Genomic DNA, 142,777 nt, shown 5'->3' with positions numbered 1-142,777 from the left:
CTGGGTTTTGTGGCCACTCCCTGCTCTCAGGGAAGTATTTCCTCCTCTGTTCTCCAAACACCAGGGAAGGATCAAGGCATGTTTGTGGCCAAAGAAGATCACTTATGACACTCCCAGCAATGCAGGGCTGGTGGCTGACGACCCCAGTGAGCCTTATGAAGAGCATGGTGAGTGGCACGGGCCTCCCCTGGACCCACAGACATATCCTGGGGGAGGCTCAGAGCTGCGATTCCTTGCCCACTTAGTCTCAGTCAAGGCTGGGTCTGAGGCGGCATCAGCCATGGGTCTTCTCTGCATGTGGTGATTCTTATCTCCCTCTAAAGTATTAAGGCTCTGCTGAGCCTTAGGGCAGGGCAGTTTCTCCTACTGAAACCCCTCTGCCTCTTCTCTCCTGAGTTTCTGCACTGACCTAAGCAGCTGGAAGCTTCACGGTGATGACGTGTGAAGGGTGGATGCGGTGGCCTCCGGCAGTCACAGGTAGGTTAGGGCGACAGGGATGCGTCTGCCCAGTCAGGTTATGAGACTGAATCCTGCAGCATCTACAAGGTCTCCAGCAGGGAGGCACAGGCGCCGTCGTGCGGATCGTCCTATGAGGTGCTGGCTCTACAATCACCTGGCACAAGAAGGAAACAACACAGGCAGTTTTCTTAGCAGCAGGATTGCGCTCACTGAGTCAAAACTGTTGCACACTCTTGGTTCACAGTCCAGTAGAGCGATGGTCACTTGAGCCTAAGATGTCACTCTAAAGACTGCTAGACTCACCAGACACTCAGTTCATCAATTAAAACCTTTTATGTACTGTGAACTGAACCCAGGGCCATTATACCTCAACTACATCCCATGCCTTTTTTTTCTGGTACTAGGCATTAAACTCAGGGATATTCTACTTCTGAGATACACCCCCCAGCCCTGTTTTTATTCTTATATTGAAATGGTGTCTCACTAAGTTGTGGAGAGTCTCACCAAGTAGCTGGGGCTGGCTGCGAACCCATGAGCCTCCTTTATCAGCCTCCCAGGTACTGGGATTACTGGTCTCTGCTGCTACACACAGCTCAAAACCCACGTGCAATGGCCTGGATGATAACTGAAAAGACTTTGGATACAAACTGGTCACAAATATGGTTGAAGAGCTTGAAGCAGCTGCCACTGGAGTGAGGGCTTCCTCCTGCTAAGAAATGTTTAAACACTATATAATGTACATATTCCAGCTGGGCATAGTGGCACATGCTCATAATCCCAAGTAGATGGGAGGTTTAAACACTATATAATGTACATATTCCAGCGGGGCATAGTGGCACATGTTCACAATCCCAAGTAGATGGGAGGCAGAAACAAGAGGATCTCAAGTTCAAAACCCTCCTCAGTAGCTTAGCAGGGTCTTCTGCAACTTCATGTGACTGTTTCAAAATAAAAATATATATTAGGAGAACTCGAGGTATATCTCAGAACTAATATGCCCAGGATTAATCCCAAGTACAATAAATAAATAAATAAATAAATAAATAAATAAATAAATAAAATTTGTACATCTAGCTGGGCAAGGTGGCGCACACCTGCAATCCTAGTATGGGAGGTTGAGAAAGAGGGTCATAGGTTTGAAGCCAGCCTTCCACAGCCTTCAAAATAATTAGGGCTGAAGTTAGAGCACAGAGGTAGAATTCCTCTTTGTTCAATCTCTAGTACTACAAAAATATGTACATCAGGAGGCAGGTGTGGTGGTGCGTGTTTGTAATCCCAGCATTCAGGAGGCCGACAGAAGGATCGCGGTTCGCAGCCAGCCTCAGCTACTTAGTGAGGCCTCTGCAACTCAGTAAGACCCTGTTTCAAAAATAAAAAATTGAGCTGGGCATGTAGCTTGGAGGTAGAATGTCCCTGGCTTCCATCCCCAGTATCGGGAAAAAATGCACATCAGGTTTTAATTGAGCTGCTGAAGTGCCATCCATGTTGATTTACACTGTGTCCCTGAGATGCTAATGGGCACCACCACTGTCAGCACTTTCTCCTCCCAGCTCTCCATCCCCTAGAAATAATGAAAGAAGAACTTCTGCAGACCTAGTTGCGATCTTCACATGGAGGCAGTATTTCCTTGGAAAACCGTTTGCTTGGGACTGTTGGCAGACTTCCTGGGCAGCACTTGCACAAGTTCTCTTCCAGCACTGTGGTCTTTGAGGTTGGTGAGAAGTGGGGAAAGGGCTTGGGCTCTGGGAATCCGTGGGCCCTGGACCCCATGAAGCCCAGAAACTACATGCATCTTGGCAGTAGGCCTTATCTCAGAAGGCTGTCAAAAGAATTTCTTACACTTGGGAGGCTGAGATAAGAGGATCCCAGGTTTGCAGCCAGCCTTTGCTAATTAGTGAGGCCCTCCAAAACTTAGTGAGACCCTGTTTTAAAATAAAAAATGAAAAACAGGCTGGTGGTATATCTTGGAGATAGAATGCCCCTGGGTTCAATATCCGGTACTCCCCCCTCCCAAAAAAAAGGCTAACAGAAATTCACAACTTCCAGATGAAGCTGTAGGCATAAGAGCTCGCTCTGCAGCTGTTAAAGGTATTGGAGGTGAGCTGCCTGCTGAGGGCCACTACAGATTGACACTCTTCTGTTATTTCATTTTTCAAATGCCAGGGCAGCAGCTGAGTGTGGTGGTGCACGCCTGTAATCCCAGTACATCAGAGGTCAAGGACAGCTTCAGCAAGTTATGAGACTCTCATCAACCTAGTGAGACCCTGTTAAAAATAAAAATAAAAAAGGGGCTAGGAAAGCCGGGCATGGTGGCGCACGCTTGTAATCCCCGCGCTAGGGAGGCTAAGACAGGAGGATCGCACGGGTTCAAAGCCAGCCTCAGCTACTTAGTGAGGCTCTCAGCAACTTAGTGAGACCCTGTTTTCAAATAAAATATAAAAAAAAGGTCTGGGAGTATAGCCCGGAGGTAGAAAGCCTCTGGGTTCCACCCCCAGTACCACAAAAAAACTAGGCTAGGAGTGTAACTAGGAGTTAGAATGTCCCTGGAATCAATTCTTAGTACCACAAAAATAAAAATAAATAAAACACAAATGAAGGGTAGTGATAGGAGATTTTGGATCATTGAAGTGTCCTGCACTGGAATTAAGAGAAATTCAGCCCAGGATTTAGATACCAGCACAGAGCGCCAGGCCTGGAGTGAAGGTCCCGTGTAATGGGAATGGCACTTACTTATTTTATTTTTGTGGTTCCAGGTTGGCGTACAACATATATCAGTGTACCACATGGAGAAGGAAGCCAATGGCCACTTCTGTCCAGCTGGGCCCAGGAATGCTGCCTGTGTGCCAGGTGTTTGACTCTGATCTGGATCCAGATCCAGAGGTAAGTCCATAGGGAGTGCCGGCCAGGCTCTGTGGCAACTGGTCTGTGCCACCACACCAGGCTTAGAACACCTCTCACGTTTCCCTGCCCGTCTTCCTGTTCCAGGGTTGATACTGCCAAATGGAGACATTAATGGGAACTGCCTGTGCCTTGGGGAATGGCTGGTAGAAAAGTCAGGCTTTTCCTCCTTCTTCTCTAACACAGAGGAAACCAAGAGCTCAGACTGTGTCCACCAGTTCTGGGCCGTGCAGGAATACGAGCAGAAATACCTGGATCTCTATCTCCACGCTGACGAGCAAGATGAGAAGAAGCCAGTAGAATTTGAAGAAAAAGTGGTGCCACTGAGGCCAGTGCCACCAAAGTAGAGGCCGAGCTGATGAGGCCCTGAGCCCTGGGCTGTAGTCCTTCCAACCACGTGACCTGGGCCTTTTGCAGAAAACCTTTAACTCACCTCTGAGAAAGTGTCTTTTCCCCGATTCTGTACACTGTAACATACAGAATAACTTGTTTTGATGATCAAGAAAGAGTCCTCGCCTTTTCTATACTCACTGAAAAAAATAGGGGTTTATAGGTATTGTGTCCCTCATATACCTATTATGGGATGCAGCTTCCACTTATGAATTTTCTTAATTGTCCAGAATTTTGCTGTTTGACATAATGTTCTGAGTATTCTCAGCAGCTAACAATCATTATCCAGGGATGTTTCTTGTGAGTGAGCTGATTTATTCTGATCCATTGTACTCCTTTTAGTAGAAGTGAGGCCTTTTAGTGGGGCCATTCCTAACAGAAGAGGCTGGTGGTCAGATCTGGGTCCCGAGAACCATCTTGCCCTGAGCATTAGAGACGGGTACTGCAGCTTTTCCCTGATATGGCCTGGTTTCCATGTTTGCGTTGAGGTTTTATCTTGTCCACATTTAGAAGGTGGATATTTGGACAGTCCTATTCCCAGGCTTCTCTAAGGAAAGGGTGGTTTTACTGTTTTCAAAGCCCAGATTTGGGGCCGCATTCACTATGGCTCTCAGTCTGATCCAGTGTGAGAGGTTGTGACTTAAGTTATGCCCAGAGCTTGTGAAATCTCCTGTGCAATCATTGCTAAAGCATTCCCAAAGGTGGGGACTGTCTCTAAAATCCTCTAGCTGCACTGTTATCTAGATAACAGCTTCCATGTTATCAGAATCAGATCACTCAAAAGCAAACAGGTATTATGAATTCATATGTAATGGGATGCAGAAAAAACACCTTTAATGTCCAGGACAGTAAACCCTTTAGATCCAGTTGGTATCTGAGTCAAAATAGTAAGTGGATCAGGAACTATCGCATGTAACAGAACGACAGCCTCAGCTGCCCTTAGGTCTTGAACCAGCTGACATTTCCCACTTGGTTTCCAACACTAGGAGGATGGGTATGTTACGTAGGGAGAAGCAGTGGACTAAAGAACCATATTTAAAACAGTCAGAAGCCGGGTGTGGTGGTGCGTGCCTGTAATCCCACTACATGGGAGGCTGAGACAGGATGATCCAGGTTTGTGTCTAGCCTCAACCACTTAGTGAGGCCTTCTGCAACTTAGTGAGACCCTGTTTTAATATAAAAAATTAGAAAAATTGGGCTGGGTGTGTAGTTCATAGATAGAATGCCTCTGGGTTCAATCCCCATCACCACACACACACACACACATGCACACATTTAGAGGCCAGGTGTTGTGGTGCACACTTGTAATCCCAGTACTTGAGAGGCTGAGACAGGAGGATTGCAGGTTCAAAGTCGCCTTAGCAACTTAGCGAGACCCTATTTCCAAATAGGAAATAAAATTGGGCTAGGTGTATACTTGGAGGTAGACTACCTCTGCATTCAATGTCTAGTATCACATAAAAAAGAAATTTATTAATAAGAGACTGAAGACCTCGTGTCCCTCTGTATTGATAGGATACTGCCACCTGTGGGGTAAGCTTTTGGGGCTTTTAATAAAGTAAAAACAGGCTGGACATTAATTGTCTTAACTGGAACATCAATGGCCCAAACCTGAGGATCTACCCAACATAAAATATTCTCAGACATATATTTTTTCTTTTATTGTCCCTGTTATTAATGCAAAATTAAGAGTTGCTCCCAAGGAAGCTAAAAAAAATCTCTTCCCAACAAAAGAGTGGGGACACTGGGAGAACTAAGAAGACTTGAGTAAAAGTTCTCCAAATCTACAAGCTAAAGGCATTGTAAGTCCTTTGGCCTTGGAGTGCCATCGACATCAGGCACAGTACATGTTTCTTTAGAAAGGGGTCCAGGAGAGACGAGCAGGACAGAGAATTGAGCCTTCATATCTGAAAGAAAATTGATCTCTTCACCTGCCATGTCAAGAGTCACCCGAGGCTGCTCTGTTTATGTGCAAAGCCTTTCTGAACCTCGGGCATCCTTGACCCCAATATGCAGTTTTAGGGTGCTCTATTAGCCCCTACAAGATTCTCCAAGTCAGGTCCGGGTCCTAACTCAGGGTGCATTATCAGCCCCTACAGAAAAAGGCAAACAAATTAAAAAAAAAATCCCTGAGATTCTATCCCCAGTAATTTTTTTGAGCCCTGTTAAAATTTATAACCTCACTTTGATAAGCATGCCAAAGGTGACTTTGTGTGTGTGTGTGTGTGTGTGTGTGTGTGTGTGTGTGTGTGTGTGTGAGAGAGAGAGAGAGAGAGAACTGGAGGACATTTCCATGGTAAGACAAATTTGGTTCTTAACAAAATATGTATGTATAAATATACATATATACATACACACACACACATATACATATGCATATATATTCTTACTAGGTAGCATGAATGCATTTCTAGCAAGGTTTTCTGTAAAACCCAAGCACATTTTAAGCGAACAGTTTCTTTCTTTTGTAGGTGAAGCTTTTTTCTTTAAATGGTATGAGCAGAGGCCAGGCATGGTGGCGCATGCTACTTAGTGAGGCCCTCCACAACTTAGTGAGACCCTGTTTCAAAATAAAGAATAAAAATAGGGCAATGGGTGTAGCTCAGAGGTTGAATGTCCCTGGGTTCCATCTCCCCGACCCACAAAAAAATTTATATATATATATATATATATATATATATATATATATATGTGTGTGTGTGTGTGTGTGTGTGTGTGTGTGTGTGTGTGTGTGTGTTGTTGTATGTATGTATATTTGGGGTGTTGCTTGGATATAGAGTGACTGAATTCATTCCCAAGTATTGCACGCAAGGAAAGAAGAAAGGAAAAGAAAGAAATAAAGAAATGAATGAATGTGGTGTGACCTCCAAAGTAAGTCTGGTAAGTTTCCCTTTCCTGGGCAAGTGGTTTCTGGCATTTAGCCTCTTCTGGCTAACATGTGTACAACATATGTGTACATTTTGTACAACATTTATGTTACAGCATATGTGTACCACACATGTGTACAACATTTGTGTGCAACTTATGTGTACAACATATGTGTATAACATTTGTGTGCATTTGTTAACAGCATTTTTAAACATTTGTTTACAACATTTGTTTACAATAAGAAAAAGAGAGGAAGGGAGGGAGGGAGGAACGAAAGAGAAGATATCAAGAGATCATGCACAGGAACAAACTGGAATCCAGGTTTGCCAGCATGACTTGCGATTGAAGAAAAGTTCCATAAAAGGCATTTTCTCCAGCTAGGAAAGTCCCAAATCGAATGAAGACCACCTTAATAGCAAGGTTCTAAGATGTAAATGTGGAGTTAAGAGTTGTTGTTTTTAATATCCGGAGCATATGCCTATAATCCGAATACTTGAGAGGCCGGCACAGGAAGATCGCAGATTCGAGGCCAGCCTCAGCACCTTAGTGAGGCCCTCCCCAACAGAGTGAGACCCTGATTCAAAATTTAAAAATAGAGCTGGGCGTGATGGCTCAAGCTTGTAATCCCAGCATTTGAGAGGCTGAGACAGGAGGATTGGGTGGGCAGACAGCCCCAGCTACTGAGTGATTGATGCTCTGTAACTAACTAAAGACCGGAGTGTACATTAGAGTCTGCTCTATTGTTTATTCTATGGATTTGGTTGGATTGTTTATTTTGGTAGAGGGCATTGAACCCAAGGGAATTCTATCTTCAAGCCACACCCCACCTCTATTTATTTATTTATTTATTTATTTATTTATTTATTTAGAAGTACTGGGAATGGAAACCAGGGGAATTTACCTTCAAGCTACATCCCCAGCCCTTTTTTTAATTCTTTATTTTGAAACAGGGTCTCACTGAGTTAGTTGCAAAGGGCCTCACTAAGTATCTGAGGCTGTCGGAGAACCGCGATCCTCTTGTCTCAGACTCCCAAATGCTGGGATGACAAGCGTGCACCACCAGGCCCAGCAGAATTACTCTTAAAATATGAAAAAAGTCACCGGGCGTGGTGGCTTCTCTCTTAGAGACGCAAATAAGCCTTTTCCTGGCCTTGGCTTAACAAAAGCCTACCGTTTGTGACTCAGCAGCAGGACAGTAAAAATCCCAACGTCTGCAATAAAAAACTGGCTTCAAGGTTATTCATTAAAGAACAATTATAGAAATCCAATCACCTGTGTTCTAATGTTTTTGGCCCTGTCTACTAACTGTACTGTAAGTATTGCCTCATAGGAGATGGCAGAGCAGACAGGACCGGACAGATTCCCACCGCAGCCCTCTGGATCATACACGGCTCAAACCCTGCTAGACAGAGGAGGGCATGGACTAAGCCCTAGGAACAGAAGACTCCGAAAGGATTAAAGGGGATCCTAAAAGACTGAATTTCTCCAAAAGGACTTTGGGTTTGACTCCCGTCTTTACGGACTCCTTTCCGGACTCCAGACTCTGCCCCCTAGGGCTCACTGTGAGACCAGAAACATGATTTCAATCACAAAGCCCAGGGCGCCGACTTAAATCACAAGGTTCCAGACAAATCTTAAACTCTGACGCCAAGGTCCTCTTTTATCCTGTTTATCTTGTTTACACTTAATGCCTCACTATTGTTCTTTGGTATTTACACTTTACCACTGGGGATAAGGGTATAAATATTGGTTCTGAAAAATAAAACTCTGTCAGCTGCACAAGAGGCAGTTGTCCGTGTCAGTCATTTTTTCAGATTTCTCTCTCCCAAGCATCCGGGGATGGATCCCCATGTTCAGCGCTGTGAACGGGGACTTGAAGGAGTTTTTACTTGAGAAGGGAGAGGACTCGCTGCAGAAACTAGCCTCTGCAGACCCACAGCCGAATCTCTTTGCCCACCTTTCAGGAATTAAGTCCCGAACGGATTTAGTGCCCAGACTTAGTGCCCGACTGTACTGGTCCGTTGCAAACCTCCACTACAGGGCAGTCTCGTTCTCGCTGAGATGATTTTGCAAAGAAAAGTAAAATGCAATACAGTGACCTCCACTACAGGGCAGTCTAATTACGATTAGAATATTCCGCAAAGAAAAGTACAATATTCCCCAAAGAAAAGTAAAAAAGAAAACAGTACCCTCGACTACAGGGCAGTCTCGTTACCGCTGATATGATTCCCCAAAGAAAATTAAATGCAATACAGTAGCCTCCACTAGAGGGCAGTCTTGTTCTCGCTGAAAATATTCCCCCAAAAAAAGTAAAATGCAAAACAAATGCCTCAACTAAGGGCAGTCTCATTCTCCCTGAGATGATCCCCAGAGAAAAGTATAATGCAAAACATTAACTCCACTAGAGGGCATGCTCGTCACTGAGATCCCCAAAGAAAAGTAAAATGCAATACATTAACCTCCACTAGAGGGCAGTCTCTTTCTCGCCGAAATGATCCCCAAAGAAAAGTAAAATGCAAAACATTAACCTCACTAGAGGGCAGTCTCATGTCGCTGAGATGATCCCCAAAGAAATTATGATGCAATACATTAACCTCCACTAGAGGGCAGTCTCGTCACTGAGATAATCCCAAGAAAATTAAATGCAATACATTAACCTCCACTAGAGGGCAGTCTTGTCACTGAGATGATCCCTAAAGAAATTATTATTTTTTTATTTTATTTTATTTTATTTTTTATTGGTGCACTGTATTCATACATCATAGTGGGATACAAACTTTTGTAGACATACATGCACACATCGCCCAGTTAGCCCCTACCCGATCCCCACCCCATTCCCTCCCCATCCCTCCTTCCCATGCTTGGCTTGGTGGTTGACATCTAGTTTTATAGCAATTTATCCAATATTAACTATGATAATCTCATAAAACAGTTTCATTTGTCTGATACCAAGCTTTTGATGACTAAAAGATAACAGTTCAATATTTCTTTTAGCTTTCTTTCTTACCAGAGAATATTTTTTTCTTTTCTTTTTTTTTAGGTGAAGCTATCATACATTTATTTATTTACTTTTCAGAAAAAATCTATCCTGATATAGAATATGGACTCTAGATACCCAAAACAATCTCGAAGAACAAAGCTAGAAGATGTATATTTTCTGATTTCAAACCATATAAAGCTACAATAATTGAAACAGTGTAGTACTGTTCTAAAGGCAGATATATAAACCATTGGAGTTAAATAAAAGCCTAGAGATAAATTCTTCCATATATTGTCAAGTTATTTTTGACAAGGTTTCCATGAACATTTGGTGGAGGAAATACTAATCTTTTAACTAAATATTGTTGAAAAATAATAATTACATGAAAAAGAATAAAATTGGACCCTTACCTAACACATATACAAATATTAACTCAAAATAGATAAAAGACCTAAATATAAATCTTAATACTATAAACTTTTAGAAGAAAACCTGGGTCATAAAACCTCACAACATTGAAATTGGCAGTGATTTCTTGGATATGATTTCAATGGCACAGGCAACAAAAGGGTAAACAAACTCCCTCAAAAATAAAAAAAAAATATTGTATATCCAAAGACAATGTAAACAGAGTTAAAAGTTACTGACAGAATGGGATAAAATATTTCCAAATGCTATATCTGAAGGTATATTAATATTCCTACTAGAAATCCTGAAAATTAGCAACAATAAAAGCAAACAATACAATTTAGAGATAGGTAAAAGACTAACATAAATAATGAATCTCCACAGATAACCAATCTTAGTTGACTGTTGGATGGAAACTCTTGTTTCTCTAGTTCTGGTGTGTGTTACCTATTTCTTCTTTGTAGTTAATCTCTTTGAGTATTTTCTCTAGCGCTGGTTTTGAAGACATAAATTCCTTCAGTTTCTGTTTGTCATGGAAGCTTCTTATTTTTCCATCTAATTTGATAGAAAGTATGGCTGGGTAGAAAATTTTTGGCTGGAAGTTGTTTTCTTTCAGAGTTTGGAATATGTTACTCCAAGCCCTTCTGGCTCTCATGACTTGGTTTGGGAAGTCTGGAGTGATTCTAATTGGTTTGCCTCTGAATGTCACTTGGCCCTTTGTTTTTGTTGCCTTTAAGATTCTCTGCTTGGCTTCCACATTGGTCATTTTGACAATTATGTGGCGTGGGGATCCTCTTCTCCGATCCTGTCTAAAGGGAGTTCTATAAGTTTCCTGGACCTGTGTATCAACCTCTTGCTCTATGTTTGGAAAATTTTCTGCTATTATTTCCTTGGCCCAAGGAAATTATAATGCAATACATTAACCTCCACTAGAGGGCAGTCTCGACACTGAGATGATCCCCAAAGAAAATTAAATGCAATACAGTAACCTCCACTAGAGGGCAGTCTCGTTTTCGCAGAGATGATCCCCAAAGAAAAGTAAAATACAAAACAGTAACCTCCACTAGAGGGCAGTCTAATCGCGCCGAGAATATTCGCCCAAGAAAAGGAAAATGCGATACAGTAACCTCCAAGAGGGCAGTCTCGTTCTCGCTGAGAATATTCCCCAAAGAAAAATAAAATGCAAAACAAATGCCTCAACTACTGGGCAGTCTCATTCTCGCTGAGATGATCCCCAGAGAAAAGTCAAATGCATGCCATCCCCCGCTGAGCAGCCCCTAAGGCTCACCAAGCGGCGACTCGTTGGCACCTCACACGCTACCAAGAAAACCAGACAAAAGCCGGAACGGCATGTTCAGCTGAGGCTGCAACAGGGCATAAGTGAGCATAAAACATATTTTGTACCGGGAAAATGGGGCTCGAAGGCACCGCTCACGGTGGCGATTCACGGAATTCTAAGTGACTTCACAGCAACATCTGGTCCTGGTTGTTATGGCAACAGAGAAGGGAGAACTGGGAAGAGCTCACGTAAATTTTTCTTGAAATTGTCCAAAATATTAAGTCTACGCCTGTGAGTCCCGCCGATGACGCGTCTGCGCCCCTCAGACGTTGCTGGGCTTGAGGTGTGCTGGCCTGCGGCTGTCCGGCATCTGGAAGTTATACTCCCAGACCCATTTTCTATTTTATTTGGAAACAGGGTCTCACTAAGTTGCCGAGAGCCTCACTAAGTAGCTGAGGCTGGCTTCGAACCTGCGCCATCCTCCCGTCTCGGCCTCCCAAGCGCGGGGATTTCCAGCGTGCGCCACCACGCCCGGCTCCCCGTGGATTCTCTAGGGCCCGATGGAAAAGTTGTAAACACGGTGAGTTTAGCACAAGCACCTCAAGCTCTCGCGCGCACTTGGCCAGTGGCCGCCCAAACGCAGACACAGGAGGAAGGAGGCGTCCGGGGCGTGAGGCTCGCCACTCGGAGACGCAGCCTAGTCCACACCCGGGGCTGGCACTCCGCAATGCGGCCTCTCGCAGAGCCGCTGGCCCGCTGCGCGGATCGAACCTCCACGCCCCATCTGGGTTTCCACCTGAAGTTTCTCTTTGGAGAAGCAAGACTCCAGGAAACACTGCCCACTCTCAGCAGTGCCGCCCAGGTCCTCAGCGCGAGCTATCGTTTGAACAACTTAGGAAACTTATGCAGCTGCTTTGCTCGGTGCACACACGGGGTGAATGAGGGTTCGTGTAACTTTCCATGAAAAGTGAAGCCACACAATGGCATAGAAAATTCCTCTCGCTACTTTTCTTTTCTTCTTTCTTTCTTTCTTTCTTTCTTTCTTTTTTTTTTTTTTTTTTGGTGGTACTGGGGTTCCTGGAAGCCCTTCTACCTCTGGGCTACACTCCCAGACCTATTTTAGATATTTTTTTTATTTGGAAACAGGGTCTCTTAAGCCAGCGAGGCTGGTTCCGAACCAGCGCGATCCTCCTGTCTCCGCCTCCCAAGCGCGGGGATGACAAGCGTGCGCCACCGCGCCCGGCTACTTTTCTTTTTACCAGTTTGCGCTCTTGAAGGGGGTGTGTATGGATTTCTGTGTGGGTGAATAAGGACGATTACTTATTCCATGAGTGTTTAAAGAGCACACACTTGATATGAAAATGATACTTTGCTAGGGCTGTTACCATGGAGACACACGGACAATAGAACTGCCACTGCTTAACACGTAATTGGGAGTGGGTGGTTAAGATAAACACAAAATAACTAAGACTCAAGAAATAAACAATCACCGGCCAAGTTTGAGGGGATCGGCGTTCAACGGGCCGCACACACGCTCACCTCGGCGTCCCGTCGCCGGCGCAGAGCCGTGTAGATCAGGCTGCAGTTGGACTCCATCTAAAAAGGATTAATCATACAAATACCGAAAGGCCTGCCCATAGAGAGCCCCGATCTGAGACCAAGGGTTCTCTCCCGCAGCGTGCGCGGAGCCCGCGCCGAGCCTCCTTCAGTGCGCTGATCACAGAGGGTAGAAAAGCGCCAGCAGAGTGTGCTACCGATTACGGGAGGTGTCACCCCTCCGCGATCCATCACTCGGGTTTTGTCAGAGAAGATGGACCTGTTTGCGTTATCATTAGTCAGTTAATAAAAACACGTGTCTCCGTGACAGGTGGGTCCAGGGCAGCAGAGATGTCTGCCGCTGTTTGGAAATATTGAGATAAATGTTTCCTCATCAGTCGGTCTTGGCTGTACAATTCGATGTGTTTTATGAGTTTTCCCCTTCCCTTTAAAATCTTAATGACAGGCCGGGCGTGGTGGCGCACGCTTGCAATCCCCGTGCTCGGGAGACGGAGGCAGGAGGATCGCGCAGGTTCAAAGCCAGTCTCGCTGGCTTAAGGGACCCTGTTTCCAAATAACAATATAAAAAATAGGTCTGGGAGTGTAGCCTGGAGGTAGAAGGGCTTCCAAGAACCCCAGTACCACAAAAAGCCCCACAGAACTTAATGCCTAAAAGGTACCTGGATTCGATTCCACCGTGAACTGCAGCCTCGCTCCTACACACCAGGGTGCTCTGCCCTCCCTGCCGGACACCGGCGAACACAGCCGGCTGTGCACAAGCCCAGCGCCGTCCTGCACCTCACCTGTCCTCCAAAGCCAATGGCAAATCAGTTCTGCTAGGACTCGACTCAGAAAGCTGGCAGGCACAGCCCGAAACAGGCCCTCCATGGCCCTCCATCCCCTAAGCCTGGAGCCAGGGGACCTCGTCCCTGGACCACGGCCTCCGTGGCCCTCCATCCCCTAAGCCTGGAGCCAGGGGACCTCGTCCATGGACCATGGCCTCCGTGGCCCTCCATCCCCTAAGCCTGGAACCTGGGGCCTCGTCCATGGACCACGGCCTCCGTGGCCCCCCATCCCCTAAGCCTGGAGCCTGGGGCCTCGTCCCTGGACCACGGCCTCCGTGGCCCCCCATCCCCTAAGCCTGGAGCCTGGGGCCTCATCCCTGGACCACGGCCTCCGTGGCCCTCCATCCCCTAAGCCTGGAGCCTGGGGCCTCGTCCCTGGACCACGGCCTCCGTGGCCCTCCATCCCCTAAGCCTGGAGCCTGGGGCCTCGTCCATGGACCACGGCCTCCGTGGCAGTCCATCCCCTAAGCCTGGAGCCTGGGGCCTCGTCCCTGGACCACGGCCTCTGTGGCCCCCCATCCCCTATGCCTGAAGCCTGGGGCCTCGTCCCTGGACCACGGCCTCCGTGGCCCTCCATCCCCTATGCCTGAAGCCTGGGGCCTCGTCCCTGGACCACGGCCTCCGTGGCCCTCCATCCCCTATGCCTGAAGCCTGGGGCCTCGTCCCTGGACCACGGCCTCCGTGGCCCCCCATCCCCTAAGCCTGGAGCCAGGTGACCTCGTCCCTGGACCACGGCCTCCGTGGCCCCCCATCCCCTAAGCCTGGAGCCTAGGGCCTCGTCCATGGACCACAGCCTCCGTGGCCCTCCATCCCCTAAGCCTGGATCCTGGGGCCTCGTCCTGGACCACGGCCTCCATGGCCCTCCATCCCCTAAGCCTGGAGCCAGGGGACCTCGTCCCTGGACCACGGCCTCCGTGGCCCTCCATCCCCTAAGCCTGGAACCTGGGGCCTCGTCCCTGGACCATGGCCTCCGTGGCCCTCCATCCCCTAAGCCTGGAGCCTGGGGCCTCGTCCCTGGACCATGGCCTCCGTGGCCCTCCATCCCCTAAGCCTGGAGCCTGGGGCCTCGTCCCTGGACCACGGCCTCCGTGGCCCTCAATCCCCTAAGCCTGGAGCCTGGGGCCTCGTCCCTGGACCATGGCCTCCGTGGCCCTCCATCCCCTAAGCCTGGAGCCTGGGGCCTCGTCCCTGGACCATGGCCTCCGTGGCCCTCAATCCCCTAAGCCTGGAGCCTGGGGCCTCGTCCCTGGACCATGGCCTCCGTGGCCCTCCATCTCCTAAGCCTAGAGCTAGGGGACCTCGTCCCTGGACCACAGCCTCCATGGCCCTCCATCCCCTAAGCCTGGAGCCAGGGGACCTCGTCCCTGGACCACGGCCTCCGTGGCCCTCCATCCCCTAAGCCTGGAGCCAGGGGACCTCGTCCCTGGACCACGGCCTCCGTGGCCCTCCATCCCCTAAGCCTGGATCCTGGGGCCTCGTCCATGGACCACGGCCTCCGTGGCCCTCCATCTCCTAAGCCTAGAGCTAGGGGACCTCGTCCCTGGACCACGGCCTCCGTGGCCCCCCATCCCCTAAGCCTGGAGCCTGGGGCCTCGTCCCTGGACCACGGCCTCCGTGGCCCTTCATCCCCTAAGCCTGGAGCCAGGGGACCTCGTCCCTGGACCACGGCCTCCGTGGCCCCCCATCCCCTAAGCCTGGAGCCTGGGGCCTCATCCATGGACCACGGCCTCTGTGGCCCCCCATCCCCTAAGCCTGGAGCCTGGGGCCTCGTCCCTGGACCACGGCCTCGATGGCACTCTGTCCCCTAAGCCTGGAGCCTGGGGCCTTGTCCCTAGACCAGGGCCTCCATGGCCCTCCACCCCCTAAGCCTGGGGAACTTGTCCCTGGCCAACAGCCTCCGTGGCCTTCTATCCCCTAATCCTGGAACCTGGGGTCTCGTCTCTGGACCACAGCCTCGATGGCCCTCCTTCCTCTAAGCCTGGGGAACTTGTCCCTGAACCACAGCCTCCATGGCCCTCTATCCCCTAAGCCTGGAGCCTGGGGCCTTGTCCCTGGACCACAGCCTCGATGGCACTCTGTCCCCTAAGCCTGGGGAACTTGTCCCTGGATCATGGCCTCTGTGGCCCTCCATCCCCTAAGCCTGGGGCCTGGGGCCTCATCCCTGGACCACGGCCTCGATGGCACTCTGTCCCCTAAGCCTGGATCCTGGGGCCTCATCCCTGGACCAGGCCCTCCATGGCCCTCCGTCCTCAGCCTGAAATGTCCGTTGGTATGGCGTCCCTATTTGTAGCAGAGCCTGTCTCATCCCAAGGCTTCTCCGGCCACCTTTGCAGGGGTGTCAACGCCATTTCGAGTTGCAGAACTGCTCCCCGTTCAGCGCCCGGTGCGAGCCCAGGTCCTCAGACGGCCCCAGCTGCTTACTGGCTCAGAAGAGTCTCCTGTGTCTGCTCGTCCAACCTCATGGCTGATCCCATACACAACAGGAACGATGAGGGTAGCCTGACCGGGTCGCCATCCAGGATTCAGGCCTCCTGGACGTGCTTGGGCTCAGCGCCCGCCCCTGGTCTGACTCGGGGCACGCTGTACCCAACGCCCCTGGGACGGTCCTTCTGAGGTGAGGAGGCTCGCCCATGGGAACCAACTGGGCACTGAGCCGACCAGGACATGGGGAAGACCCCGAGTGCTGGCGCAGGTGCAGGAGGGATGTACAGTTCCCCTAGCAGCCGGACACTGGACAGCCACCCCACATGGACGTTATTTCCACAACCCTGCGAGGTCCACGGGGCAGAGACGAGGATACGGGCGCTGGGGCCGATGGCCAGCGGGCCCTACTCCTCCACCTGGTGCCCGTGGGGCCTTGGGCACGTTAGCTCACCTCTCTGAGCTCAGCTGCCTCCAGGGCGGAAATGGGAGAGAAGTAGAGTGTCTACCAAGGGTGCATGGCTGGGAGACCATGTCAACCAGGCAGGGTTCGACGAGGCCCAAGGGGGCCGCATGGAGTCTTAGGTTAAGCAGCCCTCGTGGGGCTGAGGTTAAGCAGGCCCTGCCCTCCGCTGGTGTGGCGTCCCTCGCGAGATGAGATGAGGCCTGGGGACGTATTGCTGCCCCCTTGGGCCGTGACCCACGGAAGTAGGAGCTCAGCCACCTGGCACGCTCAGTACGTCAGGAAATGGGGTGAAGACCCAGGCTCTGAAGAGCGGCAGTCGGGACGCAACTCACCGGGGAATCGGGTTGGACATGGCGCTGGGCTCAGGGCTGGCGTCTGGACAGGCAAGCGCTGTCCCCGCTGGCTACTGGACGTCCTCTCCCTGCAGACTCCTGAACCCAGCTCCCAACTCAGGTGTCGCCCGCCTGTGATGCCGCCGCGGGCGAGGCTGGGCCGGCTCCAGGACTCGTGCGCCCACTGGGCAGGGTGCTGAGCTGGGTACTGCGCTCCTGACCGCCAGGACCTTTGTTCCAGGATCTCTGCTCCAGGAATGACCACAAACCCCGGCAAGACCCGACCACCCAGCGTCACCGGAACCCAATAGAGAGAGCTCTCCCGAGCTTTCCTACAGAGGGAGTCACCGGAACCTACCAGTGCCAGCGACCTGCTGGCCTGGGAGCGCACACTCGTCGCTGAAACACTGCTTCACATCTCCACGATGGCGGGCGAGGAGCAGGAGAAACACGTCTGACGATATCCACGCCGCCGCTGTAGCCAGGTGCCTTTGCAGCCCCAGATTAAATTTTCCACGCGGGATGCTGTGACTCTGAGGTAATCCTTCATCGCAGACATAAGAGTTGTTTTATAAAAATTGATGATCCAGCTGGGCGTGGCGGCGCACGCTTGTCATCCCCGCGCTTGGGAGGCGGAGACAGGAGGATCGCGCAGGTTCGAAGCCAGACGCGCGCGCTGGCTTAGGAGACCCTGTTTCCAAATAAAAATGTAAAAATAGGTCTGGGAGTGTAGCCCGGAGGTAGAAGGGCTTCCAGGAACCCCAGTACCACCAAAAAAGCAAAAAAAAAAAACCAAAAAAACCAAAAAAAATTGATGATCCACGGCGCAGGATATTGATATATTTAAACAATATTTTGGGTTATTATTATCAACAAAACTCAAGTAAAAATTTTAGTTACAGCAATATAATTAGTAATTTTGCTAAAATGAAGGTCAACAAAGAATTATGTCCTTTTTTCTTTTTCTTTTTTTCTTTTTTTTTCTTTTTTTTTCTTTTTTTTGGGGGGGTACCGGGGATGAAACCCAGAGGCATTGTGCCTCCCAGCTACATCCCCACACATTTTTATTTTAAATTTTTTGGAACAAGGTCTGATGGAGTTGCTGAGAGCCTCCCTAAGTTGCTGAGGCTGGCCTCGAACCTGTGACCTCTTGCCTCAGCCTCCCAGGTCCGGGGATGAAAGGTGTGTGCCACCACATAGCCCACTCCAATGCTGTCATCTCCATACAGGCACATTTACAGCAGCTCCGATCCCCACGTGAGCAGGCGCCTTGACTCCTTTGAAGTTTTGCACAGTAAAGATGTCTTCCCCAGCCGGGCGTGGTGGGCACGCTTGTCATCCCCGCACTTGGGAGGCAGAGACAGGAGGATCGCGCTGGTTCGGAGCCAGCCGCGCTGGCTTAGGAGACCCTGTTTCCAAATAAAAATATAAATAGGTTTGGGAGTGTATCCCAGAGGTAGAAGGGCTTCCAGGAACCCCAGTATCACCAAAAAAAAAAAAAAAAAAGATGTCTTCCCCAAGGTAGAGCGCTGGAACTAGCCTTACCTGACACTCGGCTGGCTGGGTGACTTGGAGGCATGTAGACCATCGTGCGTGAGTTTCTGTTTATTCTGCTGCCCCGGCCTGACGTCAGCATCAAGAAGAGGGCAGGCAGGAGTCCTCCACAAACCCGCAGTGTGCGCGGTGTCCTGGGGTGTGAGCCTCCCGCTGCGCCTGGATCTGCACCCCGACCCCCACGTCCTCACTCAGGAACGCGTCTCCTTAACTTGAACAGTTTAATGTTTGGTGGCTCATAATCTGAGGTCATAGGTCCACGAGGTTGCAGGTCACGAGGGGCCGTGACGAAAAAGAAATAAGAGCAGAGTCTGTAGGTCTGTGGTGCGCACTTATAACCCAGGTCTTGGGAGGCTGAGACAGGAGGATCGCAGGCTCAGCGCCGGCTTCAGCTCCTTTGTGAGGCCCTCCGCAACGGAGTGAGATTCTGTTTCAAAATAAAGAATAAAAGGTAAGGCTGGGGGTGTAGCTCGGAGGTCGACTGCCCCTGGGCTCCATCCCCGATACCACACACACACACACACACACACACACACACACACACACACACGGGCACAGGCTTTGGAGCCGCTCAGGCCACTCACAGGGTATTTGTTGAGCAACTACTACACGCGAGGCCCTGGCCAGAGTGGACGGGGCTCTTGGCCTGCGGGCTTTCATCACTGAATGCATTCCCTGCCTTGGACTGTCCCCGGAGGCCGCAAATGTCTGTGGTCCGTTCTATTCCCAGAGAGAGAAACGGGCTGTTTTCCCTCCATTTTCCAGTTGCTAGGGCGCTAATCTGTCTGCGAATGGCGTGGGAACATGTGGTTGGCGGGAACCGCGCTCCTGGGAATGTCTTGTGTATCCGTGAGTCTGCTGAGTCTCCTGTTTCCCTCAGCGGCCCCGGCGCTCCAGCAGGAGGGAGGCAGGTCGCCCTGGCTGTGTGGGCAGGCAGGTGGGGAGGAGGGCCGGTGGTAGACAGACACCGCAGGGACCAGTAGCAAGAAAGTAAAGGAGTCACTGGAGGTTTGCCCTGCCTGTCTTCCTTCCAGAGAAAGATCCTGGGTCTGCTGGATTCTGGTCTGTCTCTGCTGGGACATAAATTCCATGGGGCTGATGCTTTGTTTTGTTTACCCCTGTATCCCTTGGGTAGAACAATGTTTAGCACAGTTTAATACTGGTATACAACATCTGTATCTACTCTATATGCCTGGTACTTACCTGGAGGTCCTTAGGTGTTACTATTTCCTTTGGGGGGTACTGGGGTAGAACTCAGGGGCATATACCTTGGAGCTACACCCCCCAGCCCTGTTTTTTATTCTTTATTTGAAACAGGGTCTCACTGAGTTGCAAAGGGCCTCACTAAGTAGTGGCTGACGCTGTCCACGAACCACAATCATCTGGTCTCAGCCTCCCAAATGCTGGGATTACAAGTGTGCGCCACCACACACGAAGCTTGGAAGCCTGTGTGTGTGTGTGTGTGTGTGTGTGTGTTACTAGGGGCTTTACTCCCAGACCTATTTTATACTTTATTTGGAAACAGGGTCTCAGTAAGTTGCTGAGAGCCTCACTAAGTAGCCGAGGCTGGCTTCGAACCTGTGAGATCCTCCTGTCTCAGGCTCCCAAGCGCGGGGATGACAAGTGTGCGCCACCACGCCTGGTGGAAGCCATTTTTTAAATCAAGGCATCAGGAAGCTGAAAGGTAGATGGCGCGTCCCCCAGTCGCACAGAGACACGCGGAGATCCATAATTGGTATTACGGATGTCTTTATTCGTGGGAAGTCGGCCTCCAGCCCCCGCGTGCGTGCGGGGGCTGGTGGGGAGAGCAGCGTCCCATCTGAGAGATAACCTCCTAGTCACGCCCCTCGTCCGCACAGGCGCAGGCATCGGGGCCCTGGGAGGCTTGGCTGCCCTGCTCTATCTGGGGGTTGCGTGAGGATAAGTGTGCATTCCCACACACAAGCCGCGTGTGCACACGTGACTCTCCAAACCATCCAGTCCACCATTTCCGGAGGGGTGCGTCCCACCCCGAGTCGCAGGGCTGCCGGCAGAAGCCATTCTGCGAAGGCTTGTTAATTCTTAGACAGTCGGGTGTGAATAGCGCGCTGACGTTCATAGTGTGCCTCCGCCACCGTCTCACGCACACTGAACCGCGCACCTGCAGGAGGGAAGGCGGGTGGAAAGCAGCAGATGCTGTGTGTGCGGGAGGCTGCGATATGTACTTTGCAGTAGAAGGCGTGTGTTACCCAAACACGGGAGGGAGGAGCCAGGCCGGCCTGCCATCCCAGGACTACCTCCAGGTCACCTGCGGCAGCCTGCTAAACCCCGGGCTTACCTGGGTGTGTGGGACATGCTGGTCACCCCAGCATTCGGGAGGCTGAGACAGGAGGATGGAGGTTCGCGGCCGGCCTCAGCTACTTAGTGAGGCCCTCAACAACTCAGTGAGACTCTGTTTCAAAATAAAGAATAAAGAATAGGGCTGGGGTGGAGCTCAGAGGTTGAATGCACCTGGGTCCCATCCCCAGTACTGCAAGAAATAAAATAATAGCCCGGGCGTGGTGGCGCACACTTGTAATCCCCGTGCTTGGGAGGCAGAGACAGGAGGATGGCGCAGGTTCGAAGCCAGCCGCGCACACTGGCTTAGGAGACCCTGTTTCCAAATAAAAATGTAAAAATAGGTCTGGGAGTGTAGGCCGGAGGTAGAAGGGCTTCCAGGAACCCCAGTACCACCACCAAAAAAAAAAAAAAAAAAAAAAAGGAAGAAAAATAAAATACCCTCGGACTTGAATGCAAACCAAAGGTCTGTGCGCGTGTGCGTGCGTATGTGTTTGGTTGGCGAATGAACCCAGGGGCATTCTACCTCTAAGCAACAACTGCAGCCCTACTTTTAAATTTAGTTTGAAATAGAGTCTCACTAAGTTGAGGAGGGCCTTGCTAAGTTCCTAAGGCTAGCCTCGAACCTACGATCCACCTGTCTCAGCCTCCCAAGTGCTGGAATTACAGGCATGTGCCACTGTGCCTGGCCAGGCATTCTCTTTTAAGACAAGCTCAGGAAGATGTAAGAACTTATTATATAGAAATACAAAACAAAAGCCAGGCGTGGTGGCACATGCTTGTAATCCCAGCATTTGGGAGGTAGAGACGGGAGGATCGCGGTTTACGGACAGCCTCAGCTACTTAGTGAGGCCCTCTGCAACTCAGTGAGACCCTGTTTCAAAATAAAAGATAAAAACTAGGGTTGGGGGTATAGCTTGGAGGTAGAATGCCCCTGGGTTCCATCCCCAGTACTGCAAAACCAAACCGAACCAAACAAAAAACAAAAAATGTGGGCTATAAAGTCGAGAAAACTGCTTTCAAGTCCCAATTCCACAATTTAATTATAATAATAGGGTGTGGAACTTTGGGTCAGTCAGCTTCTTGGGGCTTCCTTGACTCTAAAATGAGGCTCTCAGGGGGTATCTACTTCTCTGGACTTGGCGAAGGCAAGTTAAAACATAGAGAAATAAACCTTTCTTTCTTTCTTCTTTTTTTTTTGGTGGTACTGGGGGTGGCACAGTCTACCTTCGGGTTATACTCCCAGACCTATTTTATACTTTATTTGGAAACAGGGTCTCACTAAGTTGCTGAGAGCCTCACTAAGTAGCTGAGGCTGGCCTCAAACCTATGCGATCCTCCCGTCTCAGCCTCCCAAGCACTAGAATTACAAGCGTGCGCCACCACACCCAGCGAGACCTGTTGCTGAATAAAAAATAAAATAAAAACCAGACAGGCCAGGTGTGGTGGTGCAGCTCGTAATCCCACCATTTGGGTGGCTGGACCAGGAGGACGGCGGGTTGAAAACACCCTCAGCTTCTACTCAGTGGGGCCTCACTAAGTAGGCGAGGTTAGCTTTGAACGTCTGATCCTCCTGTCTCAGCCAAATGCTGGGATTACAAGCGTGTGCCGCCACGCCCGGCTGTTAGATATTCTTTCTACACAATTATCCTCCTCGTCCCACGTGACTTTTATGAGCTCTAACTTGTGAAAAGCGACAGTGTTTGGAATCCAGCATGTCTTCAAACAGTGCTTGTTTTTTTCTTTTTTTTTGCTTTTTTTGCGGCACTGGGGATAGAACCCCGGGGCAGTCTACCTCCAAGATACAGCCCAGCCCTACTTTTTATCCTTTATCCCAGTTGTGCTAACCACCTTTGTTTTTTGCTGGGAAGGGCGTCAGAGTCCTTGGCCCTCCCCAAGATGGCGCCATTCCCCGTCCACCATCCAATCTTCCCCACTCAACATGGCATCTGTCGCAGTGAACACCCATTCCTCCCTTCTCAAGATGGCGCCAGCACCCCAGCCCACTCCGTTTTTTTGTTTTCCTTTTTTAATCTTCTACCTTATTCCGGATGACCCTGGCAGTCAGCCTCAAGGCTGAGCGTCCTCTGACCTTCTATAAATGGCGGGTCACACGACGCGTCCCTACGGACACACCCAAGATGGCGGCGCCGGGCGGGAGGTCGTAAACGCGCGCCGTAAGACAGCGTCGTTTTACGGCACTTCCGGTTTTGCGTTTACGGCACTTCCGGTTGCGGCGTCCACAGGCTGACGGGGGGCCTTGATCCGATGCTAACAGTTAAGGTCTCCGGACTCGGCGCCTTAGCGAGACCATGGACCGGAGGAAGAAGCCTCTGGAAGTTACGGCCTCGTCGGTGAGTGCGAGGGTGGCTCGGTCCCACGGGCGCCAGGTTTCCGAGCCCTCCTCTTCCTCCTCCTCCCCCTCTTCCTCCTCCTCCATTCCTCTTCCTCCTCTTCCTCCTCCACCTCCCCCTCCTCCTCCTCCTCCTCCTCCCTCTCCTCCTCCTCCTCCTCCTCTCCCTTCTCCTCCTCCATTCCTCTTCCTCCTCTTCCTCCTCCACCTCCTCCTCCTCCTCCATCCCTCCTCCTCCATTCCTCCTCCTCCTCCATTCCTCCTCTTCCTCCTCCTCCTCCTCCTCCCTCTCCTCCTCCATTCCTCTTCCTCCTCTTCCTCCTCCACCTCCTCCTCCATTCCTCCTCCTCCTCCTCCTCCATTCCTCCTCTTCCTCCTCCTCCTCCCCATCCTCCTCCTCCTCCTCCCTCTCCTCCTCCTCCTCCTCCTCCTCCTCCTCCTCTCCCTTCTCCTCCTCCATTCCTCTTCCTCCTCTTCCTCCTCCACCTCCTCCTCCTCTCCCTTCTCCTCCTCCATTCCTCTTCCTCCTCTTCCTCCTCCACCTCCTCCTCCTCCTCCTCCCCTCCTCCTCCTCCATTCCTCCTCCTCCTCCATCCCTCCTCCTCCTCCTCCATTCCTCCTCCTCCATTCCTCCTCTTCCTCCTCCTCCTCCCCTCCTCCTCCTCTCCTCCTCCTCCTCCTCCCCCCCACCCCCCGCAGGGGCCCAGGCGTCGCCCCCAGGCAGGGACCCCAGGACCTGGCAGCCGACGGGGCGGGAGCTTCAGGAAGAAACTTTTTTTTTTTTTTTCTGGTGGTCCTGGGGTGTGTCACCCAGAAGCCTCCTGCCTCCGGGCTCCCTCCCAGACCTAATCATACTTTATTTATTGGTTTTTGTGGTACTGGGGGTGGAACTCAGGGGTTTTTCTACCTCCGGGCTACACTCCCAGGCCTATTTTATACTTTATTTGGAAACAGGGTCTCACTGAGTTGCCGAGAGCCTCACTCAGTAGCTGAGGCTGGCTGTGAACCTGCGCCTTCCTCCTGTCTCCGCCTCCCAAGCGCCGTGTCACAGATGTGCGCCACCACGCCCGGCTAGGAAGAAAACTTGTTCTAAGTGTAGTGCATATAATATTTTGTGCCGGCGTTTTATATAAACCATCGAATTGAGCTGTCATGACTGCTTTAGTTTTTATTTTTTACTTACTTACCTTGTGGCGCAGGGGGTGGAACCCAGAGGATTTCTACCTTTCAGGCTACACTCCCAGACCTATTTTCTATTTTATTTGGAAACAGGGTCTCACTAAGTTGCTGAGAGCCTCACCGAGTAGCTGAGGCTGGCTTCGAACCTGCACCATCTTTTTGCCTCAGCCTCCCAAGCTCTGGGTTACAAGCTTGTGCCACCACGCCTGGTCTCATGACTGCTTTTGAAGATAGGTCTTATTAATGCCCCCCCCCCTTTTGGTATTGAGGACTCAATCCAGAGGCATTCTACTCCAAGCTACAACCCCAGCCCAATTTTATTTTTAGTTTGAAATACGTCTCTCTAGGTTCTGAGAGACCACTACTTGCCGAGGGTGCCCTCGAACCTGTGATCCTCCTGTCTCAACCTCCCCAAGGACTGGAATCACAGCTGTGCGCTGCCACAGTCCAGCACCCCCACTTTATATATAATGAAATTAAGGCTTAGGAAAGTGAAGCAGAGCCAGGCGTGGTGGGACACCCTAGAATCCCAGTAGTTGGAGGCTGAGACGTGAAGATCGCGGTTCGCCGACAGCCTCAGCTACTTGGGCCCTCCATAATTTAGTGAGACCCTGTTTCAAAATAAAGGATAATAAATAGGGCTGGGTGTGTAGCTCAGAGGAATGCCACTGGGTTCTATCCTCAGTGTCACAAAATAACTGTAATAATAATAATAATAACAATAATAATAATAATAATAATAATAATAATAATGGAAAGTGACGTAGAGTTGTCAGTGGTAGCACACGCCTGTCAGCTCAGTACTTGGGAGTCTGAGATCGGAATTAGGGGTAGAGAACAGCCTCAGCAATTTAGCAAGGACTTCCACAACTTAGGCCCTGTTTCAAAAAGAAAAAGCCTCTGGGATCAATCCCCAGTACCACCAAATAGGAAAAAAAAAAAAAATTAAACTAAACTAAAAACACGGTGTTTTCATTTTATCTTGCTTGTTTATTTATTTATTTATTTATTTATAGCAGAACTGGGAATTGAGCCCCAAAGCATTCAACCTCCAAGCTACACCCCCAGCCCTATTTTTTTTTTTTTTATTCTTTATTTTGAAACAGGGTCTCACTAAGTTGTGGGGGGCCTTCCAAGTTGCTGAGGCTGGCCATGAACCTGTGATCATCCTGTCTCACACTCCCAAATACTGGATAGTAAGCATGTGCCACCACGCCTGGCTTTTATTTTATTTTATTTTATTATTTTATTTTTGTGTGGTACTGGGGATTGAACCCGGGGGCATTCTACCTCTATATCCCTAGCCCTTTTAATTTTTATTGGAAACAGGGTCTCCCTAAGTTGCTGTGGCTGGCTACCAGCCTGCTGTCCTCCTGTCTCAGTTTCCCAGTACTGTGATTCCAGGTTTGTACCACCACGCTTGGCCAGCATCTTTCTTTTAATAGTATTTGTGTAGGTGGGAGCACTGGGTATTGAACCCAAGGGCATTCTATCTCCAAGCTACACCCCTAGTTCTTTGTTTTGTCTTGAAACAGGGTCTCCCTAGGTTGCTGAGAGCCTTGATAAGTAGCTGAGGCTGTCCTCAAACCTGTGATTCTCCTATCTCAGCCTCCCAAATACTGGGGTTATAGGCAGGTATCTTTCTTCTAAAACTCAGAAGTAGAATAAAAAATGTGTCTGGGAAATTGATGTAATTAAGAATGCTTAGAAGAAAAGGTGAAAGCTTTCATTTGTTTCTAAGGATTTAGAATATTGGGTTTTGGAATGAAACTGTCCTTTGCGTTATTGTCCCGCCAAAGCCGGGCGCGGTGGCGCACGCTTGTCATCCCGGCATTCGGGAGGCTGAGCCCAGAGGATCGCGGTTCGCGGACAGCCTCAGCTACTTAGTGAGCCCCTCGGCAACTCAGTGAGACCCTGTTTCAAAATAAAGAATAAAAAATAGGTCAGGGGGTGTAACTCAGAGGTAGAATGCTTCTGGGTTTCATCCACAGACTTGCAAAAAAAAAAAAAAAAGTCCCTGCCAAAGTCACTTTTTTGTGCATATACTGGGGATTGAACCCAGTGGCATTCTACCTTTGAGCTACACTCCCAACCCTATTTTATTTTGCAGTAGAGTCTTGGCCTCAAGCTGGTGATAATCTTATCGTCTCCCAAAGTGCTGGGATTATAGACGGCCCCCGACACACTTGGCCCTTCTTGCCCATTTTTGGACTATGTGATTCAACTAAACCTATTGTTTCTAGAACAGGATAAATCAAATTTGGAGCTATACATATCGTTTTGTTCAACCTACTTTATTTCTACTTGCTCAGCTCAAACTTTTTATGTGTGTGGTATTGGGATAGAACCCAGAGGCATTCGTCCTCCAAGCTACACCCCAGCCCTATTTTTTATTCTTTAGTCTTTTTTTTTTTTTTTTTTTTTCGGATCTGGGGATGGAACCCAGGGTCATTCGACCTCTGAGCTACACCCCCTGCCCTATTTTTAATTCTTTATTTTGAAACCGGGTCTCACTGAATTGCAGAGGGCCTCGCTAAGTAGCTGAGGCTGGCCGCGAACCACGATCCTCCTGTCTCAGCCTCCCGAATGCCGGGATGACAAGCGTGCGCCACCACGCCCGGCTAGTCTTTATTTTTTGAAACAGGGTCTCACTGAGTTGCAGAGGGCCTCACTAAGTAGCTGAGGCTGCCCGTGAACCATGATCCTCCTGTCTCAGCCTCCCAAATGCTGGGATGACATTCAAAACTTTTTTTGAGCCGGGCGTGGTGGCGCACGCTTTTCATCCCCGCACTTGGGAGGCAGAGACAGGAGGACCGCGCAGGTTCAAAGCCAGCCGCGCTAGCATAAGAAACCCTGTTTCCAAATAAAAATATAAAAAATAGGTCTGGGAGTGTAGCCCGGAGGTAGAAGGGTTTCCAGGAACCCCAGTACCACCAAAAAAACACCTTTTTTTGATCACTCTGACAGAAGGAAATAGATACCCTCAATGGACACAAAATTTAACGTTTACATGGAGAATTCAATGCAAAATTCAACTAAGTCAACTAGATGCTAGACACACATTTCAACTCGACACAGAAGGAGAGAAATACCCCCTTATCTGAACTTGGATGCGACTTCCTTCCACTCTGGTCATTTACTACAGTCACTGATTTGGGTTTTTTGGGGGGTTTTTTTGTGGTACTGGGGGTGGAACCCAGGGGCTTTCTACCTCCAGGCTATACCCCCAGACCTATTTTCTATTTTATTTGGAAACAGGGTCTCACTAGGTTGCCGAGAGCCTCACTAAGTAGCTGAGGCTGGCTTCGAACCCGCGCGATCCTCCTGTCTCAGCCTCCCGAGCGCGGGGATGACAAGCGTGCGCCACCGCGCCCGGCTTACAGTCACTGATTTTGTAGGTGATGGATGTTTCTCATCCGGTTGGAGGCCTTTGGAGGCAGAAGTGTAAGTCGCGTGCGCCTCCCGCTTTTCGGCGTCAAGTGCTAGGCACAAACGGGGTGCTCAGATTGTTGCTGAGTCAAAACATTTCTCCGTAGAAATAATAAATGGTTGTGATAATTAAATGAGGTTACCGCAGGCGGGAGCCGGGTGCAGCGCTGCTCAGGAGGAGCTGCGTGGCGTGCGTGGAATCTGAATCTGAAAGATGCAGGCTCCTCTTATTACTTCACCTTATCGCGCTTTCCTTGGCCAGAGGCAAGGCCTTGAGTTTTCACAGGTTGAGTAGAAAAGTAACCCATTCAGAATTGAATATGCCTTAGTCGGATTTTCTGTTGAATTCTCCACGTAGACGTTGCATTTTGCGTCCATGGAGAGCAAGCTAAAATCTTGCTACATTCACTTAGCAATCCCACCCTGCGCTAGAACTGAATAAAGTATATATATTTTTAATTTACTCCTGTTTTTCTAGTTGGTGGATCTTAAGGCAGAACTCTTCCGAAAACAAGAAGAATTCAAACAAGAAAAGCATCTAAAAGATTCTGGAGTTTGGGCAAAACCGAAGACAACTAATAAGGTAAAAAATAAGACCTAATTATCTTCAGAGATTTCAAACACGAGATAATTATACTCTACTTAAGCTTTTTGAAAGTGTCAGCGGTGTCTGTGAAGGAAAAATATTCTTGTCTTGCATTTGAACAATTTGCGTGAAATGTCAAGTAGGAAAATAAGAATTATTATACTCTACGTCATTGCTACGTCTTTTGGAAAAGAACATGTTAGTAGGTTCACATTCTCATGGAAAATTACCTGTTATATAGATATCTTGTATTCAAACAGATAAACTGTTAGGTAATATAAAATAAGCAAAATAATCTGGGTCTTTAAGAGCTAGGAGTTGTTTTCTAACTTTATAGGTAATGGCATCTACCAGCCATTTTACTAATACTCTGTAGTTTTTGTTAGAATCTTACATTGTAATGACTCAGGAAGCAAAAGGTAGTGGAGACGTAACTCTCTTCAGTTGTATAAAGAATTTCTTCATGTTCCTTAGCGCTCCAGCTTTGCTTGTAGGATGTAAGATCGATGTCAGAAGATGTACTGATGCCTGTTGACCCCTAAGCGCCGATCTCTTTGATGCACAGAGAGATTTTCCCCCTACAACCAGGTGATGCTTCTATCTTGTCCTTTTGAATTACTCTCTAGAAACCAAGTATCTGGAGCAAGCAGAACACAGGAGTTTCAAGTCGAGCCGAGAAGGATGCTGAGCAGAAGACCGAGGAGCAGAAGACGTTAGACAAAGCAAGGTACAGTTAGTCTCTGAAAAACGCACTTGCAGCCGGGCGTGCGGCGCGCGCCTGTGATCCTGATGCCTGGGAGGCTCGGTCAGGAGGATTGCAGGCTCGAGGCCATCCCCAGCAACTGAGGGAGACCTTCACCAACCTAGCAAGATCCTAGCCGGGCGCGGTGGGCACGCTCGTCATCCCCGCGCTCGGGGGGCGGAGACAGGAGGATCGCGCGGGTTCGAAGCCAGCCGCGCGCGCTGGCTTAGGAGACCCTGTTTCCAAATAAAAATATAAAATAGGTCTGGGAGTGGAGCCCGGAGGGAGAAGGGCTTTCAGGAACCCCAGGACCACCAAAAAAATAATAATAATAAAATTAAAAATAATGCCGGGCGTGGTGGCGCACGCTTGTCATCCCCGCGCTTGGGAGGCGGAGACAGGAGGGTCGCGCGGGTTCGAAGCCAGCCGCGCGCGCTGGCTTAGGAGACCCTGTTTCCAAATAAAAATGTAAAAATAGGTCTGGGGGTGTAGCCCGGAGGGAGAAGGGCTTCCAGGAACCCCAGTACCACCAAAAAAAAAAAAATTTTTTAAAATTTATTTTATTATTTTTTTTGGTGGTCCTGGGGGTGGAACCCAGAGGCTTTCTACCTCCAGGCTATACTCCCAGACCTATTTTATATTTTATTTGGAAACAGGGTCTCACTAAGTTGCTGAGAGCCTCACTCAGTAGCTGAGGCTGGCTTCGAACCTGTGCGATCCTCCTGTCTCAGCCTCCCAAGCGCAGGGATGACAAGCGCGCCCACCACGCCCGGCTCTGTTTCAAAATTTTAAAGGGCTGGAGTGTGAAGCCCGGTATGGTGGCACACGTTTGTAATCCCAGTACTTGGGAGGCTGAGTCAGGAGGTTTGCAGGTTCGCGACCAGCTTCAGCAGTTTAGTGAGGTCCTCCACAACCTAGTGAGACCTTGTTTCAAAATAAAAAATAAGCTGGGCGCGGTGGCGCACGCTTGTCATCCCCGCGCTTGGGAGGCGGAGACAGGAGGATCGCGCAGGTTCGAAGCCAGCCGCGCTGACTTAGGAGACCCTGTTTCCAAATAAAGATATAAAAAGTAGGTCTGGGAGTATGGCCCGGAGGTAGAAGGGTTTCCAGGAACCCCAGTACCACCAAAAAATAAAAATTTAAAAAAAAAAAAAAAGATAAAATAGGGCTGAGGGTGTAGCGTGGAGGTAGGATGCCCCTGGGTTCAATTCCCAATACCACAAAAGAACAAGGATATTGTCTTGTACGATCACAATACTGGCATCATATCCAAGAAGTTCCACACTGATAAAATAATATCTCCTTTACGGTTGCCATTTTAGACTTTGCCCGTTTCTCGGGTACAGTTATGTCCTACGATACTTTAAGTTTAGGATTCAGCCTGGCGGGGTGGAGTGCCCTGCAGTCGCAGAACTGGGGAGGCTAAGACAGGATGGCAGGTGACATGCCTTGTGCCTGCCATCCAGGTGGCCCTCCTGACGCCCTCAGAGGCGGTACTGTTTGGATTTTCCATCGTCTCTGTAGGAACCGAAGCGTAGAAGGGTTGAGTCGCTCGTCACAGCCCTGTGAGCCGAGACCGTGCAGCCTCCGGATGCCAATACAAGTGGGATTGTCCATTGTGATTAGGTGTGATCGTTCCCAAAGGAACGCTCGGCCGTCCTCTGGGCTTCGCGTTGCTACCATTAAGATCTTCTAGAATAAAGAATTGCTAGTGATCTTACCTGGTCTGTACCCGCCAGCAAATAAATGTCGTCAGAATGAATGTGAGCAGACAGGCTGCTTCGTTGGAACGCGTTTGTATTTTTATTAGCAGAGTGTCATGAGTACATTTTTCGTGCTGCCTTTTAAATAGACATTATCAGCCTGGCCTGGTGGTGCATGCCTATCATTCTAGTACTTGGGAGGCTGAGACTGGAGGATCTTCGCAGGTTTGAGGCCAGCCTCAGCAATTTAGCAAGGCCCTCCACAACTTAGTGAGGCCTTGTTTCAAAATGAATAAAAGATAAAATAGGGCCGGGGATGAAGCTTAGAGGTAGAATGCCCGCGGGCTAGTACCATATGCTAGGTAGATAGACATTATCATATCCTAAGCGGGGCGTGGTGGCACACCCTTGCAATCCCAGCACTTGGGAGGCTGAGAAAGGAGGATCGTGGTTTGAGGCCAGCCTCAGCTACTTAGTGAGACCCTTTGCAACTCAGTGAGACCCTGTTTCAAAATACAGAATAAAAAATTGGGCTGGGGGTATAGCTCAGAGGTAGAACGCCCCTGGGTTCCATCCCCAGTACTGCAAAAAAAAAAAAAAAAAGAAAGAAAAAGAAAAGAGGGTGCTGTAGCCTTACCAGTCAGAACAGTTATAAGACCATTTCTAATTTTTTTTTTCTCTCCTAGAGAAAAGTTGGAAGAAAAAGCCAAATTATATGAAAAGATGACTAAAGGAGACTTTATAGGTAAATATAACGATCGGCTTATCCTGCTTTGCTTTTTCTAATTCATACAGATCTTTGCTCCTACACGACCTGTTTGAGTAACCGCGCAAATAGGGAGGAAGCTGTAAAATCAAATCGGAGTTTTACTTCTGGGGCTGCTCAGAGATGAGAACATCCACAGGACCTGCCGGCGCAGCGGCGGGCGTGGCGGTGTGGGGAGGGCCGGCAGGGCAGGGCAGCAGATTCTCTGCCTCAGGACACCTGTCGTGGTGGGGAAGGAGAGGGTGGTGGGGAAGGAGAGGGCGGCGGGAAACAGCCGCGGTGTAGGCCGCCATTGGCGCAGTGACCGCTGTGCCCGAGGGAGCTCTGGGTGTGATTGCGGAACTGCTGGACCAGGGGCTCAGGCCGTTTCCTGTTTTTCATTTGATTTCTGTGAGGTGTCTCCCGAAGGCCTCCCCAGTGCGGGTTCCTGTAACTGGGCCCTGGAGAATGCATTTCTTTCCCATCTGAATTATTTTGTGGCTTAAGTTTTTTTTTTTTTTTTTTTTTTTTTTTTTAAGCAAACTCTTTTTCTTTTTTTATTTAAACTTATACTTTTTTTTTTTTTTTCCCAACTGAGGATTAGCTGGCTGTGGTGGTGCATGCCTGTAATCCCAGCACTTTGGAGGCAGAGACAGGAGGATCGCAGGTTCGAGGACAGCCTTAGCAAATAGACTCCCAGCAACCTAGCAAGACTCTTGTTTCCAAATAAGAAATAAAAAGTGGGCTGGGGAGATAGCTCGAATTTAGAATGCCTCTGGGTTCAATCCTCAGTACCACACCCCCCCCCAAATAAATAAGTTAATTAATTAATTAAAATTAACTAGGGATTGAACCCTGGGAGTTTCTGTCTTCAAGATACACCCACAGCTCTTTTTATTTTTATTTTTGTGTGTGTGAAAGAGTCACACTGAGTTTCTGAGCCTGTCCTCAAACCGGCGATCCTCCTGTCTCAGCCTCCCAAGTACTAGGATTACAGGCATGTGCCACGGTGCCCGACTACTTGTATGTAATACAGAAAGAAGAACCAGGGGAGTGTGAACCTGGAGGCGGACTTTTGTCAAAGCCGGCAGGCCCCTCCTGATAGGTAGATAGGATCTGGGTTTGGGCGAGGTAAGTTTGGAGCCTCGGTGAACTCCTCTCGATTATACAGTGGGGATAACACTGTCACCTGGTAGCAGGGAGCCTGTCACTGTTCAGTGTCACTCAGTCGCTGTTCTCAGACTCGCGCGGACCTCAAATCCAGTGTGAAGAAGCGTCACATAACACCGTTTGTGAGTGCGTGCGCGCGTGCGCAACCCTGGCTCTCACCTGTCTGAGCGGTGGCTCTCACCTAGAAAAGACCTCTTCCTCCTGAAGTCCGACCTGAGACGCTTTCTGTATGGCAGTAGTACAGCCAGGGCTAAGCGCGTGGCCCGTAGCAAGGCCAGCCGCCCTGGTCTGCGAGGAAAGCTTCCTGCTTCTGCAGCATGCGATTGGCCCTGAGCTGCTACCCGCCCGACGCTGTGTTCAGACAGCTTTCTGAGATGGTATGGCTCGCTCAGATAATATATTGGTAGGGCAGCAGAAACTATAGGCTTTAATTTGTTTTGGTAGTGGGGCTTGAACTTAGAGCTATTGTACCTCCAGACTACATCCTCAGCCCTATTTTAAATTTTTTTTATTTATTTTTTATTTAATTTTATTTTTTGGTGGTACCGGGGTTCCTGGAGGCCCTTCTACCTCCAGGCTACACTCCCAGACCTATTTTATATATATTTTTTGGAAGGTCTCCTAAGCCAGCGCGCGCGGCTGGCTTCGAACCTGCGCGATCCTCCTGTCTCCGCCTCCCAAGCGCGGGGATGACAAGCGTGCGCCACCACACCTAGCTTAAATTTTATTTATTTATTTTTGTGGTACTAGGGATCGAACCCAGGGACATTCTACCTCCCAGCTACACCCCCAGCCCTCTTTTTATTCTTTATTTTGAAACGGTCTCACTAAGTTGCGGAGGGCCTCACTAAGTACCTGAGTCTGGCTGCGAACCTGTGATCCTCCTGTCTCAGCCTCACAAGCACTGGGATACCAAGCGTGCGCCACCACGCCCGGCTCTGGCTTTTTAAAGCTGTTTTGTGTGTGTGTGGTCCTTGTTGCCAGTGGCCTCCTGAGAGCTTCCCCGTCAGGGCTGGGCCTTGCGTGACGTGCGTCTTCCTGGGTGGACGCTTTGGTGGTACGTTGCCAGGGCAGTGGAGCCGCAGGCAGCACCACGCGGGCTTTTCTCCTTAATGTCAAGAGTCTGAAACTGATGTCTGTGTCTCAGATGAAGAAGTGGAAGATATGTACCTCGTGGATTTCACACAGAAGATCATTGACAAGCGCAAAGAAATGGAGGCTTTGGGTGCCAGTCGAGCAGCCCAGAAGGCAGGAGAAACAGACGATGAAGATTTTCCCGAGGGAGACATACCCTCTCCGCAGGACCCCAGTGAAGAGTGGTGGGTAGCATCACGGGCTGGCCGGGTTGCGCGTGCCTGTCACCCCAGGACTTGGCGGCTGACCAGGTTTCAATATACCGAGGCCCTCCAGCTTTTTTTTGGGGGGGGGGGCGGTGGGGGGGTTCCTGGAAACCCTTCTACCTCCGGGCTACACTCCCAGACCTATTTTATTATTTTTATTTGGAAACAGGGTCTCTTAAGCCAGGGCGCCTGGCTTCGAACCTGCGCGATCCTCCTGTCTCTGCCTCCCAGGCTCGGGGATGACAAGCGTGCGCCGCCACGCCCGGCCTGCCCTCAACTCTTACAAGTAGTGAGAGTATTTTGAACTACCCAAAAACTGCTCTCTGGAGCATAAGCAGACTTTTTTTTTTCCTTTGTGGTACCAGAAATTGAAACCAGAGGCCTTCTACCTCTGGGCTGTACGCCCACTCCTATTTTATATTTTATTTGGAAGCCGGGCATTTGCAGTTTAAGCATCTCGGTTTGCAGACAGCCTCAGCTACTTAGTGAGGCCCTTGCAACTCAGTGAGACCCTGTTTCAAAATAAAGAATAAAAAAATACGGCTGGGGTATGGCTCAGAGGTAGAATGCTCCGGAGTTCCATCCCCAGTACCACATGAATAAATAAATAAAATATAATTTATTTGGAAACGGGGTCTCACTAGGTTACTGAGAGCCTCACTAAGCTGCTGAGACTGGCTTCAAACCTGCGCTATTCTCCCGTCTCAGCCTCCCGAGTACTGAGATTACAAGCTTGTGCCACCACACCCGGCTAAGCAGACATTTTATAAAAGTTTGTTATTGAAACTTCCCTAAATTTTGCCTAGAAGTAGGTAAGTATGAGAAACCAAGCCAGTCTTTGCTTTACCCAGACACCCACGAATCAACGAGAGACCAGAATGAAAACCCCATCCTACTGATTTTCTCTGAGACGTGGTTCTTTGCGCCCTTCTCCGGCTGTCCTTGCGATCGCCTAGCGGTGCTCTAAGGCTCTGACCGTCCTGGTGCCCTGTCCACCCACTCCCTTGCACGGCGCATGGGTCTTTTGTGGAGGGAGTGCTCAGGCCCTGCTCAGGACGTTTGTGGCTTTGTTGACTTCAGCCTTTGGCCTGGGGCGGTTGTTTGGGAGCTGGAGAGTACGCGCCCACCGTGGACGCAGAGATGCACACCTTCCTCTTACGGGGTGTCCGCCTTGGTCCAGCGGTGCGGTTCTCACTGGGATGAAACAGGCCTCTTCCTGCTTTCTGCAGAAGCTGTGTCTAAGCAGTTAGGGGGCACTGCGGCGGGATCTGACCGCATCTGTGAGGGACCTGGAGAGAAGGGCGTGCTGTATGTGCGAGCCTTTCTTCATCACTTCTAATTTAAGTGGCCGCTTCCTTATCTGAACATGGGTAGCATTTAATAGATTTCCTGCCTTTTGGAGCTTACCTTTTTTTTTTTTTGGTGGTGGGGGTATCATACTGGGGATTCCGCCCAGGGACATTCTACCTCCAAGCTATGCCCCCAGCCCTCTTTTCTTTTTTCCTTGCAAACAAGGCCTCACTAAGTTGAGAGCCTCTCTTAGGTTGCTGAGGCTGGGCTCGAACCTGTGATGTTCCTGTCTCAGCCTCCCAAGTACTGGGATTATAGATGTGTGTCGCCACACATGGCTCAGATCTTACATCTTAGCGCACTTCGTTACCAGGAAAAGGTCGGAGGCAGACTTGTGGTGGCCTTTATTTCCTCCCTGGTAATGTGAGTGCTTCCCGGGCAGGCGCCTTACCCTCCCCAGAGCCCTTTGGAGAAGACAGGATACTCGGCTCTCTTTGGAATTACCCCCGGGACCTGGGGTCCGCCCGGGGCAGGGGCCCCTCGCATTGCTACTTAGCTCGAGCAGCCAGCCTTCCTCTGTTTGGATGGGATCTGTGTGTTTGGAAGCCTGTTCCAGAAACAGAATAGTTCCTGATTGCCTTTCACAGCAGAAATCTCATCTCTTTTGAAAGGTCTAATGTGTTTTACATTTCTGCTTATTAATGCTTGCATGATCACAAGCAATTTGCCCGTAATTTGAAGAGTGTGGAGGGCGTTTGAAGGTGCCACATGCCACCGTGTGGCGAAGGGAGACGCACTGCAAGCAGTTCTGACACTTTTTTTTGGGTGGTGGTTTTTAAACTAAGCTCCAGAATTATGACCGCTTTATAAAAGTCTTGCGGTAGCTAAATTCCAGGTGGTGGAAAATCTTTCCACAAAAATACTGTAAATAATTACGCAGACCAACTGGTGAGATGGTTTGCTCCTCCCATTTCATGGGACGAGGGGGAAGAGGAAGAAAGAAAGAATCTGCTTTCTGCAGGGGCAGGTTTTATTTCTTGGGATAATCAGTTGTAGGATTACAGTGCTGGGTTCCCACACATTCAGTTTTTTTTTTTTATTTTTTTATTTTTTTGGTGGTACTGGGGTTCCTGGAAGCCCTTCTACCTCCGGGCTACACTCCCAGACCTATTTTATATTTTTGAAACAGGGTCTCTTACGCCAGCGCGGCTGGCTTCGAACCTGCGCGATCCTCCTGTCTCCGCCTCCCAAGCGCAGGGATTACAAGCGTGCGCCACCACGCCCGGCAACACATTCAGTTTTTAAATCACAGGCTAACAGCTGAAGTCAGCATTGCTTCAGAAAAAAGAAACCGCTCACAGAAGCACAGCCCGCACGTGCTGAGTCTGCCCGTGAGCTGGGCTGCGGACGAGCGAGGCGCCTAGTGCCCCCACTGTGCTACCGCGGCGGGCGCGGAAAGGGCAGTCTCTGCCCATGACTGCAGAAGCCGGGTCCGCTACTACCCTGGGAAGGCAGGGAATTTCATTTTGCCTCCTGTCTTCCTGGCTTTCCTGTCTCTGCTGGCTAGTTTGGGCAAAGCTGACGTTGTTTGTATTCCTCCTAATTAAAAAGAATCTGAGAAACACTCTGGCTTACTTAAATGAAATTTCTTTGATACCAAGAATTGTACCAACGAGAAGAAATAAGAAAAAGAGGTGTGGGAGGCTGAGACCGGAGGATCGCGGTTCGTGGCCAGCCTCAACTTCTTAGTGAGGCCCTCTGCAACTTAGTGAGGACCTGTTTCGAAATAAAGAATAAAATAGGGCTGGGGGTATATCTCGGAGGTAGAATGCCCCTGGGTTCCATCCCTAGTACTGAAAAAAGAAATTTAATGGAGGGCACAATACACTTTCTTGTATGTCAGCTTTTTTTGTGTGTGTGGTACTGTGGATCGAACCCAGGGCATTCTACCTTTGAGCTACACCCCCAGCCCTACTTCATTTTTAATTTGAAATAGGGTCTCTCTTGCCGGGCGTGGTGGCGCACGCTTGTAATCCCCGCGCTTGGGAGGCAGAGACAGGAGGATCGCGCAGGTTCGAAGCCAGCCGCGCGCGCTGGCTTAGGAGACCCTGTTTCCAAATGAAAATGTAAAAATAGGTCTGGGAGTGTAGCCCAGAGGTAGAAGGGCTTCCAGGAACCCCAGTACCACCAAAAAAAAAAAAAAAAAAAATAGGGTCTCACTAAGTTGCCAGGGCCTCCCTCAAACCTGAATCTGCCTGTCTCAGCTTCCCAGGTACTGTGGACATGCACCATCGCGCCAGGCTTGTGTGTCAGCTTTGAACTTTTAAGAAGCATATTCTCGGTGCACGCCTATAATCCCAGTACTTGAGAGGCTGAAACAGGAGGATTGCAGGTTTGGGGCCAGCCTCAGCAACTTAGCATAGCCCTCAGCAACTGTTAGGATCCTGCTCCAAACTAAAAAATCAAACAGGGCTGGGGTATTGCTCAGAGGTAGAACAATTCAGTCCCTGACACCGCCAACCCCCTAGCGCGTTCTCAGCGGTAGCAGTCCCTCTGCGGAGGGGCCTTGGCAACGAGGTGTAGTTAGCACGTGTGCGGAGCCTCCACAAAGCCCACCTCACATCTTCTCGCTTTGATTTCAGGGTGGATTATGTGGACTCTTTGGGGCGGTCCCGGCGCTGCATGAGAAAGGATTTGCCAGATTTGCTGGAGATGGATAAAAATCTCCAGGGGAGGCTGTACGTATGTGCTCTGCAAACCTTGGCCCAAGTCTTTTGTTAAGGCATAAGAATATTGATTGAATATTATATTGAGTCACTTTTTAGAAGGCCCAGAGTCCTGCCTTCCCTCTGGTAGCCCGAGGGGCAGCATGGGAAGGAAGGTTCCGTTAACTCATCGTTGTGCTGAGGCAAGATTGCAGGACGCTCGTGTAGCACGTGTGGTGCATGATTTAAATCGGGAGGTGGTGGTGCCGTGAGCCAGGGGCCTCTGTCAGGAGCTGTCGTCTCCATCCAATAGTGGACCGTCTCTGTGGTCCAGCGGCCGGAGCGGAAGCGTTGCAATCTCTCCGTATCTGAAGACAGTTTTCGCTCTGTTCCCCGTTAGATTTATTAGTCCTGCTAACGAAAAGACCTTGTTGTCGGAAGATATGAGGAAGGAGCTTCAGCGCCAGCAGTGGGAGGACGAGGAAAGGGAGGCACTGAGGAGGCCCGTGGGGCCCGTCCACTATGAAGACATCCGCGACCACGGTACGCCGGGCTCCGTCCTGCCCCTCCGGCTCAGCGGTGGCAAGCAGGAGGGCGGGTTCGTAGAGCCACAGCCTGGCGAGGAAGTGGGAGCGGCTGCTGTAGAAATTCAGAGGAGGCCCGTGTCCATCTCAGAGCCCAACACACGGCCTGTTAATCCAAGAGCTCATTCCTTAAGATGAGTGAACTAGATAGCCATGGCCGAAAGGTAATCTTTTTATGGGTATCACTTGGCAAACAAGATGAAAACTTTTTTTTTTTTTTTTTGTACTAGGGGTTAAATGCAGGGACATTTCTGTCTCTGAGCTACATCCCCCGCCTTTTTAAATTTTATTTTGAAACAGGGTCACCAAATTTCTGCTGAGCCTGACCTCAAGTCTGCGACCCTCTTGTCTCAGCCTCCCCAGTATTGGGATTACAGGCACGTACTCCATACCCAGAACAAAAACTCATCACGGCTTTTAGTTTGCTTAGCTGCATTTTAAAAACTTGTATGAGTATCACTGTGTTTCTTTTTGTTTTGGTAGGAAGTTTGGCGTGACTGCAGATTACTGATGAAGGAAATCTAATCTTTCGAATAATTTTAACTTATTTCAGAGGCCCGGCAGCTTGGTGTTGGGTATTTTGCCTTTGCCCGAGACCAGGAGTTGAGACACAAGCAAATGAAAACCTTAGAGATGCTGCGTGAGCAGGTACAAAATGGAATTCAACGCCGATGTGAGGAAGGATTGGGCGGGCGGCTTCTCGTGGGGCTTTACAGCGAAAGGAAAATCCAGTAAATTAAATTAGAAATTAAAAGCGCTATTCAAAATGCTGTCGACGGTTGCACAAAGGTAATTGCTCTTCTGTTTTGGTGTTCCAAACTTTAAGATTAGAAGTGTTCTAATGACTGTTGAAGAAGTAACCTATGAAACTTGGGTCATTTGAAGCTGGTTTCAGATGGGGTCCTTTTGGGTGGGCCATGTGACAAAATGGAAAGTTCTTGAAGGGATCCAGGAGGAGAGGAGAGCTGGGGGGGGGGGTTGCTGGAGCTTCCACGATGCCCTGTGACCTCGCTGAACTCCGCCAGGCCTCAGAGGGTTCTTGGAGTAGCGCTCGAGACGTCTGACTCTCGGTTCTGTTTAGACAACAGATCAGAGGACCAAACGAGAAAATATAAAGGAAAAACGAAAGGCTATTTTAGAAGCAAGACTTGCCAAACTCCGACAAAAGAAGATGAAAAAGTCCAAAGAAGATGGCACAGAGGATGACGACACAGGTATATCACGGCTTCGGATTTTTACTTGAAAGGGAAAAGCTTAGTTCCAGTGAAGTCGCTCTGGTAGGGCTGGTGTGTGAAATTAGCCATTTAGTTTTTTCTCCATGGAAGCCAAAGACCTTTGAAGTACTGCCAGGAGCAATTTTTATAACCAAAGTAATACAGAATGGCTCTTTAGTATTTTTAGGCAGTGGGCAGGCATATTAACAAACTATATGTTGGATTTTTTTAGAATGGCACAGTTTAGTAACTGAGACTTAAGAGAAAGAGTATTCTAAGATAAAATTTAATTGTGCACATAAATGTTTTAGGGTAAAAAATTTTTAATTCAAGTATACAAAAATGTTTTGAGCTGTACATATTTATGAGCTAGTACGTGATATTTTGATACATGTAACCCTTGTATAGTTTTTAAATCATTGTAAACATGTCTGTTACCGCAAATATTTATGATGTCCTACAGTAATGCATTGAAGATTCCTTCTGAGCTTTCTAGATCTCAGCATGGTTGCGTATGGCTGTAGTTTCGATTGCTTATACTATACTCATTCTTTATTTTTCCTACACTGACTTTTTAGAGCATGCCGGGCCTGGTGGCGCACGCTTGTCATCCCAGCATTCGGGAGGCTGAGACTGGTGGATCACGGTTCACAGCCAGCCTCAGCTATTTAGTGAGGCCCTCGGCAACTCAGTGAGACCCTGTTTCAAAATAAAGAATAAAAAATAGGGCTGGGGCTGTCGCTTGGAAGTAGAATGCCCCTGGGTTCTATCCCCAGACCCGCAAATAAAATAAAAATAAAAATAAAAAAATAAAGAACTTAGAGATAGGAGTAGAGACAGCTTAACAAAGACCGGGCTCCAAAAGCTGGCGATTTGGACCCCTGGAGCTTAACAGCCGGCACTGTTCAAGGCTGTGGTCAGACTCCTCGTTGTAGTGTTAGGAAGTAAAAGCTAAGCTGTCCTAGCAGAGACTCCGTCACAGAGTGGCTCAAAGAAGACAGAACCCTGTTTCTACCCAGCACTTCTGAGGTGCCGGGCAGGCCAGTGGCTGCGCCTGGAGCGGCCACCCAGTCCCAGGCCCCTAGGCCCCTGGTGAGTTCACTGCCTGGAGAGCTGGCTCCCCATCCAGGTCCTGCCTGCCCCGGGGAGGAGGAAGAGGGGAGTGGGGAGCAGCTTCCTTTTAGGACTCTGAGTCAGTTACTACAACCTGTGCATTTAATTTTTGTGTGTGTGTGTGGTACTGGGGATGGAACCCAGGGGCTTTATACTCGAGGACCTATTTTATATTTTATTTGGGAACAGGGTCTTGTCACTAAGTTGCTGAGAGCCTCACTAAGTAGCTGAAGTTGGCTTTGAACCTGCGCGATCCTCCTGTCTCAGACTCCCAAGCGCGGGGATGACAAGCGTGCGCCACCATGCCGGGCCAACCTGTGCGTTTCTATCCCGCTGGCCAGAGCTCGGTCCCCTGGGCTGTTCCAAGCTGCAGGCAGCTGGAAGTGGTCTCTCCATCAAGAGCATTCTGTTTCCAGCAGGGAAAGGGGAGTACGGGTGTCTAGGGACCTAGAAAGGCCTCCCCAGCTTTCATAAACGCCTCGTGCCAAGGGATGGGCCACTTTCTAACTTCTGAGCAAACCCTCATTTAGCTTTGAAAAGAAACCAGGAAAAACTGAAAAAATGTGAAAGGCATCCGTCTGGTTCCATATAAATAGCGTCTCTGTCCCTCTGGGTTTTGCTCTGTCCTCTGAACGTCTGTCATTCCCAGAAAATACAAAGTGCCACCGTGGTTCTTTTTAAAAATCTCTTTTCTTTAAGTTTTTCAAAGTGCAGTCAAAGTGGAGCAGCCTGCAGCGCGTCCCGGCTCTCATCCCCGCTCCTCCTGCCTCGCCTGGGATTGTGGGGTTGTTACTTTGGTTGAAGGCTTTGGGAGTCTCTGGTCCTTTATTGTTTGGCTTGTGAAGCAGAGGCACAGGAGGAATAAATACCTGGAACCCCAGCCTGGGGTCCAGCCCTGGATCTTAACACTTTTTTTTTCTTCTTTGTGGTACTGAGGATTGAACCCAGGACATTCTACCTCTGAGCTGCACCCCCAGCACTATTCTAGTTTTTATTTGGAAACAAAGTCTTACTAAATTGCTGAGGCTGGCCTTGAACCTGTGATCCTCCGGGAATCTTAGCCTCCCAAGTACCGGGATTATAGACATGAACCACCATGCCCGGCTGTTTCTTGTGTGCCGGGGTCCAGCCCTAGCAGAGTCGGGGTTCGTGTGTTGATGAGGGGGAAACCGAGGCCGATAATGAAAGAAGAATGACCACACGAAATAAGAGTCAACCTTCTTCATTTTATTCAGGATTTGTTATAGTTTTTATACTTTATTTTTGGGCAGAAAAGCAAGGGCATAGTCATGCAAGCAGGATTGCCGAGGACAGTAAAAGTTATTATTTTCTATAAAGTTTAGGGCAAGGTGCTAGACATTTAAACAACCATAGTGTATTTCGTGTCACTTCCCAAGGCTGACTGAAACCTTGATCTTATACAGTGGCTCAAACTAAGGTCAGTTTGAACTTACTCTTTGGCCCAATAACGTTATCCTTGGGAAAGAATCTTTGCTGCCTGAGTCTCTCACAAGCCGCCGCCCATCAGTTTTAGTTATAATGTTTATGCATAAAATTCCAATTATACATATTAACCCAAATAATCCTAAAATAATTTTAAGAAAGAAAGGAATGCTAGACATTCTTCATGGGGGATCTACGCCGTTGCAGAGCCCCTGATCGAGCTTTCTCAAGATCTGCCTGATACGCGGTAGCCCTTGTGTGTGTGGAATTTTTGTGTGTGTGTGTTACTGGGGATTGAACCCAGGGGCATTCTGCCTCCGAGCTACACCCACAGCCCTATTTTATTACCTTTTATTTTTAAACAAGGTCTCACCAAGTCGGGGAGGGCCTCACTGAGCGGCTGAAGCAGGCCTTGAACCTATGATCCTCCTGTCTCAGCCTCCCAAGTACTGGAATTGTAGGCGTGTGTCACCACGCCCGGCTTTCTTAATGTTTCTTACCTGTGCAGGATTGCTGAGATGAATTTTCCTTCAACCATAAAATGGGAATATGGAATTTTCTAGGTTCTTGTTACAAGAATTAAAAGACCCATTGCATACAAATACTTAGCTCATTGCCTGGGACATGATAGGTGCTTTGTAGACACTGTTAACTACTCTTAGTTATTGAGTTAATTTTAGCATGTTTTGTCATTATTTATTGGTGTCTTTTATTTCCTTATAAAAAGCAGATGGAGATATTATCGGGCCTTTGCCACCAGAACCAAAGGCTGTGCCGACTCCCCCTCCTGTCGCCCAGAGCAGCAAAGTAGAGGTGATCATCCAGGAGAGGAAGGACACCAAGCCCGGGGTGCCGCACGTCAGGGAGTGGGACCGAGGAAAAGGTGAGGGGGCGGCTCCGAGGTGTACCCTTCCTGTCCGTGGGCCCTGCGCAGGGAGGTTTTCTGAAATCATAGTTGAAAGGTTGAAAATAGAGTCAGGGAGTTTAGGAGGGAGGTAAAAACACCAACCAGGTTATCAGAGACCGCTGCTTTATTCAGACCCGGCACCTTCCGGGAGTCTAGGGACCGATGGGCCATGCGTCCGGAGAGTTGTGCGTAGTCCTGACCAGCAGGCTGAGTCAGAGGCACCGAAGTTTTACAGGCAGGCTGATTCTCTTGTGGCATCTGTAGTCTCGTGATTTCAAGTATGTCGTAAATCTCGCGATATCTCTGCTGCTGGCTTCCAGGGTTCCGCCTCCTGTTCCCGCTGTGAGATCACGTGGGGCAGGGGAGGGACCCGACTTATCATCAGTATGATTCTGGGGGTGGGGTTTCCACTTTTGTGGTGCAGGGGATGGAACCCAGGGCCTTGGGCGTGCTCAGTGATTGCTCTGACACTGGCAATCCTCCTGCCTCAGCCTCCTAAGTACTGGGATTATAGACATGTCCCACCACGCCTGGCTGCTTTCCTTTTTAAAGCACTTGGAGGAAGTTTTAAATTCATGCTGTCCTAATGTGGTCTTACAGCCTTGGAATGTCACTCTTCAGGAATTACTTTTAAAGTACGTGATTTTAAAATAGTCTGTATTGCCGGGTCCAGCCCTAGCAAGAGTCGGGGTTCGTGTGTTGGTGAGAGAAGAGTCGAGGTCGTGAGAGAGACGCTGACACACAGAAGACCAGCTGCATTCTGCTCTATTTATTTAGAGCTTAAAACAACCTTTATACTTTCTTACCTGCAGGACAGAAAAAACCATATTCATGTGAGCAGGAGAGTTCAAAGGAAAAAAAGATTCTTTAACAGACCTCAGGGCAGGGTGCCAGACATGTAATGAATCATAGAAAGTAAGCTTTGTCTTCTATCACAAGGTCAGCTTGAACTTAACCTTTTGGCCCAGACATTGTCCTTGGGAAAAAATTCTTTGCTGACTGAGTCTCTCACAAGCCATCGTACACCTGTTTTAGGTAATAACGCTTATACATAAAATTCCAGTTACACATATTGATCCAAATAACCTTAAAATAATTTTTGAAGAAGGAGATGATGTTCACACTTCATGGGCTTCTATCCCCAGTACCACACACACACACACACACACACACACAGACACAAACACACACAGAGGGTTGGGGTGTAGCGCAGAGGTAGAGCACACCCAGGTCGGTCCCCAGCACCTCAGCAAAGGGGGCTGGGAACCCGGGGATGTAGCTCAGTGGCACTTAGGGGTTCAGTCCCCAGTACTGGGGGGAGGGGGGAGAAGTGTATATAACAATTGACAAAAAACCAATTGACTGTAAACTTCCCTGATTACTCGTGAATTCCAACAGCGCTCTTTCTTACTTTCGCTAGACTTTTCCTTTGGATACTGGTCGAAACGACAGTCCGACCTCCGTGCTGAGCGAGACCCCGAGTTTGCCCCACCGTCGGATTACTTTGTGGGTCAGAAGAGGCCTGGCTCCTTCGGGACGCAAACGTGGAGCAGACCTGGCCCCGCACAGGGGGACCCAGGGCAGTCTTCTGGCCAGAATCAGGAGCCCGGGCCCGCACACCCGTCACCCTCTCCTGCCCCTGAAGGCCCGGCAGCAGCGCCCAGGGTTACCTTTGAAACCCTGGACGACATGATTTCATATTACAAACAAGCCACGTGACCTCGAGAGCGTTCCGACTCGGGTTTGTGCTGTGGACGTGCCTTCCTTTCCCGGAGCGGCAGAGAGAACTTGAGGGACCGAGGGCCGCCTGAGTCCTGGGCTTCCCCGGGAGGGACAGGCCTCAGGCGGCTCTGTGTCCGGGACCAGGACTCCTCTGGGCCTGGCTGTTGATTTCTCGCTCGTGGTTGTGGAGGGCCTGGCCCCCCTCCGTGCGCTGCCGGCCCAGCGGTGACGCGTTCCCGTGATCGTGTGCGCTGCCGTAGACTTGCAGTGTTCTATAAAGCCTGACTGCGGAGCTTGGAACCCTGTCTGTTTCATCTCCACGTCTGACCTCCGAGCTCCACCCCAGCCCTATTTCTTTTCCCTTTATTTTTGAAACAGGGTGTCGCTGAGTTGCAGAGGGCCTTGCTACCCAAGTTCCTATGGGCCTGTTTTGTATTGAGAATTGACCTAGGAACATTCTACCTCCAACTACACCTGCGGCCGTTTTTACTCTTTATTTTGAAACGGTCTCACTGGGTTGCTGAGGCTGGCCTTGAATCTGTCGTCCTCCTGTCTCAACTTCCCTCCCACTGACAGCAGTCCAGGCAGGCCCACCGGCCTCACTTTGGGCCTTGTTTTGCACCAGTGTCTCCAGCAGGGGGCAGGAGCGTGCTTGCCTTTCAGACTGGTGCTCTAAAGGAGCACTGCTTCACAGAAATGCCACACAGAGCCAGGCGCCGGGAAGCACAAGGGCCCTCTGCGACTCAGGGAGACCCTGTTTCAAAATAAAGAATAAAAAATAGGGCTGGGGTAGAGCTCAGAGATAGAAGGCCCCTGGGTCCCATCCCCAGTACCACCAAAAAAAAAAAAAAAAAAAAAAAAAAACCCAAGCAAACAGTAAGTCGGGTGTAGAGGTGCATTCGTATAATTCCAGTTCTTCAGAGGCTGGAACAGGAGAACCACGGGTTCAAGGCCAGCCTCACCCATGTAAGGACCAGCTGGGCGCACACTTGTAATCCCAGGATTCGGGAGGCTGAGAACAGAGGATCGTGGTTCGAGGCCAACCTCAGCTACTACTTAGGCCCTTTGCAACTCAGTGAGACCCTGTTTCAAAATAAAGAATAAAAAATAGTGCTGGGGGTGTCGCTCAGAGGTAGAATGTTCCTGGGTTCCATCCCCAGTACTAAAAAAAATTTTTAAAAAAATTTAAAAAGTAAGTCAGGCGTGGCGGTGCATTCCTGTAATATCAGAGCCTGGGGACGGACTGGAGGTGTGGCTTAGCACTAGACAGTGGATTGCACCCTAGGTTCAAGCCCCAGTATCCCCCTCTCAACACAGCACAAGCCGAAGAACCTGTGACAAGAGTGAAATTATATTTGACTCAGCCGAGTATATCCAAACTGCCCAAACAGTCATTTCACGGGAATTATTGGTGAGATATTCTACATTTCTCTTTTGGTTCAAGGATCAAGACCAAGGCCTCGTTCATGCTACGCAGGCGCCTTACCACTGAGATCCATCTGAAGCCACTTTTTAAAATTTGAGATGCGGTCTCAGTAATTGTTTAAGCTGGCCTCCAGCCTCGTGATCCTCCTGACTCAGCCTCCCAAGCAACTGGCACTACAGGTATCACGATATTCAGCTTATATTTTTCCTTGAAGAAATGTTTTCAAAGTCCACGGGGTTTCTCTGCTTGGAGGCTATGTTATCTGGAATATTTGATCTGTGTGAGTTTTTTTGTGTGTGGGGTTTTTTTTTTTTTTTTTTTTTTTGCATTACTGAGGATGGAACCCAGGGGCGTTGCACCTCCGAGCTACACCTCCAGCCCTATTATTTATTTATTTATTTTATTTTGGAACAGGGTCTCACTGAGTTGCAGAGGGCCTCACTAAGTAGCTGAAGCTGTCCGCGAACTGTGATCCTCCTGTCTCAGCCTTCCAAGCGTGGGGATTACAAGTGCGCACCACCATATCCAGCCTTTTTTTTTTCTAGAGGTAGATCCCGGAGGCATTCTACTTCTGAGCTGCACCCTCAGCCCTATTTTATAATTGTTAAGTTGCTAAAGGACCTTAACTGAATTGCTGAGGCTGTCCTCGAACCTGCAATCCTCCTATATCAGCCTCCCAACTACAGGTGTGCATCACCAGACTCATCCTGATCTGTATTTTAATGTCATAAAAGGATCAGTTGATGGCCAGGCGTGGTGGCTCACGCTTGTAATCCCAGCCTTTTGAGGCTGAGCCAGGAGGATTGTGGGTTTGAGGACAGCCTCAGCTACTGAGGCCCTCTGCAACTTACTGAGACCTTGTTTTAAAATAAAGAATACAAAATAGGGCCAGGGATGTAGCTTGGAATAGAATACCCCTGGGTTCCATCCCAGTACTATAAAAAAGAATAATAAAATGAAATATTCAGTTGAGAAAAGTAGATTTCTATCAGGGTTGTTCCAAACATAATAAACACACATAAGAGTTTTCTAATAGCCAAATTAAATATTGAGTTTTAGGTGTGTGTGTGTGTGTGTGTGTGTGTGTGTGTGTGTGTGTGTGTGTGTTACTGGGGATGGAACCCAGGGGCTTTATAGCTCCGGGCCACAGTCCCAGACTTTTTTATTTTTTTATTTTTTTCCTGGGTCTGGAGATGGAACCCAGGGGCATTCGACCTCCGAGCTACACCCCCTGCCCTATTTTTTATTCTTTACTTTGAAACCGGGTCTCACTGAGCTGCGGAGGGCCTCACTAAGTAGCTGAGGCTGGCCGCGAACTGTGCTCCTTCTGTCTCAGCCTCCCGAGTGCTGGGATTACAAGCGTGCACCACAATGTCCGGCTCCTATTTTATATTTTATTTGGAAATAGGGTCTCAGTAAGTTGCTGAGAGCCTCACTAAGCAGCCGAGGCTGGCTTCGAACCTGTGCAATTTTCCTGTCTCAGCCTCCCAAAGCATGTGCCGTCATGCCTGGCTGAGTTTTAGACGTAACGAAATTAAAATCGAGTTCTCTGGTCCGGCTCACCTCGTTTGGAAGCGCCCCAGCCCTGTGCATCTTCTGCAGTTGAACGGGACAGCACAGCCCCACATGACCTGTTCGCATAGGCTTTATGGTCCCATCACCTACAATCTTCCTGCTAGTAAGGAAAGGATTGGCAGCCAGCTATTACCAGGCATACGGTAAGTATTCATTACCGTAATGCCGGTAAAGGAATTCTGTGTCTGGGTGTCACGCGGGAGCAGGCACACGGCACAAGCTCCTTGAGAGGATGTCCCCACCCCTGAGCCTTTGTGGAGCCCAGTGAAAGGTGTTGGAAGACATTGCTTTGAATTACGTTTTCATTGTAATCTCCCCTCCAGGCCTCTGGGTGTTCGGGTTCAGTTCATTTGAATTGGCTCCGTAAGTCCTTGTGTTCGCTTGCAGAACATTCCCACTGGAGCGCATTCAATCCATATACGTGAGCTCCAGCTCAAAGACCCACGGGGTCACCTACCCCCCAACAGCCCAGGGCCTGGCCTCCCGCTCACCTGTGACACGCAGTTGAGGCAGTAGAGTTTGGAATTTGGAATGGGGGTGGGGACTGGCCTTTACAGTTAACACACAATGGCCACAGCTGATGCGGTCGGTTTCCTTGTAAGCCGGGAAACCGAGCTGAGCCATTTGGATCTCAGGTTCCAGAAAACACTTCTCAGCTCGGGTAAGTGCTGGCCACCGAGAAGAAGGTGTTGAGCCTCAAACACACGAGGCCAAGCCCCTGGTCCCGACACCTGCCCCTCCTCCGTCCTGGTGTGCTTGGGCATCTTGCTGGTGGAGGCTCTGGGCATCTATCTCGCATTTTAAGAGTGTTACTGCGGGCCAGGGGCCAGGGACTATGGGGTTGGTGTGTAACTAGACAAACGAGAAGTCAAAATGTTCTCACGGAGCAGAGTGTGTTGTGAAAACCTCTCACCCTGGCCTGGGGCTCACGATCTGCTGTGGCCGACCTCAGTAAATCCAGGGCTGTGTTTGATACGTTTGCGCATAGTGAATACGGGTTCGGTGCCTGGGTGTTGAGGGACAGGGCTTTTTTCTTTCCGGCTCTCATTTGAAATGACAGTTTGAACTGCCATGTTGTCCCCTCCCTGAAAGCTCATGTGCTTGTTGGAAACGTGGGCTGGTTTTAGGATTGGCCTTGGGGTGCTCTGCGCCCTCTTCTGTTTCTGCTTAATTAGCAGTAATTAAGTTTCCTGAGCTCGAACATGGGATGCCTGCTTCTCCTCGACCACGCACACCACCCTCTCCACACGATCACTGGATTCAGGATTTTTTTTTTTTTTTTTTTGGTTACTAGGGATGGGACCCAGGGGCATTATACCGCCAAGCTACACCCCTTGCCCTATTTTTGATTATTTTAAAACAGGGTCTTACTAGGTTGCAGAGGGCCTCACTAAGTAGCTGAGGCTGTCCGTGAACCGTGACACTCTGGTCTCAGCCTCCCGAATGCTGGGAGATTACAAGCGTGTGCCACCAAGCCCGGCTCAGGATTGTTTTTGGAGAACAAGAAAATGCCAACTGGGTGCAGTGGTGCACACCTATATTTCCAGTATCTGGGAGGCTGAGACAGGAGGATTGCAGGTTCAGAGGCAGCCTCAGCAACTTGGCAAGACCTCAGCAACTTAGCTAGACTCTGTTTAAAAATAAATTTTAAAAAGGGCTGAAGGTGTAGTTCAGAGGTACAGTGCCCCCAGGTTCAATCTGCAGGACCAAAAAAGAACAACAAGAAAAAATAAGAAATACAAGAGTAAGCCCTGGTTTGACTTTTTGCCTAGAATAATCATCCTTATTTTAAATCTTTGTAAAATCTTTGTATATCTCTGCTTCTAAGCTTTTCATCTGTACAGGCATTCATGGGACATGTTAATGTACAATGTGCCATTTGGTCTTTTTCCCTTTTACCCTCTCGGTTATTTATTTATTTATTTACTTAATTTTGCGGTCCTGGGGATGGAGCCTGGGGCATGCTACCTCCGAGCGACACCCCAGCCCTATTTTTTATTTTGAATCGGGGTCTCACTGAGTTGCAAAGGGCTTCGCTAAGTAGCTGAGGCTGGCCTTGAACCGCGGTCCTCCAGTCTCAGCCTCCCAGTGCTGGGATGACAAGGGCGCGCCATCACGCCCAGCTCTAGCCTATTATTTTAATGACCGCCTAATAGTTTGTGAGGATAACACACAGGATTGTTGGGCTGCTCCGTTGTTGTCTGCACTACTTCACCGTTACGGCCGGGGTGGCCAGGAGTGTGTTGGTTTAACACCCACCCGTGCCTTCGCCCCTCCCTTAAAGGTCATCCTCATCAGCTACATAGTGAGGCCTCTGCAACCCAGTGAGAACCGGCTTCAAAATGAAGAAGAAAAAATAGGCTGGGGGTGTAGCTCAGAGGTAGAAGGTTCCTGGGTCCCATCCTCAGTACTGCAAAAAAAAAAAAAAAGAAAGAAAGAAAAAGATGATCGTCGGGGGCACGGTGGTACACACCTGCAATCCCAGTGCTTGGGCATCTGAAGCAGGGCCAGCGAGACCCTGTTTCAGAATTAAACATAAAACAGGGTAGGGACTGTAGCTCCAAGGTAGAACATTTCTGGATTCCACCCCCAATACCAAAACACAAAAAAGATTTTATTTTATTTAATTAATTAATCTATTTATTTATTTATTTTGCGGTACCAGGGATAGAATCCAGGGACATTCTACCTCTGAGCTATACCCCCAGCCCTATTTTATTATTTATCTTTTTTGTTGTTGTTGTTGTTGTACTGGGGATGGAGCCCAGAGGCATTCTACCTCCAAGCCACACCCCCAGCCCTATTTTTTATTCTTTATTTTCAAACAGGCTCTCACTGGGTTGCAAAGGGCCTCACTAAGTAGCCGAGGTTGCCCACGAACTGCGATCCTCCTGTCTCAGCCTCCCGAGTGCTGGGGTGACAAGTGTCATCCCAGCCACCACGCCCGGCTACCAAAAAGATTTTCACACTTAGGAGCACTGGTCCCAAGTGGTCACGTTTAGGTTCCTTGACAGGACCTGTTGGGGACCCATCTCCACAAGGGCCCCTTGGCCACAGTCCGCCTCCCGGTGGAGGAGACAAGGAGCCCCGGTGAATCCCCTCCGGGTCGGGCAGCCAGTGTCGGCCTGAGCCTGGCTGAGGTAAGGCCGGACCGTCTTGGGCTGCCCGGAGCCCCTTACTCCAAGGGCTGCTTTATGTCAAAGCCTTCCTCTTCCCTCTGTGCAAAGAGAGAGCCTCCTCCAGACGCTGTTTATGACCAAACACGTCTATGAATCTCCCCAGCCCCCACGTGACCTGGAGGACCCAAGGCACTGCTCACAGGTAGGCAGGTCTCGGGCACGCACCTGCAGCCACGCCCGAGCGGACCAGTCACCCGAGGAAGCTGCTTCCTGTAAGCCGAGCCCCAGGCTGACCTCGAACCTGCAGCCCTCCTGTCTCAACTTCCCGAGTCCTAGGATGGGGGATGCGCCGCGCCATACCCCGGTTTTCATTGTTTTGAAGTATTCAGTTGTGTATCCTTCAGCTATTACTTTTTAATAGAATACTTCTTGGATCAGTGTCAGTAACAGGGAGAATGCAAACCCTCTCTGGTTTAAGTCCCACCCAAGCTTCCCTTCGCTTCCTTCTCAGATGCCCTTGGTTTTCCCAAAGTCCATTCAGTCCCCACATTCATTCTGCTTGACTCCACAGCACACCTGCTCCTTTGCTCTTCCTATATATCTTTGATTTTTATTTTTGTGTTACTGGGGGTGGAACCCAGACGCTTTCTACCTCTGTGCTTTACTCCCAGACCTATTTTATACTTTATTTGGAAACAGGGTCTCACTAAGTTGCTGAGAGCCTCACTAAGTAGCTGAGGCTGGCTTCAAACCCGTATGATCCTCTTGTCTTAGCCTCCCAAGCGCGGGATTACAAGCGTGCGCCACTTATATTTTCTATCTTTTCTTTCGTTTTTTCGATACTGGTGATTGAATCCAGGGGCATCCTACCCCTGAGTTAGACCCCCAGCACCACCCCCTTTTTCTAAACTGAGTTGTGCCAAGTTGCCACGAGTCTCAGTACTTGCTGAGGCTGTCCTTGAACCTGCAATCCTCCCATCTCGTTTTCCAAACACTGAGATTACAAGTGTGTGTCACCACACCCAACTGTTTTTCTTCTGTACCTTTGGAGTGCCATTACAGATATACTCCAAAGTGGAAATTCCTTTGTTTTGGCAGAAATCGGGGTGCTATGGGTGTGGCTTGCTCCCCTTACCAGATCCATACCCAGGCACCTTGTGTATTTCTATTTTGTCCGCCTGCCCTCCCTCCCTCCCTCCCTTCTTTCCACCCTCCCTCCCTCCCTCCCCTCCCCCCTCTTCCCTATTTCTAAATTCTACACCCCCAGCCCTAATTTTCATTCTTTAGTTTGAAACAGGGTCTCACTGAGTTGCAGAGAGCCTCACTAAGTAGCTGAGGCTGGCCGCGAACCGCGATCCTCCTGTCTCAGCCTCCCAAGTCCTGGAATGACAGGCGTGCGCCACCGCGCCTGGGTCTTTGACCACTTCTGCGAAGGACCTTTTTCTGCTCCAGCTCCGCTGAGGACGCGACTCTGCCCAGCGTGCGCCCCTCGCGGGTCCTCAGGGTCAGGAGGTGGGTGGGGACGAGTGACGTCACAGGCCAAGTGCGGTCAGTGTTGAGCGTCCCTGGGCGCTGGGGTGAGCTCCGAGCTCCCGGCCTGTTAACACTTGTTCTCTGGCTGAGAAAGCCTCGCGTGCTCTCCCTGACCTGAAACCTGGAAAGAGGGCCGCTGGCTCACTCCTCACACTCCCGGGAGGAGTGACGCTCCGCACAGCGTTTTCCTTTTTATTTTCCTTTTTTCTTTGTGTGTGTGGGGCACTGGAGATTGAACCCAGGCGCGTTCTGCCTCTGCGCTACACCTCCAGCCCCATTTTTTTTATGATACAAAGATACCCATTATTTGATGCCTCTGCATTTAAAGACTGTGTGTAAGTGATGTTTGTAAGTAATCAGCTTATTTAACGATAGTTTAATGCCCGTTCATTGGGAATTCTACCAAGCGCGTAACTGCATGGAGATTTATACTATTGTTCGGCTCCCTGGTAGAAACCCGCCTATATTTTAGGGGAGTAATTAACGCAGGCAGGAGGAGAGATGCGGAAGGTCACGGGAGTTAGGAGAGGTAGGGAATTTTGGTGTGAGACACAGGGAAACCAGAGCGCAAAAGCATCTAGACGACATATATTAGCATAAGAGACCAGCAGGGCGCGGTGGCGCAGGCTTATAATCCCAGCATTGGGGAGGCTGACACCGGTTCGCAGTTCGCGGCCAGCCTCAGCTACTTAGTGAGGCCCTCTGCAACTCAGTGAGACCCTGTTTCAGAATTAAAAAAAAAAAAATAGGGCTGGGGGTATAGCTTGGAGGTCAAACGCCCCTGGGTTCCATCCCCAGACCCACAAATAAATAAATAAATAAATAAATGAAAGAAAAGAAACCAAAGAGTGGTCTGTGCTGCTGTAGCTATCAGGGAGCCTGTAGACCTTCTAAATATTTTTATTTTTTATTTTGAAACAAATTCTCACTAAGTTGTGGAGGGCTTTGCTAAATTGCTGAGGCCGTCTGCGAAACTGCAATCCCGCTGCATTAGCTTCACAAGTGCAGGGATTACAGGTATGCTCCATCATGCCCTGTTTCTTATATCCTTTATAAATTTAAATTTCTTATAGTTTTTTTTTATTCTTTTTTTTTTTTTTGGCACCAGGGATTGAACCCAGAGGCATTTTTACCTCTGAGCTAAAACCCCAGGCCCGATTTTATTTCTTGTTTGGAAACAGGGTCTCACTAAATTGTGGAGGGCCGTGCTTTAAATTGGCTGCGAACCTGCGATCCTCCTGTCTCAGCTTCCCAAGTACTGGGATTACAGGCATGCGCCACCACGCCTGGCTTTTCTCCTCTTAAATTCTTTAGTGAGAATTGCTTCTTATGTTTATTGCCGTCTGTGTAGGTCTCTTAGGCTGTTTGTTGGACTTCAGTGGCACATAGAGTTTTCCGTTTCTGGTTGGTATGACCACCAGACTTGGTGTTAGATGAAAAATAGAACAGAAAATGCCAGACGTGGAGGTGCACATCTGTAATCCTAGTACTTGGGAGGCTGAGACAAAAGGATTGTAGATTGGAGGACAGCCTCCGAAATTTAGGTCCTCTGCAACTTAGACCTTGTTTCAAAATGAAAAGTAAGCCAGGTGTGGTGGCACATGCTTGTAATCCCCGCGCTTGGGAGGCTGAGACAGGAGGATCGTTCAGGTTCAAAGCCAGCCTCAGCTACTTAGTGAGGCTCTCGGAACATAGTGAGACCCTGTTTCCAAATAAAGTATAAAATAGGTCTGGGAGTGTAGCCCGGAGGTAGAAGGGTTTCCAGGAACCCCAGTACCACCAAAAATAAAAGAAAGAATAAAAAATAGGGCTGGCCGGGCGTGGTGGAGCACGCTTGTGATTCCCGCACTTGGGAGGCTGAGACAGGAGGATCGCACGGGTTCGAAGCCAGCCTCAGCTACTTAGTGAAGCTCTCAACAGCCCAGTGAGACCCTGTTTCAAACTAAAAATAGCCGGGCGTGGTGGCGCACGCTTGTCATCCCAGCATTCGGGAGGCTGAGACAGGAGGATCGCGGTTCACGGCCAGCCTCAGCTACTTAGTGAGGCCTTTTGCAACTCTGAGATCCTGTTTCAAATAAAGATTAAAAAATAGAGCTGGGGGTGTAGCTTGGAGGTAGAACGCCCCTGGGTTTCATCCTCAGTACTATAAATAAATAATCCATTATTATTATTATTAATTGTTATTTTATTATAATTATATATTACCTTATATAAGTATATTATTATATATTATATTATAATATATTATAATATATTATTATATATTGTATAATATATACTGTTTTATATATTATTATATTATTATTATATATAATATATAATTATATATGGTAATATATAATTATAATCAACAATGATACTTTATTGTTATAAGTAGTAATTATTAATCATTATAGTTAATTATAATTATTAATTATTAAGAATTAGAAATACACAGTAATTACCACATGGTAATTCATTGCTGCTGGCCAGCTGACCCAGTCGTGAGTCTGCTAAACCTCCTCCAGGTTCACACTTGATCACCACTCAGAACCCTCAAGCTCTTCTGTGGCGGTGGAAAAGTATCTGTGACCGTCCACTGACTTTAAGGTACACATTTCTCAGCCTTCACCAGCTCTGATGTCGCGACACATCTTACAGTCCGTGAGGGCCCGTCGATTTCCCTCTCTCTAGTAAGGTCGCGCGTCCTGCAATCGCTGGTGTCTTGGATTTGATGAAACACTCTCAATTTTATGAAGCACTGAACTGTGCAGGAGCATTTTCCTCGGTCCTCCAAGCGGGCTCTGATGTGCCTGTTGGATCATTCCCAGCCCTTCCCGGCCTTGCAGCCGAGCACTTCCATGTCACCAGTCCCTGGAGAGCCAGCCGACAAATGTCCTTTTGTTTTTGCAAGTTTTTTTTTTCTTTTTTTGGTGGTACTGGGATTTCTGGAAGCCCTTCTACCTCCGGGCTACACTCCCAGACCTATTTTTACATTTTTATTTGGAAACAGGGTCTCTTAAGCCAGCGCGCACGGCTGGCTTCGAACCTGCGCGATCCTCCTGTCTCCGCCTCCCAAGCGCGGGGATTACAAGCGTGCGCCACCACGCCCGGCTGTTTTTGCAAGTTTTTAATCTGTAGACCCCAGGCGTGCCTTCCACCTTTGGATCTAAAACTCTAAAAGGTGCAGTGAGACCTTCCCCATACCTGGACTTGAGCTCCTCCAGCCCCCAGCCTCCTGCTGTGGTGCCGGGCCCTGTGGCTGTCCCTGAAGCTTTTCTGGGAACATCCTCATAACCAGGCCTTCTGCTTATTTTGTTTTATTTTATTGCAGTACTGGGGCTGGAACCCAGGGTCATTCTACCTCCAAGCTACACCCTCAGCCTTATTATTATTATTATTATTATTATTATTATTATTATTATTATTGTACCAGGGAGGGGATCCAGGGCATTCTACCTCCGAGCTTCACCCCCGCCCTATTTTTTATTTTTTATTTGGAAACAGGGTCTCACTGAGTTGCAGAGGGCCTCACTAAGTAGCTGAGGCTGTCCGTGAACCGCGATCCTCCGGTCTCAGCCTCCCCAATGCTGGCATTCCACACCCGGCTTGACCAGGCCCTTCTAAAGCAGCTCACAGGATCGGTGCCCTTTGCCCTAGGGCAGGGGAATGACCCATGATTTCCTCTCCTTCCTGGATAGGAACCGCGGCCTCGGATGATCTGTGGAGGCCGTCTCAGCACTCCGCCGGCCACCAAGGCACCTTGCTAGGTTTCTGCTCTCGGCTGTCTCTCAGAGCCCTCTCAGTCTTGACCGCTGCAGATGCCCTCTCCTCCGCGATGGACATTATCTCTTAGCACTGTGCACCCTCAGACACCATGAGCGACGTCAAGAGTAACCGAGAACTGTACCAGCAGTACTTGGCCACGGCCCCCACGCTGCTGGCCCGCATCACCAAACTCCTGGTCCTCTGTCGCAAAGCGAACGTCGCCATCCCCAAGGACATCAGGAGCATTTTTGAGTTCACCTGGGAGGAGCTCATCACCGACCCCGCGGTGCCCACCCCGTCCAGCATCCCGGGCCTGGACATCAGCTTCGGATGCGCCCCGGTGGTGCTGGCGGAGCCGCCCCCCGCGCAGGTCCCCCAGAAGAAACTGCCGTCGCTGTTGCCCCCGCTACAGGCCGCACTGCCCAGGGCTGGCAGGGCAGCCAAGTACCCGGCGTCCTCTCCCACGCCAGCCCGCCCGGTGTCGGCCGGCCAGGAGACGCTGCAGAAGTTTCAGCGGAATTCCATCCGCCTGCTCACAGAGCTCCTCACTCTGAAGATGAAGACCATGGTGGAGTCGGCCTCCGGTAAGCCTGCTCTGCTGCCGTTGCGCTGTTTCTGGCCCAAGCGCGCACCACCATGCCCGTTCTGATCTGCAGTCTGGAGCGCTGGTCTCATGTCTACAGTGTCTCTAGGGTCTGTGGGTATACATCGAGCATCCCGGATCCGAAATCTTATTTTTAATTTTTCTTTCTTTTTTTTTTTCAGTACTGGGGATGGAACCCAGGGACCTTCTACCTCTGAGCCACACCCCCCAGCCCTATTTTTTATTCATTATTATTATTATTACTTTGATGGTATTTAAGGATTCACGGCTCTTCCTTTTGAGTGAGTGTGTGTGTGTGTGTGTGTGTGTGTGTGTGTGGTCCTGGGGGTGGAACCCAGGGGCTTTTCTACCTCCGGGCTACACTCCCAGACCTATTTTATACTTTATTTGGAAACAGGGTCTCACTAAGTTGCTGAGAGCCTCACTCAGTAGCTCTGAACCCTCGTGATCCTCCTGTCTCAGCCTCCCAAGTGCAGGGATTACAAGCCAGCACCACCACGCCCGGCTTTGTTCTTTATTTTGAAACAGGGTCTCACTGAGTTGCAAAGGGCCTCACTAAGTAGCTGAGGCTGTCCACGAACCATGACCCTCCGGTCTTAGCCTCACAAGTATTGGGATTACAAGCGTGTGCCACCGTGCTGGTTCTAATCTGAAATCTGGAATGTTCCAAATTTGGAAACTTTTTGGCCACTGACATGATACCACAGGAGAAAATTCCACACGTGATCTCGTGTGACGGGCTGTTGTCAAAATACGGGTGCAAGAGCCGGGCGTGGTGGCGCACGCTTGTCATCCCCGCGCTTGGGAGGCTGAGACAGGAGGATCGTGCAGGTTCAAAGCCAGACTCAGCTACTTAGTGAGGCTCTCGGCAACTTAGTGAGACCCTGTCTCCAAATAAAGAATAAAATACGTCTGGGAGTGTAGCCTGGAGGTAGAAAAGCCTCTGGGTTCCACCCCAGTACCACCCCCTGCACACACACACAAATACGGGTGCAAGCTGGGTGTAGTGACACACGCTTGTCATCCCAATGCTTGGGAGATTGAGATAGGAGGATTGCAGGTTCAAAGCCAGCCTCAGGAACTTAGCAAAGCCCTCAGCTACTTAGTGAGGCCCTGTTTCCAAATAAAAAATAGGGCCAGGCATGGTGGTGCACCCTTGTCATCTCAGCACTTGGGAGGCTGAGACAGGAGGATCGCAGTTTGTGGACAGCCTCAGATACTGAGTGAGGCCCTCTGCAACTCAGTGAGACCCTCTTTCAAAATAAAGAATAAAACATAGGGCTGGGGGTGTCGCTTGGAGGTAGAATGCCCCTGGGTTCCCTCCACAGTACATGAATGAATGAATGAATGAATGAATGAATGAATGAGAAATGGTCGGAGCCTGGAACAGGGAGTTGAGCCCTCACGGTGAGGGTCAGCCCCAAGCACCTTCTCTTTCAGATGCACGTGCTTTCAGGTCCTACATCCTTGGTACCCGGGCTCAGCGGCAGGACGAGAAAAAGATGAGGGAGACAGGATGACTGAGGGGCTCCTGAGAAGCCCCTCACACTTACGTTAGGAAATGGCCCTTTCCTGGAAGCATCCCCCCAACCATGCTGGAACAAAAGCACTTCATTGTGTGTGTGTGTGTGTGTGTGTGTGTGTGTGTGTGAGAGAGAGAGAGGGGGGGGGGCAGACAGACACTGGGGATTGAACCTCCAAGCCACACGCCAGCCCTGTTTATATTTTGTTCTGAAACAGGGTCTCACTGGGTGGACGAGAGTCTCGTCACCTGCCGAGGCTGGCCTCGAACCTGCAATCCCCCTGCTTCCGTCTCCTAAGTACTGGGAATACAGGCGTGCGCCACGGTGCCCGGCCGACTGATTTCTTCTGTAGGTGCCAATCCCCTGGACATCACCAGGCGCTTTGTGGACGCCAAGGAGAAGGCCTTCAAATTCCTGATCGGCACCGTTGGGAGAAATGGCTACAGTGTGGGACCCTTGGGCAAAGGTGGGTACCCGGGCATCAGCCGTAGGTGGAAGGGACCGAGATTGGCAACCGCAGATGGAGAGGTCCTCGTCTCCAGGGTGGAGGTGGATGTGGAACAACCGATTCTCAGACATTCTAGGTGAGCGGAAAAATCAAGGTCCTTTCCCAGGGAAAATAGTCTGGGGCGATGTATTGGGCAGGAGAGGTCTCCACCCCACAGCCTAGCAGCTCTCCTTCTGGGTCATATCCTAGAGCTGTTTTTTATCTGCAGGGAAGGGCCAGTTTTTAAAACTTGCATGCTTTTGTAATCCCAGCATTTGGGAGGCTGAGGCAGGAGGATTGCAGTTCAAGGACAGCCTCAGTAATTTAGGCCCTGTGCAATGAAATGCAGTGAGACCCTGTTTCCAAATAAAGAATAAAAAATAGGGCTGGAGAGGTGTAGCGCAAAGGTAGAATGCCCCTGGGTTCCATCCCCTGTACCTCAAAAAAAAAAAAAAATTGCAAAGTCAGGCGTGGTGGCACGCCCAGCATTTGGGAGTCTGAGACTGGAGAATCGCAGTTCGCGGATACCCTCAGTTACTTCGTGAGGCCCTCAGCAACTCAGTGAGACCCTGTTTCAAAATAAAGACTAAAAAATAGGGCCAGGAGTATCACTCAGAGGTAGAATGCCCCTGGGTTTCATCCCCAGTACTGTAAAATAAATAAGTAAAATAAATAATTAAGTGTGGTGGCGCACACTTGTAATCCCAGCGCTTGGGAGGCGGAGACAGGAGGGTCGCGCGGGTTCGAAGCCAGCCTCAGCTACTTAGTGAGGCTCTCAGCAACTTAGTGAGACCCTGTTTCCAAATAAGGTATAAAATAGGTCTTGGAGTATAGCCCATAGCTAGAAGGCCCCTGGGTTCCACCCCCAGGACCACAAAAATAAATAAATAAATAAATAAATAAATAAATACAAGAAATCTATATTAAGTTTTTTGTTTTTCTTTTTTTTTCCATTTTATTTTATTGGCTCTAGGGATTAAACCCAAGGGCATTCTACCTTTGAGTGATACTCCTGGCCCTTTTATTCTTTGTTTTTTTCCTTTTATTTTATTAAACATTTTTGGTGGTGGTGGTGAGTGTGCGGTGGATTTTATTCTTTAGTTGGACCCAGGGTCACGCCAAGTTGATGAGAGTCTCACTACTGGCGGAGGCTGTCCTTGAACCCGCGATCCTCCTGTCTCTGCCTCCCAAGTACTAGGATTACTGGGTTCAAGCCACCATGCCCGGCTTTGCCGGCTACACTTTGATTGAAAAACAGTGAACATTGCAAAAGCAGAGCCCGCTGTCGCCCTCTCCAGAGTCCCTCACGAACATCTCTGCCGTGGGCGTGAACTCGCCTTACCAGCTCACCTACCAGTCTTCTACATCCTGCCTCAGTTTCTCTCTCTCGACAGTAAGGGAGATCAAAAAGAAGTCAGGTAAAAAGGGGCTTCCAGAAAGATCCGTGAGCGTTGGTGGCGGCGGTGGTGGCAGTTGTGGGCGATGAGGCTGGAAGATGAGATTTCCAGCTGCCCGTGCATGTTGGCCGATGTTGTTCCAAATCAGGCTGGTGTTCAGAGGTGGAAACAAAGCCCTAAAGGACCCCCTGTCCCGTCAGCGAAGACCCACCAGGAAACAGGGGCGTGAGAGAGACCAGGTGGTGGGTGAGGGCAAGCCATAGGCAGCCATGTTGTGCCATGAAGCTCAGAGAAGACACAAGAGGCCTGTAGGAGCAGGCCGGGCCTGGAGCCTTCCCAGCTTCCCTTGCTGAGCCGTCATGACAGGCGGGAGGTTCAGGGTCGGAGATGATGGGGTGCAGAAACTCTCTTTGCCAGTGACTGCCTCGGACGCTTAGAGGTAAGGCTGGAAATTGTCAAGCTTGGGTTTTATTTCTGCCCCCACCCCTGACTGGCTGTGACTTGCCTTCCCCTTTTTGGTAAGAAGGCGGTGGTTCTGGGGCGGCCAGAGGCATTCCCGCACGAGGGATGGAATCCAGGGGCATTTTACCTCCGAGTAACACCTTCAGCCCTATTTTTTGTGCGTGTGATACTGGGGATGGGACCCAGGGGCATTCTACCTCTTAGCAACGCCCCCAGCCCTATTTTTTATTCTTTATTTAGAATCAGGGTTTCACTGCTTTGCAAAGGACCTCACTAAGTAGTAGCCGAGGCTGTCCACGAACCGCCATCCTCCTGTCTCAGCCTCCCCAATCCTGGGATTACGAGCGCGCGCCAGCACGCCCGGCTAATGTTATTTCCGCTCTGCGGCTCCCCAGCCGTCCCATCTCTTGGTGTTTGTCAGGGCCTCACATCCCCTAACAATCCCGCCGGACACTGCCCCACAGGAGCGGCCGGTGATGCCCATCGCCGGGGAGAATAAACACTCCTCCCAGTGGAGCTCGATGCGGGAGAAACCTGCCCGACACCTCCCCTAAGCTTTTCGCCTTTAACTACAGGCAAATCAAAGGCGGTAGAGGACATCAGCGTGTCTCCCTTGCAGCAAGGAGAGGGACCCTCTCCCGTCCTGGAGCTGACCGACCCCTGCCCCGAAGCCCGGGAGAGGCTACAAGAGATGTGTCGCCACATGTGAGTGCCGGCTGGGGGGCGACGTTCTCGCGTTCTCAGAAAGCCCCGCGTTGGCCACGAGTCCAGGAAGCCACGAGACGCACGGCCATGACTGGTCCTGCCTGTTTATTTTCCAAATAAGGAAACAGAGGCAGGGGATTGCCCGGCGCCCACTGCCCCGCAGGCCTGGTACCCAGGAGGGTGGCGCCCGTCTCCTGGTGGGCTGCCTCCCCCGTCCCTCTTTCTGTGACTCGTGCCCAGCTTCTGTTTTCCCGAGTGTTCATTTTTTTGGGGGAGGCGACACTGGGGACGGAAACCCAGAAGCATTCTACCTCCAAGCCACATCCCCGGCCCTATTTTTTATTCTTTATTTTGCTCCCTTTTTTTGTGTGTGTGGTGCTGGGTTTGAAGCCAGGGGCATTCCGCCTCTGAGCTTCAACCCCTTCCTTCCTTCCTTCCTTCCTTCCTTCCTTCCTTCCTTCCTTTTTTTGTGATACTGGGTATGGAACCCCACTGGCTACACCTCCAGCCCTATTTTTTAGTTAGTTTGGTTATTTATTTATTTATTTGTTTCTTTGTTTATTTATTTATTTATTTGCAGTACTGGAGATGGAACCCAGGAGCATTCTACCTCTGAGCTCCACCCGCAGCCTTATTTCTTACTCTTTCTTTTGAAACAGGGGTCTCACTGAGTTGCAAAGGGCCTAAGTAGCTGAGGCTTCCCCAGGAACTGTGATCTTCCTGTCTCAGCCTCCCAAATACTGGGGTTCCGAGCATGTGCCACCACACCTGGCTTGTGTTAATTAACATAATTTGGCCAACTTTCTTCTACCAAAAGAAAAAAAAAATCCTGAAAGGCTCACAAAACTCAAGACATCCAGATGGGTTGCTCCCTGGATGGGAGTCCTGGGTGACGGGAGGAGCTGTGGCGACCCTGCCTGGTGAGCAGGAGGCGAGTGGCTACAAGTTGTGTGCTTCTCCTCCCCTGCAGAGAAGCCGAAAGGGCCTCGTGGAAAGGGACCAGTATCTCCTACCCCGCGATCTTACGCAACTACCGCGCCAAGCTGCCCTGCCACTCGACGCCGGCCTCCAAAGGGGACGTCCAGGCCGCGGGCGCCCAGGCCTCTCAACCTGCCTGTGCCCAGACTTCCATCCCTTACCAGTCCGCCCTCCACACGCCTCACCACAGCCGGCATTCTCAAGACTGGAAGATGTCCAAGAAGGCCAGCAAGTTCCACTACACCTTCTACGATGGCTCCTCCTTCGTCTAATATCCTTTGATTTAAGTCCCAGCCCTATTTTTTTATTCTTTATTTTGAAAGAGGGTCTCACTGAGTTGCAAAGGGCCTCACTAAGTAGCTGAGGCTGTCCTCGAACCGCGATCCTCCTGTCTCAGCCTCCCAAATGCTGGGATTACAAGCCTGCACCTCCACGCCCAGCTCAGCCCCAGTATTTTCCTTGGGCCCCTTGGAGCTTGGGCCCTCTAAGAGCTTAGCAGGGTCCCAGGGAAAAGGTTCTAAGTTTCCAGCTTCGAGGTGGGTTCAGTTCAGAGCAATAGAAATCTCCCAGCTGGTCAGCTCCCTACCTGGGAGAAGCCGGTCTGTGCAGATACCTGCCCTGGGGGATGTACCAGGGGAGAGTTACAGACAGGACGGTTCACCTCCGGCTCAGAGGAGGAGCAGGGAGGCCCTCGATGCTCTGAAGTCTTTGCTTCTCATCCCTGACTTAGTAGCTCAGCCCTGGGGTCCTTGCCAACCTAAGCCACGGGGCCTTCCCCTCTGTGGGCCGTCCAAGTGCCCGATGGCTCTGTGAGCCAGGTCTGCCTGGTTCCACTCGCAGCCGTGCAAGTAGCAGAAGAAGATATATTGCTGTCCTTGAGAGTTTGATGGAAACTATAGACCCTCCCCAGAAATACGCATTTATTTATTTATTTATTTACTTATTTATTGCCATCGTGGGGATGGAACCCAGGGGGCATTCTACCTCTGAGCTACACCCCCAGCTTTTATTCTTTCTTCTGAAACGGGCTCATTGAGTTGCAGAGAGTCTCACTAGTAGCTGAGGTTGACCCCAAATCAAGATCCTCCTGTGTCGGCTTCTCAAATGCTGGGATTACAAGCATGGGCCATCATTCCCAGCTTATTGTTATATTTTTATTTTTATTTTTGTATTTTAATTTTGCAGGACTGGGGATGGAACCCAGAGGCATTCTACCCGCAAGCTACACCCCCAGCCCTACTTTTTATTCTTTACTTTGAAACAGGGTCTCACTGAGTTGCAGAGGGCCTCACTAAGTAGTAGCTGAGGCTGTGCCCAAGCCGAGATACTCCTGTCTCAGCTTCCCAAATGCTGGGATTACAAACATGTGCCACCTTGCCCAGCTTATATTTTATTTTGAAACAGGGCATCACTGAGTTGCTGAGGCCGGCTGCAAACCTGCAGTCATCGTGTCTCAGGCTCCCAAGCGCTCTGATCCCTTTGCAGGGGCCAAGCTGCCAACCCAGCTTGCCTGGGAACAGCCCCCACCCTCACTCTCTTTTGCCTCCTCTGGACAGAAGTGGGAGTTCCGAGTTTAAGTTCCCTGTCAAAGAAGTCTCGTTGTTATTCTGACCATAAAGGGACCCATTCACCGCTTCCCACTGGGCTCTGTCTCCACTGTAGCCTCGGTATGAAACACAGAAAATGTCTTCACGGGCTTGGAATCCTCCTCCGTAGGGTAACCAACTCCTCCTGATTTCCCTAGGACTTGGCTCATTTTAACACCGAAAGTAACCCCTGATTTGATGGGTTTTATCCCCCAAAATCCATCAAACCCAGGGGGAGGGGAGAGAAACCCTACTTCTCTATGAAGTAGAGTTCTACTACTAGTAAAGAACAGAAAGAAGATACAGGAAAACCCTGAGGGGGGTGGCTGTGGTCCAGCATCCTTCAGTTGTGACATGTATGCAAAATTCAGAAAGGTCGTTAAAGAGGGGCGAAGCAAGCCGGGCAAACACTTGGAATCCCAGCACTCGGGAGGCTGAGACAGGAGGATCGCGGTTCGCGGACAGCCTCAGCTACTTAGTGAGGCCCTCTGCAACTCAGTGAGACCCTGTTTCGAAATAAAGAAGAAAAAATAGGAGCCGGGCGTGATGGTGCACGCTTGTAATCCCAGTATTCGGGAGGCTGAGACAGGAAGAATCACAGTTGGCGGCCAGCCTACTACATAGTGAGGCCCTCTGCAACTCAGTGAGACCTGGTTTCAAAATAAAAATTAAAAAATAGGGCTGGGGGTGTCGCTCAGAGGTAGAATGCCCCTGGGTTCCATCTCCAGTAATGAAAAAAAAAAAAACCACAAAAAAAACAACATAGGGCTGAGAGTGTGGCTCGGAGGTAGAATGTCCCTGGGTTTCATCCCCAGTACCGTGATAAATAAATAAATAAAAAATAAATAGCTGGGCATGGTGGTGCACACTTGTAATCCCAGCATTCAGGAGGCTGAGACAAGAAGGATCACTGTTTGCAAACAGCCTCAGCTACTACTTAGTGAGGCCCTTTGCAACTCAATGAGACCCTGTTTCAAAATAAAGAATAAAGCTGGACGTGGTGGAGCACACTTGTAATCTCAGCATTTGGGAGGCTGAGACAGGAGGATCGCGGTTCACAGCCAGCCTCAGCTACTTAGTGAGGCCCTCTGCAACTCAGTGAGACCTGGTTTCAAAATAAAAATTAAAAAATAGGGCTGGGAGTATCGCTCAGAGGTAGAATGCCCCTGGGTTCCATCTCTATTAACGACAAAAACAAAAACAAAAAACCATAGGGCTGAGATTGTGGCTCGGAGGTAGAATGTCCCTGGGTTCTATCTCCAGCACTGTGATAAATAAACAAGTAAAAATAAATAAGAAATAAAAAATGAGAGAGAGATAGAGAGGGGGGAGGGAGAGAGAAAAAGAAAGAAAGAAAGAGAAAGAAAGAAAAAGGAAGATAGATAGATGGACAGACAGATGGGTGAAGTGACTTCCCTGGGCCCCGGAGGGGAGAGGCTGGGGAGTTTTCTGGTAGTTCTCCTTGACCATTTCTGCCAGCTATCCCTCGGGAAACATCGCCATGTGTCAGATCCCCACCTGCTGCAGAGGGAGGACCATCACTTCCCTCTTCAACGACTCACCCACCTTCTCCTTCCTGGCCCAGTTTAACCCCGAAGGCCAGGGCTGTGTTCACTACAACCTGAAGGCCCAGTAAGTGGGCGGGGGACGTGCAGGGCCTGGGAGTAGCCCTGGAGTGCAGGGAGGAACTGGAGTGCTGACTCTGCGTCCCTGGGGGAAGGAGAACCAGGCAGCGCTCAGAGGTCTAGGCCCCAGGGAGTTCTCGCAGCAACATGGCGACTTTGAGCACTTGCCTGCTGGATCCGTGCTGCAGTGAGAAGGGCGACTCCCAAGTCGTCCTCCGCCTGGTACCCGGAAAACGGGAATCTTGGCTCTTGGTTAGTTTCCCGGAAGGGTTCTTTATTATTTTGTTACTGAGAATTGAACCCAGGGTATTCAGCCTCCAGGGGGTTTACCTCTAACCACAACCCCCCTTTTTTTTATAAATTGTGAAACAAGGTCTCCCTTGGTTGATAATAGTTTTGCTATGTTGCTGAGGCTGGCTTTGAACCCATGATCCTCCTGTTTCAGCCTCCCGAGTACTGGGATTACAGGCATGCGCCACCATCCCTGGCTCCTGGAAGGATTTTTTTTTTTTTTTTTTTTTTTTTTGGCGGGTCTGGGGATGGAACCTGTGGCATTTGACCTCCGAGCTATATCCCCTGCCCTATTTTTTATTCTTTATATTGAGACAGGGTCTCACTAAGTAGCTGAGGCTGTCCGCAAACTACAATCTTCCAGTCTCAGCCTCCCAAATGCTGGGATTACAAGCGTGCGCCACCACGCCCAGCTTTCCTGGAAGGATTTTTTAGTGGTGAAAAGTATCTTATACCAGGAGTGTGTGGTTGAGAGGCATGGATGGCTTCTGTGGCCTCTCTGAAGAGAAGCACGTACACTCTGGACAACTCGGCAAGACCTTATTTCAAAAATAAAAATAGGAGCCAGGCATGGCGGTGCATGATTGTAATACCAGCATTTGGAAGGCTGAGATAGGAGGATCTTGGTTCAAGGCTAGGCTCAGCTACTTAGTGAGGCCCTTTGCAACACAGACCCTGTTTCAAAGTAAAGAATAAAAAATAGGGCTGGGGGTATAGCTTGGAGGTAGAATGTCCCTGGGTTTCATCCCCAGTACTGCAATAAATAAATAAATAAATAAAATGTCCCTGGGTTCAATCTCCAGTACCACAAATAAAAATTCTTTTTATTTTTTCAGTACTAGGGATTAAACCCAGGGACATTCTACCTGTGAGCTACACTCCCAGCCCTATTTTTAATTTTTTTTTTAATTTGGAAACAGGCCCTCACTAAGTTGTGGAACCTTGGCTGCAAACCTGCGATCCTCCTGTCTCAGCCTCCCAGGTCCTGGGATTACAAGCGTGCACTACCATGCCCAACCAAAAATTCTTTTTAAAAAGGAGAAACATGCCGGGCGTGGTGGCGCACGCTTGTCATCCCCGCGCTTGGGAGGCAGAGACAGGAGGATCACGCAGGTTCGAAGCCAGCCTCACTGGCTTAAGAGACCCTGTTTCCAAATAAAATATAAAATAGGTCTGGGAGTGTAGCCTGGAGGTAGAAGAGTTCCATCTCCAGTGCCACAAAAAAAAAAAAAAAAAAAAAAGGAGAAGCAAGCCGGGCATGGCGGCGCACGCTGGTAGTCCCAGCATTCGGGAGGCTGAGACTGGAGGATCGAGGTTCGCAGACAGCCTCAGCTACCTAGTGAGGCCCTCTGCAACTCAGTGAGACCCTGTTTCAAATTAAAGAATAAAAAATAGGGCAGGAGGTGTAGCTCAGATGTTGAATGCTCCTGGGTTCTATCCTCAGACCTGCAAATAAATAAATATAAAATAAAAAAGAGAAGCATGTATTTTTGCCGGCTGAAGGTTGATTTTGGTCTGGAGTCTTATAAGGAACCATTTTTAAAGGAAATGACTTCCTCTCATGTATAGAACGTCCAGCACCAATTTCGGTGCCTGATACCTGTGCGCCCAGATTCCTAGGCGGTAGAAACCAAATTCCTTTCTTTCAGCCCCTGGATTTGGCCTGACAGTGATGTTATTTCCCTCAGATTGGCCGTTCCCTGCAGAATCCCCCTGTAGCATCAACAGGTGTTACGGGGCCTCAGCCCCTGCTCCTGGGGAAAACATGGCTGTCTCCAGGACTCCGCTCCTCCTGCCTGGCGTCTGGTGCCTGTAGGGAGGAGGCCTGGTCACAGCCTCTCACTTCTGTGTCTCTCCCAGATGCCCCTACGTCTTGATCTTGAATGAGGAAGGTGGGGCCACCTACGACCAAAAGGGCTATGTTGTCCACAAGTGGAGCTGGGCCTCGAAGACGGAGACTTTGCTGACCCTGCAGTACCAGGTAGGGCAGGCCGACGGGCTGGGCAGTGGCCTCCCGCGGGCTGCCTGGCATCGAGAGGCACAGGGCTGCCTGGCATCGAAAGGCACAGGGCTGCCTGCAGGTCCGGGGCTTGTGGGCTCATTCGGAGGTTCAGGTTTGTGGGCAGTAGTCCAGGGTTGGCGGGAGTGAACTTTTCTTTTGCCAGCTTACAGCAAGTACTTCCTAATACTGACTTTTTATTTTTATTTTTTTTTATTTTTGGTGGTACTGGGGTTCCTGGAAGCCCTTCTATATCTGGGCTATACTCCCAGACCTATTTTTTAATTTTTGGAAACAGGGTCTCTTAAGCCAGCGCGGCTGGCTTCGAACCTGAGCGATCCTCCTGTCTCCGCCTCCCAAGCGCGGGGATGACAAGCGTGCGCCACCACGCTCGGCTAATACTGACTCTGTGTGTGTGTGTGTGTGTGTGTGTGTGTGTGTGTGTGTGTGTGTGTTACTGGGGATGGAACCCAGGGTAGAATGACCACCCTGGCTTCCATCCCCAGATCGATCTGCAAAAAGTAAAGTCTGGTTTTCTGAAAAGACCATTACAGAAGTTGATAGCGTCGCTGTTTTCTACTTTTACCAGTGCATTATAAATTATATACCAGGGAGACTGAAGCGATACATTCAGGGCTGGGATGTGGCTCAGCGGCTAGCGCTTGCTTGGCAAGTGTAGCACCCGGTTTGGTCCTGAGTTCCTGAACAACAATAAAAAAAAAAAACACTTAAAAACAAGCTAAGAACAAGAAAGAAATGAAGTGATACGATACCTTCCTACGTGCACGTATAACTTGGCGCATCCCTTCCATACGACCCCGCTCTTCCCGCCCCTCGCTGAACGTGCTGGTGAGATTGGAAGTGATCGCTTCATACATGGCAGAAATGACCTGAACTGACTCTTCCCTCAGAATCACCCTCCACTCCCAATTCCCTTCTACTGTTTCTGGTCAATCTCTTCATTTATCTGGAGTCCCTTTAGTTTCCTATTTTTTTTCTAGTGTCCACATTATTAAAAAAAAATGAAGATTTTCCCCTCATTCTTTTGGCTTTTTCCTTAGACTCTTGACTGTTTTCTTTGCTGTACAGAAGTTTTGTTTTGTTCTGTTTGTTTGTTTTGTTCAACCTGGGGATTGAACCCTCAGGGTATTCTACCTCTGAGCTATACCCCCAGCCCTACTTTTTTTTTTTTTTGTGGTACTGGGGTTCCTGGAAGCCCTTCTACCTCCGGGCTACACTCCCAGACCTATTTTATATTTTTATTTAGAAACAGGGTCTCCTAAGCCAGCGCGGGTGGCTGGCTTCGAACCTGCGCGATCCTCCTGTCTCCGCCTCCCAAGCGCGGGGATGACAAGCATGCGCCACCACGCCCGGCTCCAGCCCTACTTTTTATTCTTTATTTTGAAACAGGGTCTCACTGAGTTGCAAAGGGCCTCACTGAGTAGCTGTGGCTGTCCTCGAACCGCGATCCTCCTGTCTCAGCCTCCCTAGTGCTGGGATTACAAGAGTGCACCACCACACCTGGCTCCCAGCCCTATTTTAAACTCTATTTTTAAGCCGGCGTGGTGGCGCACACTTGTAATCCCAGCCCTTGGGAGGCTGAGTCAGGAGCATCACACAGGTTCGAAGCCAGCCTCAGCTACTGAGTGAGGCTCTCAGCAACTTAGTGAGACCCTGTTTCCAAATAAAATAGAAAATAGGCCTGGGAGTATACCCCAGAGGTAGAAAGCCTCTGAGTTCTACCTCTAGTACAACCAAAATGAATAAATAAATAAACAAACAAACCCTATTTTGAAACAGGGTCTCACTGAGTTGCAGAGGGCCTCACTAAGTAGCTGAGGCTGCCCTCGCACCACGATCCTCCTGTCTCAGCCTCCTGAATGCTGGGATTACAAGTGTGCGCCACCACGCCTGGCTGCATGGAAGTTTTTGTTCCATTTGATGCCTTCCCCATCTATTGGTCCTCAGTTTTATTTCCTCAGAGTTAGGGCTCCTACTGAGGAAGTTTGCCAGTGACTGTGTGTTACAGAGTTGGTCCGGCATTTTCTTCAGTGATGGCAAAGTCTCTAGTCTGATTTCTAGGTCTGGGCGCATCTCGAGTTGAGATTGCGCAGGTTGAGAGCTCGGGGTCGAGTTCACTCTCCCGCACGTGCTCAGCCTCTGGACTGTGTCCTTGAAGAGGGCTCACTCTTACTCAGTTTTCACCTGTTGAGTTCAGTTTGGATTTGGGAGTCAGCACTGCCGGTGCTCTGTCGTGGCACCTCTGAATCCTGGTGCATTTCCCTGAAGGGTACTGATACTCTTCTCGTAAGCGATGATGAGCTTGGTTGGATTCAAGCCACAGACTTTATCTCTTCTGCAGTGAGCAGCAGCTCCGGTCTCGGGTCGCTGTTTTTCTTCCTCCTCCTCCAAGATGGAGTTCGCTGCTCATACGTGGCTCAGGGAAGCTAGAGAGATGGATGACAGTTCCCACAGAATTCTGGGCGCGCGCTCTCTCTCTCTGTCTGTCTCTCTCTCCCCCCCTCCCTCTCCTTTTATTTTTTTATTTTTTTATTTTGCGGGTCTGGGAATAGAACCCAGGGGCATTTGACCACTGAGCTATACCCCCTGCCCTATTTTCTTTTATTCTTTTTTTGTGTGGTGCTGGGGATGGAACCCAGGGGCTTTTTTACCTCCAGGCTACACTCCCAGACCTATTTTATACTTTATTTGGAGACAGGGTCTCACTAAGTTGCTGAGTCTGGCTTTGAACCCGCGCGATCCTCCTGTCTCTGCCTCCCAAGCTCGGGGATTACAATGCACCACCACACCTGGCTTTTTCTTCTTTATTTTGAAACAGGGTGTGACTGAGTTGCAGAGGGCCTCACTAAGTAGCTGAGACTGTCCTCGAACCCACAATCCTCCTGTTTCAGCCTCCCAATGGTGGCATTACAAGTGACCGCCATCATGCCAGCTTGGGCTCTCTTTTTTATTTTTATTTTTTGGTGGGTCTGGGGATGGAACCCAGGGACATTCTACCTCCAAGCTATACCCCCTGCCCTATTTTTTATTCTTTATTTTGAAACCGGGTCCTCCCAGAATTTTCTCCCTGCCTTCCTGAGAGTGCGGTTGCCCCCGGTTCTGATTTTTGGATGCTTCAGGCTAGAAAGATGGTAAAGTTTTGTCCATGGGAGTTGCCCGTGAAGCAGAAACCCACCCCAGGCTGCTCTTTTTTCCCATGTGGCTCCTCTTCAAAATCGGCTTCTGTTCTCTCTCCAGAGCCTTTGGGTCGTTGGTTTTTGTATTTCCTTCCAGTTTCTAGTTATCTGAGGGAGGCTGAGCCTTTAGGAGCTGGTTCAGCTCTACTCGAAGTAGAACCAGCTGCTTAGCTTTGAAGCAGAGGGAGGGATGCTCGATCCGGCCTTTGTTTGAAAGTTCAACACAAGAAGGCTAGACCAGTGGATGGACAGGTGGAGAGATTAGTTGAGGGTGGTTACTAGTTAGTCTTGACATGATTAAAAATGTTAGCAATGGTACTAGGGATGGAACCCAGGGGCCTTCTACCTCCAGGCTACACTCCCAGACCTATTTTATATTTTTTATTTGTAAACAGGGTCTCTTTAAACCAGCAGAGGCTGGCTTTGAACCTGTGCGATCCTTCTGTCTCAGTCTCCTAAGCGCGGGGATTACAAGCGTGTGCCATCACGCCCGGCTCAGCAACATACATATTTTGAAAGGCCATTTGTGTGTGTGTGTGTGTGTGTGGTACAGGGGATGGAACCCAGGGACATTCTACCTCCGAGCTACACCCCCAGCCCTATTTTTTATTCTATTATTATTATTATTGTTGTTGTTATTATTATTATTATTATTATTATTATTATTATTATTGTGGTCCTGGTGATGGAACCCAGGGGCATTCTACCTCCAAGCTCCACCCCCAGCCCTATTTTTTATCCTTTATTTTGAAACAGGTTTTCACTGAGTTCCAAAGGGCCTCACTAGGTAGCTGAGGCTGGCTGCGAACCACAACCTTCCTGTGTCAGCCTCCCAAATGCTTAGATTCCAAGTGTGCACCATCATACCTGGCTTATTCTTTATTTTGAAACAGGTTCTCACTGAGTTGCAAAGGGCCTCACTAAGTAGCTGAGGCTGTGCACGAACCTCCTGCCTTGGCCTCCCAAACACTGGGATTCCAAGTGTGCGCCATCACACTGGCTTTGAAAGGCTTTGTGTGTGTGTGTGGGGGGGGGGGGTCTGAGGATGGAACCCAGAGGCATTTGACCTCCGAGCTACACCCCCTGCCCTATTTTTTATTCTTTATTTTGAAACCGGCTCTCGCTGAGTTGCAAAGGGCCTCACTAAGTAGCTGAGGCTGTCCCCGAATCGCGATCCTCCTGCCTCAGCCTCCCGAATGCTGGGATTCCAAGCGTGCGCCACCACACCCGGCTTTGAAAGGCCATTTTAATAAAAAGAACTCAGTGGTATTCAGGCACAGGCTCTAGGGATAGAGGAGAGGAGGAGGGAATTGTATATGATTTCATGATGGCGTGTGGGTAGAATCAGGGTCCGTATGGCCTTCCGTGGGCTGACTGGGCTCAGTGGTGGCACCTCTCTCTGGACTGTTAAGGGCACGAGATTGGGGATAAAGGCTAAGATGCAATGGCTGGCTGGTGGATGACCAGCCACTGCTGACTCTGCAATGCTCCAAGCTGAGGCTGAGGGGAGAGGAAACGAAGCCGCCCCGGGAGGATTGTAACGGGCCACAGCTGCCGGTGCTAAGCCATTCGCATGTTTTACCCCATAACATGCCTGTGATTTCAGGGCTTGGGAGGCTGAGCCGGGGGAACGGCAGGTTCACAGCCAGCCTCAGCAACTTAGCAAGACCCCGTTGCAAAACTAAAACGGGGCTGGGATGTAGCGCAGAGGCAGATGCGCCCTGGAATTAATCCCAGCATCACCAAAATCACCCTGCGCACAGCACCCCAGGAGATAGATTCCGTTATGTCCCCAGGCGCCAAGAAGCTAATCGTCTTCCGCAAAGTTGCCCGTGTGGGAAGTGGTACCATGGGGTCCAAACCCTGTGCCCTGCCAAGCTTCACTTCTGCATCCTTCCAGGAGGGTGGAAAGGGCCCGAGGACCCAGCAGTTGGTGATAAACGACCACGAAAGAAGCAGTTATTAAGCCATTTTTCTTACGTGTGGAGAAAAAAAGAAAGAAAAGTAGGGGACCTAGGAGGCCAAGACTGGAGGATCGTGGTTCGTGAACAGCCTCAGCTACTTAGTGAGGCCCTTTGCAACTCAGTGAGACCCTGTTTCAAAAGAAAGAATAAAAAAATAGGGCTAAGGGTGGCTCTCAGAGGTAGAATGCCCCTGGGTTCAATCCCTAGTACTCCCCTGCAAAAAATTTAGAGATACTTGCCCCCCCCAAAAGGACACTCAAATTCTTCTGTCTTGTACTGAATTTCAGTCTAAGTGCTAGAAAGATCTTAGAAATCTTTTTCTTTTGTGGTGCTGGGGATGAAACCCAAGGGCATTCTACCTCTGAGCTACACCCCCAACCCTAGTTTTTACTCTTTATTGTGAAACAGGGTCTCACATGGGCCGGGCGTGGTGGCGCATGCTTGTAATCCCCGCGCTTGGGAGGCGGAGACAGGAGGATTGTGCAGGTTCGAAGCCAGCCGCGCTGGCTTAAAAGACCCTGTTTCCAAAAAAAAAAAAAGTATAAAATAGGTCTGGGAGTGTAGCCCGAGGTACAAGGGCTTCCAGGAACCCCAGTACCACCAAAAAAAAGAAAAAAGAAACGGTCTCACTGAGTTGCGGAGGGCCTCACTAAGTAGCTGAGGCTGGCCTCGAACCGCGATCCTCCTGTCGCAGCCTCCCGAATGCTGAGATTACAACCGTGCTCCACCGCGCCCAGCTCCTTACAAACCTTTAGCCCCAAGCCAAGAAGGGTATGATACTTCATGGTGGGTCAGGGAGGGGCGGGTGGACGACAGACAGAAGCAGGGCCGACTGGACGCTGATTCCTTCTTCCCCTGCAGGTGAACGAGCAGATGAGGCTGACAGTGCTGGCCCAGGATTTCATCACAGTTACCTTCACGTCCCTGAATGAGTCCGTGACACTCACGGTAACCGCCGAAAACTGTCCCCACATGATGGCGCATGAGAAGCGGGTAAGACGCAGCCGAGGGTGGGGCCTCCAGGGCTCGCCCTCCTTCCTCAGGGCCTTTGCTCTAGCTCGACGCCCCCTCCCAGCCAAGGTCTGACCTTAGAGCCACCTTCTCTGTGAAAGTTTCATTATCATTTAGGAGCCTTTCAGTCGTAAGTGGCAGAAATCAGAGCTGACCTGCTTAAACATCCCTCTCCCATGTAGCCGGACCCTGTTTCAAAATAAAGAATAAGCCGGGCGTGGCGGCGCACGCTTGTCATCCCCGCTCTTGGGAGGCAGAGACAGGAGGATCGCGCAGGTTTGAAGCCAGTCGTGCTGGCTTAGGAGGCCCTGTTTCCAAATTAAAATATAAAAATAGGTCTGGGAGTGTAGCCCGGAGGTAGAAGGGCTTCCAGGAACCCCAGTACCACCAAAATGAATGAATGAATGAATGAATGAATGAATGAGTGAATGAATAAAAAATAGGGCTGAGGGTATAGCTCAGAGGTAGAATGCCACTGGGTCAATCCCCAGTACTGCAAAAAACAAAACAAAACAAAAATAATAATAAGAAGAAAATGGAGCAGTAGTTGCAGAGACCCTTTATACATTCTTCTGTGCACTTTGTTTGGGCACTTGGCAGTGAACCCAGGGCCATTCTACCTCCAAGATACACGCCCACCCTTATTTAAAAAAATTTTTTTGCAGTCCCTGGGGATTGAATGTCTCTGAGGATTGAACCCAGGGACATTCTACCTCTGAGCTACACACCTAACCCCATTTTTTATTCTTTTTCTTTTCTTTTTGTGGTACTGGGGGTGGAACCCAGGGGCTTTCTACCTCCGGGCTCTACTCCCAGACCTACTTTATATTTTATTTGGAAAAAGGGTCTCACCAAGTTGCTGAGAGCCTCGCTAAGTAGCTGAGGCTGGCTTCGAACCTGTGTGATCCTCCTGTCTCAGCCTCCCAAGCGCAGGGGTTACAAGTGTGCGCCACCACGTCCGGCGTTTATTTTTTATTCTTTATTTTGAAACAGAGTCTCACTAAGTTGAACAGGGCCTCACTAAGTAGCTGAGGCTGGCCACGAACCTATGATCCTCCTATCTCAGCCTCTCAAGTACTGGGATTACCTAGTGGTGGCTCTACCTCTGAACCACACCCACAACCTAATTTATTTTATTTATTTATTTTTTGTGGTACTGGGGATGGAGCCCAGGAGCATTCTAACTCTGAGTGACAATTCCAGCCCTATTTTTAATTCTTTATTTGGAAACAGGGTCTCACTGAGTTGCAGAGGGCCTCACTAAGTAGCTGAGGCTGGCCGTGAACCTCGATCCTCCTGTCTCAGCCTCCCAAATGCTGGGATGACAAGTGTGCGCCACCACGCCTGGCTCCTAATTTATTTTTTAATTTGAAACAGGGTTTCACTAAGTTGCACAGGGCCTTCTTAAATCGCTGACGCTGGCATCAAATCTGTGATCCTCCTCTCTCAGCCTTCCAAGTACTGAGATCCCAGCCCCTTCTGTGGAGTCTTTTTTAAAGTTTTTTGGTTTTGAAACAGGGTCTTACTAGGTTTCTCAGGGTCTCAACCCGATGCTAAGGCTGGTCTTGAACCGGCGATGCTCCTGTCTCGTCTTCACAAGCACTGGGATTACAGGTGTCCAGCCCATCCAGCCTTAACACACTCTGCTCTGTGTGTGTGCTCATCTGGGGCTGGTTCCTTAGCTACTTAGTGAGGCCCTCCACAACTTAGTGAGACCCTGTTTCAAAATAGAGAATAAAAAATAGGGCAGGGGGTATGGCTTGGAGGTCAAATGCCCCTGGGTTTCATCCCAGACCTGCCAAAATAAAATAAAAATACATTTTAATTATATATGATATATATTTTATATTATATAGATACCTTTATACTTATATATTTATACATGAATATATATTTACATTTAAATATAAATACATATTTACTTTTTTTTTGGTGGTACTGGGAGTGGAACCCAGGGGCTTTTCTACCTCTGGGCTATACTCCCAGACCTATTTTGTATGTTATTTGGCAACAAGATGTCACTAAGCTGCTGAGAGCCTCACTAAGTAGCTGAGGCTGGCTTCAAAGCTGTGCAATCCTCCTGCCTCAGCCTCCCAAGCGTGGTGATTAGAAACGTGGGCCACCACGCTTGGCTAAATATATATTTAATATTTAATATATTTAATTTTTATATTATATATTAATAAATTCAATTTTTAAATGTTTAATATATTTAATTTTATATATGGCCAGGGGTATAGCTCAAAAGCAGAATGCCCCTGGGTTTCATTCCCAGTAGGAAAAAAAAAGAGGAAGAAGAAAAGGATAGAGTCCCACAATCCCCTTCGAGGGCATGCCCCCATGACCTAAAGATCTCCCAGAAGGCCCCATTTCCTAAAGGACCACCTTCCAGTAGTGCCACCTGAAGGACCGGGGGCCAGGCAGCATCCAAACTATATCATGGCCGGGCGCGGTGGCCACTCTTGTCATCCCCGCGCTTGGGAGGCGGAGACAGGAGGATCGCACAGGTTTGAGGCCAGCTACACTGGCTTAAGAGACCCAGTTTCCAAATAAAATATAAAAATAGGTCTGGGAGGGTAGCCCAGAGGTAGAAGGGTTTCCAGGAACCCCGTACCACCAAAAAATAAAAATAAAAACAAACTGTATCATGGCCCCCGCTCTCTAGGAGTCCAGCGGAGGAGACGGGCGCAGGCACGGTACCTGCCTGAAGTGCTAACTTCTGTGCTGCAGCTGCAGAGAGAGCGTGTTGGGAGTTGAGGCAGGGGCTATTAATCGGGAAAACCCTCCGAGCAGGGACGGCTGAGTCAGGCCTGAGCCACTGGGCTGAGAGGGCAAGGGACGTGCTCCGGGGGGAAAGGCGCACACCTTCAAAGCGGAGCGAGCCCGGCCATCGCCGAGTGGGCGGCCAGCTGCTCCCGGCCCCGCGGGTCACTGCCGCCCTCGCCTCCCTCCAGCAGACCCGCAGAATCAGCCGCGTGGACGAGAACATGACAAAGATGAGCCGCTCTCTGGTGGAGATCAAGAAGCGCTTTCAGAAGACGGCGACTCAGTTCAGGAACTCTGTCTTGTTGGCCGCAGGTGAGGAGGCAGAAAGGTGCGGGTGAAGGGCTCGCCGCCGGTGCTGGCCCCAGTGCTGGCCGCCTGTCCCCAGGTTCAGCTCTTCGCCATCCCCATAGAAGACAAACACAGCAGTCGCCTCCCCGGCCCGTCACCTGCCTCGGCTCTTGGCCCATAGAACACCCCAGGCCCTGCCGTGTCTTTGTCTCTCCTGCAGTGCTGGTGGGTCTGGAAACAAGGGGACTCCAACTCCTTATCACCCCTGGCCTCTCTGGGGAGTTATGTCTTATCCCTAGAGACAGTACAGTGGTCCTCCGCTGGGTTCCCATAGCCTTTATATACACTGTTGTGACGATTTTCTTATTTGCCCATCTTCTCTGCCCCTCTGCGAGGGATCCTCAGAGGCAGGGAGCCCTGTCTTGGGTTGTCTGTCTATGCCCAGCATGCTCATTCAATAAATGTTTAGAAAGCAGGGCGCGGTGGCGCACACTTGTGATCCCAGTACTTGGGAGGCTGAGACAGGAGGATCGCGGTTCGAGGCCAGCCTTAGCTACTTAGTGAGGCCCTCTGCAACTCAGTGAGACCCTATTTCCAAAAAATAAAGAATGAAAAATAGGGATGGGTGTGTAGCTTGGAGGTAGAATGCCCCTGGGTTCCATCCCTAGTACTACAGAGGGGGGGGGGGAGAGAGAGAGAGAGATGGCGCACGCTTATAATCCCCGTGCTTGGGAGGCTGAGACAGGAGGATCGTGCAGGTTCAAAGCCTGCTGCACTGGCTTAAAAGACCCTGTTTCCAAATTTAAAAAAAAGCCCGGAGGTAGAAAGGTTCCATCCCTATTACCACCAAAATAAATAAATAAATAAATAAATAAATAAATAAATAAGAGAGAAAAAAGAAAGATCGATCAATAGATAGATAGATAGATAGAGTGAGTGGCTTCAACCTGGAGCCATGGATGGGTTCTCAGGAAGGAAGGATGCCGAGCCAGGGATGCAGGTTGAGTGCTGTGGACAACCCGAAGCTGAGAAAGGCGAGCCCTCTGGGAAACGTGAGCTCGCAGCTGGGTCTTGGATGAGACCTGGGTCTTGCACGGGGCCTGCACTTACTGACCCCAGACTGTAACAGGATTGGGGCAGCGTGCTGGACACGGAGAAGGCTGGCCGCCTAGCGGAGACTCCGCAGGGGGAGAGGGGGGAGCGAGGCTGTCATGACAGGCTCCTGGGTTGGAGCCCAGCTGGGAGGGAAGGGCAACGCCGCGCCTTCCTGTCTTCCGTTCGCAGGTCTGATCACCATAGACTATCCCACGAAGAAGGCTTCGCACGTGGGAGACGGTTCACGATCCCAGCCAGCCCGACCAGAATCTTTGCTTGAGGTGTCTGGGAAGGAGGAAGAGACTGAGCTGGTGTCCCTGAGCCCTGCTCGGGAGAAGAGCAGGGTCCAGGTCAAAGTCCAGGTCAAAGCCGCGGTCTCGCCCAGGTTGGCTTCGTCTGTCCCCCCGTTTCTTTCTCCTGTAATAACGTAGTCAGAATCTGAAAACCAAGCCCTGCACCTCAGGAGCTGAGGTCCTAAGGGCGGGAAAGGCAGGAGGGAAACACAGTAACAAAGGAAGTCATTTCAGACTGTGGTCAGGACTAGGAAGCAAAAATACCAGGGACATGTGCTGCTGAGGGGGACTCAGCCCAGGGGCACCGCGCCTCTAAGCGACACCCCAGCCCTTTATTATTTTGAAACGGGGCCTCACTAAGTTGCTGAGGCTGTCCTTGAGCCTGTGAGCCTCCTGTCTCAGCCTCCCAAGTACTAAGATTATAGGCGTGCACTATCATGCCTGGCTCTACTTAAATATTTTTTAATAATTTTTTTTGGTACTGGGAGATGGAACCCAGGAGCATTCTACCTCTGAGCTACACCTCCAGCCCTAATTTTTGTTCTTTATTTGGAAACAGGGTCTCACTGCGTTGCAAAGGGCCTCACTAAGTAGCTGAGGCAGTCTGTGAACTGCGATCCTCCTGCCTCAGCCTCCCGGAATGCTGGGATTACAAGCGTGCGCCACCATGCCTGGCTTCCTTTGATTATTTTCTACTGTTTCTATTTCTTTTTCTGGTGGTAGTAGGAATGAATCCAGGGGCATTTTACTCCCGAGCCAGATCCCCAGCCCTATGTATGTATGTATGTATGTATGTATGTATGTATGTATCTGTCTGTCTATCTATTTTTTGTGTGTGGTACTAAGGATTGAACCCAGGGACATTCTACCTTTGAGCTCTACCCCAGCCCTGTTTTATTTTTATTTGGAAACAGGGTCTCACTTGGTTGATGAGAGTCCCACTACTTGAAGTGGGGTTGGGGATATAACTCAGTGGAACAGCCTTTGCGTAGCGTGCGTGAGGCCCGGTGTTGTTCAATCCATAATAGAGGAAGGGATGAGGAAGGGAGGGAGGAAGGAAGGAAGAAGGAAAGGGAAATGGGGAGGAGGGAGCATCAGACTCGCTGGCAGTGGAGGGCAGGGCCGATGGTCCGATTCTGGGCGTGTCTTGAATGTGATTGGACAGGCTCACAGGTGGATAGAGGGATGCAGGATGTGGAAGAAAGAAGATAAGGACCACTCTACCGAGCTCACTGACCAAGGGGTGGATGAACGAGTCATTGGTGCTCACTCCCTTTTAGCACCTGAGAACGCAGATGCTCAGGGAGACGCAGGAATCTTACCCAGGGCGGGGCTGCACCTCTTAGTGAGGCTGGGCTGGCATCAGCCTGGGTCTTTGTTCATCGGGTACCCACCCGCTCAGGACCCCTGCCACTGTCCTCCTCCTTGCAGAGGGAAGGTCCAGGAGATGCGCAGCCCCACCAGGTGGGCGCCCTCGCCCTCCGACTGCCCGCTGGTGCTGCGGAAGCTCATACGCAAGGAAGACATCCGTACGGGCTGCAAGTGCGTGGTGAAGGTCCCCACGGTGTCTGACGTGGAGCTGGAGCGCTTCCTGGCCGCACCCCGAGACCCCAGCCAGGTGCTGGTGTTTGGGATCATCTTGGGCCAGAACCCCACAGGCACCGGGTATCTGCAGTGGGTGCTGGACACGCTGTATCGCCATCAGCAGCAGGGCCGGGCCTCGCCCTGCATCCAGGTTGGTCCTGGGCCCAGTGAGGAGGCCCTGCAGGCCAGGGGGAGGGAGGAGGCAGACCCTCAGTGCTAGCAGTGGCTGAACACCTGACCATGAGGCCACCTGCCTTCTGGTGCTTTACTCCCCAGAACCGTTGCACGTGATGTCTGCAACAGTTAGCAGGACACCTAGACACACTTGGGAATAAGAAGCAGATAAAACCACCATAATAAGGGCAGCTCAGCAGCCACGTTAATGGCTCGGTGCCTTCCAGAGAGAAGGGGAAAGAGACCCTCTGTGGGGGCGCACGCTTGTAATCCTGGTGCTTGGGAGGCTCGGACAGGAGGATCACAGGTTCAAGGACAGCCTCAACAACAACTCCACAACTTGGTGACACCCTGTTTCAAAATAAAATAGGGCTGGTGGTGTAGCTCAGACATGGAATGTCCCTGGGTTCATTTCCCAGCAACACACACACACACACACACACACACACACACACACACACACACGGTGGGGAAAGACCAGCTGTACTCTGAACTGACCCGCCCTTACCTTGAGGTATGGGATCAACTTAGGTTCCTGCACTGGATTTGTTTTGGTGGTCCTGGGGGTGGAACCCAGGGGCTCTCTACCTCCAGGCTATACTCCCAGACCTATTTTCTATTTTATTTGGGAACAGGGTCTCACTAAGTTGCTGAAAGCCTTACTCAGTAGCTGAGGCTGGCTTCGAACCTGTGCGATCCTCCTGTCTCAGCCTCCCCCCCTCCCCCAGCCTGCACTGGATTTTAAGGACTGGAAGAGGTCCAGGGGGAGCCAGGGGTGGAAGAATCCTCTGTGTAGAATATAGACTCTTAAATCCAGAAGCAGGTGCACTAGAAACATGTTTCCCGTCTTCAGGCTTCTGCCCGTCCTCCCAGGGCACGGAGCATCACGTTATGCAGCCTCAGACCCAGGCTAATGGGTGTCCCCTGTGCTGATGGTCCAGTGAGGGCCTTCCCCATCCAGGGCTCTGGGCAGACCCAGGGACACCCGCTGCGGACGGTCTTGGGCATTGTGCATGCAGGGCCTGGGGAGGGTGAGCCAAGGGCAACTTCTGGACGTGGGGTGAGGACTCCTGCATCTCCATCCTGGCAGTGCCATCACGACCCCTACCGCCTGCTGCGGTACGATCTGGACGGCCCCCTGCAGAAGGACCCGCCACTGCTGGTGAAGAAGTGTGCCGTGGTGCCCGGGATGATTCTGGTGAGCAGGGACTGGCCACCCGGCGCCAGCAGCTGCAGTCTCAGCACCCACATCCCCGAGGAGCCCGAGCAGGAAGATGGAGGGGCTGGGCCCGGGGCTCCTCTCTCTCCCCACCCAGCACCAGCTCGCAGAGCTGTGCCTGGAACTCCGCCTGACCCCCACGGCCGAGAGGTGCATTGCAGAAACATGCTCAGCCAGGCGGTGGGGCCTGCCTGAGATCCCAGCACTGGAGGCTGAGACAAGAGGGTCGCAGGTCCAGGCCAGCCCGGGCAACTAAGTGAGGCTCTGTCTCAGAATAAAAAATTAAGAACTGGGCCGAGCGTGGTGGTGCACGCTTGTCATCCCCGCGCTTGGGGGGCAGAGACAGGAGGATCGTGCAGGTTCAAAGCCAGCCGCGCTGGCTTCAGAGACCCTGTTTCCAAATAAAAATATTAAGAAAATAGGTCTGGGAGTGTAGCCCGGAGGTAGAAGGGCTTCCAGGAACCCCAGTACCACCAAAAAAAAAAAAAAAAAAAAAGAACTGGGCGTGTAGCTCAGTAGTTGAGTGCCCCTGTATTTAGTCTCTGGTAACACATATACACACAGAGGAAGGGAAGGAGGGAAGAAGGAAGGAAGGAAGGTGGGTGGGTGGGTAGGTTGGTTGGTTGGTTAGTTACTATTGAAAACTTAGAAAATACAGTTTAGAAAATAGTGCTTTCCAAAGCCGGGCTTGGTGCTGCACGCTTGTAATCCCAGTACTTGGGAAGCTGAGACAGGAGGATCCAGGTTTGTGGCCAGCCTTAGCTACTTAGTGAGGCCCTCTGCAACTTAGTGAGAACTTGTTTCACAATAAAGAATAAAAAATAGGGCTAGGGGGTGTAGCTCAGAGATAGAATGTTCCTGGGTTCCATCCCTAGAAGGAAGGAAGGAAGGAGAGAAAGATAGAAAAAGAAAGAAAGAAAGAAAATGCTTTCCTCTTATCCAACGTGTGTGTGTGTGTGTGTGTGTGTGTGTGTGTGTGTGTGTGTGTGGTACTGGGGATGGAACCCAGGGGCATTCTACCTCCGAGCTACACCCTCTCCCCTATTTTTTTATTCTTTATTTTTGAAACAGGGTCTCACTGAGTTGCAGAGGGCCTCACAAAGTAGCTGAGGCTGACCATGAACCGGGATCCTCCGGTCTCAGCCTCCCAAATGCTGGGATGGCAAGCGTGCGCCACCACGCCTGGTTCCAACACCTAATTTTTAACCACGGGGCAAGAGTCCATCATTTTCTCTCTTTATATTATTTTTGTTAGATACTTGGGCCTGCCTTCCTTTCTTTGCTTGCCCTGTGCGCCCCCGACCCCTTTATCAAATAGTGCTGTGCTGTATGCCCTGCAGAGAGGCTCTGGCCAGTCATCTGCATGCTGGACAGATGCCCAGAGGGCAGGAGTAAGGCGTTGGCTCCCGGGGCCCTCACTGTATGAGAGGCGCTGAAGGGTGTACCCCTAAGAGGTTAGAAACAGATGGGGGTCAGACAGCTGAGGGAGTAGGGGAGCCTTCCGGGCAGGGTTAGGGTAATGTAACATTTGAACAGGTTGGCTTAGCGGGGGACAAAGGCTGGGCTGGTGGCGCTGTCTTCTAAGTTGGGGGGCTGGGGCAGGGCCAGGCCCAGCCTCACCTCCTTAGGCAAATGGGGTAGGACAGCCCCCGCTGCTGCCACCAAAGGCCTGCACCTCACACCAGCCCACCGGCCCACCAGTACGCTGAGGGCCTCCCCTGTCCTGTCTCCTTCTCGTCTGCTACAGATGTTTGCCGGGGGGAAGCTCCTTTTTGGGGGGCATGTTTTGAATGGATACGGCTTAAGCAAGCAGAATCTGTTGAAACAGATCTCACGGGCTCAACAGGACTGCAAGATGGGCTACTTTCTGCCAGACGACTATAAATTCAGGTAAAGCAAGACATGAGTTGGGCATGGTGGAACACGTGTCATCCCAGTACTTGGGAGGCTGAGACAGGAGTAGCCAGGCCTGGTGGCACATGCTCATAATCCCGGTACTTGGGAGGCCGAGGCAGGATGGTTGGAGGTTCAGATTCAGCCTTAGCAACTTAGCAAGGCTCTCCACAACTTACTGAGACCTTGTTTCAATATATTAATTAAAGCTGGACATGGTGGCTCACACCTGTAATCCCAGTACTTGGGAGGCTGAGACAGGACGATGCAGGTTCATAGCCAGCCTCAGCTACATGGTTAGGCCTTCTGCAACTTAGACCTTGTTTCAAAACAAAACCAAAAAATCCAGCTGGGGATGTAGCTCAGAGGTAGAATGCCCCTGGGTTCAATCCCCAGCACCACAAAAAGAAAAATTAATTAGTTAGTTAATTAATTAGGGCTGAGAGTATAGCTCAAAGTTAGAAGACCCCTGGGTTCAATCCCAGTACCATAAACTAACAAACAAATAACTAAATAAATAATTGGGCTTGGAGTACCATACACATAGATGAAAGGAGAATAGCTTTTTCTATTTTTTTTAATTTATTTTTTGGTGGTCCTGGGGTTCCTGGAAGCCCTTCTACCTCTGGGCTACACTCCCAGACCTGTTTTTACATTTTTTATTTGGTAACAGGGTCTCCTAAGCCAGCGCGCGCGGCTGGCTTCGAACCTGCACGATCCTCCTGTCTCTGCCTCGCAAGCGCGGGGATTACAAGCGTGTGCCACCATGCCTGGTGCTTTTTCTCTTTAATAGTGAAAGGCAGCCTACAGCCAGTTGTAGTGGCGCACACTTGTCATCCCAGTACTTGGGAGGCTGAGACAGGAAGATCCCAGGTTTGCGGCCAGCCTCAGCTACTTCATAAAGCCCTCTGCAACTGTAAAAAGAATAAAAAATGGAGCTGGGGGTGTAGGTCGGAGGTAGAATGCCCCTGGGTTTCATCTCCAGTACTGAAGAAGAAAAAAAAAAGGCAGCCTGTGTCTCTGCTACAGTGGGAAGGGGTAGTGAAAAGGCAGCCTGTGCCTCTGCCTACAGTGGGAAGGGGTGGGGAAAAGGCAGCCTGTGCCTCTGCCACAGTGGGAAGGGGTGGGGAAAAGGCAGCCCGTGCCTCTGCTACAGTGGGAAGGGGTGGGAAAAAGGCAGCCTGTGCCTCTGCCACAGTGGGAAGGGGTGGGGAAAAGGGCTTCGCCATCCCTAGTAGCGTGGTGGCCTGGGCAGACCATGTGCCTTCTCGCTGCCTCAGCGTCTCTGTTGGGGATAGAAGTCTAGGGATCCTTTCACTGGATCGAGTTGTAGGGATTAAGTAAGTCAGCACGTGCCCCTCACTATTATCCCCTGAGAGATTGCTAGCTATAGTTGTTAGGAATAGAATCATCACTCAGATAAGTCCTGGTCCTTCATTCGTTATCTCCAAGGGTTCTAAAGGGCTTAACATTATGGCTACAACCATTTTCAATAATTTTCAAGAAACGCTAGACAAAGAATCCCAAAACCAGAGACGTAAATAGGAACTAGACGCGTACACAGATGGTCTAGGCTCTTGAACGTGGAACGGGGCAGATTTCCAAAAGAATACACCAGTAGACCTGCACCGGCTTCCAGAATAGCCTCTTAGGTAGGTAGATGGCTTGCCCGTCCATGGGGATCAAAGGAACGGAATCTTTACAAGAAAACGTTGCTACGACAGCTGCTCCTGTGATCCCCCGGTGAAACAAACCACCCCGAGCTTTGTGGTATAAAACACAATGGTCTGCCCTTATTTTCTTCAGAGTCCTGGGCTCATCTGCTGTTGTGGCTGGGCAGGGGTCTCACTTGCAGTTGTAGTCAGAAGTTGGAGGCATTGCGTTACCCCAAAGGCTTGCTCATTCCCAGACCTGGGGGCCCGTGGGGGCTGCAGCCGTATCACCTGCCGGTGGCTGCTCCAGGTAGCCTGGTCCCACGAGCCAGAGAGAAGCTGTCTTATCTTCTGTGGCCTAGCCCTACATGCAGCTTCGAAGTCCCTAGACCCAGCCCGCAATCAGCGGAGGGGAATTAGAGTCTATCTATCAATAGGAGACGCACGCCAAAGAATTTGTAGACCTTCTCTCTCTCTCTGTGTGTGTGTGTGTGTGTGTGTGTGTGTGTGTGTGTGTGGTACTGAGGATTGAACCCAGGGGCATTCTAACCTCTGAGCGGCACCCCCCGCCCTATTTTTTTTTAAACATAGCCTCACTAAGCAGCTGAGGCTAGCTGCGAACCTGCAATCCTCCTGTCTCAGCCTCCCAAATACTAGTATTACAAGTGTGCCCGGCTGCACTGTGTTTTATATTTTATTTATTTATTTATTTATGTTTATTTAAGGTACTGGGGGTGGAACCCAGGGACATTCTACCTCTGAGTTGCACCCCCAGCCCTATTTTTTATTCTTTAGTTTGAAACAGGGTCTCACTGAGTTGCAGAGGGCCTCACTAAGTAGCTGAGGCTGTCCGCGAACCGCGATCCTCCCATCTCAGCCTCCCGGATGCTGGGAATGCAAGTGTGTGCCACCATGCCTGGCATAACTGCACTCTTCACTTGGTATTACGATATGGCTCATACCAGTCACCGGGGCTTAGGGCCCACCCTACCCGAGTATGACCTTGTGTCAACTAATTACATCGGCAGGGACTCTGTTTTCAATTAAGGTCACATGCCAGGGTGCTGAGGGCTCAGATGTCAACAAGTGTGCTCTGGGGGACACAGTCGGCCCTCAGTGCCCGCGCGATGACGTTACTCCCTCGGCCTCCGGTCTCCTCATCTTTGCCCTACAGACAGAAACCTTCGTTGACCTGCAGGCATTGGCCGTGGTCGGTGTTGGGTGTGCAGATCTAGCCAGCACACGAGGGCTAATGCAGCCCTTAACAGAAGCCAGGGACGCCGACCTCCAGCCGCCAGGGCGGTCCATTCGCTCCTGGCCACCGTTAGGAGAAGTATTGATGCCTGTCTCTCTAAGAGGCTGAAGGGGCAAGAGGAGCACGCCCTGGCCCCCAGCATCTTTTGCTGAGCCCTGCCCTTCCCTTTCTCCCCCAATCCAGTGCCTCCACCTCTGTCCTGAGGCTGGAGGATCTTGACTCAGCTAAAAAAGCCATATCCGAAGACCTTGAAGGAATCTTCTCCTCAATGGCCTTGGGAGACAAGATGGACAAAGATTCCTATCTCCACATCGACACAAAGTAGGTGACCACGCTGGCCTGGGCCCCGTGGAACAGGCATGGCTCCAAGTGGGGTCCCCGGCTCTGCCACAGGCGCCCCAAACCACGCACAGGCTGCTGCTTTTGTAGCAAGACTCTACAGCCCAGACCTGAGTCTAGAAGGGTCGGGACTGCCTCCCTGTCTCCCTTCCAGAAACTTGTGAGGCCCGTCAAAAGATGACTCACAGCTGGGCACGGTGGTGCACACCTGTACCTCCCAGTACTTAGGAGGCTCAGACAGGAGGATAAAATAGGGTGGGGCCGGGCATGGTGGGCATGCTTTGAATCCCCGCGGAGACAGGAGGATCGCGCAGGTTTGAAGCCAGCCACGCTGGCTTAAGAGACCCTGTTTCCAAATAAAAATATAAAATAGGTCTGGGCGTGTAGCCTGGAGGTAGAAGGGTTTCCAGGAACCCCATTACCACCAAAATAATAATAACAACAACAACAACACAATAAACTAAAAAACTAAAAATAAAAAATAGGGTGGGGGTGTAACCCGGAGATAGATGGCCCCTCGCTTCCATCCCCAGTACTAAAAAAAAAAAAAAAAAAAAAAAAAAAAAAAAAAAAAAAGGCAGCCTCTGCCTCCAGTGGGTGAGGGGAGTGAAAAGGGGCTTGCTATCCCTAGTAGCTTGGTGGCCTGGGCTAGGGTGTCCCTGGATTCAATCCCCAGTGCTCAGAAAAAGAAAACAAAAAGAGCCTGGCGCCGTGGTGCGCACGCTTGTCATCCCTGTGCCTGGGAGGCTGAGACAGGAGGATCGCAGGTTCGAAGCCAGCCTCAGCTACTTAGGGAGGCTCTCTGCAACTTAGACCCTGTTTCAAAATAAAGAATAAAAAATAAAGCTGGGCTTGGTGGCATGAGCTTGTAATCCCAGCACTTGGGAGGCTGAGAAGGGAGGATTACAGGTTCCAAGCCAGCCTCAGCTACTTAGTGAGGCTCTCAGCAACTAACTCAGTGAGACTTTGTTCCAAATAAAGTATAAATTAGGTCAGGAGTATAGCCTGGAGGTAGAAAGCCCCTGGGTTCTATCCCTAGTACCACACACATAAAAAGAATAAAAAATAGGGCTGGGGATGTAGCTCAGAGGTAGAATGCCCCTGGGTTCCATCTCCAGTACCACAGAAAGAAAGAAAGAAAGAAAGAAAGAAAGAAAGAAAGAAAGAAAGAAAGGAAGGAAGGAAGGAAGGAAGGAAGGAAGAAAGGAGTCCACTAAACTAGTGGAGGTGACAAGGGAATAGATCTTGAGTTCTGCAAAACTTGCATTTCTCAGGAAGACAGCAAAGCAAACCTATGGACAGGTAGAGTGCTTATAGGCATTGGCTGGCCCCAGGTGCAGCCACACCCAGGCCGCCTCAGCCAGGCCAGGGAGAGAGCGGGAGGGCGGGCTCTGGCTCTGCTCAGACAAGCGCTTCCCGCCCAGCCGCACCCATTTGCTTCTCTGTACTCTGATACTTAGGTTAAAGGAGCCTGGACTGGATCTGCGTCCTTCCAACGAAACCAGGAGGGACAGTAAGAGGGCCCCCCCTTCCTGGAAGAAAGAGACTCCCAAGAAGTGACAGCAGCCGCCGCGCCACAGAGGCCCTTCCCCGCGCCTGCCCAGCCGCCCCCCACCCCTCAATAAACAGGCGTGCCTCTGGCGTCAGGGAGGCAGCGTCGTGGGTAGACTGAGGCAGGCCTGCTCTTTCTGGCCCCTCCGAGGCCAGAGGCCCTGGGCAGCCCTGGCCCAGGCCGGGCCCTTGGAAACCCGCTTCCCGTACCTCAGGCTTCCTCTGGGGCCCCCAAGGGAACAAGGGGGCCGAGCTGGGCAACGTGGTGAGCCTGGGGAGCCTCGGAGGAACCAGGCGGTGTCCGCTGGCCTCCACGGGAGGGAGCAGGGCCAGCCTCTGGCTGGGGCGGAAAAGATGGGGAGAGAGAAAAGAAAGAAGAGGGCGATAAAGAGAGGAGGCGGAACAAACGGGAGACAGAGAAGGAGGGAGGAGGAGGAAGAGGAAAAAGAGTAGGAGGAGGAGGGGGGGAAGAGGGAGAGGAAAGGAGGAGGAAGAGGAGGAGGAGGAGGGGAGGAAAGGAGGAGGGAGGAAGAGGAGAAGGGGGAAGAGGAAGAGGAGAAAGGAGGAGGAGGAGGAAGAGGAATAAGGGGGAGGAAAGGAAAAGGAGGGGGAGGAGGAGGAAGAGGAGAAGAGGAAGAGGAGAAAGAAGGAGGGAGAGGAAAGGAGGAAGAAGAAAAGGAGGGGGAGGAAAAGGAAGAAAATGAAAAGGAGGAGGGGAGGAAAAGGAGGAAAGGAAGAGGAGGAAGAAGAGGAGAGGAAGAGGAAGAGGAAGAAGGGAGGAAAGAGACGGAGGGGAAACGGAGGAGGAGGAGGAGGAGGAGGAAGAGGGGAAGAGGACAGCAGGGGAAGATGGCAGTGGGGATGAGGGTTGAGGGGACGTCCCGGGCCTTTCAGTGCCGCTCATGCGCACTCGCGTGGCCCTGCGTCGTGGCCTAGGCCCCCTCGGCTGGAGTGGCAGGCCTGGAGAAGCTGCCCCGAGACCGCAGCTGGAGCTGCTGGTCCCCGAGAGGGCCGGGCGTGGCGCAGGCCCGGGTGCAGCCAGGCTGCTGCTTCTGGGATTCCAAGAGCCACCTGCGAGGGTCCGCCTCTTCTCTGAGCACGGGAGAGTTGAGGTCGGGTGCAGTGGCATTTGCTGGTGTATTCTACAAAGAAGTATTTGCGCTTCCTCTGTCTTCGATGTGTTTTCAATATAAAGTTTTATTTTATTTTATTTTATTTTATTTTTTTTTGCGGGTCTGGAGATGGAACCCAGGGGCATTCGACCTCCGAGCTACATCCCCTGCCCTATTTTTTATTCTTTATTTTGAAACCGGGTCTCACTGAGTTGCAGAGGGCCTCGCTAAGTAGCTGAGGCTGTCCGCGAACCGTGATCCTCCAGGTCTCAGCCTCCCGAATGCTGGGATTACAAGCGTGCGCCACCACGCCCGGCTAATATAAAGTTTTAGAGGGTTGGCTTTTAATCCTTTGTATCGTCTGAAGGTATCTTTTGAAGTAGACACGTGTCCCCCTAGAAGTGGATTGGAAGTGGCCGGCTGTGTTCTGACACCAGCGTGTGTGGATATTTTAGGGGCGTGATGTTTGTAAAGGGGCCCTGAGGCCTAGCCATTTCCCTGCCTCCCCTTGTAAGCACAAGGGCAAGACAGAGGCAGGCGGCAAAGGGTAGGAAGTGCCCTCTGTCCCTGCAGCGGGCGCATCTGCCCTCGAGGATGGAAGCTGGGCAGAGCAGTGCACACCTACAACCCCATCCTTGGGAGCATCGCAGCTTCGAGGCCAGCCTCAGCAGCTTAGCGAGACCGTCAGCAACCTAGGAAGACCCTGTTTCCAAATTAAATAAAAAGGGCTGGTGATAGCTGGGTGTGGGGTGGCGCACGCTTGTAATCCCAGAACTTGGGAGGCCGAGACAGGAAAATTGCAGGTTCGCGGACAGCCTCGGCTACTCAGTGAGACCCTGCTTCAAAATAAAGAGTAATATAGGGCTGGGGGTATAGTTCAGAGGTAGCAGGCCCCCTGGGTCCAATCCCTGGTACCACAACGACAAAAAAGCTGGAGGGGAGGAGGCTGGTGGTTTAGCTCAGAGGTAGAATGCCCCTGGGTCTAGTCCACAATGCTTATTTTTTGTGGTACTGGGGATGGAACCCAGGAACATTCTACCTCCGAGCTACATACACCCCCAGCCCTATTTTTAGTCTTTATTTTGAAACAGGGTCTCACTGAGTTGCAGAGGGCCTCACTAAGTAGCTGAGGCTGTCCATGAACGATGATCCTCCTGCCTCAGCCTCTCAAATGCTGGGAATACAAGTGTTCACCATCATGCCTGGCTCTGGCTGGAGCCTGGAGTGAATTGTCTTAACCTGCTAGCCTGGCTCTGGCCTTCAGACACACCTGCTCACCGTGCTTATGTGGATGTGCCACGCCGAGGTGCCCCGCGGTCCCCACGTGCGCTTCAGTGCTGGGGCCATCGGAAGCACAGACCTGCCTCAGAAGGGCAGGCCCCGGCCTCCCCCCAGCGTGTGCACCCCAGGGCGAAGATGCAAAGATGCTCCACATTCCTCCCCTCCAGAAAGTCGAGAAAGTCGCTGAGCGACGCCGCTGCCCACTAGCTGAAAGGCTCCGGTAAATATCCTGCTACAAAGCAAATTGTTCTCTGGGGAGGAGGGCGGGCGGGCAGGGGAACGCCCTTCTCCTTGGAAACACCAGGAGAGGGAGAGGGGCTTCACCCCCCAACAGTGGCGCCCACAAGCCAGGCTTCATGGGAAGTCACTAGATTATCAGAGTCTTAATCCATTGTCAGCCAGATAACTGGTTTTTTTCTTCTCTAAATTCAGGAAGGTCCAAGGGCTTTCAAGGGCCTAATTCAAATGCATGCTCTAGAGGTGGTAAATACACAGCACTCAGATATCTACGGCACCTGTGACCCTTGCAGGCATCATGAATCGATCACCGCACATGGACTCAGGTGAGTTCATGTCAGGCCAAGACCCAGAAAACCACTACCAGTCAATCACTGATCTTAGTCTCCCAGAAAGTAGCCCTTTCCCCAGGATCAGGGGGACTGATTCAGTATTTCATAAAGAAAAAGATTAAAGAGCAAGCGGCACGTAGTGGCATATACTTGTAATCCCGGCACTTGGGAAGCTGAGGCAGGAGGATTGCAGGCTTGAGGCCAGCCTCAGAAATTTAACAAGACCCCTCAGCAGCTTAGCAAGACCCTGTTCAAAACATTTTTAAAAAGCTGGGCGTGGTGGCACACGCTTGTAATCCCAGCACTTGGGAGACTTAGACAGGAGGATCACAAAAGTTCAAAGCCAGCCTCGGCTACTTAGTGAGGCTCTCAGCAACTTAGTGAGACCCTGTTTCCAAATAAAGTATAAAATAGGTCTGGGGATATAGCCTGGAGGTAGAAAAGCCCCTGGGTTCCACCCTAATACCACACACACACACACAAAAAGGGGTCCTAGAGCTATATCCCCCCCCCCTTGGTACTAGGGCTTGAACCCAGGAGCATTCTACCCCTGAGCTACACCCCAGCCCGTTTTACCTTTGCTCTTGAAACAGGGTCTCACGAGATTGTTAAGAGTGTCGCTGAGTTGCTGAGGCTTGGCCTGAAACCTGGGATCCTCCTGACTCAGCCTCCCACGTACTGCAATTATAAGTGTGTGCTACCATGCCCAGCTCCTAGCTCTGTTTTTGTCTTTTCATGTATATTTTTTGGTGGTACTGGGGTGGAACCCAGGGGCTTTCTACCTCCGGGCTACATTCCTAGACCTACTTTATACTTTTTTGGAAACAGGGTCTCACTAAGTTGCTGAGAGCCTTACTCAGTAGCTGAGGCTGGCTTCGAACCTGTGCGATCCTCCTGCCTCAGCCTCCCAAGTGCGAGATTACAAGCGTGGGCCACCACGCCCGGCGTTTTGCATCTTTTTTTGCATGCTGGGGATGGAATCCAGGCCCTCATTCATCCTAGACAGGTTCTTGGCCAAACACGGATTGTCTCACTAAGTTGCAGAAGGCCTAAGTAGCTGAGGCTGTCTGTGAACTGCAAGCCTCCTGTCTCAGCCTTCCGAATGCTGGGATTCCAAGCGTGTGTGCGCCACTAAGCCCAGTTTATTCCTTATTTTGAAACAGAGTCTCGCTAAGTTGCAGAGGGCCTCACTAAGTAGCTGAGGCTGGCCGTGAACCTGCAATCCTCCTGTCTTAGCCTCCCAAGGACTGGGATTATAAGCGTGTGCCTCCAAGCTGGGCTGATAGGTCAATTTCTTTTTTTTTTAATTTTTAAATACACTTTTATTGGTGCATTGTATTATTGTTAATTTATTTTTTATTGGTGCACTGTAGTCCTACATCTTAATGGAGTACAACATGGTAGAGGCATAGATGCACACATCACACATTTAGCCCTTCCCCAATTTCAATATCTTAATTTAGTAAAATTGCTGTAAGAAAAAAAAAAGAGAGCAAGCTTTACGTGGTGGCTCATGCTTAAAATTTCAGTAGCTGGGAGGCTGAGTCAGGAGTATTGCAGGTTCAAGGCCAGCCTCAGCAACTCAGTGAGACCCTCTTTCAAGATAAAAAATATTTATTTATTTATTTATTGGTGGTACTAGGGGTGGAACCTAGAGGCTTTCTACCTCCGGGCTACACTCCCAGACCTATTTCATATTTTATTTGGAAACAGGGTCTCACTAAGTAGCCGAGGCTGGATGACAAGCGTGCGCCGCCACGCCCGGCCTGGCCCTTTTAAATTTAGCTGCAGGAAAAAGCAGTTTGTACAGCCCTGGACCCCAGAGACAAGTCAGCAAGAGGAAAAGGTCATCCAAGGGCGTTTTCAATGAAGACCGGTTCAGGGACAGCCTCAGCTACTTTGCAACTCAGTGAGACCCTGTTTCAAAACCAAGAATAGCGCCGGGCGTGGTGGTGCACGCTTGTAATCCCAGTACTTGGGAGGCTGAGACAGGAGGATGGAGGTTTGCGGACAGTCTCAACTATTTAGTGAGGTCCTTTGCAACTCAGTGAGACCCTGTTTCAAAAATAAAGGCTTAAAAAAAATAAAAAAAGTAGGACTGAGGATGTACCTTGGAGGTGCAACCCCTCTGGATTCTATTCCCAGAATCGCAAAAGAAAAAAGAAAAAGAATAAAAAAAAAAAATAGAACCAAGAGTAATCGATTGCTGGGCGTGGTGGCACACGCTGTAATCCCAGCACTTGGGAGGCTGAGACAGGAGGATCGCGCAGGTTCGAAGCCAGCCTCGGCTATTTAGGCTCTCGGCAACTTAGTGAGACCCTGTTTCCAAATAAAGTCTAAAAAATAGGTCTGGGAGTATAGCCCGGAGGTAGAAAAGCCCCTGGGTTCCACCCCCAGTACCACACACACACACACACACACACACACACACACAAAACTAGGACTGAAATACAGAGGTAGAATACCTCTGGGTTCCATCCCTAATATTGCAAAAAAAATTAATAAAAAAAATAAATAAAAAGAAACCAAGAAAACGGGGGCTTCTCAGATTTAGGCCATGTTTCTGTTGCACAGCACACCAACCCCCAGCGGCACCTCCAGAGCCATCCAGGTCCCAAAACTCCACTGTCACCCACTCCCTGGGGTGGCCGCCTCTTTGGGCGACTTCAGTAAGTCCTAGGGGATGGGCGCCGGGCAAGGCCGACCTTTGCCAGGAACAGAGGGTCTCGCCAGGGAAGGCCTTTGAAACTGTTCTCCATCTGCCCTTTTCTTAAGAAAACATTTGGTCTCCAGCAGATGCATTTAATTGAGCGATTACGACCGGCGATTGGAAACTTCACCACGTCTCTTGCGCGGCTCCTCCGGAAATTACTTTTGTGGATGAGACGCTCCTGCAAAGGTCACACGGGGGATTATGGGGAGAGCATCTGCACCACGTCTCTGAACATCTGGGGGCCTGAGACACCAGCAGACAGGTAGGGAAATAAGGTGTGCGCTGTCCCATCACTCCACGGACCTTATTTTTCTTTGGTTTTATCCAAGTGTTTGTTCAGAATGACTGTTGGCCTATTGAAGAACAAGGCAAGGGTCTAATAAATAAATTGGCTGGGTGTGGTGGTACATGCTTGTAATCCCAGTACTTGGGAGGCTGAGACAGGAGGGTCGCAGGTTCAAGGCCAGCCTCAACAATTTGGTGAGGCCCTCCACAACTTAGCGGGACCCTGTTTCAAAATAAAAAATAAAAGCCGGGCATGGTGGTGCACACTTGTAATCCCAGCACTCAGGAGGCTGAGACAGGAGGATCGCGGTTCATGGACAGCCTCACCTGCTTAGGGCCTTTTGCAACTCAGTATGACCCTGCTTCAGTATGACCAGCCTACCCATAAACGTGATGCTTCCGCGGGTTCAGCCCTGGTGGTGATTAAGGCGGTGGGGTCTTTGGAGCTGGGGTAGTTACCTGTCTTTGGTGGCCGGTCCCAGGAGGTCAGGGGCTGAACATGTTGGCTCTGGGTTAGGACTTGGGATGGTTGGCCGCTGCTCAAGGGCTTGCGGACGATCCGATTTTCAGGCCCCTCTCGGCCACACTTGAAGCGTGGGCTGGTTGGCGTCCTGTTAGCAGGAAAGGCTGTTTCTGTCTGCCCTGGACAGTATTGCAATTGATATTTAGCCTGATCTCTGTTCATTTTTTTGGTTTTATTTCTATTATTAAACACCTTGAAGATTGTTTTGTTTTTGTTTTGGGAGGGTATATTAGAAATGAAACCCAGGGGTTTCTGCCTTGATCTACATCCGCAGCTCTATTTTATTTCGAAAAAAAAAAAAAAAAGCAAGTCTCACTCAGTTTCCACCAGCCCTGCTAAATTGCTGAGACTGGCCTTAAACCTGTAATCCTCCTGTCTCAGCCTTCCGTGTGATGGGATTACAGGCATGAGCCAACGCGCCAGCCTTTGAAGCGTGTTTTAATGATTGTTTTTGAGGGGGTTGCCAGCTATTTTAGAATTTTGGGATCTTTTTCTGAATATCAGGGGAAGATATGTAAGTGAAGTGGGCATTTAGATAAAATTTTCTTGTTTTTTTTTTTTTGTGGTCCTGGGGATGGAACCCAGGGGCATTCTACTTTCAAGCTACACGTACCCAGCCCTATTTTTATTCTTATTTTGAAACAGGGTCTCATTGAGTTGCAAAGTAGCCGAGGCTGTCTACGAACCGCCATCCTCCTGTCTCAGCCACCCGAATGCTGGGATTACAAGTGTGCGCCTCACACCCAGCTTGTCTTGCTTCTTACTTGGGGTCTAGGTCGTTGTATGTAAGCAGTGCCTCAGGTGACTGATAAACGATGTAAGCTTTTGACCGGGCTCCTGTGTGTGCAGGTCTTCCGCATAGATGGCTGCGGAGGACCGCGTGTGGGCCCTCGGCTCTGGGGTGGTGGAGCAAGAGAGGACAGCGCACCCATCTTGATACGCGAGAGCCTAGGTGTGGAGCTTGTGCTGAAGTTCTTTAGCTATTGTGTGTGGGGGTCTAGAGAAAAGGAGCCTGGACATCTTTCACTTTGGGGAGATCAGAGAGGGAGAAGGGGATATGAACAGGATCCGTTCCCTTAGGGAGTATTGGGGCCGGGGTGTGGGTGAGACTGAGATGGGGGTCAGAAGAGAGAAGAAGGCAGCGAGAGCAGGAGGAGGGAAGCTTCTGATGGAGACGGTGGGCTGAAGATGGGGAGGAGGGAAGAGGGCAGGAGAAGGGGCTCAGTAGACGGGGGCAGTCTCTAGGAGCCTGGGGATTGTGGGAGGTGGTGGGGAGCATGGTAGGCGGCCAGGACACAGGTTGGAGGCTTCCGGCTAAGGCTGGATGTGCAGCTCTGTGCTGAGCATTTTAGGAACCTTGCGTGGTCCTGGCCCAGGAGCACCCCAGCCGGCAGGCGGGGAGCAGCCCTGTGGCTCCTGGGGTCACTCCCTGGAGCTGTGGTCCAGGCCTTAGAGGAGCAGCTGCCCCTTCTGGGAGCTCCTGCTTGTGTGGGGCTCACCTGCCATTGTTTGCTCTGTTGGGAATTAAAACTGAGAAGCGTAAAAAAATACTGTGTTCTCTTATGACTTCATTTAAACCTAATATATATCTACTGGAAGTTTAAAAGTGGTTTTAGTGGAAAGTGTTTTGAGAATATCTTGGCAATAGAAGAATAGAAAGAGAAGTGTTTGCTCATCTTTGTGGATCTACTTAATGTTTGTGTTTTTATATGATAGCTGTGGTCTCCTGTGGTTTCTGTGTTTAACGTTGGGTTTATATCATAAACCGTCCAGGAGAGAGAGAGAGAGAGAGAGAGAGAGAGAGAGAGAGAGAGAGAGAGAGAGAGAGAGAGAGGGAGGGAGGGAGGGAGGGAGGGAGGGAGGGAGGGAGAGAGAGAGAGTGAGTTTGTGTGGTGCTAGGATGCGATAGAGAGCTAATCTCATCTTTTTTTAATCTTTATTTATTTCGGTGGTACTGGGGTTCCTGGAAACCCTCCTACCTCCGGGCTACACTCCCAGATTTATTTTTATTTTTTATCTGGAAACAGGGTCTCTTAAGCCAGCAGAGGCTGGCTTTGAACCTGCGCCATCCTCCTGTCTCAGTCTCCCAAGTGCGGGGATCAGAAGCGCGGCCACGATGCCCGGCTAATCTTGAATTTTGAAACACGGTCTTGCTAGGTGGCTGAGGGCCTTGCCAATTGCCGAGGCTGGTCTCGAACCTGCAATCCTCCTATCTCGGTCTCCCAAGTATTGGGATCACAGGCGTGTGCCACCAGTCCTGGCTAGTGTATATTGTTGACCCAAGTAGAATTAAAAAGAATTGACATCTTCCTACAAAGCAAACTGTATTTGACCCCAGGAAGCCCAGAATTCACTGCACTGGCCAGGATGTGCCTAGTATGGGGATTCCTCCCCGGGACTTGGGAGGGAGAGACCTGAAATGAAGACATGGACAGTAGTCTCTTGGACCACTGACAACTTTATTCTCTAGAACGAAGTTTTTATACTTGTTTCCCCTGCACCAAAACCACAACTTCAACAGAAAGAAAAACATCAAAGTACAATCTCAAACACAATGCAGAATGATTGATGTAGAACATACGTCATCATATGCTTGCAGAATACAATCATGGAGGGAAAATTAAAAAAACAAGAAGAAACAAAGAGGCCTGGTTAAAGATTATTAAGAGCATGATTGCAGCCAGTTCCCGCTCTCACCGGTGGGTCGGGGGTGAAAAATTCCGGAAAGACCAGAAGTCACCCAGAGTCTCGGAAAGCTTGACCTTTTGCCAAACTGCCTTAACTCTTTCAGAACCTTTCGTTCCTCAGGTTTCTTCCATGTCCTCCATCACCGAGCACTGCCGTGATATTCTCTGCACCATCGCTGGTTTTCTGTGCCGCTCGGTTGTGCCGTGATATCTTTTGTTATTTGGAAATATATGTTTCTGTTTTTGTTCTAGTGGGTATCTTCGAACTTGGACTTACTTTTAGCACCTTAGTTTCTTTTTCTTTTATTGAAGCTTGTACTCTGGGATTCATTTGGTGTTTACTCCAAACTATAGTGATTTTATCTTAGATAAATTGCACATAAAATATGATATGGCATCCTTGTTTTTGTCTCCTTTGAAATTCTTGCCCTCGGTTGGCTTTTAGACCCATTGGTGCTTTACGTAGTGACTGATACGGTCGGGTTGAGTTCTAGAGTTTTCTGATTTTCTTGTTTGTAGCTTGATTTTCCTATCCTTTCTCTTTCCTGCCTTTGAAATTGTTTCAATATTTTAGAGTTCTTTTTTGGAGATAAGCTCGTGCTTTGTGTGACTGCCATAGAGATTTTATATGCACAGCTAGCCTTGCCCCGTATCCCATGCAACGTATCCAAGCCTTTAAAACAAGATGGAAGTTTATATATCCACCACCACGCCGCACATGTTATAAATTGTGCTTCAAATAGCCATGCATGTCTTTTCCTTTCTGTGTGTGTGTGTGTGTGTGTGTGTGTGTGTGTGTGTGTTGCTAGGGATCGAACACAGTAACCCAGAATCCTTCTACCTCTGAGATACACCCTTTTTATTTCTTATTTGGAGACAGGGTGCCACTAATTGGTCGAGGCTGGCGTGAACCTGCGACCCTCCCATCTCAGCCTCCCAAATGTATGAAAGGAACCTGAAGAAGGAATACCAGCCTTCTTAGAGCCACTCAACTTTTTTTTTTTTTTTCAGATCTCTCTGGAACATCTGCCTACAGCCCAACTAATTAATGTAGCATATCCTATAGACTGGCTTCAGTGGAAAACAATTCTTTCAGACTTACCTCAGTTCGGAATGCATTTCTCTTATTCAGCCGAGCGTGGTGGCGCACGCTTGTAATACCCGCGCTTGGGAGGCTGAGACAGGAGGATCGCGCAGGTTCGAAGCCAGCCTCAGCTGTTTAGTGAGGCTCTCGGCAACTTAGTGAGACCCTGTTTCCAAATAAAGTCTAAAAAATAGGTCTGGGAGTATAGCCTGGAGGTAGAAAGCCCCCTGGGTTCCACCCCCAGTACCGCCAAAAAAAAAGAAAAAAAATTCTCTTATTCATGCAGGATGTTCTTCATGGTTATAAAATTATGGCAACAGCTTTTTAATTTTTTGAAACCACACCAAAATATGTTTTTTAGCTGGGTGTGGTGGTGCAAGCCTATAATCCCAATACTAGGGAATCTGAAACGGGAGTATCGCATGCTATAGAACAGCCTCAGCCATTCGGCGGGTCAATAAAACAAACAAAACACATGAAAAAGGAGAAAATATTTTAAACTGAAAGTAAAAATTCATCCCGTGAGAATGTGTAGGTTTCAGTTAAAACTATGTAGAAGAATACGGAAAGTATGTCTTTTTTATTAACTCCCGTGTTTATTTCTTTTTCATTTTTAAATATTTTCCAATGTTTTATTCCATTGCCCATTTTTAAAAATGATTGCTTCTTTTTGCTATAAAACTAAATTCTGTATATTTATGATGCACAATATATGTGTGTGCGCTGCGGCAGTGATAACTCGCACTAATGTACGTGGGTGTTTACCAGTTTTGAGGGGTGGGAACACTGAGAATCTAATCTCTTTAACCTCAGGCACACCATATATTCAGAATTTTATTCTCTTTTCGTGTGTGTGTGTGTGTGTGTGTGTGTGTGTACACTACTGGGGAGGGAACCCAGAGGCATTCTACCTCTGTACTACACCCCCAGCCATTCTTTTTTTTTTTTTTTTTTTTGGTGTTTCTGGGGTTCCTGGAAACCTTTCTACCTCCGGGCTACACTCCCAGACCTATTTTTATATTTTTATTTGGAAACAGGTTTTCTTAAGCCATCGCGGCTGACTCCGAACCTGCGCGATCCTCTTGTCTCTGCCTCCCAAGCGCGGGGATTACAAGCGTGCGCCACCACGCACAGCACCCCCAGCCATTTCTATTTTGAAATAGGGTCTCACTAAATTACTGAGGCTGGCGTGAATCTGTGGTCCCTGTGAGCCTCCAAGTACTGGAATAAGTATTTGTTTTGCTGTATTTATCCTCCTTTACTGAAATTTTGTATTCCGTGATCAACGTGATCTGATGACTAACATCATTTGACCCTTAATAAGCCCCATTTTACTATTTACTTGTTTGAATTCGGCCTTTTTATTTGTATTTGAGTTCATGAAATATTTTTCTTTTATGTGCCCAAGTTCGTCCGTCCATCTGTCCTTCCTTCCTTCCTGGGATTGAGTCCAGAAGCATTCTGTCTCTGAGCTCCACCCTCAACCCTTTTTAGCTTTTACTTGAAATGTTCTCGCTCGGTAGATGAGAATCTTACTCCTCGCCGAGGCTCTCGTTAGCCTGCTGCCGCTCACTTATATGAAATGGCTCTATATTCATATTTATATTCTCACTTATATTAAATAGGATATACATGGGCTGTCCTCATTTATATTCCCAAGTTTGAGGCCAGTCTACGCAACTCAGTGAGACCTTATTTTAAAATTAAAAATAAAGTAGGGATGTGAGTGTCGCTCAGAGGAATACTTCTGAGTTCAATCTGTAGTGGAATCAAAAATATAAAAAGATACTCTTAAGCAGGAGAATTCAGATTTGGCCAATTATTTTACAATGGTAAAATCATATTGACTATATGTTCCAATTACCAGGATTGTACTAAAAATAGATTTTAGACATATTACTAATTTTTTTTTTTTTTTTTTTTTGGTGGTACTGGGGGTGGAACCCAGAGGCTTTCTACCTCTGGGCTATACTCCCAGAATTTTTTTTTTTTAATTTGGAAACAGGGTCTCACTAAGTTGCTGAGAGCCTCACTAAGTAGCTGAGGCTGGCTTCGAACCCGCGTGATCCTCCTGTCTCAGCCTCCCAAGCGCGGGAATGACAAGCGTGCGCCACCACGCCCAGCTGAGATATTACTAATATTTAAACATTACAAGAACCCATTCTTTTCCAAGAAAAATCTTGAAATGAAATTATGAATTCTTTCAATGTTCTAAATAGTAAAATGTAATACAGCTTACCCTATTACCTCTGTAAGTGTATATTTTCAAATAGCCATAAAAAACTATTTGTGTTTTCAGGTAGAGCAGCCAGGAGATTAGAAACAAAATAAGTGGAAGTAACTACTTACAAGTTTCAAGTGGAAATACATATAGGTAGAAAGTGTGCAAAGCAATAGAGGTCATGGGTTTTCTCTGCAGTGTTGAGTGGCAGGACCAGGGCGGGTGTCCTCAGCTTGGCCCCGATCTTGGGGGAGACTTGCAGTTTTTCTCCACTGCGGCCAATGGTAGCCACACATTTGCCGACTGGCAGCCTCTATATAGCCAAGGATGGCACTTTCTGTTCCTCTGTCACCTGTTTTGATCCAGAAAGGGTGTTGGATTTTGTTCAAAGTTTTTTCTGCGCCTGTGGAGATGATGTGTCTCTGTTCCTTCTCCGCTTCCCCTTCCTCCTCCTCTCTCCAGGGATGTTCTACCTCCGAGCCCTTTTGACACACATTTAGCCCGGGTTATACTTCACTTTGAAGCAGGGTCTCGCTGACTTACCACGTGCCTTGGCTCATCCTTTTCTTCTTGTATTAATGTTGTTTTTGTTCAGGTGAAGCAAGCTTGCATCCCTGCCCGCCATCCCACCTGGCCACTCACTGGCTGTGACTCTACTGAAGAACCCTTCATCTATATCCGTGGCACGGCTTCGTCAGAGTCTTTCCATGGGGATTTTTATGCCTTTTGTATCCAGGTCCTGTTAGACTCAAGGGAGGAAGCCGTTAGTTTTTGCTGCTCTCGTGTATTTTGGAAGCGTTTGGCAAAATCAGAGTCACGTTTTGGGAAGATATTTTATGCCTCAGAACTCTATAGCTTTATTTTCCACTCTTGGTGATTTGCTAATGCCTTCCTTGGCGCTAGTCTTGTATTATTTCTGGGAGGCCTCGCGTCTCATCCTTGTCTTTGGCTCTGTGATGTGCGAGTTCTTCCCACTCCCAAGGCGCTTCTAGAATTTGTGCTTTATGACTCCTTTTAAGCAGCGGTATTACGGTGTGTTTTGAAGGGTGATAGTTTTTCATGTTAATGCTTTTTGGATTTTTGGAGTTTTGTTCATTTGTGGACTTGACTTTTGGTTTTCTTGGTACTGGAGATTAAACTTGGGGGCATTCTATATCCAAGTTACACCTCTAGCACTTCTTATTTTTATTTTACAACAGGGTTTCCTTAAGTTGCTGAGGGTTTTGCTAAGTTTTTGAGGCTGGCCTCGAACATGCAATCTTTCTCTCTCAGCCTCCTGGGATTATAGGCCTGTCTCACCATTCCTGGCTTGTGGGTTTATACAGTTTAAACACATTTGAAAATACTTCAGGTCTTATTTGTTATTTATTTGTCTTTTACGTCTTTCCTGCCCTAAGTTTTTTTTTTTATCACTATGTGAGATCACCTGATTAGGTCATTACAGTATCTGAAGCTTTGCTTAAAATTTGCTTTACTGTGTGTGTTCTGTATTATAAAGTTAGTGTTGCTGGTTCGCTCAGGATGAAGTCATCGATCCACCCTCTTCTTGATGACTGTTTTCTCCAGTGTGTTTCCATTTAAAATACTGTCATTTTTATCCTGAGGTATTCATTTTTATCCATTTGCAATTGCTCATCATGGAATCATTCAGATGCATGGAAAAATTGTAGATGTGGCACAAAGATCTCAAATGTCATTTCCCTAACATTTTTTTTTATAATCTCACATAACAGTTTCATTTGTCTGATACCAAGCTTTTGATGACTTAAAGATAACATTTCAATATTTCTTTGTGCTTTCTTTCTTACCAGAGAATATTTTTTTTCTATTTTTTAGGTGAAACTATCATATATTTATATATTTATTTTTCAGAAAAAATCTATCCTAATATGGAATATGGATTCTAGATACCCAAAACGATCTTAAAAAAGAACAAAGCTAGAAGATATATATTTTCTGATTTCAAACCATATAAAGCTACAATAATTGAAACAGTGTAGTACTGTTCTAAAGGCAGATATATAAACCATTGGAGTTAAATAAAAGCCTAGAGCTAAATTCTTCCCTATATTGTCAAGTTATTTTTGACAAGGTTTCCACAAACATTTGGTGGTGGAAATAATAATCTTTTAACTAAATATTGTTGAAAAATAATAATTACATGGAAAAGAATAAAATTGGACCCTTACCTAACACATATACAAATATTAACTCAAAATAGATAAAAGACCTAAATATAAATCTTAAGACTATAAACTTTTAGAAGAAAATCTGGGTCATAAAACCTCACAACATTGAAATTGGCAGTGATTTCTTGGATATGATTTCAATGGCACAGGCAACAGAAGAGTATACAAACTCCCTAAAAAATAAAAAAATATTGTATATCCAAAGACAATGTAAACAGAGTTAAAAGTTACTATTAGAATGGGATAAAATATTTCCAAATGCTATATCTGAAGGTATATTAATATTCCAACTAGAAATCCTAAAAATTAACAACAATAAAGGCAAACAATACAATTTAGAGATAGGTAAAAGACTAACATAAGTAATGAATCTCCATAGATAACCAATCTTAGTTGTCTGTTGGATGGAAACTCTTGTTTCTCTGGTTCTGGTGTGTGTTACCTATTTCTTCTTTGTAGTTAATCTCTTTGAGTATTTTCTCTAGTGCTGGTTTTGAAGACAAATTCCTTCAGTTTCTGTTTGTCATGGAAGCTTCTTATTTCTCCATCTAATTTGATAGAAAGTTTTGCTGGGTAGGAAATTTTTGGCTGGAAGTTGTTTTCTTTCAGAGTTTGGAATATGTTACTCCAAGCCCTTCTGGCTCTCATGACTTGGTTTGGGAAGTCTGAAGTGATTCTAATTGGTTTGCCTCTGAATGTCACTTGGCCCTTTGCTTTTGTTGCCTTTAAGATTCTCTGCTTGGCTTCCACATTGGTCATTTTGACAATTATGTGGTGTGGGGATCCTCTTCTCTGATCCTGTCTAAAGGGAGTTCTATAAGTTTCCTGGACCTGTGTATCGACCTCTTGCTCTATGTTTGGAAAATTTTCTGCTATTACTTCCTTGAAGAGATTGTTGATCCCTTTGGTTTCACCTTCTTTTCCCTCCTCTATTCCAATTATTCTTAGGTCAGCTCTCTTAAAATGGGCCCATATTTCTTCAATATCAGATTCCTGCTGTCGGATATTTTTTTCTAGATTAGAAACTATGCGTTCATTTTTGGAATGATCATCTTCTAAGAGCGAGATTCTGTTCTCCATGTGGTCTAATCGGTTGTTCGTGCTTTGAATTGAGGCCTTTACTTCATTAATTGCATCCTTTATCTCTTTTTGGCTCTCTCTGAGTTCTTTTCGAAGCACCTCTATTATTTCTACAGTTATTTTCCTGATTTGATCTTCTAGAAATCTCTGATTTTCTGTTTTATCGGGTTCTGATGTTGTGGGGTTGTGGGCATTCATTGCTCCAGTGTTATTCCTCTTTCCCATGATTTCGGAAGTTTGTGCCTTCTCTGGGTTCTTCCCTTGGGTCACTATGACTTCACTTAAGGTGCTCTGGATCTCGAGTCAGTAGTATCTCGGACCCCACTACTCCTTTACTGGGTTTTATCACAGAGTCTCCGACCCAGGGAGTCGATAGAGGCTGCTTTAGACCGTGGGGGGTGCCAGGTTGCACGTTCTCCTATGGTGTGATATCTCTGTCACCGCCACTCTCCCACTGGGTCAAGTCCCAGGGAGTACAGTAGTGGGATTTCTCCTCTGGGGCCCGCAATTTGACTCACTGTTCTTGAGTACGCAGATGTAGCTGTACTGGACTCGGTGAATTCGCTGCTGCTGCCGCTGGTGGCAATATGGCGCCGCTGCTATGCCCTTGGCCGTGAGGCTGGTGTATTTCTTCTTGGTTTTGATTTCCACTCTGAGTCCCTGCAGCATGTGCTGAGCTCAGCCACTGGGAGCTTTAGATGCTCCCTGCGCTGAAAAATCCCGCCTGGTTGTTCTGCAGCGGCTCACCTTGGCTTCCTGTAGCCGTCCGGTGAAGTCGCCGCTGCCTCTGGCAGTATGGCGCTGCTGCCGCGTCCTTGGGCGTGAGGCCGGTGTATCTCCTCTGTGGCTCTGAGCTCTGTTCTCAGTCCGCTTTCTCTCTGGAGCCTGGTGATTTTTTTGTTTCACTGGTGATGGTGTTTTCTGGCTATGAAAGGCGCTGATTTTGTGGTAATGGAGATTGGTTGTTAGCGGGGCTCTTAAGCCCCGCTTTTCTCAGTCGCCATCTTCCCGGAAGTCTCATTTCCCTAACATTGACACCATCCCTAACTGTGGTTGAACTATATGAACTAAGAAAGTGGTTCAGAATTATTAATTTGAAGAAAATAACCAGACCTTAGCAGTTCGTCCATGAGATGTTGTTGTAAAATCTCCACTCTAATTTCCAGCTCTTTGCCCCTTCTTGAGTTAACTCTTGGCAGGGTGAGAAATTGGGGTTTCATTCACTCTTCTACTGAGGAATAATCATTTTACCAACACCGTTTGTGGATGAGACTGTCTTTTTCCCAGTGTATGCTTTTGGCAACATTGTCAAAAATCAGTTGGCTCTAAGTGCATGACTCGTGTCTGTGACTTTAATTCTATTCCATTGTTCTATGTGTCTTTACCAGTGCCGATAGCTTGCTGTTTTTATTGTGGTAATTCTATCTTATAATTTGCCATCGGGTTTGGTGATGCCCCGGTGTGGTTCAGGGTATTCAGCCATCTCTGCACAGAGTCTGTGTGCTTAGCACGGGGCTGGGAACTGCCAAGGAGAGGTGAGAGAAGGGCCATTGCGAAGGCGGGATGGGAGAGTGTAAAGGAGGAGACGCTCCTGCATCCGTGGCCACATGGCAGCCTCAGGTGTCAGATCTTCAGGGCGCAGGGGAACAGCTGGATGCCCGCGCCCCCGTCCCACAGTGCACGGCATGTGGCTTTCCCTGCTGTCCAGCTCCAGCCTGCTCACGGTGGCCTCCTTTCCCCTTCCTCTGAGCCTCAGTTTTATCCTCTGAAGTGGGGACACAGGTTGGCACCCTCACAGGGTCCATCCTTTGAGGATTCCTGCGGGTCACATGAGTGGGTCAGTCCGTAGTGATCCCGGGACAGATGTTGCTACAATCCACTGGCTGTCTGGACTCGAGCACCGTGGACAGCTGTAGAGGAGTCAGTCAGTGTTGACAGCGGGCTCGTTCCAGAAGCTAGCCCGAGTCTCTGCTCCTGCAGCTCTACGGCTCCCCATGTAGCCGGTCAGAGCTCTTTTATGGATGGTGACAGAGAATTGAAAGCGTTGTAGAATTTCTATCTGGAGTTTAGAGCCAGTAGTGTTTCTGCATGGTGGGCGTCACCAGGGAGCCTCCAGGACATGTGCTGGGTCTGAGCAAGCAGCAGAAGTCTGCTTCCACCCCGCCCTAAAGGTCTCTGTGTTCTGTTAAGCGACTCCTGTTCCTTCCTGTCAGCAAAAGGGGGCTGCTCATCTGATACAGTCTAATATTCAGCACTGCGGACAGCGACCACGCCTCCCTAGGCTGAGGACAGAATGGAGTCTAATCCCCCATTGTGCCTCTCAGTCCTCCCTCATCATGGCTGCAAGAGGTCACCTGGGCCAAGTGTGGTGGCACATGCCGAATTCCAGTACTGGGGAGGCTGAAACAGGAGGATTGCAGGTTTGAAGGCAGTTCAGCATCTTAGTGAGGCTGTCCACAACTTTAAGTGAACATTTCAAAAATAAGATTAAAACAGGGTTGCGGGGTATAGCCCAGAGGTAGAATGGCCTTGGGTTCTATTCCCAGATGTACCACACACACACAAAAATAGAGGTTAGCCGGGGCAGAGGATCCTGGCTGTGTCTGTGAGCTGCTCTCTCTCCAGCCCCATCCCTAGTCTGTATTTCTGTGGGGTCAGCAAATACCACTGTTGTCCGGAGGATCGTGGTTCGTGAACAGCCTCAGCTACTTAGTGAGGTTCTTTGTAACTCAGTAACACCCTGTTTCAGAATAAAGAATAAAGAATAAAGAGTAGGGATGGAGGTGCAGCTCAAAGTCTCTGGGTTTCATATCCAGTGCCTTAAATAAATACCACTGCTGTCCACGCTCATCTCCATCAGACTCCGTGTGAATCCCAAACTCCCCCAGGTCTGATGGGGAAGCCATCAGCCAGAGTCTCCGAGAGGGCGTGCAGGGAGGCCATGCGGAGGACGGGAGGAGGACATGAAGGTTACATGGGCCGTCCACCTTCGGCTTCACTCTTGCTGCTGCTGCTGCTGCTCCTCCTCCTCCTCCTCTTCCTCCTCTTCCTCCTCCTCCTCTTCCTCCTCTTCCTCCTCCTCCTCCTTCTCCTCCTCCTCCTCTTCCTCCTCTTCCTCCTCCTCCTCTTCCTCCTCTTCCTCCTCCTCCTTCTCCTCCTCCTCCTTCTCTTCCTCCTCTTCCTCCTCCTCCTCTTCCTCCTCCTCCTTCTCCTCCTCCTCCTTCTCTTCATCCTCTTCCTCCTCCTCCTCTTCCTCCTCTTCCTCCTCCTCCTCCTCCTCCTCTTTCTCCTCCTTCTCCTCCTCCTTCTCCTCCTTCTCCTCCTCCCCCTCCTCCTTCTCCTCCTTCTCCTCCTCCTCCTCCTCTCCCTCCTCCTCCTCTCCCCCTCCTCCTCCCCCTCCTCCTCCTCTTCCTCCTCCTCCTCCTTCTCCTCCTCCTCCTTCTCCTCCTCCTCCTTCTCTTCCTTCTCCTCCTTCTCTTCCTTCTCCTCCTTCTCTTCCTTCTCCTCCTCCTCCTTCTCTTCCTTCTCCTCCTTCTCTTCCTTCTCCTCCTCCTCCTTCTCCTCCTCCTCCCCCTCCTCCTCCTCCTTCTCCTCCTCCTCCCCCTCCTCCTCCCCCTCCTCCTCCTCCTCTTCCTTCTCTTCCTTCTCTTCCTCTTCCTCCTCCTCCTCCTCCTCCTCCTTCTCCTCCTTCTCTTCCTTCTCCTCCTCCTCCTTCTCCTCCTCCTCCTCCTCCTCCTCCTTCTCCTCCTTCTCTTCCTTCTCCTCCTCCTCCTTCTCCTCCTCCTCCTTCTCCTCCTCCTCCCCCTCCTCCTCTTCTCCCCTCCTTCTCCTCCTCCTCCTTCTCCTCCTCCTCCCCCTCCTCCTCCCCCTCCTCCTCCTCCTCCCCCTCCTCCTCCTCCTTCTCTTCCTTCTCCTCCTCCTCTTCCTCCTCCTCCTTCTCCTCCTTCTCCTTCTCCTCATCTTCTTCCTCATCCTCCCTCACCTCCTCCCCTCTCCTCCTCTTCCTTCCTTCCTCCTCCCCCTCCTCCTCCTCCTCCTTCTCTTCCTTCTCCTCCTCCTCTTCCTCCTCCTCCTTCTCCTCCTTCTCCTTCTCCTCATCTTCTTCCTCATCCTCCCTCACCTCCTCCCCTCTCCTCCTCTTCCTTCCTTCCTCCTCCTCCTCCTCTTTATTCCTCCTCCCACTGGCCCTCATTCTCCTCTTCCTCCTCCTCCCTCTCCTCCTCCTCCACCTCTCTCCTCCTCCTCAGTATCTCCTCCTCTGCCCTCACCTCCTCCTTCTCCTCTTCCTCCTCCTAATCTTCCTCCTTCTCATCCTCCTCCCTCTCTCCCCCTTCTCCAGCCATCAGCCCGCCGCGTGTCCCCTTCTTGCCTGGGCCTGTGCTGATTGGCCAGAGGGTCCCTCTGTTTACTCTCCGATGGCGGAGGCATCCAGCTTCTGGCTCTTGGGGCGGGCAGGGTCGCGCTGATGGGAGCGTGGAGCACACAGCTCCAAGTACACACAGTACTGGTGGGAAGTCGTGCGTGTGGTGCTGGGGGTTGAACCCAGGGACATTTGACCTCTGAGCGACACCCCCGGCCCTTCTTGGGTTTTGTTTTGGAAACGGGCTCACTGTAAGTTGCTGAGCGTCGTGTTGAGTCGGTGAGGCTGGCCTCAATCCTGGGATCCTCATTCCTTGGACTCCCGAGTACTGGGATGACAACCATGTGCCACTGTGTTCACTATGCGGGGTCTAGTTATCATGTCCTGGCCACTGGCCGTGGCACTTTGCACATGTTTTATAGGATCTGGGGTTAGAGCTTAGTGCTGAACAAGTGGCTAGATCTAAAGTAGATGTATTAGTGAAAATTTATTTAGCAGACTCAGTTGTCAATTTTGACAGCAACCCTAATATATTTTTGGTACTAGAGGTTGAAGTTGGAAGTATTCTACCTCCGAGCTATACTTGTAGTCCTATTTTAGTTTTTATTTTGAAACAGGCTCTCACTAAGTTAGTTGCTAAGGCTGATATTGGACATGTGATTTTCCCATTTCAGCCTCCCAAGTATTGGTATTACAGGCCTGCGTCACCATCCTCAGCTGTGACCGTACCTTTATCATCGGTATTTTTCAGCAGGAGGAAGTTGGATGAGGGTGTAGAAGCAGAATTAAAGGTAGAGAGCATTCTATGAAGTGATATTATTACCTGATATTATTAGATGAAAACTTCAACTAGTATTTAATCTGATAGGATTATGTTTTAGGATTATTTTGATTATTTCAAAATGCTCTCAGAGAGAATTTTTTTGTCCTTTTAAAATTTTTGAAGCGTTTGAGTGATGGAGGACATGGAAGAAACCTGAGGAACGAAAGGTTCTGAAAGAGTTAAGGTCAAGCTTTCCGAGACTCTGGGTGACTTCTGGTCTTTCCGGAATTTCTCACCCCCGACCCACCGGTGAGAGCGGAAACTGGCTGCAATCATGCTCTTAATAATCTTTAACCTCTTTGTTTCTTCTTGTTTTTTTTTTTTAATTTTCCCTCCATGATTGTATTCTGCAAGCATATGATGACGTATATTCTACATCAGTCATTCTACATTGTGTTTGAGATTGTACTTTGATGTTTTTCTTTCTGTTGAAGTTGTGGTTTTGGTGCAGGGGAAAAAAGTATAAAAACTTAGTTCTAGAGAATAAAGTTGTCAGTGGTCCAAGAGACGACTGTCCATGTCTTCATTTCAGGTCTCTCCCTCCCAAGTCCCGGGGAGGAATCCCCATATTTGAGCTGTATGACACATTCTGAGAGAACATTGTGCTAAAGTCATCTATAATGCTATTGGCAAATTGAAAGACAGAATACTAGTGTTTTACAAAGCTCTAACAGAGTGGGGCGAGGTGGTGTGCGCCTTTCATCCCGATACTTGGGAACCTGAGACAGTAGGATCACTGGTGTGAGGACAGTGTGCGCAACCTTAGCAAGACCCAATTTCAAAATAAAAAGTGAAATATGGCTTGTCAGTATAGTTCATTGGTAAAAGGCTCCTGGGATCAATCTCCCCAGTATTACAAAAAAGCTCAAAGTGATAGCACTTTGTCTATATCCCTAAAGTCCGTATTGTTATCCCTTTGCTAGTAATTTTATGATGAACATAAGTCATGTGTTTAGTAAACCCCAGCTCCATGGGAGGCGGAGGCAGGAGAATCACAAGTCTGAGGCCAATCTGAGCAAGCTGGAACTTGTTCCAAGAAAAAATTGAAGCAGGGCTGGAGACGTCGCTCAGTGGTAGCGCGTTTGTGTAGCGTGGGCGAGGCCCTGAACGTAATCCCCCGTATATCATCATCTTACAGCAGATTGTATGCTAACGCCACGTCCATATTATATTTAGAGAAAATAAATAATCCCCCCAAAGAAATCCTCCTGTTCCTTGTGTATAGGAATCAGTAATATCATGCAATGAACACTGGAAAAGTCCATTTTCAACTTTGCTGAGGGGATGTGGGTGAGCAGACGGAGCCGCGCCTCACGTCAGGGCTGTTTACCCAGTACAGGCCGCCATTTTGCTAAGTCAACCTGATTCTAACAGTCTCTTAAACATGGACACATTTAATGAGAACGAGTCCTGGGTGTCAGTGTCAATTCATTATGAATCAATCCTATCTATATCTCAGATTTCGGCTTTAGAGGTCAGTTGGGTATTATTTGATAGTGAAAGAGAAAGATTTATTAAAATTATCCCTAAACGTAATTTCCAAGCTGGGCCTGGTGGAAAATAAGCGGTGGTGGTGTGGGTTAGGGGTAGAATGCTCCTAGGTTCAAACCCCATTACTAGCAGACAACAAAAACCACGTTTCTACAGTTATGTGGCGAATCAGGAGAAAATCATTTTAGTAGTCATCTGTCAAAACCAAGAATAATTCCCTGTTGTCATTTTTAGAAATTCTATTTGGACATCATAGTTTTAGGATTGTGATTATATACGAAGTAGCAACCAATACACCAACATTGCAGCAAATTCACCATTGTAGAAATAATAAATGTGTCATTTTAGTGCTCTTCTCTATGTGGTATGAATTCGATGATACAGCTTGAGGAGATAATGGTGTTGTTTTGAACATAGACTTAAAGTTTAATCAGTGATATTATTAAAAAATAAACATGCACATATGCCATCGATTCTAGACTTTTCTTCCTGGAGTTTCCTGAACTGAATTTCTGTTTTTGTTTTTGTAGTATTGGGGATTTAACACTCAGGGACATTTTACCTGCAAGCCACACCCCGACCCCCGTCTTTTGCTCTTTGTTTTGAAACGGGGTCTCACTATGTGGCGGACGGACTCACTAAGAGTAAGTGAGGCTGGCCTCAAACCTGAGATCCTCCTGTCTCAGCCTCCCAATACAAGCCTGTGCCACCATGCCCCCACTCTGAATTTCAAAAATATCTAAGCTTGAAAAAATATTTAAGATTAATATTAAGCTTGAGTGTTCAGTATATATTGTTATTCTTCTAGATTTGATCTTATCGTGTAGTAAAGATAAGCACAGGCACACTTTTTTATAACTATGTAGGCGCCAAATCATCTAAGATATCGGTAATTGGAGAAGATAATTCTGCGCTGGGATGCTTCTCATTTCTTTTTCCTCCCAGCCTCTATATTTAGGTATTTTAATCGCATATGGCACGGAACCATTTCTTAAGGAAATCAGGCTGGCTCTGAATTTGCAATCTTTTCTCCTCAGCCCATGGGGTAGTTGGCTTGACGGGGGTTGTAGCGCCTCATCTGGTTGAAAACTTTTGTTTTAATGATCAGATGAAAGCAAAATACCTTGCCGTCTGAAGCGTTGTGCTTATAGATGTCGAGATAGTCAACTTAAACTCTCCCCCTCTTTTGGTGGCGGGCCTGAACCCAAGTTCCCGAGTCAGCTCTCTAGGACTCAGCTGTTAACAGCAGCCTCAACTTGAAGTTTCTGTGTATTATTATGTTGCTCTTGGGTCGTTCCTAAAATGTAGGTTCACGGTCAATTTATTGTTGTGAAGTTTCCTGTTCATCCTTTTCTCGGAAAAACTTATTTTGCTTTATTTATTTATTCATTCATTTATTTATTTATTTTTGCAGTGCCAGGAATTGAAACCAGGGGCATTCTAACTCCAAACTACACCCCCAGCCCTATTTTTAGTCTTTATTTTGAAACCGGGTCTCACTAAGTGGCAGAGGTCCAAGTAGCTGGGTCTTGCCTCAAATCTGGGGTCCTTCTGTCTCAGCCTCCCAAGTACTGGGATTCCAAGATGCTTCACCATGCCCGGCTTGTTATTTTTAAATCAAAATTGATGACATTTCAGTTACTTTGTTGGTTTGATTAAATAAATGTTAAAGCGAGGCGTGGTGGCAGGTGTCTGAGATCCCAATACTTGGGCCGAAGGTTTCAGGCTAGTTTTAGTAACTTAGCTAGGCGTTTTTTCAATACAAAAAAAAAAAAAAATAGGGCTGGGACGTAGCACAGAGGTAGAATGCCTTTGGTTTTACTTCCTAGCGCTCTTCCCTCTACTAAAATCTGAACCAGTATTAACTGTCCACGAGGGTAGTTGTTCTTAAATGACTTGAATAAGTGAAACGTGCTTTGCATTTCTTCAAACTTTTCATTGGTTATGTTACCACTGACACTGGTCGTTGATTAGAAGTGGCTCCAGGACGCCTCCACGCCGGGATTCTCAGTTTACAATCTGCAAAGCAGTTCAGTACTTTAAGTAACGCCCGACCTGAATTAGGTGCTGCCTACAGCAGACAGCTGAGCCCGAGCCAGTTGCTGGGAGGAGCCCTGGACGCGGCCGCACCTGGAGCTGCCGCGAGCGGGCTGCCGAGGGGATGCTGGGCGCAGGTGCCTGCTGGTCACGCCCCTCAGGGTGCTCGGGCGAAGGTGCCTGCTGGCCACGCCCCTCAGGGATGCTAGGCGTAGGTGCCTGCTGGCCACGCCCCTCAGGGATGCTCAGGTGCAGGTGCCTGCTGGCCACGCCCCTCGCATCTTCCCCCTCTCCTCCCAGCTTCCGGCCCCGCCCTTCCCGTGGAGAGGAGCGAGGCGGGGGGCGCGCGTGCTGCTCTCCGGAGTCCTGGGTGGCTGCAAAGCCCCGGCCGGGGTCTCTCAGGGGTCCGGCCGCCCCCGACGAGGCCCTCGGCCCCTCTCGGCGTCGCTTGCGGAGCTCGGGCAGCGTCCTGGCGTCCAGGCTGGTAGGGGTGCTGCAGAGCTCTGGGGCGACGCTGGAAGGATGGCGGGGCGGCGGGGGGGGGGGGCTTCAGCAGCGGGCAAGCAGAAAGGTGGGGGGCAGGGGGCCCCCTCGGCAGTAAACAGAAAAGTGGGGGCTAGGGGGCCCCCTTAGCAGTGGGCAGGCAGAAAGGTGGGGGGTGGGGGCCTCCTCACTAGTGGCCAGGCAGAAAGGTGGGGTGTAGGGCCCCCCTCAGCAGTGGGTAGGCAGAAAGATGGGAGACAGGGGGCCCTTAGCAGTTGCCAGGCAGAAAGGTGAGGTGTAGGGCCCCCCTCTGTAGTGGCCAGGTAGAAAGGTGGGGGGCAGGGGGCTCCCCTCAGCAGTGGCCAGGCAGAAAGGTGGGGTCCGGGGCTCCCCTCCGCAGTGGCAGGCAGTGGGTGGGCGCCTCTGGTGAGCTGCTTCGTGGCACCGGGAGGCTGGCGGGGCTTTTTTTATTTTTTATTTTTGCCTCACACAGAGGGGCTGCCCTTGGGAGCCCGGCCACTCTCGGGGGGACTGGGCCTGCGCCTCCAGGTTCCGGGGTCCCTCTAAACTCCCCCCCCAGGGTTGGCAATGGCGGGGTCGGCTTCCTACAGGCGGCTGTGTGCGCTCCTTAGCGCACTGGCCTGGCTCCTCGGTGGTTATTAACTAGGGTGCGCTCTCCCCGGGCGGGGGTGCGAGCCCGTGAGCGCAGGGGACGGCGCTTACAGGTGGGGGCGTCGGGGGCGTCTAAGGTCCCCCCAGCAACGCAGAGGGGGTTTGTCGGGGAAATTTGCCCCGAGGCTGGCGCTGCGTGGTGCCTGGCCTGAGTCCGGCTGCAGTGTCGGGCACTGTGGCCACAGGGGCGTCTCTGCAGGGCTTTATCTGCGGGCGCAGGACGCCCCTCCTGGGGCCCCCCAGCCTCCCGTGCAGCCGCCGAGGGCCTCGGGCCTGGGCATCGCCGGCCCCTCAGGTCGGCCTCTGAGGCCGAGCTCCTCCTCCTCCTGGCGGCCCCTGCGCCCTGGCCGTCCAGCCTTGGTGGAGTGGGCAGGGCCTGTCTGCTCACCTGGGATCCCGGCAGCGCCGCCGCCTCCTCTCTCAGCCGGTGCCCAAGCCCAGGACAGCGGTGACCCGGGCAGCGGTGACCCGGGCAGCAGTGACCCAGGACAGCGGTGACCCGGGCCGCGGTGACCCGGGCCGCGGTGACCCGGGCAGCGGTGACCCGGGCAGCGGTGACCCGGGCCGCGGTGACCCGGGCCGCGGTGACCCGGGCAGCGGTGACCCGGGCCGCGGTGACCCGGGCAGCGGTGACCCGGGCCGCGGTGACCCAGGACAGCGGTGACCCGGGCCGCGGTGACCCGGGCAGCGGTGACCCGGGCAGCGGTGACCCGGGCAGCGAGCCTCTCCAGTCTGAACTGCATTTTCTGGTGAGAAAGTGTTGACGGCCGAGGCAATGGAGCGCCGGATGGCTTCACTGTCATTGTGAGGTTTCTGGCTGAATGTCCGCGCCCTTAGCCGTCTTTTGCGCAGGGAGAGAGGTGAGAGTTTTGTCTTTGGGGTCTGCTACCGATGAGTGATATTTTGGGGGTGGATGCCCGCGAACGGGAGGGTAGCGGCTTCGGGAGGAGCGTGTTGAAATCCTTAAGAAATGGCGGGATCGTTGACCACAGTGGTCATTTCTTTACGTACCTGCCACAAGGTAGAGAGTCCAGCTGCCCCACCATTTTATGTCCGGCTCTCTGACTGTATCATTTAATGTAACTTGTCGGCATCTCCGTGTAGGTAGAACTCGCATTTCTCTGGCGTCTGATGCTGCCGCCCGCGCACTTATTCTCCGTCTGTGTGTTGGACCGTTTTGCCTCTATTTAATTTTATGAATTGGGATGGCCGGGCGTGGTGGCGCACCCTTGTCATCCCAGCCCTCGGGAGGCTGAGGCAGGAGGACACAGAGGTTTGGAGCCTTAGCTGCCTAGTGGGACTCAGCAACTGAGACCCTGTCTCCAAATAAACTGTAAAATAGGGCTGGGGGTGCAGCCCGGAGGTAGGAAGCTCCTGGGTTCCACCCCCAGTACCACCGAAATAAAGAATTGGGTTGTCTTTGTGTGTGTGTGTGTGTGTGTGTGTGTGTGTGTGTGTGTGTGTGTGTGTGATACTGGGGTTCCTGGAAACTTTCCCAGGCTACACTCCCAGACCTATTTTATATTTTATTTGGAAACAGGGTCTCTTAGGCCAGTGCACCTGGCTCTGAACCTGCGCGATCCTCCCGTCTCCGCCTCCCAAGCGCGGGGATGACAGGCGTGCCCACCACGCCGGGCAGGATTGAGTTGTCTTTTTAAATAAAAAGTCGGAAGTAATCGTTTTATCTTCTAGGTTCGAGATATTTTATTTGATACACGTTTTATTATAAAGGCCTCCTGCGCTCTTCTTGTGTCTTTAAAATTTTTTAATGGTTTCTGTGTTGACGCCCTGTAAAATTTCCTTGGTAGTTGGTGGGTTTTTTTTATTGGTGCATAATAACTTTCTCTGCGTGGTGATACCATCCAAACGCAATTTGGTCCGTTTCAGTTCCGCCGTCTACCTTTTCCACCGCTCTCGCTCCGTCCACCTCTCCTCTGTTAACGGTTTTCCTGGTATTTACGGCCCAGCGTTTTTCGTTCTTATTTTCTCGAGCTTCTACCTGTGAGAGGAAACCATCAACTTGGCACCTTTTCCTTGGCGATTTTATCTAGAGTGAGAGGCAGTGTCAGTGTAGTTTGTTATTATTTACTCGGTACCGGGGGTTCTGCTCGGCATTCTTCCCTAATCTTTTTGTTTTGTGTTGAGACAGTCTTTGCCGAGGCAGGCCTCACCTGTGACCCTCTGCTCAGCCTCCCCAGACTGGGATTTTTTTTGCCATGGACCGCCAGGTCTGACATCAGTATCACTTTGATTTTCATTTTTGGGGTTATTAAAGGTGTTAAAAGTCTTTTTTTACTTGTCTTTGTATTTGTATTATTTTAAAAATTATTTAGTTCATTTCTCATATTTTTTAAAAAATGTAGATTGGTTGAACCCAGGTGCTTTCTACTTGTGAGCTACACCCTTAATCCTATTTTTATTTTTATTTATTTATTTATTTATTTATTTATTTATTTATTTATTTTTTGTGGTACTGAGGATGGAGCCCTTCTACCTCTGGGTTACACTCCCAGACCTTTTTAAAAATATTTTATTTAGCTGGGCGTGGTGGCGCACGCTTGTAATCCCCGCGCTTGGGAGGCGGAGACAGGAGGATCGCGCAGGTTCGAAGCCAGCCGCGCCAGCCACGCGCGCTGGCTTAGGAGACCCTGTTTCCAAATAAAAATGTAAAAATAGGTCTGGGAGTGTAGCCCGGAGGTAGAAGGGCTTCCAGGAACCCCAGTACCACCAAAAAAAAAAAAAAAAAAAAATATATATATATATATATATATTATTTGGAAACAGGGTCTCTTACGCCAGCAAGGCTGGCTTCGAACCTGCGTGATCCTCCTGTAATCCCCAAGTGCGGGGATGACAAGCGTGCGCCACCACGCCCAGCTGGGCTTTTAAATTTTTATTTTAAGTGTTTATAATTAATCCATTGATCAGATTTGTCTCTTTTGCTTTCTCTAGTAGCCACGAATAAAATGGAGGGAAGGCAGGAGTAATGAATTAGTTGCTGATCATTTATAAACATCATAAACACATAGGTACACGGCTTTGAGTGTACTAGTATTGGAAAGAGGTTTTAAAATGTATTAATGTATCAGTATTGGGAAAGATTTCCAATTTTGAAAATATATCTCCTGTATACTAAAAAAAAAGCCAGTCCAGGCAGGAAGGAGGGACTTGTAATTTACATTTCTAAAAGAGAAAGAAGAAAGTCGAGCCAGGGCAGAGGTCTCTTTACATTTCTAAGGAAAAACAAATGGCCTGAGGGAGGGGAGAAAATCCCAGACCCGGAGAAAACAAAAGATAGAGGCCTGTGTTTGGAGGCAGGACAGCCTCCCCCTTGGGGCAAAGCCACCTGGAGACAGCAGAGAGGGGCTAGAGATATGGCTAGGTATCTACGGATCAAAGGACGTGGGCCCCATAAAAACACTCAGTAAACTGTAGCGCTCGCTCGCTCTTTCTGGCACAGGGCTGTGACTATCTCTGTATTCCTATCTTTTAATAAACTTCTTTAAATCGTCAGCAACTGTCCAAGCTATGCATATTTATTCTTCGCTTAGGACAAGAATCCATGGTTTTTTTCTGTTTTTGGTCGTTTGGGGTTTTGTTATGGGTTGGGGGAAAGTGTGTTCAGGGCCCTAGCAGGGGTTCCCGGGGAACAGTTTCCCCACAACCATTATTTTCCCGATCTGTAACATTTAGGTTACATTGATTTTTAAGTCATGAATTTTTGGAACATTTTTTGTATAATTGTAATATGTGATAATGTGTATATATGTGTGTGTGTGTGTAAATTTTTTTTTTTTTTTTTTTTTTTTTTTGGTGGTACTGGGGTTCCTGGAAGCCCTTCTACCTCCGGGCTACACTCCCAGACCTATTTTATATTTCATTTGGAAACAGGGTCTCTTAAACCAGCGCGGCTGGCTTCGAGCCTGTGCGATCCTCCTGTCTCCGCCTCCCAAGCGCGGGGATGACAAGTGTGCGTCACCACGCCCGGCTGTAATAGGCATTTTTTAACATAGGGATTTTTTTTCTTCTAGGTTTTAAAAATATACAGTCCACTGTCATCTGTATTTTCCTTTGTGTGTGCAAGGATAGTCTCTCGTAAGGCACTGTAACTTGGAGCGTTGCCTAAGTTTCGTCCTGCCCCGTGGCTCTCCTCAGTCTTACACCACTATGTTTTTGTCAACCTCGGCTGTACCTGTGCGTGAGAGCGTGAAGTTTATTCTGTGTCTCATTTCAGCTGATAGAGCGACGTCCGGCGTCGTCCGTGTGTTGGCAGGTGACGGTCCGGCCTCGTCCGTGTCGCCGCATGGCCTCGTCGCGGCGCTTCTGCACCTTGTCCACCCGCTTGGCCGATGGCCCCGTCGACCGTGTCAGGGTCCGGGTGACTGCGCAGCGCCGTCCGCATCCCGGGAGCGCGGCCGTGCCCTGGTGGGCCGATTTCCACTCCTCTGCACGTCTGCCCGTGGTAGGCTGGGCTGGGTCCTTTGCTCGTCGTGTTTCCAGTGTGTGACGAATGTTGGTGCTTTCTTCTGGCCGCTCGTGTTCTCTGAGCTTCCCCGCCGCGGTCTCTGGTGTACGTCTTGTCCAGTGCTCGTTATCTCGAGTGTTTTCCATCTTAAGGCTTCTCGCTGCGGTGAGGCGATACTCAGTAAGACGCTGAAGTTTTTGAAGACATACCATTCTTTTTAAGAATTCATTATTTCTTTAAGAATTTCTTTTTAAGAATTCATTATTTTTTTAAGAATTCATTCTTTTTAAGAATTCATTATTTCCCCTCTGCCTTCCCGCTTAACGAATAATTTTCCTTCTCTCCCCGCATGCAGGTGTGGGCCCGCCAATTATTTTCTCGGCGCGAGCCTCTGCGTTAGATTAACAATGGAGATACGCCGCTTGGTTCGCGAGGCCCGGGGCTCCGCGCGCCACACCACCTTGAAGTTGAAGGCTTGTGCCGTCCACCTGTGTCCTTGGTGAGTTTTCAGCCTTTTCCTATCTCAGTCTGCTCGAAAAAGTCAAAATGCAGGGGTATAGTCCCTTAAAGGATGGAGGCTTGGGTCTATGACGCTTTGGTGTTGTTGGTAATTAATACAGGGTTCTGTAAATAAGTGCGCTCTAAACTACTGTGAGTACAGGATGAAGGCGTATTCTAAGTAGCCATGCGTCTGGCTCCTCATAAGAATCAGCGCGGGCTCAACGCCCCACCCCAGCCTTCGTGTCTGCTTTTACGCCCGAGTGCTGTGTGGACGAGCACGGCTTGGGAGCGCGCGTGAGGCCGCATCTGACGCCTTACGCCTCCCGCTTTATTCTTTGCAGGGGTGGTTTTGCCTGCAGGTCCCGTGTGGGTTCATGGACCTCTTTTTAAAAATGAACCAGTGAGTTGGTTTCTATTGTTTGGTACCGAGATTTAAACCCAGGGCATTGCACCTGTGAGGTCCCCCCGCCTGCGTCACTGTGTTGAGCGAGGCCGCGGCCGAGTTGCAGAGTTTCGCCTCCAGTCTGCGATCTCACGTCGGGCCTCCCGGGTGCAGGGAGCCAAGGTGGTGCCCGGCTACGCCGGACTCCGCGTAGCTCTTGGGATTGTTTTTCTAGTTCTGCAAAGAATGGCGTTGCTTTTTGGGTTGATAGCGATCGCCCTGAATTGGTGATATATGTTTGGCGAGCATGGGCCTAGTCCTCGTGTGGATTCTTCTTATCGGTCTTAATGGCTCCTGTTTGTGAGCCGTTAAACCACACGAGCAAGCCAAGCCAGGCTCGCTGGTGGCGCGCGCTTGTCATCCCCGCGCTTGGGAGGCTGAGACAGGAGGATCGCGCGGGTTCGAAGTCGGCTTCAGCTACTGAGTGAGGCTCTCGGCAACTCAGTGAGACCCTGTTTCCAAATAAAGTATAAATAGACCTGGGAACATAGCCCGGAGGTAGAAAAGCCCCTGGGTTCCACCCCCAATGCCACCAAAAAAAAAAAAAAGAAAAGAAAAGAAAAGAAAAAAAGAAAAAAGAAAAACCCACATCAGCATGTGGCTTTATTACTGATTTTTCGTTTACCTGTGTCTTTCCTATCACATCACGCTGTGGTGTTTAAACAATTTTTTTTTTTTTTTTTTGGTGGCACTGGGGGTGGAACCCAGAGGCTTTCTACCTCCAGGCTATGCTCCCAGACCCATTTTCTATTTTATTTGGAAACAGGGTCTCACTGAGTTGCCGAGAGCCTCACTAAGTGGCTGAGGCTGGCTTCGAACCTGCACGATCCTCCTGTCTCAGCCTCCCAGGCGCGGGGATGACAAGCGTGCATACCACGCCCGGCTTATGTGTAAACAATTTATATAATCGTCACGTGTGGTTTTTTTGTTTTTGCGTGTGAACGCAGTCCCCCACTACCACGAATTATGCGGTCGAGTTTCCTGCATTTGGGTAACTCGCAGGGGTCAGCGTATCCGGAGAGCAGTGGATGAGCCTCGCCCTGGGAGAACCACCTTCAAATCGTCATGTGTTTAAAGCGGGGAGTTTCGTGTTATAACGCTTTTGCCGTTGCAGGTGTTTTTTGATTCGGTGTGGGTTTGGGGATTATTTCTCCCGTTTGTGCAAAAATGTAGCCGGGACTTGGATTGAGAGTTCACGGAGTCCCCAGCTGTCTCTGAGTGCTATGAATGTTTTAAATTGTTGCTGTGTGTGTAGTTTGCGCAGTTGGAGGAGACATCCATCCATTTGCCTTTTGAGATTGGCTCATCTTGCTTCCTGTGCTGTTTGGAAGTTCTAGCCGATGTCTCACTGCTCAGCCATCGTAAAGAACGGCATACTTTTTTTTTTTTTTTTGGTGGTACTGGGGTTCCTGGAAGCCCTTCTACCTCCGGGCTACACTCTCAGACCTATTTTATACTTTTATTTGGAAACAGGGTCTTTTAAGCCAGTGCACCGGCTTCAAGCCTGCAGGATCCTCCTGTCTCCACCTCCCAAGTGCAGGGATGACAAGCGTGTGCCCGTTCGCCACCGCGCCCGGCTCCGGATTTTTTTTTTTTCTTTTTTGTGGTACTGGGGTTCCTGGAAGCCCTTCTACCCCTGAGTTACACTCCCAGACCTATTGTTATACTTTTTTATTTTGAAACTGGGTCTCTTAAGCCAGCACGGCTGGCTTTGAACCTGCGCGATCCTCTTGTCTCCGCCTCCCAATCGCGGGGATGACGAGCGTGCGCCACCGCGCCCGGCAGAATTGAGCTGTCTTTTTAAATAAGAAGTCGGAAGTAATCGTATTATCCTCTAGGTTCTAGATGTTTTGTCTGATACACGTTTTATTATAAAGGCCTCCTGCGCTCTTCTTGTGTTTCTAATGGCTTCGGTGTTGGCTCCATGTAAATTTTCCTTGGTAGTTTGTGGTTATTTTTATTGGCGCACGATAACTTTTTTGCGTGGTTTTACCATCCAAATGCAATTTGGTCCGTTTCAGTTCCGCTGTCTACCTTTTCCACCGCTCTCACCCCGTCCACCTCTCCTCCTTTAACGGTTTTCCTTGTATTTACGGCGCAGCGTTTTTAGTTGTTATTTTCTCTAGAGAGGAAACCATCAACTTGGCACCTTTGACTTGGCGATTTTATCTAGAGTGAGAGGCAGTGTCAGTGTAGTTTGTTATTATTTACTCGGTACCGGGGATTCTACCGGGGATTCTACCCGGCATTCTTTCCTAATCTCTTGGTTTTTGTGTTGAGACAGTCTTTGCCGAGGCAGGCCTCACCTGTGACCCTCTGCTCAGCCTCCCCAGAACTGGGATTTTTTTTTGCCATGGACCCCCAGGTCTGACATCAGTGTCACTTTGATTTTCATTGTTTTATTAAAGGTGTTGAAACGTTTTTTTTTTTTAATTAACTTGTCTTTGTTTTTGTATTTGTATTATTTTAAAAATTTAGTTCATTTCTCGTTTTTCTAAAAAAACTTGTAGATTGGTGTTCTGAACCCAGGTGCTTTCTACTTGTAAGCTACCCCTTAGTCCTATTTTAAATTTATTTATTTATTCATTTATTTATTTATTTGTTTATTTTTGGTGGTACTGAGGATGGAACCCTTCTACCTCCGGGCTACACTCCCAGACCTGTTTTTATATTTTTATTTCGAACCAGGGCCTCTTAAGCCAGCAAGGCTGGCTTGGAACCAGCGCGGGGATGACAAGCGTGCGCCACCACGCTCGGCTTGATTCCCCAGTTTTGATGGAGATTGGCAGGCAGCTGGATGTGGCGACAAGTGCTTGTGCTCCTGCTTCAGGAGGTGAAGGAGAGGAGGATTGCAGGTTTGAGGATGGCCTTATCGAGTGCTGAGACTCTGATCCACCTTGGGAAACCTTATTTCCAAGTAAAAGTTAAATAGGGCCGGGGGCGTAGTTCAGAGGTAGAACGCCATTGAGTTGGTTGTTAAGAAGGACGACGTGTGACCACGAAGCTGCGAGTGGCGGTCGAGGCGCGTGACCTGAGTTGTTGGGAGGCTGAGGTAGAAGGATGAAGGAGGAAGGACATTATCAGCGAGAAGCAACACTCGGTGCTCAGCGGTGAAATTCTTTTTCAAAATTGAAAAAAAGGGCGATGGGTGTAACTCAAAGGTGGAATGTGAATGCGCCCATGGAAGTACTTTTTTTTTTTTTTTTTTTGGTGGTACCGGGGTTCCTGGAAGCCCTTTTACCTCCGGGCTACACTCCCAGACCTATTTTTACATTTTTATTTGGAAACAGGGTCTCCTAAGCCAGCGCACACGGCTGGCTTCAAACCTGCGCGATCCTCCTGTCTCCGCCTCCCAAGCGCGGGGATGACAAGTGTGTGTCACCACACCTGGCCAGAAATACTTTTTAAAAAGAAAGGTAGCGCGGGCGTGGCGGCGCACACCTGCGATGCCAGCGCTTGGGAGGCGGAGACGGGAGGATGGCACGGGTTCACAGGCAGCCTCGACTATTTGGTGAGGCCCTCATCTCAGCAACTTAGTGGCACCGTGTTTCCACAAAAGCATGAAATAGGTCTGGGAGCATCGCCTGGAGATACCCGACTCTCCAGTCAAAACCAAGCCGTGGCCGAATCGCCCGTCAGTCTCAGGAAGGTTAAGACAGCCCCTGGGTTCCACCACCTGTACCCCACACACGAAGGTAGAATTTCTCTGGGTTTAATTCCCAGCAATGCCCCAATAGACATAGTCAGAGCCGTGAGGACGTGGGGACGTAGCCAGCCTACGGAGGTGAGTGTGGACGGCTCCCTCATGAGTATGTGCGGAGGCACGGCAGCAGTCTTTGGCATCTCTTCCCAAAGGTGCGGCCGAGCGAGAGTGGCCGGTCCGAAAGGTCCTGACTCTTTCTTTCCCGTGTGACAGCCAGAGAGGAAATAGGAGACCACGTGGGGACGGGAAGGAAACGAGAGCGCTGTGGGCTCGGAGAGGAGTCGAGAGGAGGTCGTATCCCTGCGTGAGGGCATCGCTCCCAAGCTCACTGTGCCGTCTGCAGACATCGCATCCGTGGAGGTGTTAAAACCGGCGCCTCGTGAGACGGAGACCCCCGAGACGCCGCGGTGTCGGATGGCGGCCTTGCTCAGCTTTGTCTCCCACCAACGTCTCGGTGGCCCGGGAGCCGATTCCCGGGCGGGTCTGCAGGCGCCGGCGTCGGGATGCGGCCTGGCACTGCGAGTGGCGAGGGCGCCGGGAGTCTGGTGTTTCCAGGACCGTAGAGATCCCGCCTTTCCCCATCCAAACCGAGAGAGAATGCGGGCGATTCCAGGTTGGCGGGAGCGAGAGTTCTGCGGTCGGGATGGCTGGAGGACGAGAAGGCGAGGCTGGACCTGGTGCGTCCTGTCTGGGTCGAGCGCACGCCCAGCACAAGGTTTGGGTGGCAAAATGTGGTATCTGTGGGTGGTGGGTAAGTTGAATGTCCCCATTCCTGTTCTGAGCTGATCTCCAGAGCTAGTTGTCTGTGGTGCTGGGCGTACACCTCAGGGCTGTTCTACCACTGAGCCAAGTAGAGCTTCCAGTCTCTCTCGGCTTTTTTATTTTTTGGGTGGTTCTGGGGCTCCTGGAAGCCCTTCTACCTCCGGGCTACACTCCCAGACCTATTTTATATTTTATTATTTATTTATTTATTTATTCATTTATTTTGGTGGCACTGGGGTTCCTGGAAGCCCTTCTACCTCCGGGCTACACTCCCAGACCTATTTTATATTTTATTATTTATTTATTTATTCATTTATTTTGGTGGCACTGGGGTTCCTGGAAGCCCTTCTACCTCCGGGCTACACTCCCAGACCTATTTTATATTTTATTATTTATTTATTTATTCATTTATTTTGGTGGTACTGGGGTTCCTGGAAGCCCTTCTACCTCCGGGCTACACTCCCAGACCTATTTTTACATTGTTATTTGGAAACAGGGTCTCCTAAGCCAGCGCGCGCGGCTGGCTTGGAACCAGCGCCATCCTCCTGTCTCCGCCTCCCCAGCACGGGGATGACAAGCGTGCCCACCACGCCCGGCCTCTCTCGGCTTCTAAAGGAGCCTTTCCCCCCTCTCTTTCTGAGCTGATCTCAGGAGCCGGTAGTCTTAGTCTGCGGTGCTGGGCTCACACCTCAGGGCTGTTCTACCTTTGAGTCAAGTAGAGCTTCCAGTTCTCTCTTGGCGGTACTGGGGTTCCGGGAGGCCCTTCTACCCCTGGGCTACTCTCCCAGACCTATTTTATACTTTTTTTTGGAAACAGGCTTCAAACCTGCGCGATCCTCTGTCTCCGCCTCCCCAGCGCGGGGATGACAAGCGTGCCCGCCACGCCCGGCCCTCTCTTGGCTTCGAAAGGAGTCTTCCCCGCTCTCCTCTTTCTGAGCTGGTCTTGAGAGCTATTAGTCTGTGGTGCTGGGCTCACACCTTAGGGCTGTTCTTCCTCCCTCTGAGCCAAAGAGAGCTTCCAGCTCTCTTGGCTTCTAAATGAGCCCCCCCCCCCTCCAGCGTGCTCGGATGTCTCTGGAAGCACTCTCCCTCCTCCTGTCTTGGTTCAGGGTCCTTCTTCACCCTCTGAGGCTGAGGGTGGTCCTGCCTCGGCGTTTGGAGGTTCGCTGTGGCATGGACTGTCTCGTGCTCTGAGGCTGACACGTGACTCTTCTTCCAGCAAAGTGGACCGTGCCGACTTTGTTCCTCTGTTGGAGTTGGAGGTGAGCGTGGCCGTGACCATCGGCGTCTACACGTGCGGAGGAGGGATATTCACTCTGCGCTTTTTTTTGACGACTGGTTTCTTCAACGCGGGTCCGTGAATAAAAGTGTTTTACAAGTGTGTGCTGTGTTTTTAAAATCTCATGCACTAGCAAAGAAAAAAATGAAGGCGTTTTAATAAAGTTTTTTTGATGGGTGGTCTCTTTTATTGTCTGTGAATAAAGGTATTTTACAAGTGTGTGTTGGTGTTTAATAGACATAGTAGGTCAGTTCCATCTTTAGAAATTTTAATAATTATTATATTCCTCTAATTATACATAATTATATTTATGTATATTAATTACATATTACTATTAGAACTAATTGTATATTTACATATATTTCTAATATGTATAATTACATAATAGAACTAATATATAATTATATGTAATTATAATTGGAGGTAGAAATATGTAAATATAAATTTAAACAAAATATACTTAGTATTTTATATATAACAATATACATAATAGAAATGTCCTATAAAATTAGTTCTAATATTAATATGTAATTAATATACCCATATAATTATATATAATTGGAGGTAGAGAAATATAGTTTTTATATATAACAATATACATAGTAGAAATATAACCTATAATGAATTAAATATGTATAGAGAAATAGTTTTTAACAATAGAAATATATAATCTACAATTATAATAGTGTATATTTCAATACTAAAAGACATACAATTCTAAATTATAGGTAAATCAGTATGTTACTATATGTAACTAATATATAATTGTAGGTAAAATATAGTCATAATTTTTATGTATAACATACATAATAGTATATACTTAAAATACTAATAAACATACTATACAATTAGTTCTAATATGTAATTATGTATAATTGTACTTAGCCCTATATGCACGTCCTGTACAGTTTGTAATAGAACCATGTTATTTCCTTTATACTTAGATGTTCACTTAGAATATTAATATGACACGACTATATCCCTACACAGACTAGGTACTCTACACGCAGGGTCTTACTTGAGGAATGAAATATATAAAACTTATGTAAGACCCACATACTTAGACAACACACATTGATATGAAACATAAGATATGTTACATAACTTTCATAGTTATGTCTGGGAAGTGAAAGAAAAAATGCTACACCACTAAATACACAAATTTAATATTTTATTAAAGCCCCCTAAAAAATAAAGGCAATAAATGTAATTTAAAAACCAATAAAATTACACATTAAATCACCTAAAAATACTTAAAAACAACCACGACATACCTACCATGAAACATACCATACACTTACCATGCTAAGCATGGAAATGCTTAACGTACCCCCAAAATGCCCCAATTCATAGATACTAAATTTCACGTACACAGGTCTCTAAATCCTACCCTAGAAAACAAAACCACTACAGAAACATGTAACCACATCTATAAAACATACTAACCCCAACAAATACACCCTAAAAAAACCAAACACCTAAAACCACACAAATATATACTACACAAAATGACAAAAAACTAATAGGTAAACCACCTAAAATATAAAAACCCACTACCTACACACATGTAAATAAAATCATGACAAAAATGACAACTATGAACACTAATTATACAAGTTAAAAAACATCATACATGGGCAAAATAAACACTACAACCCAAACTACACTCCCTAAGCAAAACCAAAATACATGATATTCACCTCAATAAAACTACAATTAAAAAAATCCCTAAAATCAAAAAAAAATTACAGAAACCTAATATCTACAAAAAACCTGAATTACCTACATAATCATACAACAGCACCATCCGTCTACATTCCCTAAACACATAAAAAACCTGTTCCTAAAATAATCCAAATACATTACACACAAGTTCTAAACCAACCTTACAGCCATAAAAAAAACCTGAATAACCCACTGTTCCTAACACTATGACCCATTAATCTACGACCAAATTAAAAACACCCTACCGACACTATCAAAAAAAATCCCATCATACGCTACAAACCTTAGCCTCAAAAGAATGACTAAACCCAAACACATGACAATCACCTCGCAACTCACTAACCCAGCCATAAAAATATGTCCCAATACTCAAAAATATGAAATGACCCACAATTGGAATCGCGCACATTCGTTACCCACCTAACGTAAAAAAAAAAACCTACTGCCAAATGAATGCTAAGACCAAAAAACACTACCGCTAACCAAACACAACAAACTGCAAAGGCTAAATCCAAACTAGAAAACATTACTATATACAATACAAAAAACACTACGCTCCCTAACTAAACACTAATACTTAGGAAACGAAATTAACACACCGAAAGCTATGCAAAATGTGTGCACAAAATGAAATTGCTACCTACACAAACAAAACCATGACTAAAATGTCACCTAAAAGCACACCCTAGATCTACCACCTACTAAAACCAACCTAAATTACCTACACAATCATATCTACAAATAAACCTCATAAAACAAACTATACAAAATAAACTACACCCACATTTAAAAAACTGCCAACAAAACACTATTACCAATTATCCCAATAAAACTACAAACACAATGAATAAAAAAACCAAAACACCTCAAAAACAACTAAAATTCAAACTCCTTACGACCCCCCCAAAAAAAAGCGGAATTACCTACATCTCAATTACAATAACCACCCTAAATAAAAACACTAAGACCCATAAATTAACACTCACACCAAAAAACCCTACCATACACAATAAACGACATCAAAAAAACAAACCTTTTCCTAAAAAAAATAACTACACGCCTTAGGCACTACAAAAAACAACCCTGAATCACCTACATCCCAAACCTTAAAACACAACCGCCAAGCAAACACAAGAAACTACAAATGCTAAATCCAATTTAAAAAACATTACTAGATACAATGGGAAAAATAACACAAAATACTATCTACACTCCCTAACGGAACACTAATCTTTACAAAAATAGTTTCTCACCGTTGAAATCACTACACAACATAAACACGCAAGTCTACACCAGCCTCGCTATGGACACCCGAAAAAACCTCCAGAAATACACAACCAACCTGAGGGACGCACGTGTTTAAACCTAAAGAGAAAACTCACACAACCCTACCACACACAGTAAACGACGAAATCCAATTCAAAAAACACGACTATTGAAAACATAAAAACAAACAAAAGAAGAAGAAAACACTATCGACACTCCCAAAGGAAAAACATAGGAAAAATAAAAACATTTTCCTAAAAAAAAATCACTAAACCCAACGCCGGACGTGGTGGGCACGCTTGTCATCCCCGCGCTTGGGAGGATCGCGCGGGTTCGAAGTCAGCCGCGCTGGCTTAAGAGACCCTGTTTCCAAATAAAAATAAAAAATAGGTCTGGGAGTGTAGCCCGGAGGTAGAAGGGCTTCCCGGAACCCCAGTACCACCAAAAAGAAAAAAAAAAAAAAAACCTCAAAACACGATCCACTGACACACTGACAAAAAACCTGTCCTAAAAAAAATACTAAACCCAAGTAGACTCCACCTCCCAACCATACCTACCTCGCGACTTACCTGGAACACGGCTGTGTCCAACGTGGACGCCGCCCAGCTCCACCATACGGAATGACCCACCCGTGCGTGGAATTAAAATGCAATAAAAAATACACACACACTCAGAATCCTTTATTAAACAGCCCTCAAAGACGTGACATTTTATAACAAATGAATACTAATCCGGACACCAAGAGAAACCTTTTACCTCCACACTAAATAACTGGAATAACGGTGCACCACGACATTTTCCAAACTGGATAAAACCCATGTTTTTAAATAAGCCGCACACATGACAAAATACTTTTATTTCTTATAGGACATGCCCATGCAAAAATAAACACGCTTTATGGATGATGTGTGCTTGTATATCCTCTCAAGTCTTGTATTGCAATGTGATAGATGATTACAATGCACCAATAAAAAATAAAGTCAATGTCAAACATAATTAAACTTAACTATGTAAGGATATGTAAAAATTTTATATCATTTTACTGTAATAAAATGTGTGAAATTAAAGAGAAAGAATGAAATAAATTTTATTAGAAAATAAAAAATAAACACACTTTATAATGGACTTTTATTAATATACAATGCATATTTATGATGAAATGTAAGAAATGAACACACTTTGTAAACACCTTTATTAACATACCTTCTATAATAAAAAAACAGAAAAAAATACACTTTTTAAAACACTTTTATTAACATAGTTTCCATGCCTACAAAAAAACATTCTAAGAAATCAACACATTATAAAACAACAAGCAAAAAAAGACACTTTTTAAACATTTTTATTGACTGATTTTTTTTGTGCGGTGCTATACATTTCGGAAACAGAGTCTCTTGAACCGGCGGGGCTGCTCCAAACCTGCGACGTGCTCTGACATGCTCCACCACGCCGGACCAAAGTAAACGCTTTTTAAACATCACAACTTCAAAAGAAAACACTTTTTTTTTTTTTCGTATCTAGAATGGAACCCAGAGGCACTTGACCTCTGAGCTACAACCATAGACCAATTTTTATTCTTTATTTGGAAACAGAGCCTCACAAATTGCGATCCTCCGGTCTCAACCTCCCAAATGATGTCACGACGAGCGGGCGCCACCACACCCGGCTAAAAAATAAACACGCTTTTTAGCATAATTTTATGGACCTATTCCCAATCAAAATACTAAAAAGAGAACTTCACACACACACACACACACACACACACACACAAAAAGTCCTCGACTACTTAGTGAAGCTCTCCACAACTTAATGACACACTATTGAAAGATAAACAATAAAAAATAACACAGGGGGAAGAGCTCAAAAGTCAAATACCCCTGAAATCCACCCCCCACACACATAAAAAACACCTTAATGACTACGCTAAAAGCAAAACTAGTAAAAAAAAAAAAAAGAACACTGTTAATGAACAAGAATTAACTTATTTCCCATTTCTAGACTAAAAAAATAAACTATATATCAAACATGCATAACGCCTAAGTGATTCCTTTCTTCAGTAAGCCCACAAAACCAAAAGACTTGCCCAGCCTCTCCCCGGCTTCCAAAAAAAATAAATCAATAAAAAATAAAGCATTCTCTGCAATGGGCTAAGGAGAAGAGCACTGTGCAAAAGCTGTAAGCTGTCCCTAGAGTTACTTTATACAGAGTATCTGTGAGCTAATGAGAGCAGCTCTCATATTTTCTGTAGCTGGAAGGACAGCAAACCCACAAAGGAAAACTTAAAAACAACTCTTGGCCTTTCCCTAATGTCGGTCCCCATTTCTTTCTGCCCCGGTGCGATCCGACCCCCCTCGGACAGTGCCGGCCGTGGGGGCGCACACTTGTGATCCCTGCCTGGGGGAGGCGAGACAGGAGGATCACAGTTAAAAACAAGCATCACCTACTTAGTGACACTGTCAGCGACTTAGAGAGACCCCGTTGCCAAATAAAATAGAAAATAGGTCTGGGAGGAGAGCCCGGAGGTAGAAAGCCCTTGGGTTCCACCCCCAGTACCGCCAAAAAAATAAGTAAATAAATAAATAAATAAAACAGCAGGCCTGAACAAACTCCCCGTCAGGCGCAGCCACTCGGAGGTATCTAACAGCCCCCCAAAAGAAACGGATCGACATCCGGCATCCCTCACCCGACCAACAGGGTCAAAACGTCTGGGACCCTCCGAAGGGCGTGTCTGATAAACCCACTCAGCCGGGGACATCAAAGATGATCAGACACAATTGGTCACCTCCATCTCCATGGGCTCAGAAACATCCCCAGGCTCTGCAGATCAACTCGGTCTCGCAGGATCCAGTCTCTTCTGTCTCCTGGGATCCACTCAGCGTGGGCTGTCTGACGGTGGCGTTTACTCCTCTCATTCCAGCCACGGCGCAGCGAAGGATCGCTGCCCGGGGCTCTACCTGGTTCGCCTATTCTGACACACGCTCACCCTAGGAAATACACGGGAAGATTCTGCCACAAAAACACAGGAGCTCCGCCACCCGACCGCGCTAAACAGAGCTCTCCCCCGAGCTCAGACGGGATCTGCCTGGAGCTTGGAGAATCCACGCCAACTCGGCTTGCAGAGGGCGACCTCCCCTTACAGACCCCAGACCTAACGCATTCCCGGGCCAGATACCTGTGCTCACCCTGCAAAATGATTAAAATAAAAGCCAAACTTTCCTTTTCCAGAAACAGCGGAGCCCAAAACCACACTTCAAAGACACAGTCCACAGACGGACGAGCGGAAACCGAGCCTTCCCGGAATCGGCCATTCCAGGAGGACGCCGCCACCTCGCCAGCCCAGAGCCAGCGACACACACGGTGGCGCCTCACGCCACTTGGCCGAGTCCCTCACGCGCAATACAAGAACGGCCCCCAGAAGACCTGGGTGGCCAAACCAGGCAGCTCTCAAGAGGAGGACGTCCTGCCCATCGGCCCACAAGGAAACGCTCCCCACGGCACCGGCTCCCGCCCCATCCACCTGCGGAACGCTCGCTTTTCTCTCTGATAAAAAATCCACACTGGGAAAAGGACCGCAAAGCTCCTCCCGACCAACACCGTTCCTCCTTCCAAGGAGCGCGTCAAAGCGTGACTCCTGAACAACACACACGCTTGAACCTGACAGAGGTTACCGGCTAAACTATGGACCTGGACCTTTGTTGGTAAATATGACCTCTGAATTCTCAAGTCCCCTAGTCTAGTGATTGTACATCGACCTCATGATTAGACCGAAGGGGCATTAAAAAACAGCACCGCCTACCAAAATAACACAAAGGGCTTAAAACAAACTTTTTAATCTCCGACTAATGTTCCATTTACATCGTCTAAACAGGTACCTAGAGTTACAAAGGCGACCTAGGCCAGTGATAAACAAGTTGTACACTGCGTTTTACAGGACTGGCTTGCATGACTTTACACATATGAAGTAATAGATTCTTAAGCGCATTCAAATTGTCAAAAAGGAGACGAGACTTCTTCTGTTCTTAAAAAATGAAAAGGAGGAGGCGGCAGGGCGTGGTGGGCACGCTTGTCATCCCCGCGCTTGGGAGGCGGAGACAGGAGGATCGCGCAGGTTCGAAGCCAGCCGCGCTGGCGTAAGAGACCCTGTTTCAAAAATATAAAATGGGTCTGGGAGTGTAGCCCGGAGGTAGAAGGGCTTCCAGGAACCCCAGTACCACCAAAAAAGAAAAAAGAAAAAAGAAAAAAACAAATGTCACCTTGCTTTCTCTATGAAACATTTTCTGAGGGCCTCAGTATGTCTTCCTTATTTCCAACTTACTGAAAAATCCCACCACAATGTTTTTCTCCTTTCTATCTTTTCTGAAAAACCATGAAAGTGCGCAAATAAAATCAGAGGTAATTCTACGTTGCCGTAAAAAACGCACCGTCCGAGTATAAAATACATTATAAAAAATAAGAACAACATCTTATTCCACAGGACTGGAGTTGGTCAAAGGCGTACGTTTGTGACCATCAAAAGAAAAAGGCCACTAAAAATGAACATACTATCTTTTCCTCAAATGAAGGGAATCACCGTTATATGGTCTTACTAATAGATGTTTAAATGGCGATGTTCATTGAAGGGCTTTCTTTTCTTAAACTATTTTAATTGACTGACCATGAGAATAGATACATTAGGTAAATATAATTAAATCAACTGTATCTAAATAAGAGCAAAACACCAATAACCAAAGAGAAACTATATACCCATGACCACAGACGGATCCCCATCTGACAACCAAATGCCTATATTCCAACACTCCCTAGGTGGGGCACATGACAGAAATCCTAAGTCCCGCCTCTTTCTGTGCCTGGCTGATCTCACTTAACATAACGTTCCCCGGGTCCTTCCATCTCCTTGCGAAAGACACAATTTCCTTCTGTAGAGCTGAGTAGAATTCCACTGAGCACGTTTCCCATCATTTCACGATCCATTCAGAGGGACTCCAAATAACGGTGGGGAAACCTCAGCAAAACCAGAAGGGAAAGACAGGAGGGGAAGAAGGCTGACGCGGATCAGAGGAGGAGCCGCATCTGAGTGTGTATAAAAGGAGGACTTTAACGTAGTAAACCTGGGCATTCATCCATGGACGGGTGGAAGGGAAGCGGGAGGGGGGAGAGGGCACCAAGCTCGGTCTGAATGGACGCCACTGTAATATGTTCCACATAAAAATAAAGATAAATAAAAATGCCTGTACACTTTGAGCACAACTATCCACCTCCACTTCACCCAAATCACTATAATAAATGTCTCCCGGGGCAAAAAAGATTGGGTAACCTCTAGGTGGAATAAACATTTTATTTTCGTGGCCAGTATACGTTGGCCGGTATACTCCGAAGCCTTTAATGGACTAATATCTAACACTAACATAACATCACGGGATAACGTTTTTGCAGACAACAGAAAAGAACGCGACCACCCCAGGTCTCCTTCAGACTAGTCGGGATGAAGCTTTTAATGCCAAATCAGGCAGGGTCAACAGCCCTGGTCAGCTAAAAATAGGTATAAATACCTGACCTTCATCCATCTGCCTCCCTTGAGGCAAAAGTGTCCAAGAAAAACACAAGATAAAATAATAAAAAACTTTTAGCGAAAAAAGAGGCACATTAAAAAGATAAACTTTTAAAAATCGAAGCTCTTAGGAGACAACGTCCGACCTCTGGCCGATCTGCGACTCGGGCAAGTTCCCTGTGTGTGCAGACCCTTCTGTCCGTGGAACCTCGCGGACAACCCCTTCCTCGGTGACCTCGCTACCTGGCGGCCGTCTCGAATCACGGTCGCCCACATGTCCTCGGAGCCTCGCGGGCCGCCCTCACGGCGTCCCACCGAGCGGTGGCTGTGGCGAAGCACAGCCAAACCTCGCCCGGCTCACAAAAGGAGTCACCACCCGCACACGGACGAGTATCCGGGACCAACCCTTCCGACGGCCCCCGCTTCGGCCCCGCCGGACGGGTCCCTTCCGAGGCCTACTCGGCACTGCCGCGGCCATGAACCTCAGCCCTGCCCTGAGGAGCATCGCCGGGCCGAATAAACACCAAAGGTCACCAGAAACCCCCAAACAACCCCGACGTCGAGTTCTCCAAACCCGACCACTAAGGACCTAGTTGCTATCTTTTCTCGCAGTGAAAACATCTTGGAATCTATGTCCAAGTTGTGTAAGGAAAGGGGAATTCCTCACTCCTCATTTATTCCCGTAAGCTCTTAGGACACAAAGAGGCCGGACCCTTGCGATCCACGACTCGCTGGGCAGCGTTTGTGGTCAAGGGACTCACAGAGGCCGCCCGGGGGGAGCCGGACTGCGTGGCGACGGCCGAGACCTTGACCGCCCAGAACCAGCGGGCCTCCACCGCGCCGGCCGGAAAACAAACTCCAGCGGGGAGAAGGACTTCTTTGTCCTTTCAGTTGTACAAAAGCTATGGCACCAGAGTCCAAAGAAAGGTCTACTTTAACAGATTGTTGATGGAAATTCACTAGATCAAAGTGCTAACAGCAAATCTGCCCCGAGACACAAAGGGAAACTATTGGCAGATGTCTACGGGCCCCACGAAGACTATCAGGTAGAGAAGGACATCGGGGCACGGCCGAGGAAGCGCGTACCGCCAAATTAATAGAAAGACTAAAATCAGGCGTAACGCCACTGCCCGCCCTCGTCCCGCCCCCGGTCACTGTCCAGTACGAGAAGGTCTTTCCCCTGGAGGCCAGACACTTAAACCGCTGATCATGTCTCAATTCTAATCCCTGCGGAAAGGCTCTGCCCTTACGGAACGTCAGTTTGTCTCCATATTTGTAAAACAGTAAAACTTCAGTAAGACTTGATCAAATACAAAATACATTACTTTGAAGAATTTTTTCCCTACCAGAAAAAAAACAACTTTAAAGACACGAGCGACGATGACCTACTGTCTACATTTTCTGCACTAATCTACAATTCAATTATTTACTTCATTAAATATAAGATGTAAATACTTTTCTTTTTAAATTTTCATTTCGTTTTTCTTACAAAATATTGTTTTATTTTATTTTTATGGGGATCATACTGAAAATATCATACATTCACACTATGCTGGGTGCCCTCCCTCACTGACTTGAAATAAAACTTTAAAATACTCTTATCTTCATAAGGTCTAAAGTGACACGGGAGTCTGTTAAATAAATTCCTAAATAGCAGGTGTTAAAATGGCATTGTTTTGGGGCCAACTTCTATGTAAAAACAAGGGACAGATGTGAAAAGTATCTCTAAGTATTAAAAGTTTTAGATAAAGAATAGAAAAAGTTTTAAAAAATGACAGAACATTTTTTAAAAATAAGGTTTATCCAAAGATTGTCCCAAACGAGAAAAGAAAAAACTAGAATACAAATAAGACTTGGAACAAGTTGCAAAACACTGTTACAATATTTTAAAACCTTGCCGGGTGCGGTGGCGCACGCTTGTCATCCCCGCGCTTGGGAGGCGGAGACAGGAGGATCACGCAGGTTCGAGGCCAGCCTCACTGGCTTAAGAGACCCTGTTTCCAAATAAAAAATATATATATAATAGGTCTGGGAGTGTAGCCCGGAGGTAGAAGGGCTTCCAGGAACCCCAGGACCACCAAATATATATATTAAGACCTCTACAGGCCATTTCATACATACTTATATTTAACCCATGATAAATTAAGTGGTAAACTTTGTCTTCCACAGAATTAAAGACATGAAGCTCCCTCCTCAGCATGCTCCAGATGAATACCGACCAAAAATGCTTGGGCGGCCGCCAACGCCTCACACGCCACCTTCTCTGACCCCCACGGGCAGTTTCCTCGTACCCTCGAGACCGGGACCCCGCTTTGAACCTCTCAAAGACAAAGAGCTCGACTGACTTTCTTCACCCCATGCCTGAGACCTGACTGTTGTCAGGAAGCTTAAAAATGGGGTCAAGGAGGCCTATTTATTCTTCAATGAAAAAATTTGGCTTCTACGCCAATAATCACTGCAGAGTAAAAAAAAAAAAAATTACATTCTTGAGGATTGGGAAAAAAGGATCTGTTACACCTATGTGATCCCGGAATCACTCCTTTAGACAGAAAACCCACAAAACCTAAAAACCCGCCCCATTCTCTCCCGTGCTTCCAAAAAAGGAACCAATCTCGGTCACTGGCTAAGTGTAAGAATGTTCCACAGATCCTTGGGCCCGCGCCCGGGCTCGGTTTGTAAAGGGCGTCTGCAAACGGACGGGGCCGCTCTCAACTCCTGCCCGGCCGGGAGGACAGCAACCCACGTGCAACTAAAATGCCGCGGACCTTGACTAAACAAAGATCTCCATGTCCAGGTTCCACGCCTCCGGTACGACCACACGGGAGATTACGCACATCCTGACCCACGGGCGTCATCCCACGGGACTCAGTGTCGAGGAATTCAAAGGGCAAAGACGGCGGACGCGCCTCCTCTGCACAGCCGGGATCCCAGTGTGAAAGGCCGGCACTGAGGAGAGGAGGCTGAGACCAGGCTCGGTTCGTGAACCAACGTCTTAGGAATCCATGGAGACTGTTTCACAACAGCGACGACAACAGAACTAGACTGCTGCAAACTTAAGCAAATTTTATCATTACAAAATGAGAAACAAGGGACAAACCTTTGCATCACACAGATACAACGCAGTGCCTCCCAAGCAAGACACAGAAAACTCTGAAATGCATACTTTTTTTTTGCAGGTCTGGGGGGTGGAACCCAAGGCGATTCGACCTCCGAGCTACACCTCCTGCCCTATTTTTTATTCTTTTATTTTGAAACCGGGTCTCACTAAGTTGCGGAGGGCCTCACTAAGTAGCTGAGGCTGTCCGTGAACCGTGATCCTCCGGTCTCAGCCTCCCAAATGCTGGGATGACAAGCGTGCGCCACCGCGCCCGGCTTTGAATGCATACTTAAAAAAAAAAAATTCCCTCCCAAGACAGGCGTGGTGGCGCACACTTGTCATCCCGTTGCTGGGGAGGCAGAGACAGGAAGATCGCGCAGGTTCGAAGCTAGCCGCTCTGGCTTAAAAGACCGTTTCCAAATAAAAATATAAAAAGTAGGTCTCTGGGAGTGTAGCCTAGATGTAGAAGAGTTTCCAGGAACCCCAGTACTACCAATAAAATAAAATAAAATAAAATAAAATAAAATAAAATAAATAAAATAAATAATGCCCTCCCTTTCCCATTCACTGGAGCCAATAGCCCCCCCCCCCCAATGCAGGTGAAGCCTGCCAGTCATCTCTGCCGTGCAAGGCTTTAGGAACAGATGACTGATTCTGACATCACTTATCAAAATGTGTTGCCTGGCCAGCAAGAGCAAAGGCTACAAGGCGCATGCCCGCTTCATCCCTCATTTTACTTTTACTCCCGCGTAGAAAGCATGGATTGTCTACCCATTTCGTTCCTAACTTTCCAACCTTTTCCTATCTCTAAAAATTACTTCTATTAAAAACCTGTCAGATAAAAAACCAAACAGGCCGGGCGTGGCGGGCACGCTTGTCATCCCCGCGCTTGGGAGGCGGAGACAGGAGGATCGCGCGGGTTCGAAGCCAGCCGCGTGCGCTGGCTTAGGAGACCCTGTTTGCAAATAAAAAAATATAAAATAGGTCTGGGAGTGTAGCCTGGAGGTAGAAGGGCTTCCAGAAACCCCAATACCACCAAAAATAAATAAATAAATATAAAAAATAAAAAAACCAAACACACACGAATTGCACTCTAACTACTTAGTGTCATTAAGAATTAATATCAGATGAATAAACCTCACTTTTCCATCTTTTACCTTTAACCTAAACTATGGTAAAAATCCTACAAACACACACAACAGTGCCTGGCTCGAATAATAAAATCAGACGTGACTGGCGGTGTCGATCGTGTGTAGAGAGACTGCCGACCGTGCGTGAGGATCTGGGCTCCATCCCCAATACCAAAGTAAATAATAAATACTGTGACACTCGGTCCCTCGCCAGGCGTCTGTGCTGACAAGTGAAGCCCGCAATCAGCCTCCTGGACCCGGCTAGCTCCCTGCGCCGCCCTGACCCTAGGCCACTGGCCCCAGGACTAGAACACCTGGGATATGTCGCGTGGCACAAGGTCTGGCCGCCACGCGGGACAGTCGGTGAACCGTGGACCGCTTCATTGCTCCACCTGCGGACCCCACAACCCGCGGGGTGCAGCGCGGTACATGGAAAACACCCGGCCTGCACCCTCGCTGCCGGTCACTGGTGCTGCCCTCCACGAGGGGACTCCAACCTCGGCCAGGCCCCTTCTGCCATCTGCAGGGAAACTCAGCCTGGACCTGCTCCGTCCCCGGCTCTGCAGGGGAGCCCAACCCGGACCCCACTGCCTCCCGGGCCTGCAGGGAACCCCACCCCAACTCCTTCCCAATACTCTATAAGAAACGCAGGCCACGCCCCGCGCCGGGTGCGCGCCACTGGGGGTAAAGCTCGCACCCCTAAATCCACAGGTGACAGCAAGTGGGCAACCTGTCTCTCGGACAGCGTGCCCGGTCTTCTTCGCCACACTATGGGACTGAATTTCCACGTAAACTGGACCCAACCGACAAAGGCCAGCCTCGGGCTGTGGCCAAAACTGACCACAACAGGAGACAAGAAAGAAAGAAAGAAAAGGACACGAGCAATAGAAACGTTCCCTGGACACAGAACCCAAACAGTAAAGACCACTGCAAAGACTCACCTACCACAGCCGCCGAGGGCTCCAGGCACGGCCTGGAAAGGGCTCCGGCCAAAGAACAGAAGACAGTACAAGGCGGGCCGATCCCCACACCGCACCCCACACGCGCCTCCTCAACCGCCCGCCGCCTTGCCTGGACAGTTCGCTCCAAACCCTCTCCTCCTATGCTCAGCGAGCTCGGCCCGACCTCTGCGGGGGACAGGATGGCCTGACCGAGGCGCCCCGCACAGGCTGCAGGGCACCCGGCCTCCACCTGCTGCTCCCCGGGCTTTACGGGAACCCCGAGCTCAACCCCTCCCTGTTATTCCTCTAAAAAGCCAACTGGCCGACCCGTCTCCTCCCCAGGCCTCCGCCCCGCGCCTGCTCGGGCTCTGTTCCGAGAAGCTCCGGCAACCCCGGACACCCGGACCCGCTGGTCCTCGGAGGACCCAGACGCCACTCCCTTCCCCGGGCTTCGCGGACACCTGGCGACACCTGGAAGAGGACAGGGTGAGGTTGACGGACCAGAGGACCACGCAGGTACCGGCAAAGAAAGCCACGGCTTCCCACCTGGCTCTGAAACCACCACGACCTCGGATAACACAGCCACGGTCTCAGCAACCGAGCCAGACTGAGATGCAAAAACGGGTAAAAAAAGAAAAATACAAGAACTGGTAGATTACCTCGGAAGCTAATGCCCTTTTGAAGTCCACAGCCACCAGCAAAACATGACAGCAAAAAGACCAAAAACAGGACAAGCTACAAGGAACGGGAAAGTTGCCTCTAATACAAATGGTTCCTCAGAGCCGAGCCAATTGATGTAACAGGGAACATTAACTGAATAAACAATTAAGATGGCGTCATCCGAGAATTCACCCATCACTAGGCGGACTACCCCTCAAAAGCGCCATGCTAACAAACAAAGAACTTCAAGTTAACACGAGGCCAGAGGACGTAAGGACACAAAGAACACCCGTTCATCTCACCGCACGTAAACCATCCGTGAAACCAAGACAACGGCGCCCTGCTTACGAGTAAACTCTCGGTTCCTCTCATTCCAACGGATCCCGATTCAGACCCGCTGCTCGAGGCGCGCCATCTGCCGATCCCAAGGCGTCCACGGCTCCACGTCGCTCTCAAAACACGCGCTGCTCACCGCGCGCCACACTCACGTCACGCGCGCCTCCTGAGGCACGGCAGCTTCCATGACCCGGATCGATATGACAATAACAGAAAATACAGACAAAATGAAACAGACACAAGACCTCAGAAATAAAAACCCACACAAAGACAGGTGTTGAAAAGCGTAACCAGAATACACCACGGGGGAAACACACGCACGCACGCGCGCGCGCGCACACACATACACACACACGCACAGTCCCCTGCGGTCTAGTCCTGTGAGATCAGATGTCTGCAAGCACAACACAGGAACGAGACCCTGGATTACAATAAACTCCAAAAGCAAGAATATTACCGTATGGAACAAAGCCATTGGCTCTTGGGAATATTGGCTTTTTATGGTCAAGATATCACATGTACACATTTCCTTACTGGAAGATCTTTATAAAAATAAAAAAAATTCCAAAAAAAGGCCAACGCAAAGGTTACCTTCCGTTCTCCTTTAGAATTCTTTTTTCAGGTTCTACATTCAACTCTGAACATTTTTGTTGTTTGCACCGATTCTTTGGGGACGGGCTAGGACAGGGACCCACATTCCGTACTTACGTCTAGAAAAAGGTTTTCTTAGAACCAGTTCTTTCAGAGACTATTCACGGCCCTGGGTCTTATTGTCTCGGTACCTTTTTCAAAAATTAGTGGAGGCTGAGACCACCCCGCCGGCGCTGCGCCCCCTGCCCTGCACATCTGACCCTCGAGCTGTTTGACCAGGTCCCGGGGGAGGACTCCTGCGAGGCAGGAGCACGGCTGCGCGCACGGTAACCCTGAGGGCCAACTTACAACCCCAAGAGCCCACTGCCAGGATCCCTGTCGGTACGAACAGAGAAAGCTGCTTCTTCCAAAATGGGCCCAGGACCCCTCCTCATTAAAGTACAGAACTTTATCACGCGGGCTCCGACCCTGTCCAAAGATGATTAGAACCCCACCTCTCCCTCACACCGCAAATAACAGCAGATAAAGGATACTGTAAAAAGCGCAATGCCTGCCAACAAGCCTCAACTCACTCTAACCTAAGACCTCCACCCCTGCTCCCCGCCAAGCGGGGGTCACCTTCCCGGGCAAGACCGCGAGTACACGGCACCCACATGACCCCGGTATAAAAATAAAACATCTTTTAGTTTCAGTAGATACCTTTCGGGCTGGGTCGAGACCTTCCCAACTACCAACCAAAGAGCCTCCACAGCTACTCAGCCATCAGTCGAAAATGGACCCGCGTTCACATCAGAATCCGCCCAAAGTTTGATTAAACCTCTGGGTAGGACTCGAACAGAAAACTAAAAAAGACACCCTAACCATGCTCTTGCGACAAACACACTGATCGCTCTCCTTCCTTAGCCCTCCTAAGATAAACAACGTTCCCCCGAGAACCACGTGTGATGAGCTCCTTTCAAATACTGGACGGACACCTGTGGTTCCGTGGACACTGCAGCCACTCAGGTCTCCTCTCCATTCCTCCACCTTGCTCGGTCCCGCCTCCACTCCCATGATTCCGCGTCCTGGAAACACAGATTCCAATAGTCCCCAAGCCTCCCCCACACCCACTCTGCCCTACAACTGGGGGACTGGGTACATCTCCAAACTTTGCCAAAGCCACTTTGCTTAAAATGGGAAGGGTCCCACCACCAAATGATCGTGACTACCCCAACAGCCATAACATTCAACGGACTCCCATCTCGGGATCATCGGTCAGCTCTCAGGCAGGCAAGACCACTGGATCTATCAAAACCACAATTTAAAAAACCATATACAGGGCCAGGCATGGTGGCGCACACTTGTAATCCCAGCATTCAGGAGGCTAAGGCCAGAGGATCGTAGTTTGCGGACAGGCTCAGCTACTTAGGCCCTCTGCAACTCAGTGAGACCCGGTTTCAAAATAAAGAATAAAAAAATAGGGCAGGAGGTGTAGCTCGGAGGTCGAATGCCCCTGGGTTCCACCTCCAGACCCGCAAATAAATACATACATACATACATACATACATACATACATACCAGATACAAGCTGGGCGTGGTGGCGCACACTTATAATCCCAGCATTTAGGAGGTTGAGACTGGAGGATTGCAGTTTGCAGACAGCCCCAGCTACTTAGGCCCTCTACAACTTACTGAGACCCTGCTTCAAAATAAAGAATAAAAAAACAGGCAGGAGGTGTAGCTCAGAAGCCCAATGCCCTTGGGTTCCATTCCCAGACCTGAAAAAAAAAAAAAAAAGATACCAAACCCTATACTCATTCACTCTCTCTCCCATCTCCAGGGTCCCTGTAGATAAAAATTACAAAAGAAAAAGAGATAGCCGGGCGTGGTGGGCACGCTTGTCATCCCCGCGCTCGGGAGGCGGAGACAGGAGGATCGCGCAGGTTCGAAGCCAGCCGCTCGCGCTGGCTTAGGAGACCCTGTTTCCAAATAAAAATGTAAAAATAGGTCTGGGAGTGTAGTCCGGAGGTAGAAGGGCTTCCAGGAACCCCAGTACCACCAAAAAAAAAAAAAAAAAAAAAAGAAAGAAAAAAGAAAAAGAGAAAAGAAAAAAGGATACCACCTCAATCCCATATGATTTCTTCGTGGTCCCCTCGGCACAGCCGACGACGGGAGCCTACGCACACCCCGTGTGGCTCCAGGGCACCTCCCCGGATTTTGACTCGGCCTAATTCTTCTGGTTTTTGAATATTCCACCCTGCTCCAGCATCTCGTGCAGGCTTCAGCAAAAACTCGGTCAGGGGACGCGCAAAAGCCTCCCCCGTGAGCGCGGTCAGCGTCTCCTTTTTCAAAAAATTATTTCAACATTACTTAGATTAATATGTATAATCGGAATTTTGTGTATAAGCATTCGAACTCAAATAGATG

At 49.1% G+C, this 142,777-nt stretch overlaps 2 protein-coding genes across 3 annotated transcripts; both read left to right on the top strand.

The window, feature by feature from the left end:
* Nucleotides 1–23,064: 23,064 nt before the first annotated feature.
* Nucleotides 23,065–44,974, top strand: CCDC174 (coiled-coil domain containing 174; the record flags this gene model as incomplete). 2 transcript variants are annotated; one of them, XM_080718051.1, is made up of 11 exons in its annotated part: nucleotides 23,065–23,106; nucleotides 28,192–28,296; nucleotides 28,926–29,026; nucleotides 31,431–31,489; nucleotides 33,807–33,978; nucleotides 37,932–38,027; nucleotides 38,395–38,537; nucleotides 39,132–39,226; nucleotides 39,660–39,792; nucleotides 43,079–43,231; nucleotides 44,676–44,974. In XM_080718051.1, the coding sequence occupies 11 exons, from the start codon at nucleotides 23,065–23,067 to the stop codon at nucleotides 44,972–44,974; spliced, it is 1,398 nt and encodes a 465-aa protein (XP_080574177.1). The 2 variants fall into 2 exon arrangements, with proteins under 2 accessions (XP_080574177.1, XP_080574178.1); XM_080718052.1 differs by lacking the exons at nucleotides 39,132–39,226; nucleotides 39,660–39,792.
* Nucleotides 44,975–56,486: 11,512 nt separating this feature from the next.
* LOC308278461 (uncharacterized protein C3orf20) lies at nucleotides 56,487–93,957 on the top strand (the record flags this gene model as incomplete). The annotated part of the gene is made up of 18 exons (XM_080718235.1): nucleotides 56,487–56,961; nucleotides 58,857–58,991; nucleotides 60,290–60,409; nucleotides 61,426–61,555; nucleotides 62,526–62,804; nucleotides 65,599–65,751; nucleotides 67,896–68,016; nucleotides 74,057–74,188; nucleotides 77,161–77,284; nucleotides 78,545–78,740; nucleotides 80,080–80,383; nucleotides 81,497–81,604; nucleotides 83,373–83,515; nucleotides 86,609–86,746; nucleotides 88,225–88,277; nucleotides 88,552–88,580; nucleotides 89,252–89,427; nucleotides 93,852–93,957. 18 exons carry the CDS (start codon nucleotides 56,487–56,489, stop codon nucleotides 93,955–93,957), a joined length of 2,922 nt encoding a protein of 973 aa, XP_080574361.1.
* Nucleotides 93,958–142,777: the final 48,820 nt, after the last annotated feature.

The sequence above is a fragment of the Muscardinus avellanarius genome (genome assembly GCF_963383645.1).
Source record: "Muscardinus avellanarius genome assembly, chromosome: 22".
Classification (NCBI taxonomy): Eukaryota; Metazoa; Chordata; class Mammalia; order Rodentia; family Gliridae; genus Muscardinus; species Muscardinus avellanarius.
The sequence above is the reverse complement of the archived record's forward strand: the minus strand, read 5'-3'. Positions and strand labels throughout refer to the sequence as shown.